This window comes from Schistocerca nitens, chromosome 6 (assembly GCF_023898315.1).
Source record: "Schistocerca nitens isolate TAMUIC-IGC-003100 chromosome 6, iqSchNite1.1, whole genome shotgun sequence".
Classification (NCBI taxonomy): Eukaryota; Metazoa; Arthropoda; class Insecta; order Orthoptera; family Acrididae; genus Schistocerca; species Schistocerca nitens.
Window position 1 is genome coordinate 575,457,190 of NC_064619.1, and position 144,179 is coordinate 575,601,368.

At 41.0% G+C, this 144,179-nt stretch overlaps 1 protein-coding gene across 2 annotated transcripts; it reads left to right on the forward strand.

Moving 5' to 3' along the window:
* The first annotated feature begins 2,957 nt into the window (after nucleotides 1–2,957).
* LOC126262653 (GPI ethanolamine phosphate transferase 2) lies at nucleotides 2,958–119,562 on the forward strand. Of its 2 annotated transcripts, XM_049959422.1 has the most exons (13): nucleotides 2,958–3,281; nucleotides 3,475–3,673; nucleotides 44,412–44,621; nucleotides 44,701–44,889; nucleotides 44,999–45,144; nucleotides 53,981–54,195; nucleotides 54,302–54,501; nucleotides 81,343–81,588; nucleotides 95,735–96,095; nucleotides 113,815–113,983; nucleotides 117,735–118,068; nucleotides 118,265–118,443; nucleotides 119,301–119,562. In XM_049959422.1, exons 1-13 carry the CDS (start codon nucleotides 3,109–3,111, stop codon nucleotides 119,539–119,541), a joined length of 2,862 nt encoding a protein of 953 aa, XP_049815379.1. In that variant the 5' UTR covers nucleotides 2,958–3,108; the 3' UTR covers nucleotides 119,542–119,562. The 2 variants fall into 2 exon arrangements, with proteins under 2 accessions (XP_049815379.1, XP_049815380.1); XM_049959423.1 differs by lacking the exon at nucleotides 81,343–81,588.
* The last annotated feature ends 24,617 nt before the right edge of the window (nucleotides 119,563–144,179 follow it).

Sequence of the window (144,179 nt, forward strand, 5' to 3'; positions counted from 1 at the left end):
ATCCTTGTTAGATAATGGTCGATCTCACTATTCAAAAGTGAAACTTGATGGTTTTTAATGACGCATATGCTTTCAAATATAAATATAGATGGTAAAGTCACGATTTTTAATTCCTTAAAGATACCTCTACATGGTGCACTGTAAGCAACATCACTTATTAATCTTAAAACTTTCTTTTGGAGCTTAAAAGACTGCTTTGCAAAAGCAGTATATCCTCAGATCACTATTCTATACTTTAGTAGACTATGCATTTAAGCGTAATAAGCACTTATTTGGTATTGCAGCAATCTTAATGCACTCTTAATATGTAACAGTACTTGCTTAATTTTTTGTTAAGCATTTCTACTTGTTTTTCCCATCTTAGATTCTCATCCACCCATAATCCTAAAAATTTTATGTGATTCTTTTTGCTGAATTTGGTTATTCGATAATGTGAATTTTACATTGGTCCTACTTTTGTTCCTTATATGGTTGAAGTTCATTCGTACAGTTTTCTTGTCATAGGCAAGTAGACAGCTATCTTCAAACCATTTTTCTGCCATTTCTGCTCTTTTGTCGATTTTTTGCTGCATATCATAATCATTCTTCTGTGTTATAATGAAGCTGGTATCAGCTGTTGAAAACTGATGAGGTAGGTCATTAATAAAAATCAAGAATAACAATGGTTCTAATACCGAGCCCTGGGGCACCACATAATGAACTTTTTTGTATTCAGAATGGTACACATTTCCATGCTGAATAATTTGTACTCTTTGTTTCCGTTCAGGAAATACCACAGACATCATACTTATACAGTTTTAACAGCAGTAGATTATGTTTTATAAGTTTGAATGCATTGGAAAGGTCCAGAAACAACCCACAGATCAGTTCCTTATCCACAATACCTTTCTAAACAATTATTTTCTAAAATACAGATAATAATGTTAGAGGTCTGAAATTTTTAATGTCAAACTTGTCACCACTTTTGTAAACTGGTATTACTGTTGACTGCATAAGTTTACTTGGAAACACACCAGCTTCAAAGGAGTCATTGATTATGTCAACAAGTTGAGAGACAACATTATTGGTACTATATTTAATAATTTTGTCAGGGATACCATCAAATCCACAGGTCATTTTATTCTTTAGTTTTCTGACAACCGATTGTACTTCTTTGGGTCTTACAGGATATAAATACATGGTCCTTTCATTTATTGGAGTTGTTACCTTTGTCTCTGGATTACATTTAGTGGTGATCAGGTTTTTGGGCTACATTAATATACTGATCATTAAATATATAGCTATTAGAAGTGGATCATCATCAATTTCATTTTTGTGTTTTATAGTGATTTTATTACTTGCACTTTCATGTTGGCTTGTATGATTATTAATAACTTTCAAGACAGATTTCATTTTGTTGTTACACTTTCTGATATATGAATCATTGTGCTTCCTTTTTGCAGCAATTATAGCTTCCCTGTGCTTTTTCCTATAACACTTGGCATATGGTTTCAAGATAGTATTTTGCTTTGCACACTTATATAGCATTCTAAGACTTTCTAATGACTCTTTGATTTCCATGAATTAGATTTTTTGTTTATCTTAATTCTCTTCAGAGGGAATGAAATATCATAGCAGTATTTATGATTTGACAAGGACTTGTTGAATTTTATATCTACAGAACATCCCAATTTACATTTTTTTAACATTAAAGACCCTAATGCTGTCATCATTAATTAATCTTCCCTCAATATATCCCCTGTTGTCACTTTTCTCATGAGATTTATCTTAGGTTACTTTCACTGCTTGATGATCAGCGAAACCTGTATGCAATACCTCACATTTAAAGCCACATTTTGATTTGTCAATGAATATTTGGTCTGTAGTGCTTTCATTTTTGCTGCTGTATCTGGTGGTATCTTCTACACACATGTCCATATTGTATGTTTTTAGTAGATTAACAGGTTTTTACCCTTTTTTACAGTTGTCCCTGAAATTTATATTGAAATCCCCAAGCACAATTATGTATTTTGACTGTCTGTTTAGATAGTTCAGAAGATTTTCCAAATTTTCAGAGAATAATTAAAAATTGCCAGATGGAGATTTATATATACGTGCAATTATAATTTTACTATCTGTTAGTTTACATAAACAGTATTCAAGATCTTTTTCATTACAGCAGACATTTTAAACCATAATTTCGTTTGATTTAATACTTTTTCTTACATATATACATGTTCCACCCCCTCTGTATGTTTCCCTACAAAAGCTGCTGATCAACTGGAAGTCTGAAATCCCAACTGCACATTTTTGTAGTTCTTGTAACCAGTGTTCAGTTATACACACGATAGAAATGTCCTTCCCTTAACGATTCAAAAGGAGCTCTAGCTCATATAGCTTATTAGTTAAGCCCTGTACATTATTATAAGGAGAGTTAAAGAATTATTCAGTTGTATGAGAGGTATGTTTCTTGTTTGGCTACTTCCTTGAAGAGTAGGCTTTAGTGTTTTTGGTTCTGACGTGATTTTCAGCTCCTGGGGGTCCTGGATTTCTTCTTGGTTGTTTTCTTCGGCACTGGGTTGGGCCATAAAAAATCGTTCGTATGTTGTTTGGATGCTAACTTCTGCCTGTTGCTTCGTCGTGATCTATTGTTTTTAACTGCCCACTCCGGTACGGCTTCCTCCTCAGTCTTTTTACATGGTGATATTGTGTTCTGTGCTAGTTCCCTGCCATTTGTTCGTTCCACGGGTGGCATATTTACTGTAATTTTTTTGGTTTCGTCTTCTGTTATTTTCTCATGTTGTAAGCATACAGTTCCGTTGAGTGACGGATCTGCCTGTTGCAAGCAGTTAACAGAGATCAGTGACGGTACAGTGGGTTGAATCATGGCTGAATAATGGTTGACTGTTGTGTCGTGTTGACAGAGCTGGTTGTTGCGCTGCGTTGGTAGTCGATAATTCACGTCAATCGATACCATCGTCTCAAACGACAAATTTTGTAATCTAATCAACACAACAGCGTGGTCGGCTTTGAAACATGTCACTGTCCCGCATTCCCCTGTGTAAGGAAAAGATAGTGTGTAGTGGTGGTTACGAATGCAGGGATTTCTTATGACCGTGTAGTGTACAAATGAGTTTTGTTGTTGGTAACGACGTTAGAAATAAGCAATGTGGTTCTCTCTGTTATCTTCTAATAGTGGTGTGTTTCATGGCATTGTTTATGTTTGGTTTCTTCCCGACATCATACTTGCAGTCCCGTAAGGCGACAAAAGATGATGTTCCTAATTTTGTCGGCAATACTAGGTGCGTAAATATAGAACAGCTTTAATGAATATTGTGTGATCGTTTGTGTCTTGAAATTCGAGGCAATAGATTCGTAAATAATATTAAAGGCATCGAAAAATTTCCTATCTCATAGATCTGAATGTTATTTGAATCTAATAACTATAGAACTAAAAATGTACCTTATTATTCAGAAACTGCGTTTGTGTTGTAGGGTGAATGCAAGTGCTTTGTACAAACCGCTTGTAAAGAAATTGATAATAATCATAATAGATGCCTTAAGAGTGGACTTTGTTGAAGGGGAAACTGGGCTGAGAAACATGCCCTACACTGCATCTTTGATTAAAGAAAGTGCGGCATGCCAGTACGTAGGAAGAGTTAGCCCACCCACAGTAACAATGCCAAGGATTAAGGTATGTTGATTGAAAGTAGAGGCACAAGTATTTGTGAATCTGTTGGCTTCCAAAAGTATTCCATCTATTTTACCATAATCAAACCAACATATACCAATGAACAGAGACTTTTAGAAATGGAATGAAGTCCGGACTAAAGGAAGTATATGTTTGTACATATTTTCATCTCTCTGTTCACTTTGAAAGGACATGACATGTTATGTATGATTACAATCCTAAATAAATAATTCATTTGTCCATAGATCATAAATAAATTATATATTAGTGTTATCAAGAAAGTAATTACCTACTTGACGTAAGGAGCCTAAAGATAAAGAGGAGGTTAAATATGTAGAGAGATGTTTATTGTATGGTCATTTATTTTCTACTCTATTACTTATTATTGGTGTATTGCAGTTGCATACTGCTGTTCTTTGATCAGTGACTTTTAGCCATTTGTGATAACCGGCTGACAGTCTGTCAGTCATGGACTAGGAGTCTTAACAACGACGGATACGAGGTACCAAGGGGAAAATGGGTGGCAATGAGGTCAGAGCTGTAGGGATGGTGTTACATATGTGATGTAGTTATAAAATGTAAGTGACTACTGTAATGACTCACAAGAACAGCCTTGGCAAATATATTATTTTCCACAGATTATGTCTCAATTTTGTCATGTTACAATTCAGTTCTTTTCACAATGACACTTAGCAGTATTAATATTGTTAGCATTGTGCACATAGACTTCTTTAGTACTGAGCTTCCTAAATTTCATGTTATTTTGGTCTCTACCCGATGACTGGCAGTTGGTTTAATGCGTTGAGTGCCACATTCATGGCTCATCTCCATTTTTGATACAACTAAAAAATTGCTAATACCTTCAACATTTTTTTTGTGCGTAAGCCAAATTTATCATCCCTCTGCCTTAATTTTCTTTTTTAATGTAACTAATATGTGTAGCCGACTAACATTTTGTGATACCTGAAACTGACAGCCTCAGTTTTGTCCGAAATTGTATAAAATTAAATGTCTTTATGACTATTGTAAGTGACACAGAATAACAATACAATACTCACTACAATGATCACAATTTCAGAATAGGTGAACAGTGGACTGTCTGTTCACTATTTCTCAAGAAGTTTCAAGTGTAATATGGAACATAAGAGGAGCTGAATATGAGTAAAAGTATTTCTTTATAATAGTATAACTGATGCCAAAGTAATGTCTACTGCTGGAATTTCCCCAGTGGTATCACAACAGAAAGTGACATTTGCATGTATTGATTCTGAAATGTCACCTACATGTATGTCACATGTCTAGACAGTTATCTGCTCTTGCACTGTTATTGCTCTTCTCAAGTTTCAAGACATTAGTCTGTGAGCCATAATCTTTTCATTAAGAGTCCTACCACACTGGGGTGCCACAGCAGGTCTGATGGCAGAGATGCCAGACTGAGTGCCATGGCGCCTGTCGCACCAGGTAGCTAACTGAGTGTGTCGTCTCTGCCAGCAAAACGGCAGCCACAAGGGTCTATTGGCAGCCCTGTTGGTACTGCCAGTTGAAGACGACATGGCTGCTCCCACACCAGTAGGTCAGCAGACCTGCCAAGCGCTACCTGCGACTTAGTTTTTTCCACCCATGTGAGCACTATGGATAGATTTGACACCAAGTATTTTATCTGCAAGATTCAGGTGGGATCAAAAATCTATCTCTGAGCCATTCAAACCACAACCTGGGGGGAAAGGTTTTGGGTAATTATAAGTGCAATGAATGAAGCCCAACTCAAAGAATAAGCCCCTCCACTTTACAATCTCATTGAAACTACTTAGAACAGTACACTTACTGGACTTGGATCTGTTGCAAATCATGGAAATTATCAATCCACAGTTTCCTCAGTCTTGCTACACTCCAATCACAAGAACTTTACATCACAGACAGCACATTTTACTATCCAGGATATGGGTTTTCCTCTAAACTTCTGGACTGAAACAGCACAACTGTGTGTCCTGCTGCATCAAGTGACTTTAATGGTCCGATACATCAGACATGGTAGAATTATTTTAAGATGTAAGAGCTATAAACAAAAGAGGCAGTTTTCCTACTTTTTGTGTAAAACATTTGTAAATCGAATTTCAATTTATAATAATACACTTTTCAAATAGAAACTAAAACATCACTCCTATGTGTACTATAAATTTACATCTAGAGCTGTAAACGTCACTGCAGTTTACAAATATTAGCTACGAAGGGACAGGTGGAAAATCTTTTTTCTGGCAAGTTTGCTTTCCTGAAAATTGTGTCCTTTTTTTGTCATTTCATCTCGGGAAACCCACCAACTTGAAATTCTCACAAAACTGATAAAATGTAGCTCTGTAATTTCTTAAGTCATTATACAGTGTGTGAAGTAACCCACTCATCATGGTCAGCAGTGAAGTGATGTACCTGGAACTCCTTCTTCTGCATTCTCTTTTTATTTTGAACTAGCACAGGTAATTACTACCTTTCTACAACAAAGGAGATCAATAGTGCATATTTCATCAATGCAATTCCTTGTGGCCCCTATACAGTCCACATTTGAACTTGTCCCTCTGAATAATGGCGGACATTTTCTTCATATCATATTCCTTAGTTTAGTGATGCACACTGTACCCACTGAACCAGGTGTTTCTACCAGATACATTTGCAACTCAGAAAACAAATCTACACCCGCATCTTTCAGTGATCGAAATGTGGACCCTAGTTGTTGTAATGCATCAAGTATAAAAGGCGTTCAAAAAGAAACGAGCCAGAGTCTGGAATGCGCAAACTAGTGACAGGAGGGTAATATCGTGGCGTGTGTAACGAGGTGTGGTTCCAACCAGAGTGTGGAAGTTCACAGCCCATTGATAGAGGGAATGCGTGCACGTCACGTGACTATACAGAGCTATGATATGGAGGTGTCAACAGAAGTGCAAAGAGGTGTTGTTCGTTCTCTGACAGCAGAAGGAGTAGGAGGAACGAACATTCATTGATGAATGTCACAAGTGTACAGCAAACACTGCATGTCCCTTGCAAGGGTCAATGCCTTGCACAAGTGCTTCACGGAAGCACAGGTGTCGTTAGCCAATGATGCACGGTCTGGAGCACCACGCTGAGTTACCGATGACATTGTCCAGCTGGTGGATGCTCTCTTTACGCAGGATCGCCGAGTGACAGTGAAAGCCATAGCTGCCGTGGTCGGATTGAGCATTGGAAGTGTTCACACCATCATGAAGGAACGACTATACATGCGCAAAGTGTGTGCCCAATGGGAGCCCCCACAGTCTTCAAACACACCAGAAAGCATGTTGAATGACCCACTGTCTTGCTCATCTGGAGCGCTATGATCGGGAAGGGAATGCGTTTCATGGTGTCATCACTTTCAACCAGTATCAAAATGACAAAGTCTTCAGTGGAAGCATCCAGGGTCACCACTAAAAAAAAAAAAAAAAAAACACCAAGGCCGCCCACATGAGCTCAGGAAAGGTTATGCTGATGTTTTTCTATGACCAAGATGAGCTTTGAGCAAGCAGTAAAGGAAACAAAAGAAAAATTCGGAGTAGGTATTAAAATTCATGGAGAAGAAGTAAAAACTTTGAGGTTCGCCGATGACATTGTAATTCTGTCAGAGACATCAAAGGACTTGGAAGAGCAGTTGAACGGAATGGACAGTGTCTTGAAAGGAGGATATAAGATGAACATCAACAAAAGCAAAGCGAGGGTAATGGAATGTAGTCAAATTAAATCGGGTGATGCTGAGGGAATTAGATTAGGAAATGAGACACTTAAAGTAGTAAAGGAGTTTTGCTATTTAGGGAGTAAAATAACCGATGATGGTCGAAGTAGAGAGGATATAAAATGTAGACTGGCAATGGCAAGGAAATCGTTTCTGAAGAAGAGAAATTTGTTAACATCGAGTATAGATTAAAGTGTCAGGAAGTCGTTTCTGAAAGTATTTGTATGGAGTGTAGCCATGTATGGAAGTGAAACATGGACAATAACTAGTTTTGGACAAGAAGAGAATAGAAGCTTTCGAAATGTAGTGCTACAGAAGAATGCTGAAGATAAGGTGGGTAGATCATGTAACTAATGAGGAGGTATTGAATAGGATTGGCGAGAAGAGAAGTTTGTGGCAAAACTGGACTAGAAGAAGGGATCGGTTGGTAGGACATGTTTTGAGGCATCAAGGGATCACAAATTTAGCATTGGAGGGCAGCGTGGAGGGTAAAAATCGTAGAGGGAGACCGAGAGATGAATACACTAAGCAGATTCAGAAGGATGTAGGTTGCAGTAGGTACTGGGAGATGAAGAAGCTTGCACAGGATAGAGTAGCATGGAGAGCTGCATCAAACCAGTCTCAGGACTGAAGACCACAACAACAACAACAACAACAACAAGATTACTCCCAGGCAATTTTACCCATGGGACCATTCTGCTCCATGAGAATGTGAAGCCTCATATGGCCAACAGTCATGGCACTCCTGCTGAAATTCAAATGGGAGGTTCTTGGCCACCCTCCATACAGTCCAGACCTCTCTCCCTGGGATTACGCCATTTTTGTTCCCTTTAAAAAGGCTCTGAGGGGCAAATGATTCACATCGGATGACGATGTCCAGCTGTACGTGTGGAACTGGTTAACATTGCGGCCCTGGGAATTTCCCACCACCTTGTGTCACAGTGGGACAAGTGTCTCAACAGTCAGGGTCAATACTTAAACATATAGGTGCTGGTTTCTGTAATTATGCTTCCGTCTTGTTTCTTTTTGAATGTCCAACACCCCTTGTATATGCTGGAAATGAGCTCTTAAAAACGCCAAGGATTCAATAATCTTGTTATTCTTAAGATTTGTCTTAGCTTTTTTGGTACAAGCTGATTCACTAGAGTTGAATGTGTATATTACCTCTGACTTTTTGGTAGTGTTCATTGTAATATAAAGCTGCCAGGAGTCGGGTGCACCAACATGTAAGTATGGGTTCAGGTGAGAAGAGAATGTTTGGAGCTATTTCCTCAAAGGACTGAATGCAGTTAGAAGTTTTGAGAAATACTTTAAGAGAGGAAATAATACCGTTAACCTCAGGACAATTACTTCTCACTTTCTTTGTGAGAAGATGTAGGATATTGGTAAGGCAGGTGCAATGGATCACACTGGGATACAATTCTTTCAGTGCTGCTCCAATTTTAATGTATAGGTAGCACAGTCTGTCACCAATAGCAAAAATTTCTCATCCCAATCTTCTCCAGGCCATAGAATGCATAGGGCATTCCTGATGGTGCGGGCTTTGTCTTTTCCAATTCTTAACACAGGAATCTGTGGGATTTTCCTGGTGTCATGGAATCTAATTTCCCTGCTGCAACATTAGCTATAAATCTGCCACAGCTGTAAGTGGCCTTGTTGACTGAATGCCAATTACGGTGCTCATCAATCTCTGTTTTAATATCAGCAATAGCCTTCTCATATACTTGTTGCAAATAATTTTTGTGCAGTGTCGATTCGTCTGGAATACTGCAGCCGCTGATACTCTACAGGAAGCCCTTAAATTTAGTTTTCTGTAGTGTATTTCAAGGCACATTAGCCAACACTAAATCATCAGACAAGTCTGGAGTAAAGCTGCCCACTGCACTACTTGTCATAGACGAAATTGATGATTGAATCTGTTGTTTGTTCTTCCTAGTGACACTTTTACTATGAGTTACAGAATCTTTGTGTTGAAGGAAAAGTGCCTTTTTATTGTGACTTACCTAAAATTAAAACAAACAAACAAAGACTAAGAAGATGGTAGTAACAAAAAAATAAGAATGTGATCATGTAAAATGTAAACTGTAATTGGATTGAATATTCATGTCGGTAAACTAATTTTAAATTCCAATTTGAAAATCCAAGGAAAGAAGGCAAGCAGGAAGATTAGCAGATGATGGAAATGGTATAAAAGAACTTCTGTTTACTTACTTTTTTACAGGCTTCGTAAAAAATGACGCTGCCATCAGTCATGAAATTGGAGTCTTCAGCAGTCCATAGCCAGAAAAGACCAGTTTTTCATGATTTCTGTCTAGGCATGACAGTTTCATTTAGAGCACACTACTCAATGCGAGTCAACCCACCACGCAACTTTACTGCATAACTACAAAAATAGATTGATTTAAGTGTCACTGATTTGTTCCTTTAGTACACCTCCGTATTGTTGGATGGTACTTAAGTAAGGGCTGGCTGGGTTTGTTCCAATGTGGTGGCATGTGGAAATGTCAAAATGAATGCACAGTGTTGGTTTCAATGCGACCTGTATTTCTTATACCTTCCAAACTACCAAAATAGTAGACTCGGGTGTCACTTATAGAGCAGCATGCTGACACATTATCATATTATAAAGATAAGTGACTGTGTGGTATACATATTCTTGATTTCAGTGCAGTGTGTAAATTTATTGTGTCTCTTCTTAAAGTGTGTGAGTCGACATTGTTGATTTTCCTTAGTATTAATTTTCTGTGACAGTGTTGTTTAGCCCTTTTAAGGCCTTTTTAGGTTCTATAAGTTTAAACCCTAAAAATCTGGGCACTGGGGATGAGCATCGATGAAAAGTGCATACCAAAATTAGCTCTTTATTGTACCACCTCAGGAAGGTGCACTATGGGATATTTTTTTTAAAAAAGTATTGAGATTATGTTTGTAGAACCTGTTACTGGTTGTTAATGACAGATTGTGTAAATACATCTTACACAATATGTCAATGATAGTATATTTAGGAATTTATGGCCCTTTTCAGGCTAATGAAATAATAATAATAATATGATGATGATGATTATAGCAGGTAAGTGTCCTGTAAACACAATAAAACTTGGCACTTTTCTGGGGGTGAAGGAATCTGTGAAAACTGGATGAGTTCAGGTTTCTGTGAATCCACCCGTGGCCATTTTTAGCTACTAAATAATACGATATGCTGTAACATTGTAGTAAGCACTGTGAAATGCAGTGTTGATTCCAGTGTGCTGCCTGCCACACAAGAAAGAGGTGAGGCTTGCTACCCCCTCACAGCAGCCAGTAGGCTAGGCACTGATAATGTGTTTATGCTTCCAGCATCCCCACAAAAGAGGCCAAATTCTATTGTGCATATAGAGTGTGTGTGTGTGTGTGTGTGTGTGTGTGTGTGTGTGTGTGTAATAAAGTCCCCAAATTAATTGTAATAATTTTAAATTACATGTACCAAAGGTTCTGCACTCACCTACCTAAAATTTGAGTCGTAGCACCCTCTTTACTAACTGTATGGAAATCCTGTTTTTTTAATTAATCCCATGGTTTCCTGGTAACGTAAAAGTTGAGTTGCCTTGTCCTATGTGGATTGCCAGTTGGTAAATGTTTATAATACAAAGTATGAATGTCCCAGAAAAACGCTTATTGTTAAACTAGAATAGGTCTGATGAGTGAACCTGTGAAGTGTAGAATAATTCAGGAGCTGCCCATTTTCAGACTCTCTTGTATCTGTCAATCCTAAGGGCCCGGGTTCGATTCCCGGCTGGCTCGGAAATTTTCTCCGCTCAGGGACTGGGTGTTGTGTTGTCCTAATCATCATCATTTCATCCTCATTGACGCGCAAGTCGCCGAAGTGGCGTCAAATCGAAAGACTTGCACCAGATGAGCGGTCTACCCGACGGGAGGCCCTTGTCACACGACATTTCATTTCATCTATCATAACTGCTATTGCATGGACGTGTCTACCAGTGCTAGTACTAGCATCTGTGCTATTACTAGCATTTGGAAATGCCTATATTTTAAGGTCTGCTTCAGACAAGAATGTGTTGTACAAAGGATGAACTGTCAGGGTAGATTTGTATTTACCATCTAACTACCCTTGCAAATGTTTGTCCCACTGTGCCTATACCATTTCACCTGAATTCAGAGCTATACTCAAAGTTAAAGTTCAAATGTGCCCTCTTTTGAACTGATGCTAAACTGTAATTGTCTAGTGCTATTAATAGTGTTCCATAGATTTCATGTTTGTTTTGAATACAGTCAGAGAGAGTCCCTTCAGTCAGCCATAGTGCCAGTAGTGTCAGTGTCGTCCTAACCGCCGTCTGCTTCACGTCTGCTGTGCAGCGAGCTACCTTAATTTAAGTATGAACTGTATTTTTCTTACTTGTCGCTTCTTCTTCCGTGTGTTTTTGGTTTTAGGAAGCTTTAATTGTCGAGTGCTATTAATAGTGTTCCATAGATTTCGTGTTTGTTTTGAATACAGTCAGAGAGAGTCCCTTTAGTCAACCATAGTGCCAGTAGTGCTAGTGTTTGTTTTCAATACAGTCCAAAGACAGGTAGTGCTATTTTCATTGTTTTCTACAAGAAGTGGCTAGCAATCACAGTTTAGTCAATAATCAGCCGCCTTTAGTGAATTAGCAGTCTAGTTAAAAGTTGATTAACTCTCTTCAGTAAATTGATTCCTTAGGATGGATAGGATGTATGACTGCTGCGTACGGATGCAGGAGGAGCTGGCCACTGTTCGCGAACAGCTGAACGTGCTGATGGCCGCGGTCAGCCGTCTTCAGGCTGCTGCCTCGGAGTGTGACGGCAGTGGGGAGTCTGGTGCGTTGCAAGGTACACCCCAGGTGTTACATGCTTCACCCACTGTCCCTGCTGTCGAGACATCTTCGCGGGTACCGGGTGCAGTTGGGCCACCCTCTCCCCAAGGGGAGTGGCGGGTTCAGCGGCATTCGCGGCGCACGAGGCGGAGGGTAAATGTGGAGGCTGGCCGTGTGGCATCGCCCGCTCTGCCTGTGAGTGGACATGTGGCTGCTCCTTCAGCAAGGTCCGAGCAGGCACACGGGGGGAGGGGTTTATTAGTTATTGGGAGCTCCAACGTTAGGCGGGCGATGGAGCCCCTTAGGGAAATAGCGGAAAGGTCGGGGAAGAAGGCCAGTGTTCACTCTGTCTGCTTGCCGGGGGGTCTCATCCGAGATGTGGAGGAGGCCCTACCGGCGGCGATAGAGAGCACTGGGTGCGCCCAACTGCAAATTGTTGCTCATGTCGGCACCAATGACTCCTGCCGTCTGGGTTCAGAGGTCATCCTCAGTTCGTACAGATGGTTGGCGGAATTGGTGAAGGTGGAAAGCCTCGCTCACGGGGTGTAATCAGAGCTAACTATTTGTAGTATCGTTCCCAGAACCGATCGTGGTCCTCTGGTTTGGAGCCGAGTGGAAGGCTTAAACCAGAGGCTCGGACGATTGCGCGGAGATCTGGGGTGCAAATTTCTCAACCTCTGCTATCGAGTGGAGAAATGTAGGGTCCCCCTGAATAGGTCAGGCGTGCACTACACGCCGGAAGCGGCTACAAGAGTAGCGGAGTACGTGTGGAGTGCACATGGGGGATTTTTAGGTTAGAGAATTCCTTCCCTAGGCCCGACAAGACGGCTCCTGAGACGTGGCAAGGTAGGAGTAGGCAAAATGCAACAGGGAATAACAATATTAGTGTGCTAATAGTAAACTGCAGGAGCGTCTATAGAAAGGTCCCAGAACTGCTCTCATTAATAAACGGTCACAACGCCCATATGGTACTAGGGACAGAAAGTTGGCTGAAACCAGACGTAAACAGTAATGAAATCCTAAACTCAGATTGGAATGTATACCGGAGAGACAGGCTAGGCAGTGAAGGGGGAGGCGTGTTTATAGCGATAAGAAGTGCAATAGTATCGAAGGAAATTGACGGAGATCCGAAATGTGAAATGATTTGGGTGAAGGTCACGGTTAAAGCAGGCTCAGACATGGTAATTGGATGTGTCTATAGGCCCCTGGGCTCAGCAGCTGTTGTGGCTGAGCACCTGAAGGATAATTTGGAAAATATTTAGAGTAGATTTCCCCACCATGTTGTAGTTCTGGGTGGAGATTTTAATTTGCCGGATATAGACTGGGAGACTCAAACGTTCAAAACGGGTGGCAGGGACAAAGGATCCAGTGAAATTTTTTTAAGTGCTTTATCTGAAAACTACCTTGAGCAGTTAAACAGAGAACCGACTCGTGACAATAACATATTAGACCTGATGACAAACAGACCCGAACTATTTGAAACAGTTAATGCAGAACAGGGAATCAGCAATCATAAAGCGGTTACGGCATCGATGATTTCAGCCGTAAATAGAAATATTAAAAAAGGTAGGAAGATTTTTCTGTTTAGCAAAAGTGACAAAAAGCAGATTACAGAGTACTTGACGGCTCAACACAAAAGTTTTGTCTCAAGTACAGATAGTGTCGAGGATCAGTGGACAAAGTTCAAAACCATCGTACAATATGCGTTAGATGAGTATGTGCCAAGCAAGATCGTAAGAGATGGAAAAGAGCCACCATGGTACAACAACTGAGTTAGAAAACTGCTGCGGAAGCAAAGGGAACTTCACAGCAAACATAAACATAGCCAAAGCCTTGCAGACAAACAAAAATTACGTGAAGCGAAGTGTAGTGTGAGGAGGGCTATACGAGAGGCGTTCAATGAATTCGAAAGTAAAGTTCTATGTACTGACTTGGCAGAAAATCCTAAGAAATTTTGGTCTTACGTTAAAGCGGTAGGTGGATCAAAACAAAATGTCCAGACACTCTGTGACCAAAATGGTACTGAAACAGAGGATGACAGACTAAAGGCCGAAATACTAAATGTCTTTTTCCAAAGCTGTTTCACAGAGGAAGACTGCACTGTAGTTCCTCCTCTAGATTGTCGCTCAGATGACAAAATGGTAGATATCGAAATAGACGACAGAGGGATAGAGAAACAATTAAAATCGCTCAAAAGAGGAAAGGCCGCTGGACGTGATGGGATACCAGTTCGATTTTACACAGTGTACGCGAAGGAACTTGGCCCCCTTCTTGCAGCGGTGTACCGTAGGTCTCTAGAAGAGCGTAGCGTTCCAAAGGATTGGAAAAGGGCACAGGTCATCCCCGTTTTCAGGAAGGGACGTCGAACAGATGTGCAGAACTATAGACCTATATCTCTAATGTCGATCAGTTGTAGAATTTTGGAACACGTATTATGTTCGAGTATAATGACTTTTCTGGAGACTAGAAATCTATTCTGTAGGAATCAGCATGGGTTTCGAAAAAGACGGTCATGTGAAACCCAGCTCGCGCTATTCGTACACGAGACTCAGAGGGCCATAGACACGGGTTCACAGGTAGATTCCGTGTTTCTTGACTTGTGCAAGGCGTTTGATACAGTTCACCACAGTCGTTTAATGAACAAAGTAAGAGCGTATGGACTATCAGACCAATTGTGTGATTGGATTGAGGAGTTCCTAGATAACAGAACGCAGCATGTCATTCTCAATGGAGAGAAGTCTTCCGAAGTAAGAGTGATTTCAGGTGTGCCGCAGGGGAGTGTCATAGGACCGTTGCTATTCACAATATACATAAATGACCTGGTTGATGACATCTGAAGTTCACTGAGGCTTTTTGCAGATGATGCTGTGGTGTATCGAGAGGTTGTAACAATGGAAAATTGTTCTGAAATGCAGGAGGATCTGCAGCGAATTGACGTATGGTGCAGGGAATGGCAATTGAATCTCAATGTAGACAAGTGTAATGTGCTGCGAATACATAGAAAGATAGATCCCTTATCATTTAGCTACAAAATAGCAGGTCAGCAACTGGAAGCAGTTAATTCCATAAATTATCTGGGAGTACGCATTAGGAGTGATTTAAAATGGAATGATCATATAAAGTTGATTGTCGGTAAAGCAGATGCCAGACTGAGATTCATTGGAAGAATCCTAAGGAAATGCAATCTGAAAACAAAGGAAGTAGGTTACAGTACGCTTGTTCGCCCACTGCTTGAATACTGCTCACGGGTGTGGGATTCGTACCCGATAGGATTGATAGAAGATCCAAAGAAGAGCAGCGCGCTTCGTTACAGGATCATTTAGTAATCGCGAAAGCGTTACAGAGATGCTAGATAAACTCCAGTGGAAGACTCTGCAGGAGAGACGCTCAGTAGCTTGGTACGGGCTTTTGTTAAAGTTTCGAGAACATACCTTCACCGAAGAGTCAAGCAGTATATTGCTCCCTCCTACGTATATCTTGTGAAGAGACCATGAGGATAAAATCAAAGAGATTAGAGCCCACACAGAAGCATACCGACAATCCTTCTTTCCACGAACAATACGAGACTGGAATAGGAGGGAGGTACTCAGGGTACCCTCCGCCACACACCGTCAGGTGGCTTGAGGAGTATGAATGTAGATGTAACCAAAGAGAAAAGCAAAATATGTAAATAAGTATTGCATTGCAACTCACCGATTAAAAGGGTTGCTGTCTCCGATTTTATGATTAGTGATCATTTTTTATTTGCGTATTATATTTCATCATGGCTTTTCCATAATGCAAGAGAAATGTGTAAGAATGTCGACATTGCTAGCTTGCTGTTTAAATGGAGAAGAGCAGGCCAAGATAGAAAATTGTGTTTAGTGTTATGAATAATAGTTCACCTCCACAGCTGAGTGGTCAGCATATCTGACTACCACGCCCAGAACCCATGTGCAATTCCTGGCATCACTAGGGATTATTTCTGGGTGTGAGTACTGGAATAGTGTCCTTTCAACGTCATGGTGTCAATTGAGGAGCTACTTGAATGATAAGTTGTGGCTCCAAAGTCTGGAAAGCCATCAGTGGCTTGGAGAGCTGTGTGATATTACGCCGTAATGTATTCAAATGAGGTCTTTGTTGAAACATCACAGATATGTTAATTGTTGCATTCGCAGAGCATGCTGTAAAGAATAATAATTCCACTTTCTGCCAGCAGGCAAAAATATTGTGCTATAAGCAGTTGTAATGTGAAATTTTTCCCGTTTTGATGTCAGTATACTGTTTGTTGCTTGGTGACGTGTTTTGATTTCTTTTGTGAAGTGACTGTTGGTGCAAAGGGCTAAGAATGTTGAAGTTTTCCATAGGAAACACAATGTCTTTCTTCTCAATAAGAAGAAAGACTGTGCACTGGCGGTAATGTTGCTTTATCAGGTTGGCAGCAGTAGCAGTGCTGTATTGCAGGAACGTCACCAACAGGCACAGCTATGAAGACCCCCATGTCAATAAATGGGCTAAAGAATATGACCTATAAATGTGGAAAAACAGGTGAATTAGGTGGTGGGGCACAGAGAGGGCCAGCTTCATTCCCTTGGCAGATGTGGATGAAGTTGCTGTAACTATAGCTGACCATGCAGCACACACCTGAAATTCTGCAACCAGTGCTCGAGCTGTGTCATGGGAATTCTCTTCACCATGCTCAGGAGTTCAAGAGATTTTGCAGTGCATTTTACACTGGTATCTCTATAAGATTCAGAATGTGCACCAAATGAAACTCCAAGATAGGCTGCAGTGCCATGACTTTACCCTTTGCTCTTTTTTACGCATGGAAATGAATGGCACATTTTACTCTGCACGGTGCTGTGAATGCGCAGGACTGTCACGTATTGGGTTTTGCTCTGCCATATGCTGTGCAGCAACATCCATTGCACTCAGTTAACATGATTGTGTGGTGTGGTTTCATAAGCTCCTTCATTCGCAATCAGTTTTTCTTCGAGGAGATGACACCTCACTGGCCTGTTATGTGTACAGTGACATCTCACATTATAAGGCCCTTTTTGTGGAACATGTGATTCCAGCTTTGTGAGAATGCAAGTGTGTCCACATGACTATTGTCATGCAAGATTGGGTGGTAACATGTCACTTGCCATGTGAAAGATTTGCTTCAAGAAACCTTTGCTACCAACCACATCATTTCTAGGCAGTTTCAAGATGTGTGGTCTTCAAGATACTCTGACTTCAATCCTTGGGACTTATCGTTAAGGCTGTACCTGAAAGATCATGTCACTCATGGATGTATCTGGACTCTTCCTAATCTGAAGGATAATATATGATGACATATCACTCTGATTACAGCAGGTATGCAGCGAGCAACTGTCTACCATACTATGTTATCGATGCAGCATAACCTAATAAAAATGCTAGAACCAGTGTTGTTATGGGTTTGATTGTTCCTTTCCTTTTTGTGTAGCCGCACCACATTCTTACTGCTTATTGCGTCATTTTTTCATCTAGTGGCAGATAGTGGAATTATTACTATTTTTTTCCCCAGCATACGCTGCGAGTACACTATGATGTTTCAGCATCCTGTGTTAACCTGACACAGTATTGAATAAAACAAGAAAAAATAACAATGTATATTAATTGTGCTCTATCTTGAAAAACATTCAGAATAGGAAACAAGTCCATACAAAGGCTTTTTATTCATTTATTTATTTATTTATTTATTTATTTTCAACTGATCATTCCTGTCATATCCCTGAATATTGACCATTCCTCTGTATGTACATATGAGGGAAAAAATGTTTTTTTATGAGTAATAATTAAGTTTGCATTAGTATTAGAGGAGAAAACTTGTAAGAGCAGACAAAACTGGAGAAATCTGAAAGAAAAGAATGCTATGCAGAGATGTAGAGAATAATACATGGTAGGAATTAATGTATGATGTCATTACCAGTCATAAGACAGGTGTCAGTAAAAAAATGCTGCAACAAAACAGGAATGTAACCGGTACAAATACAATTATTATTGATATGCAAAAAGTAAAATTATTGGCATTTAGTTGAGCAGTTTACTTTTGTAATATTCTTTGAGAACTGTAATTGTTTTTCTATAGCTCCAAATTGTGCTGCGTAATTTTATCAATTTGCTCATGTAGAATGCACTAATATGGAACGTCTGGCATTACTTCACAAAGACTGGATTCTGAACCTAAAAACCAGTTGTCTGTTACAACTAGAAATGCCGAAGATGCAGCACAAAGCAAAGAATGCAGACTTACTAAAATACAGAAAGTAACTATCAATCACAAAGTGGTTGAAGTCAGTTTCACATCTGTAGCCATTGAAATATAACTGTTTAACTGTTTCTCTGGAATATATTAGTCTGGTCTGTATATAAAGCAACAGTATGGGTCCAGCTCAGGAGGGTAAAACTCTATTTTTATCCCCAACTATCCACCTACAAACAAACCTGTAGTACAGAAGTGGGCACCTGCATGGCACCATCCAATGCAAACCTATTCTTGGGCCAACTAGAGGAATTATTGCTAACCACCCAGAATCTCAAACTCCTCACCTGGTTCAGATTCATTGACAACATCGTCCAAAATCTCTATCTTCTACCCCATTCACTTCTCTTGGTCCTCTACCTGTAGCCATCACGTCTGTAGTGGTAAACAACCCCTCTACATATGTGCCAAGGAACAGATTTCTCACGTGTTGTATCTCCAGTCTCTTAACACACCTGGCTACAAAAGAACTTGTGACTCCGTGCCAGCTGGGACTGGAGCAACTGCATAACATTCTCTGCCAGGGTTTTGACTGTATCTCATTGTATCCTAAAATGAGGAATATCCTCCCCACTATCCTTCCCACATCTTCCACTGGGGTATTCCATCACCCATCAAACTTTGCAATATCCTTGTCCATTCTTATTCCACCACTGCTCCCAACCTCTTGTTTCATGGTTCATATCGTTGCAATAGAACTAGATGCAAGACCTGGTCCATACATTATCTGATCACCAGCTACTCCAGTCCGGTTACAGGCATTCCTATCCCATCAAAGGCAGGTAGTCATGCAATCTACAAACTAAGCTGCAACCATTGTGCTGCTTTTTATGTGGTAATGACAATCAACGAGCTGCCTATCCTCATAAATGGCCATTGGCAAACTGTGGCCAAGAAACAGGTGGACCACCCAGTTGCTGAACATGCTGCCCAATACAATGTTCTTCACTTCAATGGCTGGTCCACAGCCTGTGCCATCTGGAGCCTTCCTACCAACACCAACTTTTCTGTGTTATGTGGGTGGGAACTACCCCTGCAATATATCTATGTTCCCAGTAACCCCTGACAAACCTCGCTAGTCCACGTCCTTCACCTACCTATCCCTTCCGTGCTCTCACTCCAGCACTAAACAGCCTTCTATTCCACCAACATACCCATTATTCTTTTTTCTCTCCTGACTCCCACTAGCAGCACTACACCTTCCTCCATCCCGAACCTGCCATCCCTCCTCCTCCTCCTCCTCCTCCTCCTCACCCACCCTCCTTATCTCCACCACCCATGCCAGATTGTTTCTCTGTTGATAAGCTGTTGCAGTTCACAGTCCTTACTCAGTGACCAGAGACAGTGGCCATGTGCATGTGTAAATGAGTGCCTGTGCTTTCTTCTTTAGGAGGAGGTCTTTTGTCCGAAAGCTCATATGTATAGCAGTCTTTTGCCTGTCTGTGACTCAGCGTCTCCTCTGTATGACGAGTAAGAATGTATCCTTTTCATAATATTGTCTGCCTTATAGATTTGATACAAGTGAACTCACAGCCATTACATTCATTAACCTAGGAGCAAGTTATGGAACAATCACAAGACATTATTCAAGAACCTATATACTTTCCCAGGAGATTGCTGATGTATTGCCATCACATAATGTTCATTGGAAAGTGTCACTTTGAACAGCAATAGTTGCTGATGGAAGCACCAAAAAGGCCTAATAATAATAGGCCTCTCTTAGGATTATGTGCGGGCTCTGCAGTTGCTTAATATTGTTAAGTGAATGATGAATATTATGAGAAGGAAAGTTGCTACTCATCATATAGCAGAGATGCTGAGTCACAGATATACACAACAAAATGATTTTCACACTTGTAGCTTGCGGCCAATGGTCTTTGTCAACAATAGACACACATACGCGCACACACACAAACGCAACTCACAGACACGACTGCAGTCTCAGGTAACTGGTTTTGTTTCAGTTGCCTGAGACTGCAGTTTTGTGTGTGTGTGTGTGTGTGTGTGTGTGTGTGTATTGTTAACAAAGGCTATTGGCCAATATTGGCCAAAAGCTTTAAGTGTGAAAATCTTTTTGTTGTGCCTATCTGTGATTCAGCATCTCCACTATATGGTGAGTAGAACTTTCGTTCTCATAATATTGTTACATTCCAACCTGGATTTTCCATAAGTGAACGATCAGTCAGACACGAGATGAGATTTTTAATAGGTGACACAATAATTGTTGCCCAACGTCAAACAAGTGAGGAGATCAGAATTGAATTAAAAATCTCGCAAATTATTATGATATGAACACTTGGCACTAGACAAATCTGTGCTTACCACCAGAGAAACAAATAGAAAAGTAAATGTGAAACATGGAGGAGAGCTGCTGTCCCACTGTGACATCCCCAAATATCTGTTGACAGAGCCCAGTCATCTTCAAAGCTCACTGTAAGGTTTAAGTGTTAATTGCCTTGGAGTAATATCACCTGCAAACTGTTTAGGAGCATTTATGGTATGCAGCTTATGGTCTAGCAGCATTTCCTTTATGCTTCTCTGAATTATAGTATAGGAACACTGCTGATTCAGTAATCATTTGATACTGCTCTGAAAGAAATGGTGTATTGTGACAGTATGCTTGTGACCAACATCATTCGTCATGAAATAACACTTTGTGGGTGTAGCAACCTCAAAAAATTGTTAAATTCCTTAGAGCTATTTTAAAATATTGCATGACAGTAACTGAGCAATAATAGCAGCAGTTGTTGTAACAATAGTAGTGGGACAGCCTAATAAATAAATTTCAAATTGTGAACAATGGGTGGGGAACAGGGAAAGTGGGTCTGTAATATTTTGCGAGGGACCAGTGTGGAATTCCTGTAGAAAATTTTATAAAGCCATAGATAGATGGCCATTCAACAGTCCTGAAAGTCTTAAAGTATCTTAACTTTATTTTAATAACAATCACTGTTCAAAGGAGGCACCGCGGACTTGTCAAAAATTGTGACGTTTACGTATTGCACAAGTGTACTGATAACTACCTCAAATGTATCTGCACCAGCCATAGCTCCAAGAATAATGGAATTGGCATGCAAATTATTCAAATCAAAAAGCTGAATCCTTCATTTAAAAAAAGACCCTCATATTATACAATTACAAAGAAATATAATGACATAGTTGGCAGAAGTAGAGATCAGTCAACTCCCAATGGCCGAGACTCCATGTGTGAAATTTCTGGGCATCCAAAATGTTTACATGCAGTCATATTACTTTCACTCAGTACTCTCATATTGCATAATTTATTGGTGAGTGCGATACAGCTAAGGTCAAAAAAGTATATATTCTACAGATGGGCATAGGAAGAATATCAGGTAAAGTTGATTACCAAATATTTTACAGATGATTCTTAAACTTTCATTGTCACAGTACTAGAAGTAAACCTAATTTCCCTGCCTAGGATTCAGAATGGCGTTTTATATTTTGGTCAGTTAGTTTATAACAGGATGCTAATAGGCATCATAAGGAAATGGAATCCCAGAAATTGAAAGACAAAGTAAAAGATTAGCTATTAACTTCTTCTGTACAGACAGCTGATAATGTTCTGTGTAAAGTTACATAAGTGCTTTTTTTCGAAGCGTTACACATTTACACTTCTTTTAGTGCCAGTGCCAGTGCTGGGTTGTTATAATTAAACTGACATTGTTCTGAGTGCTGCAATGTCACCTGTACACGTCACAGGTTGCTGAAACATTTTTGGTATGTTCATTAACCAGTGCGCTCATGGAGTGTGTTGAAGAAAATAATAGTTCCACATTCTGCCACCAGGTGAAAATATGGTGCTGGAAGCAATCAGACTGGTGTGGCACAAGAAAAGAGGAGGAACAATCAAACTCATGGTAATGGTGCTTGTGGCTTGTTTATTAGGATGTGGTAACAATTTCCATCATGTGTTCAGTATGGGCTACTGACTCATCAACATGCTACATCCAAACACTGCATGGTTGACAAGTGCTCGCTACATATCCTGTGCAATCAGAGTGACATGTCTTCATATGCTATCCTTCAGATTAGGAATAGTCCAGATACATCCCTGTTAGACATGATCGTTTAGATACCCCTCAACCACAATTCCCATGGATTTTGGTCAGGGAATCTGGAAAGCAACACTTGTTGAAATTGCCTTGAAAGCAACGCTTGTTGAAATTGCCTTGAGGTGACGTGGTTGTTGTGGAAGGTTTCTTGAAGCAAATCTTTTATGTAGCGAGTGACATGTAGTGTTAGCCCATCTTGCAGGAAAATAGTGGTGTGGACACAGTTGCATTTTTGCAAAGCTGGAATCACATGTGCAAGGAGTTCCTGATAATGTGCAGAAATCACTGTACACCTAACAGGACCGTGAGGTGTCATCTCGTTGAAGAAAAATGGACCAAGAATGAAGGAGCTTGTGAAATCACACCACAGAGTCACATAAGCTGAATGCAGAGTACATTCCAGTGCAACATGTGACAAAATTGAATCCAATATGTGACAGTTCTGTGCATTTAAGGCACCGTGCAGAGCAAAATGCGCTTTGCCCATCCAAAGAATATCCCTTGGCCACATGTCATCCATTTCCAGGCGTGACAAAAAAAAAAAAAAAAAATAAATAAATAAATAAAAAAAAAATAAAAAAAAATGGACATTGTAGCCTACATTGGGGCTTCATTTGGTGCATTCTGAATCTTGTAGGGATACCAACGTACAGAGCACCACGGAATCTTTTGAACTGCTCACCAGGGGGAAGAGAATTCCCATGACACAGCTCGAGCACTGGTTGCAGAATTTGAGGCATGTGATGCATGGTCGGTTGTAGCTACATGAACTTCATCAACAACTGCTGTGGGAATGAGCCTGGTCATCTCTCTGCTGCACCACCTAATTCACCTGTTTCTTCGATTTTCTAGATCATATTCTTTAGCCCATTTTTTGACATGGGGGCTCTTCGCAGCTGCCTCTGTTGATGATATTTCTGTAACGCAGCAGTGCTGTTGCAGGCATTCTGATGAAGCAACTTTACCACCGGTGTACCATCTTTCTTCCCAATAGCCATTAAATTTCATATGGGAAACTTCAACGTTGTTATCCCTTTACACCACCAGTCGCTTTACAAAACAAATCAGCACGAATCGCCAAATGACAAACAGCATACTGACATCAAAGAAGGAAAAATTTCACATTCTGACTGCTTACAGCACCATACTTTCACCTGGTGGCAGAAAGTGGAACTCTTTTATTTCTTCAGCATACCGGACGAGCTTACTGATTAATGAACGAACCTATGACGTTTCACCATCTTGCAATGTATGCAGCCTGCACTGCACTTAGAACACTGTCAGTTTGATTATGATCACACTGTATATTAGTGTTTGTCATAATTTGTTACGGATCAGAGATTGGTACAGAAGATCTTGCTAATGCTCATGACTTTAGCCTTGTTTTTGTATTGAATACAATGAACAGATTGAGATCTGTATTGCCAGGCCACAAGGAGAATCAAAACTAGATGGTGGTTCAACAATGTCAGTTTCATTCTTCCCACTATCACTGGCTATAGTACTCATCATGGGAAGAATACATCACCACACCCTCAGCCATACAAACATCTGAAGATGCGCAGAGGCTTAAATTATCTCCTCTGCAACAGGAAGAGGTCATCTAGGTGTCCTCGAATTTTGGATATTTCAGCGCAAGTCAACTAATGCTTTACAGCAGATAGACTTGAACATGATCAGTCCCATTCAGTCAGACATATTCACACCCACCTTGGAAGATATACTGTGGATGTGTGGTAAGTGGCTCCACTCAGTGCATCCCACTCTACAAGTCCCAGCACTTCCTGAATAGAAGAGATTTATGCAGTGTGCCAGTAACATAACTGATTGTGAGAGGAGTGCTGTAACCTTCTGGCCATTCATTACATAGCTTTACAATATAGTGTCCACAATAGATAGAAGTGAGGTTCCCCATTTAACAGTCCAATTCTTTTTCCACCGACACTAAAAAGGTCACTGACAACATCATACTTAAAAATTATACCCTTTTCAGAATTGCTTATGTATTCTACGTGAAAGCACACTTAACAACAGGAAATAAGTACTAATTTACGAGGTGTATAACTTTGCTTCCGCCATGTTTTTCCCAACATTTGAGGCTTTAATGAAACGAATTGGTTACACATGTATCATTCAAAGTATTTTCCATCGCTGGCCACTACGTTCTCCCATCTTTCAGTAGTGTTCAAACCCCGCGTCAAAAAAATTGTTCACCTTTTGAAGCGATCCATGAATCGATCCAATTTGTGATTTCTTCATGAGATCGGAAGTGTTGGTCAGCCAGGCCGTGTGCCATTGATCTAAACAGGTGATAGTCAGAGGGAGCAATGTCTGGAGAATATGGCGGATAGGGTAGGACTTCCCATTTTAACATTTTCAAGTACTTTTTGACCTCTTTTTGCAATGTGGGGTCGAGCATTGTCATGCTGCAAAATCACTTTATCGTGCCTCTCACTGTATTGCGGCCGTTTGTCTTTTAATGCTCTGCTAAAACACATTAATTGCATTTGATAATGAGCACCTGTGATTGTTTCACTTGGTTTTAACACCTCATAGTATGTGATGCTGAGCTCGTCCCACCAAATGCAGAGCATGAACTTGGAGCCGTGAATATTCAGTTTGGCCATCAACGTGGTACCATGGCTGGGATATCCCCATGATTTTTTGCATTTAGGGTTATTGTAATGAACCCATTTTTTGTCCCTGGTCACAATGTGATGCAGAAATTGCTTCCGTTTTTGCCTCTGTATCAACTGTTCACAAACACACAAATGCCGTTCAGCATTTCTTGGTTTCAGCTCACATGGAACCCAAGTCCTTCTTTCTTAATCATGCCCATAGCCTCGAGACATTTTGAAATGGCTTGCTGTGTCACTCCCACTAATTGTGCCAGTTCTTCTTGAGTTTGACGTGAGTCTTCACTCAGCAATGTTTCCAATTTTGCATCTTCGAAAACATTCTCTCTTCCACCACTGTGCCGGTCTATGACATTAAAATCACCATTCTTGAAGCGTTGAAACCACTCACGACATTATCTTTCACTAATAGCGTCCTTACCATACATACTTGAGAGCATTCAATGAGACTCAGCCGCTGTGTTCTTCATATTGAAACAAAACATTAACACCTGCCGCAAATGACGAGAATTAGGCTTGTAAGCTAACATTTTCAATCAAGAACAACTTTATGATGCAGACACAAATCGACTAATGTTTGAATGAGGTTATGTTGACCGAGGTTCAAGCTGATTGCCTGACGTCTGCAATCTGTTTCTTTCGATCGCTACTTACTGTTGTCGCCACCTATCGGCAAACGGCAGAAGCAAAGTTCTACACTGTAATAAACCCGCAAAATGAAAAGCGACCAGCACTTGTGATTGGAGAAGTTGCCTTTCCCAGATGAACACTACAGTTGCTGTAAAGGATGACTAAGATGTTCCCCTGTAGATCAGGGTGCAGAGATTTACATAGATCCTGTGTGTGTGTGTGTGTGTGTGTGTGTGTGTGTGTGTTTCTTGTGTTAATATTATTAGTAACTCATGCCTGTATTCCATGTAGTGTTAGTGCACTTGTGGAGAAACACTCCCCAGGCATGTCGGTGCACTGCATCACCAATGATTCATAAGGCGTGCTGCAGAGGGAGTCAGTATAACTTTGTGAAACACTCTGTAGTTGTTTCTTGTGACGTAGTGGGATGGATAGAGTGGAGAATCACTTGCTTGCTCGATATTCACTTTACAGACCTAGGAAAAAAGGAAGTGTCTGACCACAAACCAATGACCTACCTTCCATCACAGTTTTACTCTCCACCCTTCCCCCACCCCCCCTCCCCCTCCACCTTGGTACACCCCCAAACCCAGCTCTCCCCCCAGGGGGTCCACAACTCTTTTGTGGATACGTGTGTAGCGAGCACGGGACCCCGAGCTAATGTGGCCGGCCTTCCTTCCTTTCCGGGCTGCATACCTTCCCTTTCCGCATCCTTCCCCATCCCCCATCTTCACCCCCCCCCCCTCACCTCTGGCTCTTTCCTTCCCTTTCTCCCCCTCTGGGAGTATGGTTTGTGCCTACGTCCGGAGACGGACGCTCGTGAATGTACCGCATTCTTCGCCTTCCTTGCTTGTATGTCTTCATCCTTCCTTTGTCCTTCTCTTTTCCCTACCTCTTCTCTTTACCCTTTTCTCCGCTGTGGCGTTTGAGACCTCTCTTCTTTCCTTTCCCTTTCTCTCTCTTCCTCCTTGTGCGTGTCTGAAGGCTGACCCACGCATTTTTGTGCGTAGCCGGTGACGAGGTAACGCGTAATTCCCCACCCTGGGTAGACAGGTAGGACACGTACGTACCCCCTGGTAACGGCCAGGCCCAGGGAGGGGTGATTACCCGAGCTGATACCTTCCGAAAGTGCCGATTGGTCCCTCCGTCCGTTTGTCAGGAGGTGTGACCTGAGGTGTGAACAATCACCTAAGGCAGGAGTGCCCTCAGAGAGGGCCCCCACAAGGGAGGAGCGCGCCATCGGAGACGCTGGTAATCATGGGGGATTCTTCCGCAATGGTTTCCTCACCTTCCACTATGTCTGCTCACAAGCATAAGTTCACTGAGTCTCAGCCACAGTCAGTTCTTCCATCGTTGCCAGAGTTCCTTGTTGTTTCTCGGTCTGACGAAGGTCACGACTTCTCCACAGTCAACCCTTTCATTATTCAGAAAGGTGTCGACGCAATTGCAGGTCCTGTAAAGTCTTGTTCCAGATTACGGAATGGAACCTTGTTGTTAGAAACAGTCAGTGCCCTCCAGGCACAAAAATTGCTGCGTACTTCACTGCTCCACACCTTCCCTGTCCGGGTTGAAGCGCACCGCACTTTAAATTCCTCGCGTGGAGTCGTTTATACACGCTCCCTCGATGGATTGTCTGACGAAGAAATTCAGCACTACCTGTCTGACCAGGGCGTAACGGCTGTTCATAGAGTTATGAAAAGGGTTGACACGAACCTCATTCCAACCCGCACTGTCTTCTTGACATTTGACAAAGTTTAACTCCCATCGAAAATGAAAGCAGGCTATGAGATAATTACCGTTCGCCCTTACGTCCCAAACCCTACGCGTTGCTATCGGTGTCAGCGGTTCGATCACACCAGCCAGTCCTGTTCCAATCCGGCCAAATGTGTTACGTGTGGCAAGGATGCCCATGAGGGTGCTTGTCCACCTCCATCCCCTCGCTGCATCAACTGTATGGGTGACCACGCTGCTTCCTCTCGCGATTGCCCCGTTTTTAAGGACGAAAAGCTCATCCAGGAAATCGGAGTGAAGGAAAAGGTGTTGACCTTTGCTGCTCGAAAATTATTCGCCAGTAGACAGCCCACTGTGCCTCAGACAGGAAAATACAGCACTGTCCTTGCTTCTCCTCGGCCAACAAAGGAGGCGGCCACGCAGACTTGCGACCTCACCTTTAGTACCACGGTCGTCAGATCGGTCAGTGCCAAGATCGCCCGTTCAGCCTCACCACTTTCGCCTGCCCACTCTATGGCTCACCCTTCATCGGGTTCTGCTAAATCTCGAGCCCAAAAGTCAGACACCAAGACTTCGAAAAAAGAGCATACTCGTGAAGATTTTTTACATACCCCAACTTCACAACCATCGGTTCCTCCTTCTTCTAAACATCATAATTCCAAGAAGGCTACAAAGAAACCCAGTTCATCTCCTTCTCTGCCAAGGCATGTCCCATCTACAGCACCACCTGGCGGAAATCGCCCTCGGCCGTCTTCTGTGTCGCCGAGGCGCACTGCTGGCGGCCGATCAACCGGCCGATCGCTGGTGGCAGGAGCTGCTCCTGAACAACCTATGGATCAGGATCTTCTGCCTTCAGCTGAATGCCATTCCATGCCGTCGGTCGCAAGCTCTGAGCAGTCGTTGAGTTGACAGCAACTTTGGTCACATTCCTCCATTTTCTGTTCACCCTATGTCCATTATCCACTGGAATCTCCACGGCATTCGAGCCAATCGGGATGAATTGTCGATCCTCTTACGATCCTACTCGCCGGTCATCTTCTGTCTTCAGGAAACAAAGCTGCGTCCTCATGACCGCTTTGTTCTCCCTCATTTTCAGTCCGTCCGATATGATCTCCCCTCTGTTGAAGGCACTCCAGCCCATGGAGGACTCATGATTCTTCTCCATGATACTCTCCATTATCACCCAATCCACTTAAACACTTCCTTCCAAGCTGTCGCCGTCCGTCTTTCCCTTTCTGGATACACGTTCTCTCTTTGTACTGTATACATTCCATCGTCCACACCAATGGCACGAGCTGATCTCCTTCATCTTCTTGGTCAGCTTCCACCCCCCTATTTGCTGGTTGGGGACTTCAATGCCCACCACCCGCTTTGGGGATCTCCACATCCTTGTCCACATGGCTCACTGTTGCTAGACGTCTTCCACCAAGCGGATCTAGTTTGCCTCAACACTGGGGTCCCCACATTTTTGTCTGCCTCCACGACAAATTTATCTCATTTGGACCTTGCGGTCGGTACTGTTCCGCTAGCTCGGCGCTTCGAATGGTTCGCCCTTGATGAAACACACTCGAGTGACCACTTTCCATGTGTCCTTAGACTGCAGCCTCAACTGCCATATATGCGCCCGCGACGCTGGAAGTTTACCCAAGCCGATTGGACACTTTTTTCGTCTCTAGCGACATTCGATGGCCGTCGCTTTCCCAGCGTCGACGATGAGGTCACCCATATTACCGACGTTATTCTTACAGCTGCGGAACGTTCAATATCACGCACCTACGAATTGCCCCGGCGCCCCCCAGTTCCTTGGTGGAACCAGGCATGCCGTGACGCAATACGTGAGCGGCGACGTGCTCTTCGCATTTTCCGCCACCATCCTACTTTGGCCAACTGTATCCGCTATAAGCAGTTCCGTGCGCGATGCCGTTGCGTCATCCACGATAGCAAGAAGGCAAGCTGGAAATTCTTTATTAGCTCATTTAACACCTTCACTCCCTCCTCGGAAGTTTGGAGTCGGCTTCGACGGTTCTCAGGCGCGCCTAGTTTCTCCCCGGTCTCTGGGCTCACTGTCGCTCATGATACATTAGTGGACCCCGTCGCAATTTCTAACTCACTGGGTCAGCACTTTGCTGAGATTTCGAGCTCTTCAAATTACCCGCCACCGTTTCTCCCGAAGAAACGTGCAGTGGAAGTGCGACATCTTGCTTTCTCCTCTCAAAATCGCGAAAGCTACAATACTGTTTTCTCCATGCGGGAACTCCAACATGCACTCTCTTCTTCTCGCTCCTCCGTCCCAGGACCGGATGGTATCCACGTCCAAATGTTGCTGCATTTATCAACCCATAGTCTGTGTTACCTCCTTCGCCTTTATAATCGAATTTGGACCGACAGTACTTTTCCCAGACGATGGCGGGAAGCTATCGTCGTTCCCGTTCCGAAACCTGGAAAGGACAAACATCTCCCCTCTAGCTATTGCCCCATTTCTCTCACGAGTAGTGTCTGTAAGGTTTTGGAGCGTATGGTGAATTACCGTTTAGCGTGGTGGCTGGAATCCCGCAGTTTTTAACACCTGCCCAATGCGGATTCCGAAAGCATCGTTCTGCAGTTGACCATCTTGTTGCCCTCTCCACTTATATCATGAACAATTTTCTCCGGAAACGCCAAACGGTAGCAAAATTTTTTTGATCTGGAGAGAGCATACGATACCTGTTGGAGGACAGGCATCCTCCGCACACTGTTCTCTTGGGGCTTTCGAGGCCGGCTGCCCCTTTTTCTTCACGAATTTATGGCAGAGCGCACATTTAGGGTGCGGGTGAACACTACTCTCTCCCGTACTTTCTCCCAAGAAAATGGGGTACCCCAGGGCTCCGTGCTGAGTGTTGTACTGTTTGCCATTTCCATCAATCCAATTATGGCTTGTCTCCTTCCTGATGCCTCGGGCTCCCTCTTTGTGGACGATTTTGTGATCTACTACAGCTCTCAACGGACCAGCCTTCTTGAATGACGTCTTCAAGGATGTCTTGATCGCCTCCACTCTTGGAGCATCGAAACCGGCTTCCGTTTTTCTCCCAGTAAGACCGTTTGTGTTAAGTTTTGGCGACGTAAGGAGTTTCTTCCGCCCTCCTTACATCTAGGTCCTGTCAACCTTCCATTTTCAGACGTCGCTAAATTCTTGGGTCTTATGTTTGACAGAAAACTGTGCTGGTCCTCCCATGTTTCCTATCTTTCGGCTCGCTGTCTGCGATCCCTCAACACCCTTCGTGTCCTGAATGGTACCTCCTGGGGAGCGGACTGAGTGGTCCTTCTCCACCTCTATCGCGCCTTAGTGCGCTCGAAATTGAACTATGGAAGCATAGTCTACTCCTCTGCTCGGCCGTCTATTCTTCGGCGTCTCGACTCTATCCACCACCGTGGATTACGTTTAGTGTCTGGAGGTTTTTACACCAGCCCTGTGGAAAGCCTTTATGCTGAGACTGCTGAACCTCCGCTGTCCAATCGGCGAGCAGTCCTTCTGAGTCGTTATGCTAGCCATCTGTCTTCCATGCCTGCTAATCCAGCCCATGACATTTTTTTCGACGCCTCCTTTGATGTAGGGTATGCAGGCCGCACCTCCTCCCTACTACCACCGGGAGTCCGCTTCCGTAAACTGCTCCATTTTCTTTCCTTCCGCTTTCCTAAAACCTTCTTGACAACTTGGGGTACAGCACCGCCTTGGCTCCGTCCCTGGATCTGCCTGCTCCGTGACCTTTGTCGATTTCCCAAGGATGGCACCCCTTCACTTGTTTATCATCGGGCATTTGCTGCTCTATGTGCACAAATGACGGACGCCACATTTATTTACACCGATGGCTCGAAAACATCATTAGGTGTACGGAGTGCCTATATCGTTGGCGACACCCCAAATCACTTTCGGCTTCCCGACCAGTGTTCGGTTTATACTGCGGAGCTTTACGCTGTTCTCCAGGCTGTCCACTACATCCGCCGCCATCAGCGGATACAGTACGTAATCTGCTCAGATTCTCTCAGCTCTCTCCTCAGTCTCCAAGCTCTTTACCCTGTGCACCCTCTGGTCCACCGGATTCAGGACTGTCTGCGCTTGCTCCACCTGGGGGGCGTTTCGGTGGCGTTCCTCTGGCTCCCGGGACACGTTGGTATCTGTGGAAATGAGGCGGCCGATATTGCAGCCAAGGCTGCAGTCTCTCTTCTTCGGCCAGCTATTCAATCGATTCCCTTTGCCGATCTACGGAACGTTTTATGTTGTCGTGTTGTTCATTTATGGCACGCGCATTGGTCGACACTTCCCCATAATAAATTGTGGGACGTGAAAGCTCTTCCTTGTGCTTGGACCTCTTCCTCCCGAACGCGTCGTCGGGAGGAGGTAATTTTAACTAGACTCCGGATAGGGCACTGTCTTTTTAGCCATCGACATCTTTTAAGCAGTGATCCTCCCCCACTCTGTCCCCACTGCTCTCAGCTGTGGACGGTAAGACACCTTTTAATTGAGTGCCCCTATTTTAACCCGTTACGCTCCCGTCTACAGCTATCGCCTGATATATTGTCGATTTTAGCAGATGACACGCGCTCAGCCGATCGCGTTCTCGAGTTTATTAGTGCCAGTGAAATGACGTCAGTCATTTGAAGCTTTTTTTGGGGACAACCAACCCCTTTCTGTAGTGGATTTTTAAGCCTTCCTTCTGCTTTTAGTTTCTCCAATTTTATGACTTTCGTTCCCATTGCTGCTGGTTTCCATTTTCGGTTTTTTACTGTTTCCTAAGTCACGGACCGGGCGCTAATGACCATAGCAGTTTTGCGCAAAAAAAAAAAAACAAAAAAAAAAAAAAAACTGCTCTAGTGCACTTGGACATGGTACACATCTTTAATATTTGCTCTTAACCCACTTCACTTAACACTGAAAGTTAATTTTGTACCATTGAAACACAAGTTTTAATAATCTGCAGTTTTTCTATCTTCTATTACTGTAGTGTACCACGTAGATTACACATCTAAGATCTAGGTGTGCAATTATAAGGCACACCAGAGAAGTTGGCAGATGCTAGAACCGTCAGGGGCCGCCACTCATGGATGCGCATGCACTTTACTTTCCAGCTGACAGGCTCATTGTGTTCTGACCACAAGAACAAACAGTCAGTGATGGACACAACACTTTATTACATCTACCAATAACTTGTACAGGAAGTCATTTGTCATGGAGTGGCTACACTACTAGTATGACAATCATAGTCAGAATGTCAACATGTAACTGGGGCAATGCTGGCTGGGCCCAACTCTCTAAGCTGTTGGCCAACCAATGCATTGCACAGAGGAGAGACTGTGCACATATCCATGAATAGTGGACCCTGACAGTTCTAGTGTCTTCCGACTTCTATGGTATGCCTTACCATTGCACGCCTGGATCTCAGGTGTGGAATCTTAGCGGGTCACTACAATTCGTCATAGGGGAAAAAAAAATTGAATAAATATAAAATGAATAGGATCTTTTCCATAGGAAATTTAACATAGTTTAATTTTGTACAGGGAACATTTTTGCTAGAAGTTACAGTTTTTGAGTTATTTAAGAAAAATATATTAAAAGAGGCCTTGAAATCCCCCACCCCTACACTCACACCCCATCAATGGGGATTTTTATTATGCTGTTCATGACACTCCCTTCTACCACTGAAAAAAAATTTGCAACTGCATGATTTTTCCCCCCTAATCTTACTTTGTTGAGTGGGCTAAGAGTGCATTGAGGGAAGTTAGTTTTGAGGAGAATATCCAGCATCTTGTGAACTGTCCTTATTTTCCTTATATACTCACCATCCACCTTCCTGAGAGGAACTCCTGGATTGGTTGAATTTTATAAAGTCTGGTGCTGGTAGCTGACCTTCCACCTCCTCCCAGAATACCTTCCATGATGATATTTCACTTGCTTAGTTGAAAGGATAATGGAATGTAGTCGAATTAAGTCGGTGATGCTGAGGGAATTAAATTAGGAAATGAGACACTTAAAGTAGTAAAGGAGTTTTGCTATTTGGGAAGCAAAATAACTGATGATGGTCGAAGTAGAGAGGATATAAAATGTAGACTGGCAATGGCAAGGAAAGTGTTTCTGAAGAAGGGAAATTTGTTAACATCGAGTATAGATTTAAGTGTCAGGAAGTCGTTTCTGAAAGTATTTGTATGGAGTGTAGCCATGTATGGAAGTGAGCATGGACGATAAATAGTTTAGACAAGAAGAGAATAGAAGCTTTCGAAATGTGGTGCTACAGAAGAATGCTGAAGATTAGATGGGTAGATCACATAACCAATGAGGAGGTATTGAACAGAATTGGGGAGACGAGGAGTTTGTGGCAAAACTTGACTAGAAGAAGGGATCAGTTGGTAGGACATATTCTGAGGCATCAAGGGATCACCAATTTGGTACTGGAGGGCAGCGTGGAGGGTAAAAATCGTAGAGGGAGACTAAGAGATGAGTACACTAAGCAGATTCAGAAGGATGTAGGCTGCAGTAGGTACTGGGAGATGAAGAAACTTGCACAGGATAGAGTAGCATGGAGAGCTGCATCAAACCAGTCTCAGGACTGAAGACCACAACAACAACAACAACATAGTTGAAAGATTGTATTTGACAAGTGTTAAAGTGTTAAAAAGTCTTCTTATCTGCTTCCTCGCAATTCCAGTTTATCATTCCACCAAGGCACATTGGTGTTTGTGCACATCTTGGTGATAGGTAAGTTTTCTATGAGGTCGTAATGACAGACATCACTTCATCTGCAGTTTTCTCGAGATCTACTGGTATCGTTACTGAACTTAAGATTTCAGATAGGTGTGAGTTTAGGTCTTTCCTGCGAGTCCATCTATTTTCCCTTGTTTCTTATAGGTGATGGTCTATTTAGCACCCAATTCAACCTCAAACTTGACATACATGTGGTCAGTTAAGGATGGCTCCAATGCCAAATGCCTTTATTCCACGTAACTACCCATTAGATGGACACTTAAGTTGTGTCAGTTACTTCTTCCCTTCTTATGTTGTCGAAGGTAGGTACCCTGTTCCTATTCCAAATGTGTAAGTTACTCGAGTATATATTCGAGGAAGTACTCACATCTGCCGTTGTTGTCACTGCTTCTCCAGACGAGGTTGTAGGAATTGGCTTCACAATCATTCAGCAGTTATTCCTTCAGCTATGAACAGCTGTCTGCCACTCTCCTCCCTTTCTGGGAAGGAGGAGCACTGCCCTCATAAGAAAGATTAACTGAGGTCAGTACAATTTCTCTCATGCTACCTTCTTATTGGGTCCTCTTGATAGTCTGTGGAACAAAAGTTCGCCATCAGCAGGAATGAAAGTTCATTCTTGATATAAATGTATGTTCTGGGATAATTGGATTTCTAGCATAAGTCAACTTAACCTCCAGTTACTATGAGGCCTTTGAAATGCATCCTTTATATAAACAGGGTGTCCGGATCAGGGCCATGTGCACCACCTGTCTTCCCAAAAGATGACTCAGTATTGTTGCAGGTTTATCTGCAACACTTGAGTGGCTAGCTTGCCATCATGGTCGCTTCCAATGTCTTTGAACATCGTGATGGTTACCTGCTAGAATACTGTCATTTTTGGGCCCTATTGTCATGTTGTTCTGAGAGATTCTTCACTGGCTTGCACCATAAGGGTTTGGTCCTCCAATACAACCTTTCAGCTGATTATCCTTCAGTCCTCTGTTGAGACTTTCTGGTTCTGTGCCCGTACTCCCTGGAAAAGTCTTTGCAGGAATATCCTTAAGAAGTTTCAATACCAAAATTATGATGTCTTTGTGGTCTTGCAGAGCTCAGCTGCTGTCTTGACCAGCAGCTTGGCCTCCTCCCAAGGAGATATATTGGATCCCATCTCCTTAAACCAGTCCACTGTTCCCAGCCCCTCACGAAGTTTAGAGTGTCTTTGCCCAGATGAACCCTTCTGAATTTTGGACCTGGACTTGCCTCCCCACGGTTTCATCAAAGAGAACCATCTGAACAAGTTTCACCTGTGGATATCCCTCTTGGATAATGACCATCCTGAAAACTGAGACTGCAAATTATTGATCTGTTTTCTTATCCTCCCCAATTTTGTCAAAGAGAGCCATCTAAACCAGTTTCACCTGTGATATCCCCCCTAGATAACCACCATACTGAAAACTGAGACTGCAATACTAGTGATCTGTTTCCTTATTTCTTCCCTTGGCTTTTTCTGGATCCAATTATCTTGAGAAGTGGAAGTATTAGAAACCTCCCTTGTTGTCTTACTCCCTGTCTTGGAGGCAGAAGTGGTCTGTTTACCCCTTTCACTCTGAGGCAGTCTTTTTTTTAGAGGTCTTAGGTTTGAGACATTTTAATTGCCACCATTTATGTTTAGGAAGTAATTCTTTGCATATCTTTTCTTTTTGTTCATTAAGAGATTTTCTCCTCTGGGCCTCAGATAAAGATTTGATCTTGACCCAGTCCAACTTCTCAGTGATGTTTTCTACTTCTTGGACTGCTCTGTTGCCCAGTCCAATAGTGGATGCAGCTTACATCAGTTCCAACCCTGATGCTTGTACTCACTTGCCATTTCTGTTACCTGTAATGATGTTTGTTCCTAACACAAAATGAGTTTGTGATAGGTGAATTATAATTTACAAGGTCTCTTGAAAAAAATTCCAGAACATTCATAATTTTGTGCTATTGGTGTGCTGGAGTGAAATGCAGTTGGCATTCCTGCACTGCCTGTATTTAATGTGTAACTGGCAGAAGTTTCATTGTTGTATGTTATTTTTCAGTGCTGTATTGAGTAGAATGTTGTCACACAGTTTGCAAATTTTGAGGTGGCAGAGTTAGAGGAGCAACACTTGTGCATTAAATTTTACGTGAAATTAAAGAAAACCTATACATACACACACCAAGTGATGCAGGAAGCCTATGGAGATAAATGCTTAAGCCATACTCAGTACTGGTTCACATGTTTTAAAAATGGCTGGATGGAAGTTAAAGATGACCCTTGTTCAGGATTCTCTTCGACGTCTACCAGTGACATTCAGGTCAAGAACGTCAATAACATTGTGCATGACAATCGAAGACTGACTGACAGGTTGCAGAAGAATGTAACATTTCAGTTGGATCATGTCATGAAATTCTGACACAACATCTTGGAATGCCTCTTGTTGCCACAAAGTTTGTCCCGTGGCTCATGAGTCAAGACCAGAAAGACCTTTGCCTCACAATCTGTGAAGACCTTTTGGATCGTGAAAATGAGAACAAGATGTTCCTTAAGAGAATCATAAGCAGCGATGAGACGAGATATGGGTCTCAAGGACCAAGGGTCAATCTTCACAATGGGTTGGGAAAGGTTCTCCAAGACCAAAGAAATCTCGTCAGGTCAGGTCAAAGCCATGCTGATAGTTTCTTTTGATTTTGAAGGATTAGATCATGATGAATTCATCTGACAGCGACAAACTGTTAATTGGTGGTACTATTGGAACGTATTCTGATGGCTGCGAGAAAATGTGAGACTGAAATGGCTTGAAATATAGTGAAACAATTCATGGCTCTTTCATCACAATAATGCACCCACAAATTCATTACTGTTAGTGTATGACTATTGCACAAAAAACGAAATCATTGTGCTGCTTCTTCCTCTGTATTTTCTAGAACTGGAACCGGTGTTGGGAGACGTGTATAAATTATGGAGGAGAATATTTTGAAGGAGACAATGCACAGTAAGTAAAAGGTAGGCATAGAAAAAATTTGTGGACAAAGTTCCAGAATTTTTTTTAACAGACCTTGCGTATAACCACAATAAAAGGCAGAAAAAAACTTCTGTGTAGGCTTGCCTACTTGTTGAGAGTATAGACTGGAGTTCTGTAGTCTGGTGTGAAAGTCTTCAGGAACCTACCACCTAGAAACAATAAACTGAGAATCCTTATCACTTCATAAGAAAGTTTAAAACACGCTTTGTTAACCACTCCAGATTATTTGATTGTCTAGACTTGTGAATAAAGGATTCGTCATAAAATGCAGTCTTTCACAGCTGGTATTTACATCCTGGACGATTTTTGTTTTATATGCTTTAGGCCATGGTGCAGAGCATATTTCTCTGCCTAAATATTTTGTATTCCAATGCTGGAAACATCATCAGAGGCTATAAAACTAAGAGAGCACTTTCAAATGTAAAGAATCTTATTGAGCCCATCTGTTTTTATAGATTAAAGCTGTTCAAAATATTGGATGATCGGGCTAAAAGAATTTATGAACTACAGTACTTGGAGGATGAGCTCAATCATTTAAGAACCAGTTCCAGGAGAAACAGTGACTGAGAAATAAATAAATAGTGCACTACCCCCTAAAAGGTCATGAACTTCTAGTGCAAAAGAATGGACTAAATATAGAGTTTTCCTCTTTCATAAAAACAGTCACAGATTGCATCAGTAGAATACCAAGTAGATGCAGTGTTGACACAGTGTGTACACGCACAAGAAATGTATGCAAATCTTTGAACGCTGCAGAGGACCTACAAAGCTGCTTGCAACAGCAATTGTCATCAGGGGAAGTCTGATAAACTGATTGTAGTAGCTCAGCCCTGGGACCAGGAAGCCACCAAATTTGTGTCTTCGATACTATGATTTTATCAATATCCAATTGTTACTATGCTAGAATCTAAAGAGAGACCATAGAAATTCAAAAGCACAAAAAACTTCAACAGAAGAGGAGGAGGATTGAAGTTAGATAAGCAGTGAGCCCCAAGTGCCAAAGGAAGCGAACATGCTTTCTTCTGTGGCAGGCCAGTATAGAAGTGTGTGCAGAAACAGCTAAGTGAAAAAATCAATGCGATATGCATGTTTTGTGTATATGTAAAAGCTGACTTTGGAATTTTCCTTTGTGTGTATTTGTATTTGAAGTTCTATGTTTTGCATCTTTTACTGTTTACATTGCTTCTGCATACTCTTTTGTTGATTGTATCAATATTGTCTATATTGTGAAATTTGAACATTCGTGAGTGTTGTGATGAACTTTTACTGTTATCATCAATTTTAGGCCTAAGTTTAATCGTGCTCTTTTAAAATTTTGGATAACAATAGGTCTGTCATTCTTCAAAACAATTTTTCTCTAATTTCATTCTATAAGTAAGTGAGAAGTAGGTTATTTTTGAGAATTTTCGGACGGTTACAAAACAGACTGTTAAGTGTTTTGGATACGTAACCTAACTCATAGCAAATTTGTGATTCACAGTTGCTGCCAAAGAGTATATCACTCCTGAATTACTTTGTATATCAATCGAAATAAATGTGCATTTTTGAGAATTTCCAAAGCCGCTATTGTCCTTTGCATAATCTAAAAGTAATTTGTAGTAGATTGGCGTTCATGATTTAATTACTGTAGCAGATATTCTAAATAATATATTGTGTTACATCACGTTTTCCCTTAAAGAGGAGTAGCCCTACATTTTATTTACGTTCATTGTAAATTAACTCTATTTTCGAGTTTGCTAGCAACTACAATAAATCCCAAAATGTTTTAGGAAACAAGTAATTTTTACCATAGGTTTTTGTGTTTCCTGAATAGAAATCTCGTTTTGTGTATTTGTTTCAATTCTTATAGCAAATTAGCACTTTTTAGCTCAACAGATTAAAAGATAATCGGTGGGCTTGATTTAAAGTTATTTATTCACTGCCCAGTAATACACTGCAGTAGCTATAATGCAGCCCCACTCTGAATGCTGTTCTCAAATGTGGGACGAGTTGTTTCATAAGCAGCTGGAAATCACCTTGACTACAGTCAAATGATTGGCAGCTGCTGCAAACCGGTGTGTTGTAAGAGCTTCCGAGAGTCGCGTACCAGTGATACCGGTACAGATACCTCAAGAACTATCCTTTCCTGTGTATCCCATCTCCTCTGCAGAAAGTGCAGGATCTGTCATTACTTGTCCACTGGGGGTAGCGTCTCAATGGTAGATCCAGGTGTCTGGTAAAGGATGGATGGGGACCAGGGACGACTTAGGGTGTTGTATTGATCCCCGTAGCCAACAAATTTGAATTACTGTCTTTTGCTGTAACTGAGCCACCGGGACTCATGTCACGTGCGGAAACCTGTTCTCTCCATTGTCAAGAGGAGCCAAACACAAATGGGTAGGGGTCTATTTATTATCGGCATTTGAAACGTATTGTGAATGATGGTACCCCTTAGGGTAATGGCAGCAAGGGACAGGAAAGGACACCAGGTGCACAATGTGTGTATACCTGGAGGGCTCATTTAACATGAGTGAAGAGGCTATTCCAGCAGCCATTGGGGTGAGGCAACAGGGTGCAACCAACTGCAGATTGTGGTGCACACTGGAACAAATGAAGCCTGTCATCTGGGCTCCAAGAACACACTTGGGTCATTCCAATGACTGGCACAGAAGGTTGAAAAAACAAACCTTGTGCATGGAGTTTCAACTAAGCTCACAATGTTTATCAGTGTCCTCAGAACTGATTGTGGTCCTTTGGTTTCGAGTAGAGTGGAAGGACTGAACCAGATACTTCAAAGGTTCTGTGACGGGCTAGCCTGAGACTTCCTGGACTTATGCCATAGGCTGGAGAACTGCAGGGTCTCCCTAATTGGGTCAGGTGTATACTACTTATCAGAGGCTGTTACTCAGGTAGCTGACTCTGTGCGGTATGCACACAAGAGTTTTTTTTTAGATTAGATGACTCCGCATCCACCCAGATAACGATACTTGTAAGAAACCCAGAAGTATCAGTGCAAGATCAAAAGAAATACTTGCCATTGGTGAGAGTATTAAATTCGTAATAGTTAACTGCTGAAGCATTTCCAACAAAGTGCCAAGAGTTTGAAGTGCTCCTGAAAAACAGTGAAGCTCACATAAATTTAGGTACAGAAAGGTGGTTGAAATCTGAGATTGATGGCAGTGGGATTTTTGTAGAAAATTGGAGTGTATATCAAAAGCATAGGCCATTAGGAAATTGAAGTGATTTATTTGTCGCAGTAACCAAGAAACTCAAATCCACAGAGATGAAAATTGAAGTTGCGTGTGAGATTGTTTGGGGAAGACTCAGTATCGGGGGTGGGCATAAAATGAGGACTGGATCCTTGTATCGCCCATCACACTCTTCTGTTAATGTACCGATATCTTTAGAGAAAACCTCAGTTCACTTGTGCAAATTCTGCAGTCATAGTGTAATCATCGTTGGAGACTTTAATCATCCAACAGTCAATTGGAAAAATTACAGTTTTGTTAATGGTGGGCTTGATAAGAAATCCTGTGAAATGTTACTAAATGCCTTTGCTGAGAACTACCTAGAATAGATAGTTATGAAGCCCACTCATGATGAAAATATATTGGATCTATTGGCAATAAATAAACTTGACCTCTTTGAGGATGTCCACATCAAGACTGATATCAGTGACCATGACACAGTTGTGGCAACAATGATTACCAAAGTAGAAAGGACAACGAAAACAACCAGAAAGATATATATGTTCTGTAAACTAGATAAAATATCAGTAGTGTCATACAAAGGAAAACCCAGGAGAATTGCCCCATTTTAATCGTTGTACCATTGAAAGTATGGTTGAAATAAGTGTTACTGACCTTGGTGTTGAGAAACAGCAGAAATTATTAAAATTGAACAAAGCTCCAGGGCCCAATGGAATCCCTATCAATACCACACCTACACTTATTGACAAAAGTAAAATCTTGTGAGGTACCGAGTCATCGTCAGATATAGAAGAAACTTGTGGTGTGCTCCAGGAAAGTGTGTTGGGACCCTTGCTGTTCATACTGTATATTATCAGTGACTTTGCAGACAATACTAATAGTAGCCTCAGACATTTTGTAGACGATGCAGTTGTGTATGATGCACTGTCTGAAAGAAGGTGCATAAATATTCAGTCATATCTTGATAAGATTTCGATGTGGTGTAGAAGATCGGCAACTTGCTTTAAATAGTCAGAAATATAAAATTGTGTACTTCATGAAATGAAAGACATAGTATCGTATGGCTATAATATCAGTGAGTCGCTGTTGGAATTAGCCAACTCGTACAAATACCTGGGTGTAACACTTCGTAGGGATATGAAATGGCATGATCACATAGTTGCAGTTGTGGATGAAGCAGGTGGTTGACTTCCATTTACTGGTAGAATATTGAGGAAGTGCGATCATTCTACAAAGGAGATTGCTTACAAGTCCTCCTGTGACCGGTTCTTCAATATTGCTCAAGTTTGTGGTACTCATACCAGATAGTACAAACAGGGGATATTGAACATATACAGAGAAGGGCAGCATGAATGATCATAGGTTTGTTTGATCCATGTGAGAGTGTCACAGAAATACTGAAGGAACTAAACTGTAAGACTCTTGAAGATAGACATAAACTAGCCCAAGAAAGTCTAATAACAAAGTTTCAAGAACTGGTTTTAAATAATGAGTCTATGAATATGCCATAACCCTACGTATCACTCACATAGGGATCATGAGGATAATATTAGAATAATTCCTACACACACAGAGGCTTGCAAACAGTAATTCATCCCACGTTCCATATGTAAATGGAACGGGGAGAAACCGTAGTAACTGATACAATGGGATGTGTCCTCTGCCATGCACCTCATAGTGCTTTTCAGAGTATAGATGCCAATGTAGATTACACAATCTCAGTATGACTGTGATCTTAGGTATTGCCCTGATGAATGTCACAAACTGATCGTTGCATGGAAATGTGTAGACGATTCGGCTCACTTAGCATGTTTTGCTTTGATAGTGCTATCTGAATCTTGATTGCCTCTGATGACATCTTCAGCATTGGAAGATGAAACATTAGGCGTAGAAATATGCTGTATCTCCAGCATGCTGGAGTTAGTGATGAGCTCATGTGGAGCCACATTGTTTACTCTCAAACTTGTTGATTTGTGGCGTTTTCCACTTGGGTGGTTGGTGTATGGGACCTCATCAGCATCATCAGTCCAGAACTGGTCATCAATAAATGTTCATCCTGTGCAACTTAAGATGTTTTCATAACGGTTATTGTAAAAGAAATATGTCCTGGACCACTGCCTAAGGCTAATAAAGAAAAAAATCACCAAGGATGTAAAAGATTTCTCTTACCAGCATAACTGGTGACTATGCTGACCTTTAACATATCTCTGTTCTTATGGTGTTGCTGTGGTCTTTAGTCCGAAGACTAGTTTGATGCAGCTCTTCACACTACTCTATCCTGTGCAGGCCTATTCATCTCTGGGTAACTATTGCGAAGTACATCCTTATGAATCGGCTTACTGTATTCAGATCTTGGTCTCCCCCTAAGATTTTTACCCCCAATGCTTCCCTCCAGTACTAAATTGTTGATCCCTTGATTTCTCAGAATGTGTCCTACTACCTAATCTGGTTGTGCCACAAATTTTTCTCTTCAGTTCTGTTCAGTACCTCCTCATTAGTTACGTGATCAGCCCATCCAATCTTTAGCATTCTTCTGTAACACCACATTTCAAAATCTTCTAATCTCTTGCTGTCTTATCTGTTTCTCATCCATGTTTCACTTCAGTAGGTGGCTACACTCCGTACAAATACTTTCGGAAGACTCTTAAGTCCATACTTAATGTTAACACATTTCTCTTCTTCAGGAACACTTTTCTTGCCATTGCCAGTCTACATTTTACATCCTGTCTACTTTGACCATCATCAGTTATTTTGCTGCTCAAATAGCAGAACTCATCTACTACCTTAAGTGCCTGATTTCCTAATCTAATGTCCTCAACATCACCTGATTTAATTCAACTAAAGTCCATTATGGTACACACCTAATTATGGCCCTATGATAAATGTCAATATGGCTATATGGATTTTAAGCTAGCAATATGAAATTAAAAACCTGGAGTGAGTGCAAATAGTTTATAAAATTTATAAATTAAACATCCCCCAGGCTGTGGCTAAGCCATGTCTCCGCAGTATCCTTTCTTTCAGAAGTGCTAGTTTTGCAAGGTTCGCAGGAGAGCTTCTGTAAAGTTTGGAAGGTAGGAGACGAGATACTGGCAGAAGTAAAGCTGTGAGGACCGGGCGTGAGTCATGCTTCGGTAGCTCAGGTGGTAGAGCACTTGCCCGCGAAAGGCAAAGGTCCCGAGTTCGAGTCTCGGTCGGGCACACAGTTTTAATCTGCCAGGAAGTTTTATAATTTATAGTTCATAAAATTATGTGAGAGAAATTGTGGTCTGGAATTATTTTCAGGGGGTGAAATATCAGTACTGCTGATAGGCACGTATAAAAATATTTGATACTACTCTAGCTTTAAAATTAGTATTTGCTTCTTCGAGGAGGAGAGAAAGAATAGGTTGGGGAATGTTCAAAATTAAGGGCACATCACTCAGCTTATCGGGCGTACTGATATTCTGCCTAATGAAGGTAAGTACTAACCATCAATTATGTCTCATAATTTTATACTTTTTTCAAGTGGATTTTCCTTTTGATGCAAATAGTTCATGGTAGTTTAATGACAGATAATTATTATTGCAGTTGCAAACAGCTCCTTCTTTTGCTAATATGTACTTTGACTTGTTCCACATTCATGAAAATTCTCTTTCACGTTGTGAGTTACAGGAAACAGTGAATGAATGGAAATAGATAATAATAATAATAATAATAATAATAATAATAATAATAATAATAATAATAATAATAATGTAATACTCAGTATACTTTTGGAAGGCAGCCCAAAAGACACTGAGAAGGCATTTATGTAGAGCCCATGAAAGTTTTCTGCAAAGAATCAACAGTCATTGTATGTATGACTCTGTGAATGTTGATGTCCGCCACATATGAATGAAAGTTTGTTTGATATTGCAGGCTCTTACAACAGGTTCAGTGCCCAACTTCATTGATGTTATCCTCAATTTTGGTAGTAGTGCTGTTACTGATGATAACCTGTTACATCAGGCAGTCAGCAATGGACTGAAGATTGTCTTCTATGGTGATGACACTTGGCTGAAACTTTACCCAGACAAATTTGTAAGAAGTGAGGGAACTTCATCATTTTTTGTATCAGACTTCTGGGAGGTAAGAGGTTTCTGCAAATGTGTGTGTAGCATGTATTTAAATAGTGTGCAGTCAGTAATTTAATGATCTATTCTTGAAGGTTGATAGCAATGTTACACGTAACTTACCATCTGAACTGAATTCCGATGACTGGAGTATAATGGTACTCCATTATTTGGGCTTAGATCACATTGGACATGTTGAGGGACCAGAAAGCCATCATATAAGAACAAAACTTAATGAAATGGATAGTGTTGTACAAAAAATACATGAACAGTTTGTTGTCAAGGTATGAACAGTAATATTTTTTTAACTTCTGTTCTCCAGTTCATGGAGGAAATGTGTACTATACAACCTGAAATTGCTCCATTTGTCTGGAATTTGCAGTTGTGTTTTAGAATACCAATGGAGGAAAACCATCTCTCATGGTCATCTGTGGAGATCATGGAATGAAAGATTCTGGTGGTCATGGTGGTGCATCACTACCTGAAATAACAGTACCAATTATTGCTGTGGGGCAGAGCTGTGTACAGAGATATTCCAGGTATAGCAATCATTATATGCATCTTTTTAATTTCCTTATCTTCGTAAATACTAAACTAGATGATTTTCTATATGTTTATTAAAGGGAAAAACTAGTGCATACTCAGAACCTTGTGATATCCATATTACATACACTGAGAGGCAAAAAAAAAAAAATCGCAACACCAAGGAGGAGTTGTACGACATAAATGGAAGTTGGTAGGCCTGTTTCCAGATCTGTAAGATGATGTCTATTCAAATTTCCCACCAATCGCGTAAGAGTGGCACTAGGAGCACCGCTATGAGAATGCAAAAGAGGTCTGCTTTAAATGCATACCATTGTGGGTGTGAACATTAATTACCTTTGAGATTGGACGTGGTGAGTTGATGTTAGTCAAGAATGTTTTTAAGCCGACAAAGGTGCCATTATCAGCACCTTACTGAGTTTGAACAAGGTTGTGTAATAGGGCTATGAGAAGCTGAATGTTCCTTCTACGACATTGCAGGAATGTGACCACTGTACATGATAGCTCACAGCAGTGGTCATGAGAATTTACGTTCACAAGAAGCCCGGGCTCTGGACAGCCATGTGCCACAACTGAGATGGAAGACAATTGTGTGTTCGCCATATAGTTTTGTTGCATGGTATTGCATCTGCAGCAGCTACCAGAGCAGAATTTGCCACCACATAATGAACTACTAAAAATCAGTTACTTCAAGGATAGCTCCGAGCCAGATGCCATGTAGCGTGCATGCTGTTGACCAGAAACCACCACCATTTGCAACTTTAGTGATGTCAAGCAAGAGCTCATTGGAGGGCAGAGTGGAGTTCTGGTTCTGCCTTGGTACCAGTGATGCCTGTGTGTTGGTTAGAAAGAGGCCAGTTGACGGCCTGCAGCCAACCTGCCAGTGTGCTGGACATAGTGGACCTACACCTGGAGTTATGGTCTGAGTTGCAATTTTGTATGACATCAGGAGCACTCTCTTAGTTATCCCATGCACCTGACTGCAAATTTGTATGTAAATCTGGTGATTCGACCTGTTGTGCCACCATTTGTGAACAGCATTCTAGTGGGTGTTTACCAACGGAATAACACTCAGCCACATACTGCTGTTGTAACCTAATATGCTCTACAGTGTGTCAACATGTTGCCTTGGCCTACTCAATCACCAGATCTATCTCCAATCGAGCACATACGGGATGTTGGTAGTCAACGAATCCAGCGTCATCCATGAACAGTGTTAACCGCCCCTGTACTGACTGACCATGTGCAACAGGCATGGAACTCCATCGCACAAACTGACATCCAGCACCTGAACAACACAATGCATACATGTTTGCATGCTTGCATTGAACATTCTGGCAGTTACACCAGTCAATAATGTACTGGCATTTCACATTTGCAATAGCTTATCTCGAGCTTACGTTAACCTGTGACCTTGCAACATTTGTAACTTAAATATGTTATCGAGACCAATGTATTCCTGAAATTTCATTACTATACATTAATTATTTTTTGGTGTTGAAATTTTTTCTTGTTAGTGAATTTTAAAATCTGTTCTGAACATGATAATAAATTCATTTTCAAAATAATCACATTGTCTGTCCTGAGAGCACCTTGTCATTGCAGTTGCATATATGCCTTGATGGTAGGTAGAGATGAGGTACGACAAATTATACAGCTGTTAAAATATTTTAATTGAATAAAAGTGCCTCTGTGCATTTTGTTTGCACACTGCCACAAGAGACGTCTAAATTTTAGCCCTCTCTGAAGCTCTCACCATTTGGGAATGACCGACTATGTATGTTATACTATTATTTAGTTGTTCAGTATGTAACATGCAGATTGCTTCCAGTTATAAATTCATCACAGTGTCATCCACTTCTATACAGCAGATTTTTCATATATATTGGTGCCATGGAATCTTGGATATTCCTACTCTCTGTGCACTCTTGGATTATCTGGAAAACAAATGTTTGATATTTCTACTTCTTCAGGATTATGGAGTTTGTTTTTTCATATCCCTTCATTTCAGTGGACTGTATTGGTATGTTGTTTCTGTAATCTTCTTTGTACTTCATAAGTTAAATAAATTATTTTGGTTGCTGTGACTAAATTACAAGGGTGGTTTGAAAAGTTTTCGGAATGGAATAGAAAAAAAAGCACTTACATCACTGAAACTTTTTTTATTGTTCATTGTAGTCTCCTTTTGATTAATGCACTTGGTCCAACGATGTTCCAGTGCCTTGATCACATCTTCAAAATCAGTTTCCTCCAGGCCTGCAAAATAGTTGTCTACTCCGGCTGTCAATTCTTTGTTTGAAGTGAATCTTCGTCCACCAAGAAAAATATTCAGTTTTGGGAAGAGATGGAATAAGGTGGGTGTGGCAACAATTCATACCTTCGTTTGTGTAATTTTGCCATGGCGACGGCACATGCGTGCGGGCGCGCATTGTCTTGATGGAAGCTGACTTTCTTCCTTGGTAAACGTGGCCTTTTCTCGTGTATCAATTCGTCCAGGAGGTTAGCATAGTATTCTCCAGTAATTGTTTGCCCAGTGGGGAGAAAATCTACAAATAGAATCCCCTTCGCACCCCAGAACACCGATGCCATGACTTTTCCCACTGAAGGAATTGCCTTTGCTTTCTTTTGTGGCAGAGAATCAGCAAATTTCCACTACTTCGACTTGTTTTGTCTCTGGGGTATAGTAGTGCACCCAAGTTTCATCTGTGGTCACAAACCGATGCAAAAAATCTTGTTCGTTTCTCCTAAAACAGGCCAAACATTGTTCCAATATGTCCATTCTTATGTGTTTTTGATCCAGCGTCAAGAGTTACGGCATCCATCTTGCAGATAATTTTTTCATTTCTAATTCTTCAGTTAAAATGTAATATACCCTTTCAGATGACATGTGGCAAGCGTGAGCAATTTCACACACTTTCAGTAGGCAGTCCTCCATGACCATTTTGTGCACTTTTGCAATGATTTCTGGAGTAGTGACACATCTTGGCCGAACACTGCACGGATCATCATCTAAGCTTTCCTGACCAAATTTAATTAATTTGTCCACTTGGCAACAGTTGAATATGAAGGAGCCGAGTCTCCCAGTGTATTCTGGGAATCGGCATGAAAGTCCTTTGCTTTCATACCTTTCTTTATGAAGTACTTAATCACTGCTTGAATCTTTTTTTTTTCTCCATCTTCGCAAATCACTATGTGGCGGTACAGCCTGCTTTATTTATCTCTTTGTTTGATGCCCTCAGTGTTGACGTACTGTGTTGCTACACTGGCTGAAAAATAGATTTTGGATTCCGACACTGACTACTGTAAATAATGTAACCGACAGGTGCACTGTTGCATTTCACAGTACTTTACTTTCACTGTTCACAACCCCCTAATAATACACAGTTATTTGGCCAGTGCACTATTGTTTCACTTTCAGTCAGTCTCATTAATAGTTTTCAGGTGAACATCCACATACTGCTACAATATTTTAGTGTTGGACATCTACGAGCAGTAAAAGCCTAACCACAAAGTTCACAGTTCTTGAAGAGTAGAAAGGTATGTATGGAGCAGGCACTGTCAGCGTTTTTACACACAGCCTAATTGTTTAGCACTTATTCCACAGTTAAGTTGAAGCATTATTGTTATTCTAACCAACACAGGTTTCTCGTCTAAAACTCGACCGTGAACTGACTGTCTCAGGACCAAAAATTGGCCCCTTATATATCATCTCAATAATAAGTACTGAAACTACACATTGTTTAAAGTTAAATTTACAGACATTACAATTAAAACTTAACTCATTAAATTAACCGAACACATCGAAAAATTCTGTCTTTTTAACAGTTTTTTCTTCTGCAAGGATTAGAGCCAAATTATTTGTTTAAATGATGAAATTAACCCATATCATTATGTAAACAATACTTTGACAAAACTGTTAATTACTTTTGAATTAATGAAGGACTGGTTTTGCTAACATGTTTTCAAATAGAGCCAAATAGACACTTTTAATATTACTAGTATTTTGTCTTCCAAATGTTTGTAATTAGTACAGAATTTAGATTTGTTTACATGTAAACAATAGAATTTAAGTTGCGAAACAATTACTGATTTCACCCTATAACAAAAGGTACTACCTAGGAATAGTCAAAATAAATTAGAAAATCAATTACATACCTAAAACCAAGCACAAATATTAGATCTGGTGTTAAATTCTTTAAAACCGAGGGTCAACTTTTCTCTTATATGAAAAAGCACATTATATTCATGTATGTTAATGCTAATTAATTGAAAAATGAAATTTAAGGAGGCAGATGGCAAAACAAGAGGGGAAGTAAAAATATCTTAGCTCACTTCGTCACAACTACGCAGGAACAACAAGAGGGCCGCGTCACCTCCACAGCTCTCTTCAAAGAGCACTAATGTGGCACGTGTTTACAGGCAACAGTCCATTGAATATCACGTGAACAACTTGTTGCCCTTGCGCTGATCTATCATGGTGATTCCGAGAACTTTTCAAACCACCCTCGTAAGTGTAACACTTTGAGGAAAGGGTCTATACTAAAACTTGATGATGAAATGCAAGATTCCCTGTGACTTGGCATTTGCTTAAAATTTTGGTGACTGTTCCAAAATTATTCCACGTGGCTGTACCAAGAAAGCCATGTACAACTTGAACATCAATTTTTGTCAAAACTGAAATAGTGCAGAGGTTTCCATAAAATTAGGTTTAGGTGGAATCTGATCTCGTCCTGCAAGAAGTGGGTCAGAGGACAATAAAAGAATTCTCTTGAAGCTCATTCATAAATTCTGATGTTTATGTTCTTAGTTTGATTATTGACTGAATTCTTTTTGAGTAATATTTTGAGTGTGCTACAGATTTCTCCCTTTTCCAAGTATACATCTGTTGTAAATTTATTGATTGCAGTAGCCTGAAATTTTTGTAAATGTTTGTATGGAGGATAATTTAAAAAAAAAAAAAAAAAATTATAGGTTTACAGGGTGAAATGAGTGTAAGTGCTGAAAATTCTATAGATGGCTGAGGATGGTGTATTGAACAAAATTACATCAGTATTTAAGTCATTTGCAGACTAATAATTGTAGCTATTACAAGTCACATGTTTTCAGATTGGATAGCAAAAGCAAGCCATGTCTATTTTCCCCAGGGCAGCAGATCAAATATTAAAGTGTGGATTTATGGACGCAAAACAGATAATCTGTACTGACAGGTGTCATCCATATCGCAGTGCATGTATGCCCATGCAGAAAACATCAGATTGTAAAGTTTGTGACATACTTGTGGGAAGACTGATGAGAAAAAAGCAACCACAACACTGATGTATGTACATATTAAGGTACCATGTATAAAAATATCTGCACTTATTCCCATTACACCTGGATATCTGTGTAAGGAGAAACCTAAAATGTGTCTAACCTCAAACATAATGACTTTGCTGGAGTCAGTGAGTGAGTGGGCGGGCGGAGGGGGGGGGGGGATATAGTTAGATTGGCGGAATCCTGGGAAAGTATTGCACATTGCACATCTACATATGAGAACACATCTAACTTTTGTGTTACCTACTTTTGAGTGGAAGCCAATACATGCTGAAACAGGTTAGTTCATCCGACAACAAACCTAACCTAACATTTGCCAGTTGATTTTTATAAGGGCTATCAAACAGGCTGTTTTTAAACTTCCTGCGGATGTTCGTGAGGAGATTAGGAAGGACAAGAGCATGTTCGCCCAAGTGTAGTATTGGGTGCGGTAACATTTATAGTAGGATATTAAAACCACACCATCAGGTAGTAACTGTAATTTATTAATTACCTCTTATGTCAATTAATATTAAAGGTATGCCATTTATTAATGTGTAAGTCATTGTCCATTGCATGAATTACTTTTTGAATATGACTCCTATCAAATGATGCTCCCTCTGCACAACACATTCATCTAGGTGGCGTTGGAAGCTTTCCATAACTCGTCGTAAAGTATTCCCTGGGACATTGCTGACGGCAGTTCTGATGCGATCCTTCAACTCAGGAATGGTGGCACAACTGGCACAACTTGTTCGGAATACTATGTGCTTCAGGTAGCTCCAAAGGAAAAAGTCTCCACATGAAAGGTCAGATGAGCGAGGCGGCCAGGAAATATCACCAAAACGGGAAATTACTCTACTGGGAAATCTCTGTCGCAAGAAATCCATGCAAATTCTGGCTGTATGCGAGGTCGCTCCATCTTGTTGAAACCATAATTGTTCTACATCCACATCGACCATACCTAATTGGGGAAGAATGAAGTCTTGCTTCATCTTTAGGTAGCGTTCACTGGTGACAGCTACAGCCGTACTGCTGTCATCCTCAAAGACGTAAGGGCCAATAATCCTAAAGGAAGCAACTCCACACCACACTGTGACACGAGAACTGTGCAAGGGCTTGAGGTGCAGTTCATGCGGGTTTATATCACTCAAATAATGCATATTCTGTTTATTCACTGAACCACGTAATTCGAAATGAGCTTCATCTGACATCAGGATGGTGTGCAACATTTGTGGATTTTGGCAAACAGAATGTTTCGTGTGAAACCCAATTGCGAGGCCTAATTTCCTGAACGATCTGCAGCTTATATGGGTGAAAATGGAGATCTTTGTGCAATATTCTCCTGAATGAGCAGTCAGACATATTCACAGTTTGCGCATGACTACGAGCAGATCTTTTTGGGCTACACAATATAGCAGCATGAACATTTTGCATGGCTTCTGGTGTCCGCACAGTTCTTTCACTGCTTCCCGGTTTGCCATTGCAAACAGAAACTGTTGTTTGAAATGCATGTACCCACCTCACAATGGTCCGTCCATCTGGAACTTTCCCATGACGTCCCAAGTTGAAATGTTGCTGAAATAGACATTGGGTAGCAGTAACAGTCGTTATTCTTGAAATAACTTTCAACAACAAAGGCACGATGCTGTGCACTCCACCGCTCCATATCACTGTCACACTTGAAATAGCAGCTCATTAGTACATGAATGCAGCACGAGCTGGCGCGCATTCCTGCAGTACGTCATTGTACTACGCAAGTCAAATTGTGCTATGAATGCTGCCGCACCCTGTATTACAACAGCAGAGAGATTTGCTTTGTGTTTTCTTTAAGTGGATCCTGATATTGTTATCTTATCTGCGGGCAAGGCCAATACTATAATTGTGTTAGAGAAGCCACATTATTTTCATAAGATGCAGTGTTTACTGTACCTGAGACTCAGTGCCGGCCTGACAAATAGTTGTAATAAGAAGATCTTGGAGAAAAATTATTTGTCACAAGATATTATTAAGAGTCTTAAATCATACTGTTCTGTACCTCCTAGAGTGTATTGCATTTTGAAGATCCATAAGGAAGTAATTCCTCTGAGGCTTATTGTCAGTAATATAGGTGTTGTTGTGGAATACAATATACCCAAAACAAACTCTTCTCTGTTGAACCCAGTAATAGGTCAGTGTGTACATCACAATAGGAATTTGGTATATTTCATATGGCAATTAAAGGGATTGTGTTTGACTGACTGGTTTTTTGGTAGGGTTTGATGTGGTCTCTCTACACACATGTGCCTCTGTCAGATTTATTACAGTTAGTTGAGGTTAGGTTTGGTATTGTGTTAACTAGCCTGTTTTGACTTGTGTTGACTTCCACTTACTTTTTAATCAATGACCAGTTCTATGAACAGAGATGGAGTTGCAGTGGGGTGTCCTTTGTCAACTATTGTTGCCATTATTTTTATGAAAAGGTGTGATAAATTTGCTGTAGAGTCAGTGGCATTGAAACCTGCATGCTTTTTTTAGATACGTAGACAATAATTTTATTATTGAGTCTTATGCGAGTGGGAGTGGGAGTTTGCAGAACTTTTCAGAACATATTAATTACATCCACCAAAATATTTGCTTGGCTGTGGAGCTGGAAAAGGGTAGTTCACCTTCCTTCCTTGATGTGTTAGTCAAGTCAACTCACACTTATTTCAATCTTCAGGCTGATCCTTGTAGCCATCCAGCTTGGCTTGAAGAGGTACTTTGTACTTTTCTTCGTAGGGTCCTTGTCATCTCCGATCCTGGAAGTTTATCAGTTTGAAGTTACCTTTCACTGAAATGGGTATAATGAGAACAAATCACACATACATTGAATAATGAGAATAATAATGTGATTCCCAAGTCTACAGCTTGCTTCCCTTAGTTGTATTCTGAGGGAACGTGATACGGATTGTGTTTCAAACACTACCTAAGTTTTGGGTCATTTTAGGGACTGTTAAGGATGATCTTGGTTTGTAGAAGGCTTGTGTCTACCGTACCCCTTGCACTAGTGGCTTGCCATATGTAGGGCACCTATCAGAACTGTGGAAGACAGGACACAGAACATGAGTGTTACGTATCCTTACGATAGCCAAGGAGATCTGCAATATTGCCTTGGTTCTGGTCATCTTATGGAATATAACTACAAAGAGATTTTGGTGTGCTCATTCAATTACTGGGATAATGTTACTGAGGAAGTTGTTGACATTAAATTAGCAAGCAGTCTTATGGAGACAGAAGTTTTTATTTAAGATCTGCCTGGTATCCTGCTATCTCTCTCTCCCAGTCAAACAACAGAGAGATGAACTGAGTTGATTCCATTCTTGTTTCTTGCTCTTAATTCTTCAGCTGTTAATTAGGTGTTCTGTTAAATGTGATGGCTACTTCCACTGACTCAAGAGAAAAAATTGTATTTTTAGCCCAGTTTTGCTTTGTTTGTATTGGGTGGGTGAGGAAAACACATTTCTGTTTTTATAGCATAATTCACTTTATAATACAGCAGAGAAATATTTGTATTTTCAGCTCTGTGTTTGATAATGAAAGAATTATTTCACAAATTGATTTAGTTCCTACATTGTCTGCTCTTCTGGGTGTTCCTATACCATCTGGTAATCTGGGGAAGACCATATATGGACTGTTGCATCACCTACCAACAAACAAACAGTTGTATTTCTTATATTATAATGCTCAACAAATAGCTGAGTTATTTGGAAAAACCTTTGAGATAACAGAATCAGGTACGTCAACAAATATTTTGACAATGTACTGTGCATTACAAAAGTGTAAACAACTAGATAAGGAAATGTGTATAAAACTAATGGTATGATTTTTCTATAATGCAAGATTGTCATTCAGAATATCAAAAAGCTATTCAGCTTCATGAGAAATGGTTAATTTATGAAGAAGAAGAAAAGAACACAGCCATTGAAACAACCATTGCAGCGTATTACTCTGCACTGTCATGCATGGGTTTCAAACTTACGGAGTCACTGATAAAGTATGACATCCACACAATCTGTGTTGCCATTGGGGTGTTGTTGCAGGTAAGACCTCTGTATCTTATGTTTTTAAAAATAATTACAACAGTCACAGGACAGAAATTACCACTCAATCTATTTAAGAGCAATGTTGTGTTGAAAGTCTTTTGTGTATGGAATGTGTCTAACAAAATGTTCACATCCATCAGCTATGCTCAGTGTCCTTCATGCAGCAGTCATTTTCCTTCTGCACTCCATTTTTATTGCTTCTGCATATTTAAAAAAAGTGTTCTCTTTGTCATTTGGTTTCCGGGTAACATTTTTTTGCTTCTGTGCAAAATTTTATTGTTAATGTTCTCTTTACTGTGTCTTTTGCTTAGATTTTTAAAACCTTTTTTCTCTGGCTGTCTTTTGAAGTATGTGCTCCACTACTTTTAACAACTTTAGGTTTAAGATTGTGGAAATACCACAAGCAGCTATATGGCAAAGTATCTATCTCATGCCTAATGTCATTTCTAACTGTACATCATGTGGTTAACATTCTGAGTCTCAGTACAAGTACAATGCATATTTCTTAGAGTATCAGAGATGAATTAAAATTGATTTCCGCTGTTCCAGACGAACATCTGTTGCCACAAGAATAGTCATCACATGTTACTTCGGTAATTTGTTCTGAGACATGTTTATGTCACTATCCCATTAACTCTGGTGTATTAGTAACATTACAAACAAGAATAGAAGGATATAATGCAACAGGAATTGATAATTTACTTTTACATCCAACTATCTTGCATGAAATATGAGGTTCATTCAAATGAAACCTGGTCAGTGCGTCTACCTTTGCCTTACACATAAGATGGTACCATGTAACTGCGGGTATGGTGTCGCCATTGATTAGTAAAGAGACTGACACGTGTGCACCGTTTGATGTTTCATAGCACCAGTGTTGTTTCACGATGAAGAGAAGGTGGTCACACAATTTATCGTTCACTTCTGAATGTGCAGGTCAGTGAGCAGGAACAACGAGGAGTGAATCGATTTTTGGTGGTGGAGGGAGTTGGAGGCCATGAAATGTATCGACGGATGAAGGCTTTGTATGGTGAGTGCAGTCTGAGTCATTCAGGTGTTGTGGAATGGTGCAAACGATTCCTTGAGGGGCGTGAGTCACTAGAAGATGATGCTCGTCCTGGACAGGCTCATGTCATCACACCGGAAATGGTTGCAGAAGTGAATGCTTTATTCTTGGGCAACTGCAAAATCACCGGGGACGAGATCCATCGGTTACTGGTTTTAGCGTGGGCACCACCCATGACAAAGTGTGTGACTGGATCTAGGTCTGGATCTGACAGCAGCCTACTAGCTTCTTCAAGGATGGAATCGACCGGCTAGTGTTGCAATGGGATAAATGTGCCAACAGTTTTGGCAACTATTTTTGAGTATATGTACTGTTTATAACTATATTTTTGAGTTAATTAAATCGTTACCGTTACTTTACACTAGCGACCATGTTTCATTTGAATGCCCCTTATATGAGCCCCATAATACACTCCTGGAAATGGAAAAAAGAACACATTGACACCGGTGTGTCAGACCCACCATACTTGCTCTGGACACTGCGAGAGGGCTGTACAAGCAATGATCACACGCACGGCACAGCGGACACACCAGGAACCGCGGTGTTGGCCATCGAATGGCGCTAGCTGCGCAGCATTTGTGCACCGCCGCCGTCAGTGTCAGCCAGTTTGCTGTGGCATATGGAGCTCCATCGCAGTCTTTAACACTGGTAGCATGCCGCGACAGCGTGGACGTGAACCGTATGTGCAGTTGACGGACTTTGAGCGAGGGCGTATAGTGGGAATGCGGGAGGCCGGGTGGACGTACCGCCGAATTGCTCAACACGTGGGGCGTGAGGTCTCCACAGTACATCGATGTTGTCGCCAGTGGTCGGCGGAAGGTGCACGTGCCCGTCGACCTGGGACCGGACCGCAGCGACGCACGGATGCACGCCAAGACCGTAGGATCCTACGCAGTGCCGTAGGGGACTGCACCGCCACTTCCCAGCAAATTAGGGACACTGTTGCTCCTGGGGTATCGGCGAGGACCATTCGCAACCGTCTCCATGAAGCTGGGCTACGGTCCCACACACCGTTAGGCCGTCTTCCGCTCACGCCCCAACATCGTGCAGCCCGCCTCCAGTGGTGTCGCGACAGGCGTGAATGGAGGGACGAATGGAGACATGTCGTCTTCAGTGATGAGAGTCGCTTCTGCCTTGGTGCCAATGATGGTCGTATGCGTGTTTGGCGCCGTGCAGGTGAGCGCCACAATCAGGACTGCATACGACCGAGGCACACAGGGCCAACACCCGGCATCATGGTGTGGGGAGCGATCTCCTACACTGGCCGTACACCACTGGTGATCGTCGAGGGGACACTGAATAGTGCACGGTACATCCAAACCGTCATCGAACCCATCGTTCTACCATTCGTAGACCGGCAAGGGAACTTGCTGTTCCAACAGGACAATGCACGTCCGCATGTATCCCGTGCCACCCAACGTGCTCTAGAAGGTGTAAGTCAACTACCCTGGCCAGCAAGATCTCCGGATCTGTCCCCCATTGAGCATGTTTGGGACTGGATGAAGCGTCGTCTCACGCGGTCTGCACGTCCAGCACGAACGCTGGTCCAACTGAGGCGCCAGGTGGAAATGGCATGGCAAGCCGTTCCACAGGACTACATCCAGCATCTCTACGATCGTCTCCATGGGAGAATAGCAGCCTGCATTGCTGCGAAAGGTGGATATACACTGTACTAGTGCCGACATTGTGCATGCTCTGTTGCCTGTGTCTATGTGCCTGTGGTTCTGTCAGTGTGATCATGTGATGTATCTGACCCCAGGAATGTGTCAATAAAGTTTCCCCTTCCTGGGACAATGAATTCACGGTGTTCTTATTTCAATTTCCAGGAGTGTAGATGGTTTGGATACACTGGCCAACACTGAAAATGTTTCAGGCTCAAAAATAGTTAATTCTCATGTGTTTCCATTTGCTGGATTAAAAAATTACCATAAAAATGACAGACTAGCTTTTGCTTTGGAGATAAAGTGATGTTTCATTTTTAGAGCCAACATTTTCAATTTGGGGTAAATTTTGTTTTTGTAGTTGGAACACATTTCCAATAATGAACCACTAATGCTCTTAAGCTGTTTGTAAGTCTTAAACAAAGTTACTGTTGCTGTGACTGAGAGTTTCATAAAGTTTCTACTGTAATTGAAGCAGAATTTCTGGTTTGAAAGTGCTTTTGTGGTGTAAAATTCGTAAAAATACCACGAAAATGTGTAAATAAGGTGAATAATTTTTGTTACATTTGTGGTGAAGTAACATTTTCTCCACAGAAATGCAGTCTGATGCCTCTTGTGAAGACTGCCTATTAGGATTATTTTGGCCTGAAAGTAGGGGACCAGGATAAGTCATGGGCTCCACATACATGTTGCAACACATGTTCAGTTACACTGCAAGAATGGCTGAAAAGTGAGAAACGATCTATTGCTTTCACTGTGCCTGTGGTTTGGTGGGAGCCTACAGACCACACAGATGACTGCTATTTCTGCTTGATTCCACCTATAAAGGCAGGACTGTGTATGAAGAAAAGTTCAGTCCCAATTCTTCGAACTGCTAATTGACTCATTCGGCATTCAGATAGTTTACTAGTTCCTCCTCCACCGGAAAATTGTGTGTTTAAAGGAGAAAATGAAGACAGTGTGGAAGAAGAAGAAGAAGCCTTCCACATCCTGTGACCCTGATTTTTGAGGAAAACATGATAAACCACACAGACTGAGTCAAGCGGAATTGAGTGATTGCGTTAGAGACCTTGACCTGTCAAAGGAGAAGGCAGAAATTCTTGTGTCTTGACTACAGCAATGGAATCTTCTCGAAAGTGATGTCACAACCTCACAGTACAGAAAACATCATATTGAACTGCTTCCCTTTTTGGAGGAGAAAACAGTCTTGTTGTTTGCTGCGACATTAATGGCTTGATGAAATCTTTGAATTTGAACCACGATCCAACTGAATAGAGGCTGTTCATAGACTTCTCCAAGCTTAGTTTGAAAGCTGTGCTACTTCACAATGGCAACCATCTTCCTTCTATTCCTGTTGGTCATGCAGTGCACCTGGAGGAGACATAAGCGAATATGACAACCCTCTTGGACTCGATGAGATATCAAGAACACAAATGGAAACTCTGTGGTGATCTAAAAGTCATTGCAATACTCTTAGGAATGCAGCTGGGGTAGACAAAACATTGCTGCTTTTTACATATGTGGGACAGTTGGGATAGGAAATCACATTATATTAAAGTAAACTGGCCTGCGAGAAGTTTTAACCCCAGCGTGAAAAATGTCATTGCCGAGCCTGTCCTGTACCCAAAAGATGTTCTTCTTCCACCCTTGCATGTCAAGCTGGGTTTTATGAAAAATTTTGTCCAAGGTATGAACCAAGAAGGATGGACCTTTAAGTACGTAGGAGAGAACTTTCCAAAATTAAGTGATGCAAAAGTAAAGGAAGGTATTTTTATTGGGTCACAAATTTGAGAACTTGTAAAGGATCCTGCATTTGACCAAGTTTTGGAGGGGAAAGAAAAGGAAGCTTGGGAAGCCTTCAAGCAGATGTTCGTGGATTTCTTTAGGCAACAAAAGAGATGATAACTACACTCAGTTGGTGACAGTGCTCCTGCAAAAATACCATAACCTTGGATGCACCATGTCCCTTAAAATTCATTTCCTCCACTCCCACCTAGACTTTTTCCCTCGTAGTTGTGGAGCTGTTAGTGATGAACATGGAGGAAGTTTCCATTAAGACATTCCTGGTATGCAACAAAGACATCAGGGCCATTGGAATGAAGTGGTGCTTGCGGATTACTGTTGTTCTCAGTATAGGGATGCTCTGGAACTCCATAACAAGAGGCAAGCTAAAAGTCAGTGATCTCATGCAGCCACCACATCATTCTCTTCAGACCCAACCATCTGTGAGGTATTCTTTCAGCAATTTAAAATTCTTAAAATGTAGCAGTCATTTTAAAAAATTCCAATACACTTTCAATATTATTAGCATATATAATTACAATGTATCCTTTTCTCTTAATCCGTTAATATGAAATACTTACTCTTAGTGCGTGTCACAGAAACTAGAGCTAAGGAAAATTTTTCATTGTTATATTTATTTTTCTTGACCCATAATTAGTAAGAATTGGCTCATGAAGTGCAGAAACATTCAAATTTTTTTTTTTTTTTTTGGCCAGGGACATCAGTGTTCTTCCACATTATTTAAGAAAGGAAAAGTACTGTCTCGCGGAGCCATAACTACTGATGTGATCACACTCTTATGAGAGAATTTACTGGATGATCAATGGGAACAAATTTACCAAGGGCACACAATTGATGGAAAATTTAAGTTTTCCTAAAAATTTGTTGTAATACTTTCTCTCAAATTTTCCTTTACAACAGGTCAATGGCAATTACAGTCTAAGCTGAGGAAAAGGGTTGTAAGCATCGGGAACCAAAGTATATTGTGACAGGAGGAGAGAGCTTTATTTAATGCAGAAGGCTGAACTTAATCAAAACTTGAAAATGTACTACAAGCAATACTGTGGTAGTTCTTCATTGTCTCTTTGAAAAAGCAAAAACCCTACCCCAGGGAAAAAAATACAAAATTCCAAAGTCAAAATAAAGACAGTTTTCAGCTTCATGAGACTTGAAATGAAGCAGCTCATAAAGGCAAGTGATCTTCAGCTGTCAGATGACAGTAGCTGTGAGACAGATGACATTAGATTCAGATGGCCAGTAGATTCAGTGATTTTCGTTTTTAACAGCAGCAGAAATCAAAGGGACCACCGAAACCAGATTCATTGGATTTATTTAGACAGGAATTGCTTACCCCATTAGCAGACATACTTTTTACTTTCACAGTTGTTAAAAGCTTCACCAGAATCTTCTCCTCATGATGGTATTTCAACAAAGCACTGAGATCTTGTGCTGAATTGATAGTACCACACTTGAGTCATAGTCAGTCAGTCATGATGTACGAATGGGTGCATTAGCGACCTTCATTTGTAAAAGTGAAGGTAAGCAAGTGACCTAGCATAACTGGAGGCACATTTCCCTCCTTCATGAGTTCTCAAACATTTTTGGGTGGGAAGCTTATAACATTTTTAGACCACTATTTTGACTATAGCTTTTACACAACTGATTAAATTGGCTTCTCTAAAGGACTCTCTTCAGAGCGATATGTCACAAGCAGAGTTCCGGTTTAACTAGACAAAAGAAGTTACCCCTTTAGCATTTTTTGTGATCTTCCAAGGCCTTTGATTGTATATATCATAAAACTTTACAAGGGAAACTAAACTGTTATCTTGCTAAAGACCTACCTTTCATGAGTGGAGTCATAGGACAACAATAGAAAACAGTGGACCACATTGAGAATTGATACCACAGGAATAATTACCGTAGACATTGAACAACTGTAAGTCCAGGTTGGAGTGTCAACAACTATGAAAAGGATAGATCACTACTCACCATAAAGATGACAAATTGAGTTGCAGACAGGTGCAATGAATAGGCTGTTAGGCACTAAGCTTTGAGCCAAAGCTTTCTTCAGAAAAGGAAAAAAAAAAAAAAAAACATACACACATTCACACAAGCACATCTCTCTCTCTCTCTCTCTCTCTCTCTCTCTCTCTCACACACACACACACACACACACACACACACACACACACACACACACACACACACACATATATATATTCCTTGTGTGTGAGGTATGCTTCCTTGTGTGAATGTGTTTATGTTGTTTCCTTTTTCCGAAAAAGGCTTTGGTTGAAAGCTTAGTGTGTAACGCTTTTTTGATGTTCCTGTCTGCAACGTGGTGCACCATTTTTCCGGTGAGTAGCTATCTATCCTTTTCATATTTGTTAACTTACCAAAGGCATAGGATGACTTTAAAAATGTTTGTTGTTTGATGATGATATAAGTATACTGATGAAGAGTCTCAACACTTACATACTAGACACAGACTGGAACAGGCTCACAACTAGTTAATAGCAAACAGCTTAACTCTTTAATCTTACAAAAACTTATATTATGCAATTCTAGACAAATGAAAAATGACTTAACAGGCACCATGAGTGTGGATCAATGGGCGCACACGAATGAAACTTCAGTTGTGAAACTTGTTGGCATCCTGGTGAATAAAAAACTGAGATGTTACCATTGTGTGGATGAATGACCCAAAATCAGTTGTCCCTGCTTGATACTTTGAAATCCCTTTTACTGGGTTCACCTGCAGGTGCCATTGCTAATGTACTTTTTGTAATTTCGTCAGATACTATCCTGTGGTACAGTCTAGCAAAATAATGCAGCAGGTGAAAAGAGTATTCATTCTGCGGAAGTTTTCAACAAGAATATTTGTAAAGTCAGTAACCAAACATTTTGTAGAAGCCTCTACAGGGAACCTGTGACATGTAGATCAACATGCCAACACATTTACTACATTATGGTAATTATAGTTAATAATAAGTGGGTGTTTAGGGTGAACTGTGAAATTCACAACCACAATACTAAAAGTAAAAATAACTTATTTGTGGAGTTTGCATCCCACAAAATAATTCATAATGGAGTTGTATCTTGTGATGCAAAAGTCTCTAAGAATTTGCTAGTGGCCATCTGACAAGAGATATAAATTCTCAGATTTAAAAAAATAAAGTAAGAGGCTAATATATGTGCTGCTCTTTTTGTAATATATCTATTATTGGGCCTTGGGGATGAAAATTCCTGCTGACAATCATGTTCATATGAAACTATTTACTTTCATATCTGATAGCATTATCTGAAACAGTTAATTTATATAAATGCTTAATGTGAAATAGTAGATAAAATAGCAGTTGAATAATGTAAGAGGAAGATCAGTGGAATTTTCCACCCACAATACGCACTTTTTTGTAATATTAAATCAAACAATGGAAAATCCAGGATGGAATGTAACAATAAGAAAGAAGGGAAGTTGCTACTTACCATATAATGGAGATGCTGAGCCGCGATAGGCACAATAAAAAGATTCACACAATCATAGCTTTCAGCCATTAAGGCCTTTGTCAGCAGTAGACACACACACACACACACACACACACACACACACACACACGCAAGCGCAACTTGGACACACATCTGCAGTCTCAGAGAGCTGCAACTACACTGCGATATTTGTAATATTAAGAAGAAAGAGTGCTTTTGTAGCAATTCCTGTAGTTATAAATGTGAGTAAATTAGCACTACTTGTAATTTATTATTAATATAGTTTACAGAAACAGGTTTTAGTGGCTGCATCTGTCTGTTGGCGAATGACTTGATTCATTTCATGTGTGGTAAAGCTCTCCTTCATGATGGAATTTACGAAACACAGTGAGTGAGTGAGTGAATGAATGACTTCCTTTGTAGATACCTGTTGTAGGGACATCCGTTTGATTGCTGTGGCAAGTTAACTTCATATGAGACAAACGAGCAAAGGGTAATGGTTGGCGAGAAAATATGTTTTCCAGATGATGATCAATAAGAATTAAAACAATTATCAAAAAAATATTTTGTCACAATTAGATTTGGATTTTTTTTTTATATCATTACTCAGATGTTTTTTCCCATTTGTTAAGTTTGGTCACCCTCCACTCCTATAAACCCAGTTCCGTTCCCTCTCCCCAGTTCCCTCCCTCTCATTCTACATCTATATCCATACTCCACAAATCACCATGAGTTGCATGGCAGAGGGTACATCCCATTGTACCAGTTATTAGGATTTCTTCTTGTTCCATTCACTTACGGATTGCAGGAAGAGTGATTGTTTGAATGCCTCTGTGTGTGTGTGCGCGCAGTAATTATTCTAATCTTATCCTCACAATCCCTATGTGAGCAATATGTAGAGGGTTGCAGTATATTCATAGAGTAATCATTTAAAGCCAGTTCATGAAACTTTGTTAATAGACTTTCTCAGGATAGTTTACGTCTATCTTCAAGAGTCCTCCGGTTCAGTTCGTTCAGTACTTCTGTGACATTATCCCATGGATTAAACAAACCTGTGACCATTCATGCTGCCCTTCTCTGTATACGTTCGATATCCCCTGTTAGTCCTATGTGGTGTGGGTCCCACAAACTTGAGCAATATTCAAGAACGGGTCGCAGGAGGACTTGTAAGCAATCTCCTTTGTAGACTGATTGCACTTCCTCAATATTCTACCAATAAACGGAAGTCTACCACCTGCTTTACCCACAACTGAAACTATGTGATCATGCCATTTCATATACCTATGAAGTGTGACACCCAGGTATTTGTACGAGTTGGCTGATTCCAACAGTGCCTCACTGATATTATAACCATATGATACAATGTCTTTCATTTTGTGAAGTGCACAGTTTTATATTTATGACTATATAAAGCGAGTTGCCAATCTTTTGTACCACATTGAAATCTTATCAAGACATGACTGAATATTTATACACCTTCTTTCAGACAGTACTTCATCATAGATAACTGCATCACCTGCAAAAAGCCTAAGGCCTGTATTAATATTGTCTGCAAGGTCACTGATATACAATATGAACAGGAAGGGGGTCCCAACACACTTTCCGGGGGGCACACACCAAGTTACTTCTATATCTGAAGATGATTCTCCATCCAAGATATGATGTTGTGTCCTCCCTACCAAAAAGTCCTCAATCCAGTCACAAATTTAATTTGATACCTCATATGGTAGTACTTTTGTCAATAAGTGTAGAAATAGAGAAATGCACTGCCGTGATCCAAAGCTTTCAGTATGTCATTAGAAAAGTGCGAGATAGGTTTCACAAGATTGATGTTTTCAAAATCCGTGCAGATTGACATTGAGGAGCTCATTCTGTTGAAGATACTTCATTGTATTTGAGCTCAGAATATGTTCTAAGGTTCCACAACAAATCGGTGTCAAGGATATTGGATGGTAGTTTTTTGGATCACTTCTACTGCCCTTCTTGTAGACGGGTGTGACATGTGCCTTTTTGCCAGAACTTGCCATGGTTTTTTGTTAAAGGGATGTACAGTAGATGACGGTTACAAGAGGGGCCAGGTCAGTTGCAAATTCACTGTGGAATCTGACAGGGATTTTATCGGCCCTGGAGCTTTGTTAACTTTTGATGATATCAGCTGTTTCTCAACACCACAGACACTAATACTTATTTCATCCATCTTTTCAGTGGTATAAAGATTAAATTGGGCAGTTATCCTGGACTTTCCTTTGTAAAGAAATATTTGAAGGAGTTAAGCATTTCAACTTTTGCTTTGCTACCCTCAATTTCAGTTCCCGTCGCATTTATTAGGGGCTGGACACTAACTTTGGTGCCACTAACAGCTGTTACATATGACCAGAATTTCTTTGGGTTCTGTGAAAGATCACTTGACAGTATTCTGCTAGGGTAGTCATTGAAGGCCTCAGGCATTGCTCTCTTGACAACCAAATGTATTTCATTCAGCATCTCAATATCTATAGCCCTACACTTTGCTTTATACCTATTATGCAGTAATCTGTGTTTCTCTAGAAGTTTCTTTACAGTGATTGTTTTCTATGGAGGTTCCCTCCCGTTATGAACTGTTCTACTGGGTACATATCTATCCAGTGCAAGGTGAGTGAGAGCTATATGTCTGAAGGTGGGATACCTCTTAGCCATTATCGTACGCTGGAAGCTTGTTGAATAACTCACACATTAGCACGGGAAAACCTGTTTGTAGGTTTCATTGGGAAGCATTAGAAAATGAACCATGTTCCCAGTGCACCCATATGCCACAGATTCTTTCACTGAAAACGCAACTGTTGGTTGAACAATAAGTGAAGAGATTACTGCATTAAACAGACAGACAAGTTCATGTGCTAGCCAAATGTTAATGGTTGGTAACAACAAAGTCCAGATCACAGTCTGGAGAAAACCACATAACTTCATTGTCAACATGTTCATTGGAGAACTTGCTGTAAACATTGGCTGTTTGCAACAAGTGAGGCCCTGTTGATTTGTGGCATCCCTTAAATCTGTCATGGGCGTTTTGCCATGCAACCTGGCACCAATGGATGTATCCTTCCAAGTCACACTGAGAGACCTTGTTGGACTGTGTAATTGTATGAATTGCCCCATAAATCTGTCTGGTGTGTTTACGGGACTGTATATACTAATTTTCTCTTAACCGTAAGCACTCATCTGGCACTCTTTCCAGATGACACTGCAGTTCATGCTAATGGTTCTAACCTCTGTTAGGTATACAGGAATAGTTTTTTAGATATTTGACAAATTGTACAAGCTTTGGAAAAAAAAGCTGCATGGAATATTTTTGCTGAATTATATGTTTTAAAAGTTACAGATCCTAAAAATGACTTCCATAACATCCCATCATGTGTAGGTGTTTTGCTGTATGACAACAAATTTTTGATAAAAAGATGTAGTTATTACTTCAAGCTAAACATATTGTATTTCCTCACAATGAATTTAAAAAAAATTTTTCTGATTTATACACAGTTTTAGGTCTGTTCTTTTTACTTGTGAAAATTTTTTTTCTTCTCTTTAATGCTTCTCAAAATATGTTTCAAACTCCTTCTCTGGTTTCTCGATAGAGCATCAGCAGTAGTTAGCTAACACATTAATGTCCCATCTCCCTTCGTAACGTCACTCAGTATTACAGACATCCTGGTGAAATCTTTCACCCTGTTCTTCACTGTAGGCTCGCAAGTTTTCTGGAAAATAGTCAGTATGGGAGTGTAAGAAATGAACTTCTAAACTCATATTGCATCTTTGAGCTTCATATGCTGACAGTGTATGTTGTGCAATGGTTCTGTGGGCACAATCCTTAGTATTCCCCAAAAACTTGTGCGCTACATTCTTGGAAGACCCCTACACTTATTTTTCCTGTTGTTCCATAGTTTCCCAAAAGAGGGGATCAGGTAAAAAGATTTTCGTATGGTGGGGCCAGTGTAAACTCCCTGTTTTAACCTGGCTTCAGACAGTTTTGGGGCTTAGAATACAGATATCTAAAACAATTCCCATCTGTTTGAAATTATTTGACAAACTCCATTATAAGCCCTTATTCAATTTGAATAAGTGGTAATAAATTATTTTCTTCAAGGGGTGTAACTGTCTTGTTGTGGCCAGTCAGTTTTTGTCCAGTGCAGCTATCTGGCTCTATTGTCCCATAAACAAAGAAAGTGAAGATCTTTCATATAACCTCACTACTGACCCAACAACATGGTTAATATTTTGAAATCCCCACAAATGATCCATTGATGCTCTTGATATTTGATTTTATCAAGAATCATAGCCAAATCATAATTAATAGTCTTCTTGCATATGAAGTGAGCACCCCATAGGAACAGATTCAAATTCATTTCCATTTTGCAACAAGACTGCTTTGAGACTACCTTTCAAAGAATCAGTGAATATGGACCATTGTGGTGCATCATATTCTATTTCAAACCACTTAATGAGCACATGAACATCATTACAATAAGTCAGAGTTCCGTCTTTGGGGAAAAAATGATAAAATTTTCTGTCCCGATGCCTGTACCAAGAACGTGAGGTCCCAGATGACAGGAGGTTTTTGTTTTTTAGTCTTTGTCCCAGCAATTCTGGTACATCTTTCGAAAGACCTAAGTCTCCTACTAGGTCGTTGAGCTCACCCTGAGAAAAAAGTTGAGGACCCTCGTCAACAGGGAAATCCAAGCTAGATTCATCCTGGGAAGCTAATGTGTATGAGTCTGCTGACTCACACAGGATGTCATCTAAATTAGAAGGTGGCTGTGGGACTAGTATTTCAGAGCCATGTGACACATGATGAATAGCTGAGTCAAGGTGAGTGTAAGATATTTATTTTAATTTTTTCTATTAAATTATTTCAAATCTACCAAACAGAAGTAGCAGTCACTTGTGTGATTTTTGTGTTCATGCCATGTCATAGGAATGCCAAAAATCAATGAGTTTTTATTACCCATAAACTACAAATGAAGATCATCCTTGCATCTTTTGCACAGTCTTATGCCGAGCCAATGCTTTGTCTTGAGCTCCAAGTTTCAATTTGAAATAAGTGAAGTATACTTTCTTCACAACTCACTTACATTTCTTTGTTCGACTTTTCACTACGTATTCATCACAAACTTAAGAGAAGCAGCCAGGAGAAATTAAAAAGCCACTGCGAGCCATATTCCAGAACTAAAAACACGAGCACATCAGCATTTGATTGCTGGATATAAACTAAGTGTCATTTTAGATGGTCAGCAAGATACTGAACTTATTTAGCTTATTGAAACATGATCTAATCGAACAGCAGGTTGTTCATATTCATTCCTAGCCCACAGATAACACATCAAAACATGCTCAGCCTCACCAATAATATTACCCACTATAATAAAATTTAGCCAACAGCCTTGCTACAGTGGTAGCACCAGTTTCCGTCAGATCATCAAAGTTAAGTGCTGTCAGGCTGGGCTAGGACTTTGATGCGTGACCATCTGGTCTGCTGGGTGCTGTTGGCAAGCAGGGTGCACTCAGTCCTTGTGAGGCAAACTGAGGAGCTACTTGATTGAGAAGTAGCAGCCCCGATCTCATAAACTGACATACAGCCGGGAGAGCGGTGTGCTGACCACATGCCCTCCATATCTGCATCCAGTGATGCCTGTGGGCTGAGGATGACATGGTGACCGGTCAGTGCCTTTGGGCCTTCATGATTTGTTCGGGCAGAGTGTAGTTTTTCATAAACTAATTTAACCAGTTTTGGCATGATCGTGCGACCTTTCTCCTAACGCCTCTCTCTTCAGCCATCAATTTCTTTCATTTACTGCTAAATTCATCTTTAATTGATAGAATTAATGTGAGAAATCTTAGTTTTAAGGCCATTTTAAATAAAAAAGAAACCTAAATTTTAAGTTAATTAGGGATTTTATGCTAAATAGAAATGAAAACTTGAGTGTAACAAAGAAAGACATGATGGAATGCTTTTTTTAAAATTTTCACCAAGTTAAAATCTATAAAAAATTATAGTCCTCTGCAGCTTACACACACACACACACACACACACACACACACACAAAACCTGTGCCCCTACATGGCGCTTGCCAAATGCACAATGCCAGTGCTGCATTGTTCAGCAGGTGGACTATGTTGGGATGGGGGTTGTGTCATGTGGCATGAGTAAGAGGGAGAGAGAGGTGCAAGGCAGGAAGAGGGTGGGTAACTAGTGGTTCAGAGAGTGGCAGTTTATTTGCAAGCTAGGAATGCGGTAGGGAGAGGTGGCAGGTGCATGTGTGAAGCATGTGATGTACAGGAGTGTCTCTCTCATTCCTAGTGGACAAACCGGCTACCTTCCTCCGAACCACCAGCCATCACCCCCAACCCCTCTTCCTCCCTCCCTCTCTCTCTCTCTCTCTCTCTCTCTCTCTCTCTCTCTCTCTCTCCCTCCTCCCCCCTCTTTCCCTTTCCCTCCCTCCCTCCCTCCACCCAAAGCTAGTCTACCTGCCGAACTGAGTACTGGCATTATGCGTCCAGCTGGCACCATATAGGGACAAAGGCGTGTGTGTCTTTTCTGCTTTTTGTTGTGATTTATGGTAGTATGATTGTGAGATTTAGTACAATTTCTTGACATCAAAACTGATTGTAAACTTTGCTGTAATTGCAATGTAATTGATACTCCATACTATGTCAGTTGTTCCCGTTACTTGTGCCTCATTCAGTATGTGCCAGATTATGAATTCAAAGGTCTGGTGTTAAATCCCCACTCAGTCCTAAGATTTTTCTGCCATTTATCTCTCCTTTCACCTCTGGCAATGATACATCAATGGGAGAGGTACCTAGCTGCACCATGGTTTTGGACTGCATTACACTGTAGGTCCCATACAACTGACTAGGTGAGTCAGTTCAAAGGCTGGAGAAAAGCAAAGGCCTACCACATTCAGTAGGGCCATTCCTAACAAATGTTTGTGATGTTTGTTTGACCTTCCATAAATTCTCTGTGGTTATGAGATTGAAATAGTTAAATAAACAAAGAAATAACTGGTTCCTTTTAACAACTGTTTAGCTCAGATGACATAGATTCTGAGACATTCAAGGCAAATCTGAATTTCGTTTCAAATAGGTACTCTACTCATACAGTTGTTGATGGGTTCTGACTTATATTCACCCTCAATATGTTGACTAAAATACATTTTTAAAATTGGTGGTAGGCGTATGTAACATCTGATATTGTGCTAAATGCTTTCACTGAAAATTATTTTAAGCGATAACTGCAAGAGTTCATATGAAGTGTAAATGGCTGCAATAACGTACTAAACCTTTTACTGACAAATAATCCTGTGATAATAAGAGTGTGTCATGACAGATACAGGACGTAGTGACTATAAGGTTGTTGTAGCAAGATTGAATAGCATAACATTCATATCCTCCAAAAATAAAGTGCAAAAGATATGTATTTAAAAAAGCACATAAGAATCCGTTTGATGTCTTCCTAAGAGGCAGTCTTCATTTATTCCTTTCTAACCATGTATCAACCAATCATGGCTTAAGTTCAAATAAATAGTATTGATGGCATTTGAGAGGCTTAACACAACATGGAACAATCCCCCATGATAACAAAACACGTCAGGACGCTGTTGCACAAGCAGTGAAAAAAGCATGCCAAGTTTAAAAGAATATTATGAGAAGGAAAGTTGCTACTGAGCATATAATGGAGATGCTGAGTCGCAGATAGGCACAGCAAAAAGATTTTCATACTTGAAAGCTTTCGGCCAATGGCCTTTGTCGACAATAGACATACATATGCGCGCACACACACTCACGCAAATGCAACTCACACACACATCTGCAGTCTCTGGCAACTGAAACCACACTGTCCGCCATCCCCACCATACGATCCCTCCCCCTCCCTGCCCCATCCTCCTCCTTTCCCCAACCCAGTCACCACTTCCATCATGCACTGGCACTGCTGCTCACAGTGTGGTTTCAGTTACCATGTGTGTGAGTTGCATTTGTGTGTGTGTGTGTGTGTGTGTGTGTGTGTGTGTGTGTGTGTGTGTGTGTGTGTTGTTTATAAAGGGCATAGGCCGAAAGCTTTAAGTGTGAAAAACTTTGTTGTGCCTATCTGTGACAGCATCTCGACTATATGTTGAGTAGCAAGTCTCCTTCTCATAATGTTGTTACATTCCATCCTGGATTTTCCATTGTGTGAAATTTAAAAGAATGCCAGAGCTCAAAGACTGGCAATGGCTTTCAGGTGTTTGAAACATAGTATAGACTTCAATACAAGACAGTTTTAGTAGTTTCTGCAACAATGTCTCGATATCTGACAAAAAATCCAAAGAGGTAGTGGCTTAATGTAAAGTATACCAGTGGCAAGACACAATACTTTCACTGCATGGCAGTAGTGGTAATGTTAACAATGATTGCGTATCTAAAGGGAAGTCACTAAATGTAGTTTTCTGAAATTCCTTCACCAGAGAAGATGCAGTGAGTATTTGAGAACTGAAATCAAGAACAGTTGCCATGCTGAGTAATTGGGAAGTAGAGACCCTTGGTGTACCAAAGCAGTGTATATATAGAAGCAATTTAAGTCCCTTAAAGGCAGGTCACCTGGTCCAAATTATATACCAGTTAGGTTCTAGCGTGTAATGAGTGCCATCAACCAGAGATGTCAAGTTGATTTTATGTTTTTAGATTTCCAGAAGGCTTTTGAAAATGTTCCTCACAAGCAACTTTTAATTAAATTGTATGCCTATGCATTATCATCTTAGTTGTATGACCTGATTCATGATTTCTTGTCGGGGATGTCACTTGTTTGTAGTGATCGACGGGAAATCAAGTGAAACTGAAATGATGTCTGGGTTCACCAAGGAGGTGTTACAGACCTTTTGCTGTTCTTAATCTGCGTAACGATAAATAATTTGAGTAGCCATCTTAGACTGCTTATAGATGATGCTGTGGTTTACCATTTAGTGAGTCATCAGAAGATGAAAATGGAGTGAACAATGATTTAGACAAGGTTTCAGCATGGTGGGAAAAGTGGCAATTGACCATGAACAATAAAAAGTGTGAGGTCCTCCACATGAGTACTAAAAAAAATCCATTACATTTTGGCAACATGATAAATAATACAGATTATATATTCATCTAACTGGCTTGGATTCTATCCTCTGCCATTCTCTCAAAGTGTCCTAGCCATTGTATTCGCTGTGATTTCACAAATTTTAGTATGTCCCTGCCTTGTATTAACTCTTGTAATTTGGCATTGTAGTGTATTCTTCAGCCTTCTTCCTCCCTTATTGGTCCATAGATTGTGCATAGTATTTTCTGCTCAAGGTTCTTAGTGCATTTTTATTGTGTTCTGTCAACGTCCATACCTCTGACCCGTATAGGGTCAGAGGTATGGACATTGACAGAATAGGGAATTATATATTAGCAGTTTAGTTTTTCTTGTAACAAGGCTATTTTTGAAAAGTTTCATATTTGCAAAGTAAGCTCTGTTTCCTGCTTGTATTCTTTCCCTTATAGCCTTTCCAATACTATTATCAAACCAGCAGTATTATATTCAGCATACATGAGAAAATACAAATAGAAAAAACCAAATAAAAAACTTGTTAATATTGTCTATAATGGAATAAAATTATACAGTAGACTTCAAAAACAAAATTGGATCTCCTGTCTTCAGGGAAGCCACAAAAACCTATTAACCCTCAAGTGGTTGTGTCTATGTATAAAGTGCGCTAACCGCAAATAATATTGTCCTGTACTGTTCCATTGTTGCATTACAGTTGAAAGCCCATACTATACTTTCATTATTGCTTCAGCTAACACAGTGGCAGGTTGTGCTGTCACACAGCCAAGGGAGCAGCAGTAATATACGAAAGTTGGAACTTTCATAGTGGCAACTACTCATTTACAGCTCATACAAAATAGATATGTGTTTCAAAGTTTTACAGACCTTCAAAGTAGTCACCAGCATTGTGTATAGCCTGTTGCCAGCAGTGTGGAAGTTGTAGGATACATTTTGAGCAGCGTGGTCTATTGCCTGACGAATTTGTAGCAGTACTGAAGTGAATGCCGTGAAGTGTTTCCTTCAGTTTAGAAATTGAGTTGAACTCAAGAGATTTTAAGTTAGGCGAGTGCAGTAGGTGGTATAGCGCTTAGCAGCTCCATCAGTCAAACAAATCAGTATCAGCTTGCACAGTACGTGCTTGAACGTTGTCCTGCAAAATGATGGTCAGGTCCTGCAGAAAGTGTCATCACTTCTGTCTCTATGCTGTTCATTTTTGGAACACAACCTACGGCCAGCTTAGAGACAGAAATGATGACACTTTCTGCAGGACCTGACCATCATTTTGCAAGACAATGCTCAAGCATGTTGAGTGCAAGCTGTTACTGATTTGTTTGAATGATGGAGCTCCTAGGTGCTGTACCGCCTGCTGCACTCCCCTGACTTAAGCCCTTGTGAGTTCAACTCGATTTAGAAAGTGAAGGAAACACTTCATGGCATTTGCTTCAGAACTGCTACAAATTCATCAGTCAGTAGACCACATCGCTCGAACTGTCAACACAACTGGCACTGCTAATAGTATCCTATGACTTCCACATCACTGGCAATGGGTTATACTCAATGCTGGTGACTACTTTGAATGTCAGTACAACTTTGAAACACATATTTATTTAGTATGAGCTGTAAATAAATAGTTGCCACTATTAAAGTTCCAATCCCTGTAAAATAAACAAAAAGCTAGGTGCTGAAAAATATACAATCTGTACAAGAAAATAATCCAGATTGCAAGCTAGCGGCACAATCACTTAATGAGGCAGTTGTATACAACATAAAAAGTTGGCTGCAATCTGATGCAGCTTAGCTGTTTAATCTTAAAGTATGTCGTTTCTGCGGGGTAACACTTGTATGTGGTTTACTTTATTATTGTCCAAGTAAACAATGATTCAGCTCACATAATGTAAGTTTATTTTACCATTCATTAATTAAACTATGATTTTGCTCATTAATGTTGGTAACACAAAGATAGCTATTCTTTTCATGTGTGCGAAGTGCACCGCATGCCTGCTTGTGTTACAAAAAATGGCACACCTGCTCTATGTTTGATTGAGAATTATACAGTGTATCGAAGAAAAAAGTGGCCCCACATCAATAATACACGCATCCAATCATATAAATGGACCATTTTATTTAAAATCAGAAAAGATAAAAAATTGCACCAATTACAGATCATGACATAGGTCGAAAATGGTCATTCTGTTCCTCTAGACATTTTTTGTGCTTGTGAAATCACATTTAAACTCATTCAGTTGTCCCAGTAGTCTGGTGTATGTTTTTCTACAGTCAGTCTACTGTTTTAGTGTTGTTATCATATGCAGTAGAGTCCCGTTAATCCGAACTAATTGGGATCGGACCTTGGTCAGATTACCGATTTGTTTGGATTAGCCGGAATTATGGTGACAAGTTTCTAGAATGAGATATACCAAGCAGATACGTAGGTACACCATGGTAAGAAATGGGAACAAGTGTGGGAACAATGGCTCACTCTCACTCCTTGCCCTTGTTGTTGTGCATTGTTGTGACCTTTGTAGTGTCTGAGGTCAGTGCACTGCCAGTTGACTCCCAAAGCGCTTGGTTATGTTAGTTATCGATCGCTGGCACGTGTATCAGTTTTATTCTGTTCAGATGTAGTGGTGTACGTATTTTCATCATGAGTAAACCGAAACATACAATGTTAACTCCCAAAGAAAAACTGAATTCTTTGAAGCAGATAGACAATGGTGAGAATGTATTTAAACTGGCAACAGAACTGGATGTTGGTAAAGAAACTTTTTGTGATTGGAAGAAGAACCGTGTGAAGCTTGAACAGTCCTGTGCAACGTCTTCGGGAAAAACACTCAAAATTCAACAAACTTTGAAACAGTCCCAGTATACTAAAGTGGATGAAGCTCTTTTTCTTTGGTTTACACAGGAAAGAGAAAGGCGAACTCCTTTGAGTGGAGCACTGGTTCAGGAGAATACTATTTACCTGAACAAGTTAATGAATGGTGATGAGTCTTCTAGTTCAAGTACGGGTTGGTTGGACAGATTCAAAATCCCTCATGTAATCCATCGGCTAACAGTTGTTGGAGGGAAGCTTTCTTCTGACTGTGATGCAGCGAAGGAATACTTGGGTGAGTTTGAAAAAATGATAAGAGAGGGAAAGTACTCTCCCCAACAAATTTGTAATGATGATGAGGCTGGCTTTAATTTTAGAGCATTGCCAACAAAAAACCTGGCATGAAAAGCAGATGACCATGCTCCTGGTTTTAAAATGTGCAAAGGTCGTGTGACTTTATTAGCGTGCAGCAATGCTGCTGGCACTCAGAAGCTGCCTTTAATGCTGATTGGCAAATCTACTAGGCCCAGAGCTTTTAAAAACTGCAACATGAAGTCTCTGCCCATGTGTTATCGCAACCAGAAAGAAGCATGGACGGATGGTAAGCTGTTCAAAGAATGCTTTCATGGCCAATTTGTTCCCACTGTTAGACGGTTTTCTAAGGAAAATCATTTGTCTACCCATGCAATCTTTTTGATTGATAATGCGCCATATCACCCCAGCACTGAGGAATTATGTGATGGAGAAATTGTGTCGAAGTTTTTGCCTCTGAATGTTACACCACTTCTACAGCTGATGGACCAGGGCATACTGCAAACATTAAAACTGTTTTACACAAAACAATTTTTAAGAATGCTGATCTAAGATGATAGCATTCCTTTAGCGGACAAAATAAAAAAGACCAATTGAAGGATGTTGTTTATTGGGCCACTGAGGCATGGTAGAATATTTCAGAAAATACTCTGAGAAAACCATGGAGAAAATTGTGGACATCTCTTGAATTTCAGGACAACCTAGTTGAAAATGAAGAGGAAAATCTACTACAAATGATACAGACAATTCCTGGATGTGAAGAAGCTAGTGAAGGAGACGTAGATGAGTGGATGGGACATCTATGGAGAACCTACTGACACTGATGTAGTTGCTGCTGTGACTCAAGACCAGGAAGAAGTGGACTGCTGTGACGGAAGTGACAATGAGCCTGAAAGCAACAAAGGAGAGCTGGTGCTACACAGTAACACAGCAGAAGCCCCTGACCTCGCACTACATTATTTGGAGCAACAGCCAATTACTACACCTGCTGATTTCATGTTTATGAGACAATGGTGCAACTATGCATCATATAACAGACTGTCTTCTTTCACCAAAAAACAATGAGTTTTTGTCATATAAAAAGTAGGGATGAAATGTCTGCTGTATTTTAGTAAGTTTGACAGCTTTTTAAAATTGTTATAATTGTTTAAACCTAATGTTTTCTTACCAAATTTTCTAATATGTGTTTACTGTATTGTGTAAATTAAAATAGTGTGTATGTACGGCAATTTACTGCACAGTGTTCATGAATATCGGACAACTTAGAAGAGGCATGTTGTATGTAACTTCATATAGCTTGAGGAAACAGTATTTAATTTCATTTTCCTTCAACTGAGAGTAGAAGTTCTAAAAAATTGGGTGGTAAACATCTGTTTTGGTTGCACTTCCAAAGAACCTCAATATGATAATTCGATTACCAGAAACCATGTGCCAGATTCCAATCTTTTAATCTTGAATAGGAATTTTTGACCACAATGAGAATGTTTTTGGTGGACAAATAGCAATTAGTCTAGCTATTCAGATGATTAGAAAGGTGAAACCAAACTTTGTCAATCATAAAATAAAGTGACAGTTCAAGTTTGTCACTCACAAGCCTTTTAAGCAATCTCTCACAATACACAATCCTCTTTTCTTTATCTGGTATAAGCAATTTCTAAACACAGGGAACACAAACATTACAGGTGTAAGGACTGAAGTACATAATTGCAAGATGTATGTTTGACATTGGTCTGTTGCAAAATACCCCTCACAGGCCTTTTCTTCAGGCTAGCAGTAATTTTATGCAAAGGGTTTGCAACTGGTTCTAGATTTTGAACTGAAAACATTTGACTATGCTTAGAATTAGAGACATCCTCACTGGAATGCCGTTTTGTTATCAACATATGAACATTAGTTTTTGCAGGAATACTGGAGTTTGAAATGGGAAGTAGGCAAAATTGCATGTTATTTTATCTTGGACATATTGTATCACTGAGGATTAATTCAAATGACAAGCTGTTTTTAGACAAATGTTCAGAGACAATTAACTATTGTGATCCTGAACTACTGTACAATAGATTAGTGGCATAAACTATACAAAAAGGTTAAAATTATTTTTATGTATTTTTGTGGTCAAGTTGAAACAAGGCCCCAGGAGTAGACAACATTCCATTAGAACTACTGATAGCCTTGGGAGAGCCAGCCCAGACAAAACTCTACCATCTGGTGAGCAAGATGTATGAGACAGGCGAAATACCCTCAGACTTAAAGAAGAATATAATAATTCCAATCCCAAAGAAAGCAGGTGTTGACAGAAGTGAAAATTGCTGAACTATCAGTTTAATAAGTCACGGCTACAAAATACTAACACAAATTCTTTACAGATGAATGGAAAAACTGGTAGAAACCAACCTCGAGGAAGATCAGTTTGGATTCCGTAGAAATGTTGGAACACGTGAGGCAATACTGACCCCACGGCTTATCTTAGAAAATAGATTAAGGAAAGGCAAATCTTCGTTTATAGCATTTGTAGACTTAGGAAAAACTCATGACAATGTTGACTGGAATACTCTCTTTCAAATTCTGAAGGTGGCAGGGGTAAAATACAGGGAGCGAAAGTCTCTTTACAATTTGTACAGAAACCAGATGGCAGTTATAAGAGTCGAGGGGTATGAAAGGGAAGCAGTGGTTGGGAAGGGAGTGAGACAGGGTTGTAGTCCCTCCCCGATGTTACTCAATCTGTATATTGAGCTAGCAGTAAAGGATACAATCCATAGAGCAGAAATAAAAACCTTGAGGTTTGCTGATGACATTGTAATTCTGTCAGAGACGGCAAAGAACCTGGAAGAGCAGCTGAGCGGAGTGGACAGTGTCTTGAAAGGAGGATATAAGATGAACATCAACAAAAGCAAAATGAGGATAATGGAATGTAGTCGAATTAAGTCGGGTGATGCTGAGGGAATTAGATTAGGAAATGAGACACTTAAAGTAGTAAATGAGTTTTGCTATTTGGGGAGCAAAATAACTCATAATGGTCGAAATAGAGAGGATATAAAATGTAGACTGGCAATGGCAAGGAAAGCGTTTCTGAAGAAGAGAAATTTGTTAACATCAAGTATAGATTTAAGTGTCAGGAAGTCGTTTCTGAAAGTATTTGTATGGAGTGTAACCATGTATGGAAGTGAAATGTGGACGATAAATAGTTTAGACAAGAAGAGAATAGAAGCTTTCAAAATGTGGTGCTACAGAAGAATGCTGAAGATTAGATGGGCAGATCACATAACTAATGAGGAGTTATTGAATAAAATTGGGGAGAAGAGAAATTTGTGGCACAACTTCACAAGAAGAAGAGATCGGTTGGTAGGACATATTCTGAGGCATCAAGGGATCACCAGTTTAGTATTGGAGGGCTGCGTGGAGGGTAAAAATCGTAGAGGGAGACCAGAGATGAATACACTAAACAGATTCAGAAGGATGTAGGTTGCAGTAGGTACTGGGAGATGAAGAAGCTTGCACAGGATAGAGTAGCTTGGAGAGCTGCATCAAACCAATCTTTGGACTGAAGACCACAACAACATTTTTGTGGTTTTAAGCTATTTGCAGATTTTATATGTATGTATGTCTTTGTAAGTGATGGACGCATTTGATGCTGCCCATACAAGCCAATTGTCCACAGATAAATATATAAGTAAAAAATAAACTTAATGAAGGCATGGGTAGTGGATAGGCTCGCAAACAAAGAGTTTAACATTTATCTTGCAAAAAGTACTTGCAATCTTATATTTGTGTTTCTAGCGAATGTCATTCTGTTTATTTCAACTTTCTATTAATCCAGGAGTGTCTTATTATTTCTTTATTGTTGTTCTCTCATTGGACTTAATTGTTTGCTGTAAGAACCCCATATGATGCCCCACGAATAAATAATTGCCTTTATCTCTACAATTTGATAAGATTTTTTGTTTTCTTGATGTATTCAGTCATGGGCTAAACTTAATACTACCTTTGCCCATTTGTTTGGCCTTACACATAAACATATTTATTTTATAGAATAAGATGTCAGTTAGTTTTATAATATCTTACAGATGTCGTTTGTGTACAAGCTAGAAGCTAATCTAAGGGTTCAGCAAAATGGCCTCCCTAATTTACCAGGTGTAGCAGTATGAAACTCGAGTTTCCCTATAGATAGTGCTAGCCGTCAGTGTAGGGTCTGTGAGACCTCGTCTACAGCACCATCTGCCTCCTGTAATGATTGATGATGAATGTCAACAAACAGTAACCCAAGTTTCATACATGGGTATCTGTTTCAGACCCATAAACATGTCGAGTTTTGCGCCTATGAACTACTATCTGCAGACAGCATTGGTTTTCTGTTATCATTTGAAGAAAACTGCTGCAGAATTGCATCGAACGCTTATAGAAGCTTTCGGCAAACATACTCTTGGGAAAACACAGTGTTTTGAGTGGTTCAAAAAATTCAAAAGTGGTGATTTTGGCGTGAGAAACAACGAGCACGGGAAACCACCAAGAAAGTTCGAAGACAATGAATTGCAGGCCTTATTGGATGAAGATGATACTCAGACTCAACAGAAACTCGCAGGACAATTGACTGTGATGCAAAAAGTTGTTTCTCTTTGGTTGAAAGCTAAGGGAAAGGTGCAGAAAGTGGGAAAATGGGTTTCACATGAACTGAATAAAAGACAGCAAGCAAATTGAAAGACCACTTGTGGAAAGCTCCTTGCCAGATACAAAAGAAAGTTGTTTCTCCTTCGAATAGTGACAGGTGATGAAAAATGGTTATATTTTAAGAATACTAAGTGTCGTAAATTATGAGTGAATCCAGGCAAACCATTACCATCTACTGCAAGACCAAATCCCATTTGGAAAGAAGACAATGTTCTGTGTTTGTTGGGATCAGAAGGGTGTCATCTAATATGAGCTGGTGAAACCATTAACACTGATTGCTACCAACAGCAAATGATCCATTTAAATCTAGCATTATGTGAAAAACGACTGGAATATGGAAAAAGGCAGCACAAAGTCATATTGGTCCATGATAACGCCCCATCATGCACAGCAAAACGGGTCAGGGAACCGATCAAGGTATTCAGTTGTAAAACACTAGGGCATGCGGCTTATTCTGGAGACTTGGCTTGGTCCAACTATCATCTATTTGCATCACTGGGACACGCTCTCATTGAAACACACTTCATTTCATATGAAAATGTACGAAAGTGGCTCGAAGACTGGTTCGCTTTGAAAGAACAGTTTCAAACAGCAGACATGTAATTATTGCAACCAAATTCCGGTTTCATATTTCTACACCTGGCGGTGAATTTCAAATAAAATAACAGATGGATCAAAATGAAGAAACGGTGTTAGCGTGAATGATATCTGTGCAATGGGAAGTTTTGCCATAGTGATAGGTTGCAAAAATGATATCGAAACAACAACAACAACAACAACAACAACAAGGATTGAATTGGACTTTGAGTACATGGAATTGACATTCAGTTTGTGCAAACAGTAATCTATAATTAATTCTAACCAAGCCGTGGATGGGTGAAGAATGTGCTTACGTTGTGGAAACATGTCTGGTAAATGGTTATTCCATTGTTGCTGGCAAGTTTGCTTCTGGAAATGCTTCCAGATTGCCTCTTGTGGGGCAGTTCCAGAACAGAAAATCATTTGCTTGTCAATATCAAACTTTAAAGCAAGTGCAGACATGGTTTGCAACAGGATTTCGTGCATACAAAATGGTCATTCTTTTACAATTATTTGTATGTGATTGTGGCAGTCGTGTGTTGTCATTTTAAAACATCTTTCAAACTGTGCCTTGCCTGAAGATGCTGTGGTCCTTTGCAGTGATGAAGCCCATTTTTACTTATTGGCATGCGTTAATCATCAAAATTTCCTGTTTTGGAGTGGACAGAACCTTGTGAACTTTATGGAAAGCCACTACATAATGATTGTATTACTGTATGGTCCCCAATAAGAAGATTCAGGTTAATTGTTTCTTACTTTTTGAAGAGGGTGGTGTTACTGGACAGTAAACTCTCACCAATACAGTCTCATGATAAACACTTGTTTTGCACTGAGATTAAATGCAATGCAGATTGAGCAAGTATGGTTCCAGGAGGATGGAACCACTGTTCACAAACCTCAGATTTCTCTCAACTTCTGGGACGAATGTTTCCCAGCTGCTTGATTTCTTCATGTGGCAGCAGTCCCAGGTCAGCACGATCGCAAGAACTTACACTCTGAGATTTTTTTCTGTGGGGGCATCTTAATACTGAGGTTTTCAGATATTGGCTGTGGACTTTGCTAGCCCTAAGAAGTGCAATACAAGAAGAAGAAATTACTCTTATTCCTCAAGAAATGCTAATTAGAATACTGCAGAAATTTTGAAATCACATTCAACAATGCATTTATAGTGGAGGATATCACTTGAGTGACACATTGTTTAAAAAATGAAATTCCCACTGTGTAGATATAATTCATGTTAAAACAGATTCTTTACTTTGGTTCCTCTGTTTTTATTTGAGTTTTAAATTAGGCAGAATGTTTTTGCCGCTACCTGTACATTCATGTTTGTTTTCACTAAAGTTAATGAGAACATAAATCACTGAACATTTAACTTATTTTTAATTCAGTTTTTTCCGTACTTTTGTTGCAGAGCACAATCGTACTATTTATTTTTCCATGTTCGAGACTGGTGAGCTTTAAAGTTGTGCCCACAAGAATATTGGTTTTAAGTGTCTTGGTCGTTGTGCTTAATTCTGCGTGCTGCATCCACAGCCCTGACAGTTTTCTCTGCACACCAAGCACCAAATCATATTTTGTGCGACTTTTTGCTGCGTTATTGACATCATTCAATATAGTCATGATAAGAGAGTGTCTCCAGCATAGATCTAAGTTGATGGTGAGTACATGTACTTGCTAGAATGGATGCCTAAACTGTCTTTTAATTTCGAGGAATCTTTACTGTCTGTGTTACTTTAATGAGGAATTCCACGTACAAATGCATATTATAGCTATCAGCTAGCACATATTCCATTTTATTAAAAGACTTCCAAAATTCCATTTCACTTTTGGTGACCACTGCAATGTCATTAGCAAACCATATCACGCTGATTTTCCGTGTATGACAAAAACCTGTTGTAATTAGGTGTAAGAACAGCACGATCAGTAGACTGAAGACAATTTCATTCCACAGAAGCAGTAACAACTTGAACACAGTAATAAAGTAACATTCAGCAGCAACCAATCATGCAATCATGTAGACAAGAGATGTGGCAATACACATAGACCCCCCAGGGGGTCCACAACTCTTTTGTGGATACGTGCGTGGCGAGCACGGGGCCCCGAGCCATTGCAGCCTTCTTTCTCTCCCGGGCTGCATTTCCTTTCCCTTCCCCTCCTTTCCCCTCCATGCTCCTTTCCCCTCGCCCCCTCCTCTCCCTCTATTGGTGTCCTTGGTTATGTTGGCCCCGCTATCCTCCTGGTTCTGTTGGTTTACACTCCGGCTTTGTTGCGTAATCATCTCCTCCTTTTGGCATTCCTTGGTCCCCCTCTGGGGTTTGACCTCCATTCCAAAATTTCTCTTCCGTAGTGTGAGCTATTTGGGGAAGAGCACCTTACCTAGTGTCTCCGACGTGCCCCCTCCTCGTACATTCCACCTTTTCTTTCACGTCGTTGTCTGATGCTAGGGTGCATAGCCAGCACGGTAGCCAGCCCGTGTGGTGGGGTCGCTATGTACCCTTTTGGTTGAGCCCCCTGAACACACAGGGATCACACTTCTGATACCTGAGCTGTGACCACCTCATGCATGCCTTGGAGTGGTTGCTCGTCATCCTGGAGCATCGGAACTCCCGGCAATGGCCGCCGTGCCAGACGGCCCTTGCTGTGGCTGGGTGGCGCCCGTGAGGAGAGCCCCTGATCGGAGTGGGTGGTATCAGGGCGGATGCTATGCAGATGAAACGCATACGGGTCCAAAACTCTGGCCGTTCTTCTGCGGCCGTCTCTCTGCGTGGTACTGATTCCTCAAGTGCTGCTTCTCTTGCCCCTTCGGCCTTCCCTTCCATGGCTACCCCCTGGGAAGAGGGTCAGGCCCGTCGTCTAGGGGCAAAACCTTTCCCCCGTTATCTAGTTTGCACCAGGACTGATGGAGATACTTTCACCAGTGTCAAACCTTTATTCTTTGTGGAACACATTGAAGACAAGTTCGGCGAAGTGGACTCCCTGAGCAAGATGCGGTCGGGTTCGTTGCTGATAAAAACTGCTTCAGCTGCCCAATCTGCGGCCCTTCGTGCCTGTACCCATCTTGGCACAATTCCTGTGTCCATTACCCCTCACCAGTCTCTAAATATGGTACAAGATGTGATTTTTCACAGGGCCCTCATCCTTCAAACTGATGAGGAACTTCGGGACAATCTCGGACGGCGGGGTGTTCACTTTGTTCGGCGTGTTCAGAAGGGTCCTAAAGATAATCGTATTGATACTGGTGCCTTTATCCTGGCCTTTGAAGGGGATACCCTTCCTGAGAAAGTTAAGATTATGGTCTATCGCTGTGATGTGAAGCCGTACATCCCACCTCCTATGCGGTGTTTTAAGTGCTTGCGTTTTGGCCACATGTCTTCTCGCTGTTCCCGGGACCGTCTCTGTGGTGACTGTGGACGTCCACTCCATGAGGGGAGTCCCTGTGTTCCCCCTCCTGTATGTGTAAATTGTCATGGTAGTCATTCTCCACGTTCACCAGATTGCCCAGTATATAAGAAAGAAAAAAAGATACAGGAGTATAAGTCCCTTGATCGTTTAAGCTACACAGAGGCCCGTAAGAAATACGCATGACTGCACCCTGTGTCCATGACATCTAGTTATGCCTTGGTTACATCTTCACCCCTTCCTCCCCCTTCCTTACCCCCATCCCGGACCCCTCTCCTCCTCCCCTCCCCTGCGGCTCCCACACCTTCTCCTCTGGGCACTGCTCCCCCTCCCCAGCCGGAGAAGTGTACCACTCCTTCGGCGTCTGCCGGTCAAGGGCGCCTCTCCCGGGATGCCCCTTCCCGGCACCTTCCAGGTCAAAGGTCTGCTGCCGCGCGGCGACCGCGAGAGCCGCGGTCTGTCGGCCCCCAGGTCGCCCGGTCTCTTTCTGTTCCTGATCTTGCTGCAGCTGGCTCCTTTATGCCACACAGCCCTCCTCGATCTCAGCCTGAAAATAAGAAGAAACATAAGTCCCGGGACAAAGAGCCTCTGGTGTCACCGGAGGTCCCTTCCCCGACTTCACAACCGGATTCTGACCTGTCGTTCATGGATGTCGCCCCCTCCTTGTCGGTGACGGGTGGGGACCCGGCGGTATGACTGGATTTAGCGTGTTCAGCCCTCATTTAAACCATCGTTCAGTGGTTCTCCAATGGAATTGTAATGGCTACTATCGTCACCTTCCGGAATTGAAATCCCTTCTTTCGTCCTACTCTGCAGCTTGTGTGGTTCTCCAGGAATCTCATTTTACTGATGCTCACTCACCGGCCCTCCGTGGGTTCCGTGTTTTCTGTCGAAATCGGGTCGGACCCTTGCGGGCTTCTGGTGGCGTTTGTACGTTGGTCCGTACAGACATTGCTAGCACGTGGATTCCTCTCCAAACTACATTGGAAGCGGTTGCTGTTAGGGTCCACTTAGACTTTGCAGTCACAGTTTGCAATCTTTATCTCCCTCCTGACAGGACTCTTACACCCGCTGCCTTAACCACCCTTCTTCAGCAGCTTCCTCCTCCCTTCCTCCTCCTTGGGGATTTTAATGCTCATCATCCTTTGTGGGGCAGTGCCTTTCCCTCTAGACGAGGTCTTGTTATAGACCAATTTATTGCAGACCACGACCTGTGCCTTCTTAATGATGGCTCCCCTACTCATTTCAGTGCCGGTCATGGTACCTTTTCTGCCATTGATCTTTCTCTTTCTTCTCCCTCTCTCCTCCCTTCATTACACTGGTCACCACATGGCGACCTTTACCGAGCGAGGTGGCGTAGTGGTTAGACACTGGACTCGCATTCGGGAGGACGACGGTTCAATCCCGCGTCCGGCCATCCTGATTTAGGTTTTCCGTGATTTCCCTAAATCGCTCCAGGCAAATGCCGGGATGGTTCCTTTCAAAGGGCACGGCCGACTTCCTTCCCCATCCTTCCCTAATCCGATGAGACCGATGACCTCGCTGTCTGGTCTCCTTCCCCAAACCAACCAACCAACCATGGTGACCTTTGTGATAGTGACCATTTCCCGTTGATTATCACGCTCCCTTCCTGCTCCCCGATGGACAGGTTACCTCGTTGGTCTTTCCACCGCGCCGATTGGCCTCTATACACTGCATAGGTTGAGTTTTCTCCCTCTTTGTCGGGTTGTATTGATGACGTCCTCCGTGACGTGTCTGACGCGATTGTTCGCGCTGCTAACCTTGCTGTCCCGCGCTCCTCTGGACCACTTCGTCGCCGGCAAGTCCCGTGGTGGAGTACGGCCATTGCCATTGCCATTGCCATCCGTGATCGCCGTCGAGCTTTGCAACACTTTAAGAGGCACCCATCCGTCGCCAGCCTTACTACCTTTAAACGCCTTCGCGCTAAAGCCCGTTATTTAATCAAACAGAGCAAGCGGATATGTTGGGAACGATTCGTTTCTTCCCTTGGTTCCACTGTCCCTCTGTCACGGGTATGGGCTACACTTCGCTCTCTCCAAGGTTGCCATCGGCAGTCCACCCTCCCAGGCCTTCACCTCCCAGATGGCATTTGTACGGACCCATTAGTTCTCGCAGACCATCTTGCGACCCATTTTGCAGTGGCATCAGCGTCAGCCTCCTATCCAGCTGCTTTCCTTCATCAAAAACAGCAGGCTGAAGCTCTCACCTTATTGTTCACCACTTGTGAGTCAGAATCTTACAACGAACCTTTTACTGAATGGGAATTTCTTTCTGCTCTATCTTCTTCTCATGATACGGCCCCTGGCCCAGATTCCATTCATAACCAACTGCTTCAACATCTCAGTGCTCCACAACGGCAACATCTTCTTCGGGTGTTTAACCGTATCTGGCTCCAGAGTGACTTCCCTTCTCAGTGGAGGGATAGCATTGTGGTTCCTGTCCTTAAGCCTGGTAAGAACCCCCTATCTGTTGACAGCTATCGGCCAATTAGTTTGACCAATGTTGTTTGTAAGTTAACGGATGGTAGCCCGTCGGCTCAATTGGGTCCTCGAATCTCGGGATCTATTGTCCCCTTACCAGTGTGGCTTTCGAGAGGGACGATCTCCAATCGATCATTTACTTCGCTTGGAATCCGCAGTTCGGCAGGCTTTTTCCCAGCGCCACCATTTGGTTGCAGTGTTTTTTGACCTTCGCAAGGCCTATGACACGGCCTGGCGCCATCACATCTTACTAACCCTTCATCAGTGGGGTCTTCGGGGCCCACTCCCGATTTTTATCCGCCAGTTCCTGATCCATCGGTCATTCAGAGTTCGAGTTGGTACTGCTTTTAGTTCTCCACGGACCCAGGAGACGGGCATCCCACAGGGTTCTGTCTTGAGTGTCCTTCTTTTCCTCATTGCTATCGATGGACTTGTGGCCTCTGTCGGTCCCTTGGTCGCCCCTGCCCTGTATGTGGATGATTTCTGCATTTGGGTTAGTTCCTCCTCGATGGCATCTGCAGAACTGCAGCTCCAGGTGGCTATACGGCGTGCCTCTGCATGGACCCTCTCACACGGGTTTCAATTCTCTCCTTTAAAATCGCGGGTGGTCCACTTCTGTCGCCGTACTACGGTCCACCCTGATCCAGAGCTCTATCTCGCTGCGCAACGATTGCCTGTGGTTCCACGGTTTCGTTTCCTGGGTCTTCTTTTCGACAACAAGCTCACTTGGCTGCCCCATATCAGACTCCTGAAGGTAGGATGTTTCCGTAAACTCAATGTCCTTCGCTTCCTTGCCCACTCCTCTTGGGGTGCGGACCGTTCCCTCCTCCTCCGTCTTTATCGTGCTCTAGTTCTGTCTCGTTTGGACTATGGTTGTCAAGTTTATGGTTCAGCTGCTCCTTCCACACTGCACGTGCTGGATCCAGTCCACCATCGTGGTATCCGTATGGCCACCGGTGCCTTCCCTACTAGCCCTGTTGATAGTCTCCTGGTTGAAGCTGGGATCCCCCCCCCCCCCCTTTCTGTTCGGCGGTCCCAGCTTCTGGTGTCTTATGCCCTCACTATCCGTTCTTCTCCCACTCATCCTTCCTATTCTATCCTGTTCCCAGACCATGGACGTCGCCCACCCGACTCCCGCCCTCGGGCGGGTTTACCGGTTGGGCTGCGCCTTGCGTCTCTTTACCGTGATTTTCAGCTTCCTTCTTTGTCCTGTCTTCCTCACTCCCTCCCCTCCACCCCTCCTTGGTTAGTTCCTCGGCCTCGAATTCGGATAGATCTCTGCCGCGGTCCGAAACATTCCATGCCCCCGGTGATGTTCCGTTCCTTTTTCCGCCAAATGTTATGGGAGTTTCGGGATGCTGTTGTTTTTTACACTGATGGCTCTAAATCTGCTGATCATGTTGGGTATGCCTTCACGTCCTCTGTTGAACGGAAAATCATCTGCTGCCACCTACATGTGGGGTGTTTACTGCGGAATTGATGGCAATTTCCCGGGCCCTTACCTTTATTAAACAATCCCAACACAACCGCGTTTTGTTATGTACGGACTCGATGAGTGGCCTTCTTGCTATTGACCGGTGTTTTTCGCGCCATCCCTTGGTCTCTGCCATCCATGACCATCTCGCTGATATTCACCGTGCTGCTTGTTCCATTGACTTCCTATGGGTCCCTGGCCATGTGGGTATCCCGGGAAATGAGCTCGCTGATCGTTTGGCTGGGGGAGCAGTTACTTACCCCCCATTTTCTGTAACCCCTCCTGCAGCGGATTTACGGCTTCACATCAAATCCCACTTCGCACAGTCATGGGCCAATTCTTGGGAGGCTACTCCACTGTCTAATAAACTTCGTGCAATTAAGGTGACACCAGGCCCATGGTGTTCTTCCTTTCGCCTCTCCTGAAAGGAATCAACCACACTGTGTCGTCTCCGCATTGGCCATACCAGGCTGACCCATGGTTTTCTTTTGCGTGATGAGCCACCCCCGCTATGTGGTTGTGGAGCCCTCCAGTCAGTGGCCCACATTTTGGTTGAATGCCCCCTTCTTTTGGCTCTGTGTGCTAAGTACAGACTCCCTCACACTTTACCTTTGATGTTGGCTGACGATTCCTGGATGGTCTCTCTGGTTCTCGGTTTCCTCTGGGAGAGTGGTTTTTATTCTCAGTTTTAAGGTTTGTAATCTCTCTCTGGTGTTGGGGCAGGGCGGTGAGTTTTGGGTGTCTCCCACTGTAGGTAGTGTTCAGAGATTCCCGATTCACCTCCCTGACCGGAATCCTCTTTTCTTCCCCTTTTAATCTTTTTAACCCTTTTTTTAAGGCTTGGTTAGTCTTTCTATTCCCATACGTACTTTCTGCATTATAGCAGTTGTACCTTTTAAGTCACAGGTGGTCTTGCCTATGCTGCTTCAGCATAGTGTTGGGTTCGTTCTCTTGCCGACTTCCCTCATTTGTTTTTTACCAATGACAACGTGACTGCCCTTTTACGTTTTTCCCTTTTTCCGTTTTATTGTTCTGACTTTTCTGAGATGTCCCGTTAGCAGAATGGAGTATATTTGAAACAAGGGACTGATGACCTTGCTGTTTGGTCCCTTAAACCTCAAACAACCAACCAACCAACCAATACACATAGAGAACTGAGGCCGAGCATAGCTCAGCTAGCCTTAAATGAACTGGGGCCCGTGGTGGGCTCTGACAGTGATCTCTCTCTCTCTCTCTCTCTCTCTCTCTCTCTCTCTCTCTCTCTCTCTCTCCTGCACCCACCTTCCCGTGTCAAACCATATGGCAACACTGGTGACATCGGGACTGTTTCCATGTTTACTTCAGGCATGGGCATTGGTGATGGTGTTTGCAGTGCTGATGATATGGGTATCAGCAGTTGCTCAGAAATGGGTGATAGTCATTGACAATAGTGTTGGAAGCAGTTGAGGAATTGCTGGTTGGCTACTGAGGTCAGATACCCTTGCCCACACAGCAGTGGAGAATCGGCATGGCACCCAATGTGGATGGGCTCGGAGGTAATGGTGTGACATCGGGGGGACACCTGGCCATCAACATGAAGGTGAAGGGCTGATCATGGTGCCTTGAGCTTCTGTACAGATGTCGCAGATGCTGTCCCCAGCACCTGGACTCCATTTAGGGCTACATCCAAAATGGTGCACCTAGACATCCACACCCTGCTGGTAGAGGCATGGCGGCTGCACAGGTTGATATCCAGATGGAGGACACAGTAGGTGTGGCAGTGTCTGCAGCTAGTGACCATGGAGTAGTGCCACTGGACTCTTCTTGCTGAACAGTGTGAAACGGTGCAAGGAGAGAAACCAACTTAAGGCAGTGTTCTATAAAGAACTGGCAACATACAGGCTGTGACAGTGGCAGTTGTGGATGTGGAAAAACAACAAATGACATATGAAAAATGAGAATATTTGTCAGAGACCAACAGCCAGTAAGTGTAGAGAAAGGGGCCAGTGGAATCCACATATATACTGTCCCATGTATGCAATGGCGTGGGCTAAGGAGACAACCACCCCAGGGAACTGCTTGGTGCATAGCACACTGTGAACAGGAGGCAACCAGACAGGTAATGCCACCTCCAAGCCGGACCAAAATGTGTTGACGGGCCAACGCTTTTGTGCACGATACACCCCAATGATCCGCATGTAATAAATGGAGGACCTCCGAGCAGTGCACTGAGGGGATCACTACCTGAGGGACCATTTGATCTGCATATAAAGCAAAACACCATCCACAACCGAGAATCGATGTTGAAAGATGTAGTAATTACAGAGGGGGTAGGATGCACGAGAAGGTGGCAAATCTGGCCAACCATCTTATACAAATGTTATAACCTTCTGAAAAACGGGATCCAAAGCTACAGCCTTTGTTATCCATATTCTAGTGACAACCGTCTGCTATGCAGCGACATCAATGTGGAAATAAAGCAATTCGCCCCGATCAGCTCTCGAGTCCGGACCGGCCGGCAAGTGGGTCAAAGCATCGGCATTTGCATGTTGATTCGTTGGGCAGAAATGAATCTCGTAGTTGTGACGCAAAACAAAAAGAGCCCAACGTGGAATGTGATGTGCCACTTTATCTGGTAATGACCTAGATGCACTGGATAAGTAAAACAATGGTTTGCGATCAGTGACCGGGTGAAATTTGATACCGTAGAGAAAAACATGGAATTTCTTCACAACATATACAATAGCCAAAGCTTCCTTTTCTATCTGAGAGTACCTAGTTTGAGGAGGAGTCAGTAATTTTTGAGGCATAAGCAGTTGGCCACCTGGAGCCATTGGGGTATCTATGAGCCAGCGCTGCCCCCAACCTGTACTGTGAAGAGTCCATTGCAAGGACCAAGTGGAGGCCTAGTTAGTACGTCACTAAGCAGTGCACAAACTGCAGCGTGGTCGTGAGGGTGGAACTGAGTCTCTCTGCGCAGCAACGTGTGCAACGGCTGCACATTATTGCTGCCCCGACAAAAATTTATGGTAATATGCGACTTTGTCTAGAAAAACTTGAAGTTTTTTGATTGACATAGGGGGTGGAAGTGATGCAATAGCAGAAACACAGCAGTATAGGGGTTTGAGACCCTCCCAACAAACTTCAAATCCACGATAAATAATAGGAGATTGAAAAAATTGACATTTTTCTAAATTGCACTTAAACCTAACTACTTGGAGGGAGGTTTTGCAAATTTTCCTCAGTGGAGCCACCAGAATCTAGAATATCGTACAGATAATTTGCACAACCCATCACAGATGCTGTAAGTTGTTCCAGAATGCATTGACAAATAGTGGGAATGCTGGGGACTCCAAAAGGCAACTGCAAATATTGGTACAGTCCAAAAGGGGTATTGACAACTAACATATGTTGTGACTCTGTATCTAAAGGGAGTAATACATAGGCATCGAACAGGTCAATTTTTGAAAAATATTGACATGTGATAACTTCACAAATAGTTTACCCAGGTGCGTTATTGGTTATGTATCCACTGTAGATTGTGCCTTCACTGAAACTTTAAAATCACTGCAGAAGTACTATAAATAAGGGGATAGACCTTTCACTTGACACAATAGGCCGAATAACACCGGATTCCTTGAAGTGATCTAAATCATCTTTGACTTGTTCCACAAGTGCCACTGGAGGCAGATGGGCCCAGAAGAAATGAGGCCGAGCAAAAGGTTTTATAGTAATGTGCACCTCAAAATTGTTGGCACTCCCAAATCAATGAGAGAACAATGGAAAAAACTTGGACTGTAATGCATCTAACTGTGTTTATGGCACTTGTTCAGACACTAAATCACTTCATCTGAAATGGTAAAACCAAACAACTTAAAAGCGTTTAATTCAAAAAGATTCTCCATATGTGTGTTATCTACAACAAAAAATGTAAGTGACCGGTCTACTGACTTGTAGGTCACTGGAGCACAGAATTGGCTGAGAATAGGAATACTCTGTTCATTGTAATTTACTAACTTCCGTGACACAGGAAGAAGCAGAGGGTAGCCCAAGTCCGTATGAGTTTAACAAGGTTACTGCAGATCCTGTATCCACTTGCATGTGCAGAACTTTGTGAAAAACCATAACATCAATGAAAAGCTTGTTTGGCACAATGGAAATAGAAATACAATGTTTACATCATATCTGCATCTGGATTGCTGTGCTGAAGTTTTGCATTACAAACAGAAACAATGTGACATTTTTTGTTGCAATTATGACAGGTAAACCAGTATTTTGGGCAGGACAGAAGCATGGAACTTGTACGTTGCTGTTTACTGGCCTGTTTACTGTGTTGGTGCAGCTGCTGGGAGTGAGGCCGGCCACCTTGACACTGTGATCATATGTGGACTGCTGCAACCACGTCTTCCCCTTGCGAACTATCTGAAGCTTGGTGTGAAAGAGAGTGTTGGATTTCTGATACCTCACACCAATACTCAGTTTGGTTACCTGCAGCTTGCAACATCTTGAACAACTGTGCAGTAGCTAAAACCTTGGAGAATGGATTTACACACTGGAGGGCATGCTCTTGTGCCTCATGATCTGGAGCTAACTGAATGATATCATCTTTCACCATCTGATCAGCATACGGCTTTTTGTGCACATCGGACACAAAATAATGGCAACAACTTAATCCACGGAGCTCAGCAACCCATGCTCAGTAGGATTGATGTGGTTCCTTTCTACAGTGGTAAAACTCAAGTCAGGATGCAATAACATGGGTATGCTTACAGTAGTATTTTGAAAGTAGTTCACACAGACATAGGACTTAATACATTCTTGTTGATATCCATGAAAGGAACAAGGCACAACATAAAATAGCTCCAGTAATCCCAAAAGCTTGACAGTGTTCTTGCAGACGTTTCTCTTATGTGTACCATTCATCAATGGACTCATCGTACATAGAAAAGGGAGGCAGATAAACAATGGGGGCCATGGAGGGCAAAACAGCAGATGACACAGACTGAGGAGCATACTGACTAGACAAAACAGAAGCTGCTGACTAGACAAAACAGTAGGCAATGATTGAATTACATGAGTTTGATTGTACCGTGCTTGTGATTGGTGGTGCAATGCTGTAGCGAATGATTCTTCCTGTTTGACCAACTAACATAAAATGTCCTCCGTAACACCATTAGTCATCATGAGAAAAAATGGAGAACCAACTAGAGTAGAAATCTGCGTGGAGAGCAGGACCACACTCATCGCCAGTTGTGATGTAATTATCGCACGCGCGCCCACACAGTCTGAGACATCCTCTGCGGAAGAAATAATACTGCTGCATGTGCGGCCTTTTGAAAGTACCGTCACTGCAATAACTCCTACATCAAGATAGTCCTTTACTTTCCTGACCTATTTGCCTCTTCTATCTAAAAATTGAATTACGGTGGTCACAGTGAGCAACTCTACTGAACAACTGTCTTGATTCTGATATCTTGTATCTATTTGTAAATGGTGACCACTTAAGTCTGATTTTTATAAAGAGAATGGTTTACTCTTCTGTCCCTGTAGTAGATGCCCAATATCCAAGAACTAAAATAATTTTATTCCATTTCTCTTTATCAAAAGCCTTCTCCAATTCTATGAATTCCATTTATGTGCCCTTGTTTTTCTCAAATATGCCCTCTATCACTACCCTCAGTACTAAAAGAGCTTCCTGGATGCCATTGCTGCTTGTAATACCAAACTGATCCTATCCTTACTTTCATTTTTACCATCCGTCCTCCACTGAAGTACTCTTGAGAGTATTTTTGTTACATGTGACACTGCACACATCTATATGCTTTTACTTCCCTTTATTCATTACAAAATCTCTTGGGATTTTTCCAGTTCCATAAATTTTATTCACAGGCTTGTATAGTTGCTGTTCTGCCCCGTGGCCTGAAGTCCACAGGAATTTTGTTAGCATTTCATCAGTCTGTGGGCATTTATTTCTTCTGAGTTCATGCAAATTATTTTGAAATTCAGAAATTTGCTGTCACATCTCCCTCTTTCATCTTCTTGCATCCTGTCCTTATTTTCACTTGGCCTAATTTCTCCTGGCAACTATATAGATTCTCCTAGTTTTCTTCCCATCTTATGACCTTATTTTCTGTTTCCATTACTGAAATACTATTTTCATTTCAAATCATTTTATTACTTATTCTGTCATCTCTAAAGTGACTGGTTATTAGTCTGTGTGCAGCATGTTTTGTATCTATCTCATGACATTCTTCCTCCATCCATTCTTATAGAACTTTTCTACATTTCTGGATAACTTCATGTCCAAGTGCCCTATGTTTTAGCTGTTGACAGTCAACAATTGACATTTTCATTGTTCCTTTAGAGTTCTAGTTCCAGATCAGTTTATCAATGGCTGCCTCTTTTCTGCTATTTTCAGTCCCAGTACTTTTTCAGCAATGTAGGAAAAGATAGATTGCTGCTTATTGTAAAAAAGACATGTTACTTATTGCAAAAAAAAGACATGTTAAGTTGCAGACAGGCACAGTTAAAGGACACTTTCATAAAGCTTTCAGCCACAGCTGTCATCAGCAAAAGAGAAACACATGCCATTCATACTCACAAGCAAGCACACCTTGTACATATATGACCACCAGCTCAGGCAGTGCAGGCTGGAATGCCTTTTTTCACTTTTCACTTGCATTTACATATCTTTTAAGACCATTCCATTGGCTCTCCACACCAAACTCTGTGAAAAGTCATTATTTATTTTGTCTCACATTCTTTCATAGTAACCTAAATTTGTAAGGAAAAGGAAGATTGCTGCTTACTATAAAGATGACATGTTAAGTTGCAGACAGGCACAACTAAAATACAATGTGTAAGTACCTTTAGTTGTGCTTTTCTGCAACTTAACAAGTTATTTTTAAGGTAAGTAGCAAAGTATCTTTTCCTTACGTTGTTGTTATTCCGTACTGGGGTTAACATCGTTTAACCTGTGTTTGTGGTTCTTTCTTAACTATTTGAATGTCAACTGGTACTTCCTTCTTAATTGGTTATGGTTGCTACCAGTTGTCAATACTTGGATAACTTTTAAAGTCCTTAACATTATGCTTGAATCTTTTTTTCCCAAGAATAGTCAATTTGTTACCTTCTTTGACTCTCTGACATCTTCCATGTATATTTCTTGCTCAGGAGGTTCTCAAAATGTGCATGTGCAATGACCGAGTCATGTCCAGCATAGAATTAAATTAACCCTTCTTGCTGATGCCAAGCTCATCTGTTATTTTTGATCTTTAGCTTAACTTTTCTGTGGCTCAGGGGTTAAACATGAGACTGCTGATTGAAATGTTTGGAATTTGATATCTGGTCAGTACTAGAATTTTCATGTGTTATTTATCAATTCTTTGACCTCTGGCAACGTTTGTTAATATGAAAACTACCAAATTGCACCAAAGTCTGGAGTCCACATTAAACTGTAGGTCCCTCAATAACTGGCTGGGCAAGACAGTTAAAAAGTGGGAAAAAGTCAGTAGTATACCACCTCCAATAGGACCATGCAGAGTGAAGGACTGTGGTGTTTAAAACAGTGTCCGTGTTAATGTCTGTAATACCTTACCTTCACCTGTGATTGTATTCCAGATTCCAATTGTGATTTACATTCAACATCAATGTTCTTTCTATTTGCTGCATATAACGTTTTACCTTGTTGTCAGTTTCCCTCTTCATTATTTTCCCTACTCTGCTCATCATTCTGACCCATTATGAATAATACTACGATACTAACTCCAAAATGCCGCCTCTTTTGGCCGCCACATCTCACTGATTTCTAGAATATCTACTTGCATCCTTACCATTTCTATATGTTCTGTGGTCACAGTTTGTGTTGAAGTACCTGCTCATCATTGCCCTACTCTCCTCTATCCATTGTTTCACATACACATACTTTTGCTGCAGCAGGATCTTCCAAAATGTCAAACCCATTTCCTTGAGACCAATCATCATGTTCCAGCAGAAGTCATACCTTTGCTGTTCTCCTGCACTCTGATGTTGATGAGACATATTTGGACCTATTTTCACTTTTGCACTGCATTGGACAGCTCTTCACTTGCTGATGTCTCTTATTACAGAACTTTCTGGTTACACAAGAGGTGTTGCTGGACCTACATTAAGACAATCTCTATTCCATTTTAATCACTTGCTGCTGGTACACTTTTCAATAAATTGTCCAAGTTTGTATACACCTTTCTTTCTAAATTTTTACAGATGCTGGTATATTTCATATGTTTATTGGTGTTGCATTGTGTTAACATTAAATCAGAACTGTGTGCAAGTATAATTTTCAATGAAAGCTATTGTTCGCGGTATTTGAAAATTAAAATGTCAGACATAAACACTTAACTGTTACTCATTATCATAATGATTACTGGTTACAAGTTGAAAATATTTATTTACTTTCATACTGTTTGCAGGTAAAATGTGAAAATCAAATTTTATTGATAGGTGTAGTCTTACATATTGTTAGCCTGGGATCCAGCAGCTTCATTGAAGAAGAGCACCAAATATGGTACTTTTTGTGGAGCACTTTGGCACTTGCAAAATTGTATGAGTGTATTGTATCCTACACTTCAAAAATGGGAAGCTGTTCATGTGAGAATGTAACAAAACAGAAAATGAAACAATTAGTCTGCAGATGGTTATTAGCAGTCACATTCCATTGCATACTCAGAAAATTAAATCAAACTGGTGACAAATGGGCGCATTTGCCAGATATTGGAGACTGGCTGACACTTGATGAAAATAAGACATTCTTATCTGGTGTACTTTTACTTGGTAAGTAAATTATTTTTTTTTTTTTCACTTTCTTGAGTATCAGAATGACTCTCACAATAACTGCAATAGTGCAGTCTATTTTGACACTGAATTGTCCCTTTCTATGGCCTCTCAGTTTGACTGCATTCTTCAGTTTTTTATAGTTTTCGTTATCCTCTATTATTCTGTAAATGCTGAAATTCTATAGCACAAATTGACATCGGATAACCAACAAGAGAAAAATGTCCTTTTGTCCCGTCTGTGACAGTGTCAGGCTATTTGACAGTGTTCATCATCCGGCTTTGAAGGTAAACTACAATGTTTTGTTATTGATTGTACCTGGCTTGTATGTTCGAAGTCATGGTAGCTAGAATACGTGGTAAGAATTATAGGGTGTGTGGAAGCTGTAATGCTGATGACAGCTAATCCAGCCAAGGGTCAGAAGCCACCAATGCCATAATGTATTGTGCCGTCATTTCATATTTCAGCGAATACAAGGCTGTCTACATGAATGTGAATTCTGATGATTAAGTGCAAAGTTACAATACAGTGATCAGTATGTTGAGCGGTTCTGGGAGTATGTTTTCAATTGTTTACAGTAAACAATCATTTTGATGCTTGGTATTATGGAAAGGATTTGAAAAACTAAATTTGTTGAATTTTCCTCCAAAACACAAGTTGAAGTCTTTCCAGCTCTGTATCATCCATCCCACTGAATTGATGTAGGTGGCGATAATGAGCCTAATAATGAGAGAAAAAATTGGACACGAGAAGAATTTACCGCAATGAAATAGAAGAGATTTTAAAGGTAGATACATTAGCTGCTAATGAAGAAACTACTAGGAGAGAAAGCATTAAATGTGAAAGCAAATAAAGCTGTAAATGTAATGTTGCACATTTCTACCAATAGTTAGAAATCATAGAGAAGGAAATGAAAGAATTTCAGCAAAAGAATACAGCTTCATAGAATTATGTTTCTCACTGTAATGTTAAGTAATTTACAATAAAAAAATTTCAGATAGTGATTGAGATTTCTTTCTCTGACTGTCCAAAAGGTATCAATTGTGAGAGCTAAAAATTGTATGTCATATGTCTTACAAAATTTTATGTTTTTAAGTAAAGGAAAATTTATTTGTTTAACTGATAAATAAGTTTTTAATAATAATAATTTTTGTAAACCCTTGTCACCAGTTTTGTACAGGCCTCGTCGCTACTGCTCTGGAGGCCGAGTTTGTGAGTTCGTGAAATATCTTCTGGTGCAGTACACCACTAAGACAGTTTCTCCCTGCCACTATTTTACAGCTGTGCCCCAGGGTCAGGTAACAGGATAGAAGAACAAAGGTTCTAAACACTCCAACAGATTAGTAACAAAGTCACACAAATGAGTTAAAAAGGTTTACTTATCTTTGTGAATCGTTGAATAATGAAGTCTGCAACACTGCTTGTAATATAACACAAAAAAGGCCCTCAGTGGCTAAGTGCAAATAATCATAGGTAAACTTCACAGTACAGCAAATGCAATTTACAACTGCTGTCTGTTCACTTCTAAGAGTTCACTAAATAATGTACCCTGTCTAAGTCAGCCCTGAATGATGATCTATAACCGAGTGCATGAGAGCTGCTCTTCTGTCTTCTGAGCATTGGCGGATTGTACTCAGCCGGTAATTGGCCAAGGCGAAGTCGATATCTTTATCCTCAGCGCCGCCCGTGGAGCTGATGGGACTCACGCAAGTGGCAAGTATCTATGGCACTGGCACCAGCTCACATCTTTGTGCCTGTGGTGCTTTTGCACTGGCTATCTTGGTCAGACAATGCAGCAATGATGATGATGATGATGATGAAGATAATCTGTGACATGAAAACTCCTGATAGTATTCACAATTCTGTGGGAGTTAAATTTGGATCCTAAGGTATGGTTAAATGGAAAATGTGTAAGGTTAGGTTATGACCTTCAATACCCTTAAATTCTGAACTTATATCTCTTGAATTGCCATTCTGCCAAAATGTGTACTTCTGATGGATGACTTCTCTTCTGCAGTTGTATCTCTGCTGAAAACTTGAAAGTGTCTTGAACTTTCTACCAGTTAATGGAAAACATTTCTTCTCATATAAGATTATATCGATACATAGAGTACTGAAACACCTCATACGTTGAATACAATATGAGTTATTACTTGCCCTCAGTACAAGCTGACTGACAATTCTTTCTAGAATGACTGCTCAGCTTTATCTCTTGCTCCCATGACATAATATTGATTGTCATGGTAGCTCTATGGTGCATAGTGCAGTGCTGAGGCAGGACGAGGCTGTGTGGAATAAACTGTCAAGGTAGCAGCAGGTACCACAAAGTGTGATTAAGCATCTATCGTTGTCCCGTCTTGCATCAGCACCAGGTTACAGGCATAAACAAGATGAAACTTCCAAGCAATACACACATCTAAACTCACTATTCAAGCTAAAAAATACTGTCAAGGTGGCAATTATCTTTCATCAGTACTGTAGACATTGTGCGATAAATCACTTTACCAAAGTGATGTTACACCACAATGCACTGTGAGCCTTTTTTCTACTTAGCACAGTGCGGTGTGTGGTCAGCAGTGGTTTCACCACTCACAACACATCTGCTGGTGATACCTGTCATTTATTTTGGTATATGTGATATGGAGTCTTAATTGCCCCCCATGAACCATGGACCTTGCCGTTGGGGAGGCTTGCGTGCCTCAGCGATACAGATGGCCGTACCGTAGGTGCAACCACAACGGAGGGGTATCTGTTGAGAGGCCAGACAAACATGTGGTTCCTGAAGAGGGGCAGCAGCCTTTTCAGTAGTTGCAGGGGCAACAGTCTGGATGATTGACTGATCTGGCCTTGTAACATTAACCAAAACGGCCTTGCTGTGCTGGTACTGCGAACGGCTGAAAGCAAGGGGAAACTACAGCCGTAATTTTTCCCGAGGACATGCAGCTCTACTGTATGATTAAATGATGATGGCGTCCTCTTGGGTAAAATATTCCGGAGGTAAAATAGTCCCCCATTCGGATCTCCGGGCGGGGACTACTCAAGAGGACATCGTTATCAGGAGAAAGAAAACTGGCGTTCTACGGATCGGAGCGTGGAATGTCAGATCACTTAATCGGGCAGGTAGGTTAGAAAATTTAAAAAGGGAAATGGATAGGTTAAAGTTAGATATAGTGGGAATTAGTGAAGTTCGGTGGCAGGAGGAACAAGACTTTTGGTCAGGTGATTACAGGGTTATAAATACAAAATCAAATAGGGGTAATGCAGGAGTAGGTTTAATAATGAATAAAAAAATAGGAGTGCGGGTAAGCTACTACAAACAGCATAGTGAACGCATTATTGTGGCCAAGATAGACACAAAGCCCATGCCTACTACAGTAGTACAAGTTTATATGCCAACTAGCTCTGCAGATGATGAAGAAATAGATGAAATGTATGACGAGATAAAAGAAATTATTCAGGTAGTGAAGGGAGACGAAAATTTAATAGTCATGGGTGACTGGAATTCGTCAGTAGGAAAAGGGAGAGAAGGAAACATAGTAGGTGAATATGGATTGGGGGGAAGGAATGAAAGAGGAAGCCGCCTTGTAGAATTTTGCACAGAGCATAACTTAATCATAGCTAACACTTGGTTCAAGAATCATGAAAGGAGGCTGTATACATGGAAGAAGCCAGGAGATACTGACAGGTTTCAGATAGATTATATAGTGGTAAGACAGAGATTTAGGAACCAGGTTTTAAATTGTAAGACATTTCCAGGGGCAGATGTGGATTCTGACCATAATCTATTGGTTATGAACTGCAGATTGAAACTGAAGAAACTGCAAAAAGGTGGGAATTTAAGGAGATGGGACCTGGATAAACTGAAAGAACCAGAGGTTGTAGAGAGTTTCAGGGAGAGCATAAGGGAACAATTGACAGGAATGGGGGAAAGAAATACAGTAGAAGGAGAATGGGTAGCTCTGAGGGATGAAGTGGTGAAGGCAGCAGAGGATCAAGTAGGTAAAAAGACGAGGGCTAATAGAAATCCTTGGGTAACAGAAGAAATATTGAATTTAATTGATGAAAGGAGAAAATATAAAAATGCAGTAAATGAAGCAGGCAAAAAGGAATACAAACGTCTCAAAAATGAGATCGACAGGAAGTGCAAAATGGCTAAGCAGGGATGGCTAGAGGACAAATGTAAGGATGTAGAGGCTTGTCTCACTAGGGGTAAGATAGATACTGCCTACAGGAAAATTAAAGAGACCTTTGGAGAGAAGAGAACCACTTGTATGAATACCAAGAGCTCAGATGGAAACCCAGTTCTAAGCAAAGAAGGGAAGGTAGAAAGGTGGAAGGAGTATATAGAGGGTTTATACAAGGGAGATGTACTTGAGGACAATATTATGGAAATGGAAGAGGATGTAGATGAAGACGAAATGGGAGATAAGATACTGCGTGAAGAGTTTGACAGAGCACTGAAAGACCTGAGTCGAAACAAGGCCCCGGGAGTAGACAACATTCCACTAGAACTACTGATGGCCTCGGGAGAGCCAGTCATGACAAAACTCTACCATCTGGTGAGCACGATGTATGAGACAGGCGAAATACCCTCAGACTTCAAGAAGAATATAATAATTCCAATCCCAAAGAAAGCAGGTGTTGACAGATGTGAAAATTACCGAACTATCAGTTTAATAAGTCACAGCTGCAAAATACTAACGCGAATTCTTTAGAGACGAATGGAAAAACTGGTAGAAGCGGACCTCGGGGAAGATCAGTTTGGATTCCGTAGAAATGGAACACGTGAGGCAATACTAACCTTACGACTTATCTTGGAAGAAAGATTAAGAAAAGGCAAACCTACGTTTCTAGCATTTGTAGACTTAGAGAAAGCTTTTGACAATGTTGACTGGAATACTCTCTTTCAAATTCTGAAGGTGGCAGGGGTAAAATACAGGGAGCGAAAGGCTATTTACAATTTGTACAGAAACCAGATGGCAGTTATAAGAGTCGAGGGGCATGAAAGGGAAGCAGTGGTTGGGAAAGGAGTGAGACAGGGTTGTAGCCTCTCCCCGATGTTATTCAATCTGTATATTGAGCAAGCAGTAAAGGAAACAAAAGAAAAATTCGGAGTAGGTATTAAAATTCATGGAGAAGAAGTAAAAACTTTGAGGTTCGCCGATGACATTGTAATTCTGTCAGAGACAGCAAAGGACTTGGAAGAGCAGTTGAACGGAATGGACAGTGTCTTGAAAGGAGGATATAAGATGAACATCAACAAAAGCAAAACGAGGATAATGGAATGTAGTCAAATTAAGTCGGGTGATGCTGAGGGAATTAGATTAGGAAATGAGACACTTAAAGTAGTAAAGGAGTTTTGCTATTTAGGGAGTAAAATAACCGATGATGGTCGAAGTAGAGAGGATATAAAATGTAGACTGGCAATGGCAAGGAAAGCGTTTCTCAAGAAGAGAAATTTGTTAACATCGAGTATAGATTTAGGTGTCAGGAAGTCGTTTCTGAAAGTATTTGTATGGAGTGTAGCCATGTATGGAAGTGAGACATGGACGATAACTAGTTTGGACAAGAAGAGAATAGAAGCTTTCGAAATGTGGTGCTACAGAAGAATGCTGAAGATAAGGTGGGTAGATCACGTAACTAATGAGGAGGTATTGAATAGGATTGGAGAGAAGAGAAGTTTGTGGCACAACTTGACTAGAAGAAGGGATCGGTTGGTAGGACATGTTTTGAGGCATCAAGGGATCACAAATTTAGCATTGGAGGGCAGCGTGGAGGGTAAAAATCGTAGAGGGAGACCAAGAGATCGATACACTAAGCAGATTCAGAAGGATGTAGGTTGCAGTAGGTACTGGGAGATGAAGAAGCTTGCACAGGATAGAGTAGCATGGAGAGCTGCATCAAACCAGTCTCAGGACTGAAGACCACAACAACAACAACAGTACTGTAGACATTGTGCGATAAATCACTTTACCAAAGTGATGTTACACCACAATGCACTGTGAGCCTTTTTTCTACTTAGCACAGTGCGGTGTGTGGTCAGCAGTGGTTTCACCACTCACAACACATCTGCTGGTGATACCTGTCATTTATTTTGGTATATGTGATATGGAGTCTTAATTACATAACATGCAGTCAGATCAAACTTGGAACAGGGTATATCAAGCATGGTATCTTCCAGTGTTTAGTAGTTGCACTGCTCCTGTTGTGGGCTTACATAAATGATTTGACTGGGTCATTTATACAACAATTAAAAATTTTGTATGATGTACAAACAGGTTGATTATGCCTGGTTTAGGCATTTGTATTGCCTTCTGCCCACTTCATGTACTGCATTTTTATATTTTATCTTTTCATCAGTTAAGTTTAATATTTCAGTGTTTGCCCAAGGATTTCTGCAGGATCTGTCCTTGTGCCTAGATTTCCTCTCTGCTTTCATTATTTCATCTTTTAAAGCTACCCATTCTATTTGTATTGGATTTTCTTTCATTTCAGTTAGTTGTTGCCAACAATCTGATTATTTCAATGGTCCCATTTCCTTAATTTTCTTTTTTCTCAATTTCTGTAGCTTTAGTCTGCATTTCACAAGAAATAAATTATTGTCAGACTCCACATCTACTATTGGAAATATTTTGCAGTTTAAAACTTGTGCCACATATCAACCTGTGGCGTTAATTAACACCTATAATAGAATTAAGTGTTTGTTGATTTGCGAAAAGCTTGATGACATAACGTGTGATCACCATGAATAACTGTCTCACTGATGGTCAAGCAGCAGCTATATACTGCTAAAATACTGCCTGAAATTGTTTATCTGCAGCTGCCTAAGTCGTAATGTACAGTTATAGAAATATAGGATCGTGGCTGAACTGACATTAAGTTGCACAAGCAAAATCATGTTTCAGTATGAAACAAACCTGTAATCTGTGGTTAAGACATTTCTTTGCAATATCCCTTCTTCCAGGAGTGGTCAACTTGAAAGGCATACAGTTGAACTACTTTGAAGTTTGGAAGGCAGGACAACAAAGGTGCTTATTGATGCAAAGCTGTGAGGACAGGTCGTGAGTCATCCTTGGACAACTGTCAGCAGAGCAATTGCACACAAAATTAAAATGTCCCAGATTTGAGTTGCTAGTCCAGCACACTCTTTTAGCCTGCTAGAATTTTCAAATAATGTTTAGTACGACTGTTTATTCAGCTCCTCACAACAAAACCTTGAACTGGTACTGATGACTGCTTAATTGTGCACACAGTATTGAACAGTTATGAGTTATTTGATGCTGTAGGAGCACATCAGCTGTGTTCCCGAATTTGGCATAATAGTTCATTAGTTCTTAGTCACTCTTCAACCTGATCAAATTTTCAATAAGTCTGTGCTAGTAATGTTACAAATGAACCACTGAAATACTTTTGAATTCAAAGCACTTCATATGATCCAAATCTTAAGTTCAAAACACTACAGAACAATGTTAAAAGTCTGAGAGTGAGTATCTCAAAATACTTTAAAATCCATAATCAATTGGCGGCACTAATGAAAACTCGTGTCAACTTCTGTCATTCCAGAGCTGTCATTTGGAAAATTTCATAAGTATTGTTGTCACACTTAGTGACAGTGTCTAAGTCCTTAGAGTTTACAACCAGGATTCATTTCAAGTTCAGCTAACACTTGTGGCTTTATCACCATTCAGAGTGACAAGTCTGCTTCCTAGCTTCCACACAACTCATATCCACTACCCTCAGTAATAATACCGTCTCTCAGATTACACCAGTAAGCAATTTGTTTTACAACATTTAAACTAAACTGTACAAGCTACATTAAAACTAAACATTTATATTTTTTACATAGCGCAATGACTGATCTGTTAAATTTCGAGTGTGCAACCGCATAAACCCCTATTTCTGCTCCTAATATTTCAGCTGTAAACCTTCTGGACATTTTCAGAGTGAGCCAACACTCAAGCTACAGCATTCACTCCATCATGTTAAAACTGTTGACTAGGCCACTGTGGATGTGGCTGCAGGCACAAGCACAAGAGACAGTGATCAATGGCAAAGCAGTATGTATTAATTGTATCTGTGGCTATGTTGTTGAAGCATTCTGGGCTATTGCCATATCATTTGGAACTGCACTGTGGTGATGTCTTTGCAAGTTTATTAAAGAAAGTGTCGGATTCCATGATTTGTCCAAGTTGAAACTGCTATCTCTATTGATTAAATTCTTTGCCAAACAAATTTCACCTGCTTCTTTCACCACCGAGTCTATTGTCTGTGATTTTTCTGTTGTCTGCGAAAACCGACTGCAAGGAAGAAAACAAAATTACACATTGTTGTGTATACAATTTTTTTAATGATATATATAATAAGAAAGAATGTATAGAGTGGAAACAATTTGTCTGATTGAGAGAAAGAAAACAAACCGCAAATTTTCATAACAGAGTGCAGCACAGGGTTTTCTTTCTCAGAATCTGTTTTAACAGAATACTTGTACATTGTTGTTTAAAATTATGTAGCTCATGTCTGTCCAAATGTCTAATAGGGTATCATGCAAAAGTTTTAGGTAATTTGGTCAGTAACGTTTTGAGAATTTTGGTGACAGCGTACCTCCTTTATCTTATATATTAAAAAATTTGTAGCCTATATCAGTCTGAAGGTTTATTAGATTATTGTGTAAAAATTAGAAGTAAATTGGTCAAGAACTTACCAAGATTTTTGCTAAAAACCTCTCCCCTTTGTAAGTGTGTGTGTGTGTGTGTGTGTGTGTGTGTGTGTGTGTGTTAAAAAAATCCTGCCATATGAATGCATGAACATGTATTAAGAGTATCATGGAGAAATGTTAAGTCAAGAACTTTACAAGATTTTTGGTAACAACATTGATCTACGACTTGTCTTTGTATAGTAGCATAGATCACTACTCTTCTTATTGGCTCGATATGACCTGCCACGAGTTCCTCTGGTAACAACCTCTTCGTGTCAGAGTGGCACTTGCACCCTACATTCTCAGTGATTCAGTTACTTGTTGGATGCATTCTGGCCCCTATCTTCACCTTGAGTTTTTATCCTCTACAGCACCCTCTAATACCACAGAAGTTATTCCCTGATATTTTAACCCATATCCTATCACCCTGTCCCTTCTCTGTGTCAGTGTTTTCTATATTTTTTTTGTTCACAGATTCTGCAGAGAGCCTCTTCATTCCTTATCGTATCAGTGCAAATAAATTTCAACTTCGTTCTATAGTACCATATCTCAAATGCCTAAGTTCTCTTCTTTTCTAGTTTTCCACAGTCCATAATTCAATTTCATACAATAATGTGCTCCAAACGTACAGTCTGAGAAATTTTTTTCTGAGATTAAGGCTGATATTTGATACTAGCAGATGTCTCTTGGGCAGGAATGCCCTCTTTGCTTTAACACTTTGGCAACCAAGCCTGAGTGTAGTTTGGGCCATGGCACTGAGTTCAATGTACCACGTCTGAGTGTAGCTCGGGCCGCAATGTTTCATGTAGTGTGCAAGCCTCCTGTCGCTCAAAAACGACTCGTTTCGTGTGAGAACATTGTATAGGCGTCTGGCTGGCTCTCCCATGACAGGTGATGCCCTCTGTTGTCAGGTTCTAGAATTACTTGGAAATAAGCAGTAGCAAACCTGCTGTCACGCCAGACTGAGCCTTTGTGTGCTTGTGTGCGGTTTCATTCAGTTTTATCGCTGTCTGTGATCCTGCTACAAACATGTCAAGTTTATTGAGTGATCAAGAAATTTTAGTGGCACTGGAAGAAGAATTGATTGATTCTGGATCGGTGGGAGAAATATCTGAGTGGGAACAGTCTGAAGGAGATTTAAATTCAGGTATGTTACAGACTGATATAACTTGTCATCTCTAGTACTGTTGCTTCAGTTTCTGGCACTGCAATTACGAATAAGTTACGTTTTATTTGTCTTCATCTCATGTTTTTTTAGTTGAATCTGATAATGAATAAGCTGCTGTTCAAACAACTTCCAAGAGACAATGTTCCTCTGCTGTAACACAGTCCTCTGCACCAACACAGAAGAGGCAGCGGTCTTTGCAAACAAAATCAACAGATACTGATTTAGGTTGGAGGTTTGAGGACAAACAGCCTCCTTTGCCCATACTTATTCCATGAATTTTTTGCTCCCAAATTTTGATGATCTCATCAAGTACTTTGTTCAGCAGAAGTAGGGGTAGTCCATCACCTTATCTTACATTATGATAGTGAGTATAAATTTTTGGTTGCCCGATATTAATTGTCTAGTAAATTAGTTAGTTATCAGGGCTGCCCAGAAAGTAATTCCCATTTTCATGTAGCATGGGAAGTAGCTGGGGTGTAGTGGTGGTGGTGGTGGTGGTGGTGGTGGTGGTGGGGAATGGAACAGTTGCTACTCTTTAGCTTAGTGTGTGTAGAGTAGTTTTTCTGGCCTTTCTAATTTGTTATGATGCTGAAGAAGGGAATGTCTACTGAACAGAATCATGACCAATGGTGTAACAAGCATTTCCCCATGATAACTCTTAAACAAAGCCATAGGTAGTGGTGTGGTATCATCCTGGATAAAAAATAAAAGAAAACAAAGGGGCATGCTAAACTCGCTCTGTTAGAATGCTTATGTCTACCATTTTCTGAGATGTTAAAAGAATCTTGTTTGTGGATTTTAGGGAATGTGGAAGGACAGTCAGTTCTGTGCCATTAAGAAATCTGAGAAGAGCCATTACAAAACTAGTAGTGCAAGCTGTTGACTACCAATGTGTTTCTACATGCCACTGCTTAGCCACAATCTGTCTGGCAAACCAAGAACTTTTGAGTCTTCAAATGAGATGTTTTCGAACATCTACACTGTGACTCCAGGCTTTACTCAAAGTAATTTTAACCTCTTCTTAAACATGAAAATAAGCCTAGGCTCCCAACACTTGACTTAAGAAAACAAGAAGCTGTCAGAGGCTGTTATTATCTCAAGTAGCAGAATTTTATATAGAAGGCATTTATCAATTCAGTAAGTGATGTGATTGATATTTAAATTGTGACTGATGTTTAAATCTGAATTGTGATAAGTAGACAAGTAAGCTAAAGTGTAATTTCAAGATTTATCTAATAAATTTTCTTTGGCTATTACAGTATTATAGCCTAACAGAGAGTACTTTCTGGATAACACTTGTATTTATTTTAAAACTGTAACAACTCCAGAAATTTTCATCTGATCATTTAGCTCTGTAAACCAGATTTTTTTTCTCAGTTGTGTATCTGGTTTTATTGAGGTTCATATGATTCTGATAGTGATTACCAATATGAATTCTGTAGACTGCCAGTTTTCTGCTGTTCTTAGTATTAAACTATTTTTTTAATTAATGAATAGCATCCTATAATGAATGACATTACACATAGACATGTAAAGGCAGCTTTTAAAGCTCACTATTATGAGTTACAAAATTTTGAAGCTCACCATTAATAAAATTCCGAGTACACTTGTTCATTAGACTTTGACTAAAATATCCTGAAACTTGAGGTACTTATTTAGTTTCTGTGTCATTATGAAGTCTAACCATGTATTTCACAATAGTTTCCTGTGAACGTATATCTTGAAGGAGCTGGCTGGAGCACAGTGGATATATTTATCTTGTACCAGTTGCAAGCACTTGTCACTCAGCTGATGAACAGTCATCACTTTGTGTCTCTAATGGAGTAACATCACATTCTTCTTCACATTTTAAGTCTCTAAATTCAATGCCAAACTCTGGATCACCTTAGCCATACTTTTTGAAAGCATTGTCTGAATAATACAAGAGAGATGCCGAAAGAGTGCATTTTGATAACGAGAGTATCTAAAGCTGCACACATAATGACAGCTAGTGGCAACCATCTAAAGCAAGACATGACAGCTAAGCTACAAATGTAGGACCATATGCTCTCTATTGGCTGAACATGTAACTATCAGTGGTGAAATGGATGTAAGCGGGCTCGTATTTTTTTGAAGGTCAGTTCTTAAGTTGCCTGAGTATACTCAGGGTTTTAAGTATCTGCCAGAATAATAAAAATGAGATAATTTGGGGTTTTATGTTAAGGGGTTAATGTTGTCATAGCTATTGCTGGACTTGAAAACTCCCTTGCTTAACCAAGTAGCCACCTCTTTACCTGTATAGACAGATCCCTCTTTTGTATTTGTCATACTGACTGACTGAGATGCACACAACACTGATGATGGCCAGTTTACTACTGTATATTCCCACTCTGGTTGCGCCATTTGGCATGTCACTATATAATGTATCCGAAACATTCTGGTGTTTTCACTCCTCTTCCATGTACACAACTTTCTTTCATAACCAAGAGTTTGCAGTAATTAAACAGTTCTCTGTGCATGTTCCTCTTCCATTTTTCCTTCAGTATGTGTTGTTGTACTATTTTCCCATACCTTCCTTTTCTCATTATCGAATTCCAGTTCTCCATCTCAATTAAATTTTCAGCTCCCTAAAAGTACTGAAATTTTTTATCTCATCATATTTTTGCAATCTCTTCACAGTCTATGGAGCTAGTAGGGATGTAATGTGTCCACAAAAATTGACAATTTCACTGGTGCAACCAGAATTGGAGAAAATTGGTACTAGTTGAAAGAGATTCACGTGTGTTTGAATGCTGCCAATGTTATCTACACACTACTGATGTTTCCATGCCCATTACTGTCATTACTCACAGCACTTTGCCAAATTCTGTGAAAGTTCGAGTGTTGTGTGCATCTGCAGTGAAGGCATGTCTGAAAGAAGAAACACCACATATATAATTAATGTGAAGCTTGCCATTGATTCTTTCAGTGTAGGTGAACACCACACTCAAACTCTTACAGGAATCGGCGGATCATTGCGGGCAGTGAGGATAATGGGCAGGGGCACAATGTCAGTAGTATGTGGATGAGTTGAGAATTTGGGTCCGACAGTGGGTGTGCTACGGTGGTCCACGCAGTTGCGATGACCATTGTGTACGGATGGCTTAGTGGTCAGAGCATCTGCCTAGTGAGCAGGAGAACCGGGTTGTAATCCCAGTCTGGCACAAATTTTCAAAATTCCCCATTGATGTAAATCAATGCCCATTAGCAGCTAAATGTCATTAATTCCTTTGTGCCACAATTCATAGTGACTAGGACATCACATATATTACAGAATTGAATCACATTTACAAAGAACTTGGCATATGAGCCAACTTATCGGTATGACACTGCACCCTCTCTGGCCTGAATGTATGCACTGATTTGGTTGGGAAGGGTATCATAAAGTCATTGTACCCTCTCCTGAGACAAGCTGGCCCATATTGGTTGTAGTTTGTCCTTTATAACCCGGATACTGTCACTGGGGCGGAATTATTGCCTGAGCTGGTCCTACACATGTTCTTTCAAGGACAGATCTAGTAATGTTGCTGACCACAGGAGGACCTCAGCATCACCCAGACAATTCATAGAGGCATGTGCAGTGTGTGGATGAACATTGTCCTTTTGAAAAATGGCACCACATTACTGTCATTTCTCTCACTCACTACCAGCCTTGACCTGAAGTCACACACAGTGGCTTCCCCCACTGTGTGACCCCCTCCCCTCCCCCCAACCCACCCTCCCCACCCACCCCAAAACATTGGAAGAATGGGACCTCTCCTCAGGTCACCACCTCCTTACAGGGGTAGAACACAATCACAGTTTGTCACTTAACACCATGTGATGCCATTAGTCAGCAATCCATGTTTGCCAGTCATGACACTACTCCAAATGCAGCGGTTTACATTGTGGTGTAAACAGCAGATTACGCATAGTGTGGTAATTTCCTTTTCTGGCAGCTGCTAGTCTTCAACCAATGGTGTGGGATGACACAGAATTAGTGCTAGGAGTCCATTACTGTTTTTCACATTGCAGGCACATATGTAAAAGGATTACAATGTGCTTGATGCGCAATACGGTAATCCCTCTTGCTTTGATCAGACGCGGTCGGTCAGAACTTGTATGGGGAATATGGCTGCCCTCATATTCCCTTGCAGGCCAACACTGGGCCACTGTCACATCTGAATTCCAGATGTTGCCCTGTTCGACAGTTGGCCAAGTGGAGGCCCACAGTGAGACCCCTGTCAAACACTGTTGGGTACTGATAACACTATCTGACATGAGCACACAGCATCTCCCTGTTGTTCACATTGATCACTCATTGTTTGCCCTGTTGAGAAGTGGGTGGGGTGTGGGTGTGTTCCTATACACCTATTTTTCTTCCCATGCATGACATTTTAGCCCTAGAATGTTGCTTGATTTAATCCAAAAAGGAGTATGGAATTTCTCTGTCAGTTGCAATGTGTCACTGTCATTACTGTCCTGTACTACTTCATTTGCTTCTCTGCATAATAGATTTTGGTGTATGTGGTGTGCTCCTTCCCATTAATTATTTTAGTTTTTGCTGACTGCAATTCCACTGTATTCTTCTGTTCTCTGCAGCTTTCTTGACTTCTGATATTGGGTATAGCTTCTTGCAGTAAGGTTGGTGCAGTTTTATTTCTGTTTTATATGGGAGTGCTTTTCTACCACCTGGCTTCCCGGAAAAGTAGGGTGGCCAATTTATTCATTCTATTATACATAATTATTATTTCTGTAATTTTCTGGATAGTTTCCTCTTCTTTAATTTTGTGTTTTTCTAGATGCTGTCTCAAGCAACTGTGTTGTGCATAATCTATTTTTTCCCATTTTCCATTGTCTTCCTCTGTCATAGCACAGTATATCCTTGTAAATGTCACAGTATCCTGTATAATCTCCATAAATGCAGCCCTTTGCTCTCTTTGACCCTTCTGAATCTTTGCATCATTTTTCCCAAAATTAACCTCCACTTGACATTCCGGCATCTAGTCTGCTTCTAATATACGATCCACACACAAACGTGGTAGTACCAAATATGGTACCGTGCCGCGGAATTTGAATCCACGCCAGACGTCGTGGACTTCGAAGACCCATAGAGGTCTCTGCACCATTGTGCCATAAGCTGTGGCAGCACGCTCCTCCTGGCCCACTTTTAGTGTGAGGGCGCCACAGTGGAACACGTGGTTCCAGTGGCCAATAGCGGCGCCCCTGATAGTGTACTTAAGCGCCTGCCTCTTTCAGCCAGCCAGTCTAATCTCGCGTACGTCGGTTGACATCGCCTCGCGCTAGACAGCTTACTTCCTTGTTCTGTGTATCAGTGGATGTGTTTGTTTCCTTCTGACTCTGTTGTTCGATCTTGTTGTATCGTTCTGTCCTTCGTTGGTCGTGTCCGTCCTCTCCTGTTGTGTTGTTGTTCGCGGGCCTCTCCTCAGGTCCCGCCGTGCTTTCTGTCTGCACCTACAGTTTTGTATCCATATACGAAAAAATATGCTACCTTGCTTTCGTTTCTCAATAGCTTTTCATTAGATTTTCAGAACTTGAAGAAACATCATTTGCTGAACCTATAAAGGGCTGCACTTCTAAATCCTTGTTTTTTTCATATCTATTGTTGGTGACTTGTTCTTTTTGCAGCACCTTGTTCTGACATCAGTTCCTGTAATTCTTCTTTGAGCTTGTCAACAAGTGTCACCAGTATTTGTGCTGCCCCTGCATTTCCATTTCCTGATCGGGTCTCTTCTAGGTCATGCAGTCCGTCACACTTTTTGCTTGTTTCCATTACAGTATCCTCGATCCTGGTCATATTACTATACAGTGTACACAGATCGCTTTCCACTCCTGTTCTTTCTTAGATGATTCTGTATTTGCTGTGATCTTCAGTTTGGAAATTATTTTGTCATTGTTAGTTCCTAACTCCTCGCATTCAGCTATTCACCATTTCATTAATTCTTTAAGTTCTTCTACATCCTCTGCCTTTTGTGCTTCCCTCTTCTTTTTTATTTATGAAATCCATGAATGTACTGAGTTAACTTTGTATTCCAAATTCACTGAGATTTGTCTTTTCTCTTTGTTGACCTTCACATGTCCCTGAGAAAGGTATGCTGCTTTATATAATACTATCTTCCATTTTAATTTCACTGCATTTGTTTCAACTGCATTAATAGTTTGTGATAGTATTAGGTGAACAGTCGTCCATTTGCTGGAATAAGCAGGAAAAATATGATAGTTCCAAGCAATTAGATTATTTGCATTAGTGGCCAAACCACTGCTTCCTTCTGCCATTCAGTCATGTGAACACATTCCATTTATCCGTTCATGAAGGAAAAAAGTCTTTGCTCTGTCCAAGTAGTTTGCTACATTGCACCTCCTTGCCACTTTGGGTATCATCCCACCTATTCTCTGCACATGTCACCAGTTCTTTTCACAATCACTTTTTAAATTTTAATATCATTCTCTTAGTTTATTCTCCCCTGCATACTTCTTCATGAAAGATTTTCCACTCACTCATCATCATGTGTTAGGTAATAGTGAAAGGGGGCATAATTACTGAGCATTCAATTATCAAGTCGCTCACTGTTTTGGTCGTTCAGAGAAAATAATCCTTCACTCACCACATTTAGCACAGAAACTATTTATTGTACCGAAACTTGTTTTTTACCACAAGAGAATATACCTACATATTCTTTCTTCGACTAGCTCACAGGTTTTTGTCTACTACCAGTGGTCTCAACAACAACTCGAACACCTGCCCCAACTCAACTACCACACAAACCAAAGACCCGTGTAAAACAAAGGTACTTAACAACAGAACAGAATAGTGTGAAGATCTGCATCAAACTACTACAACCCTGCAATTACGTAACCAGAAATCCTGTTCTTTCTGTCACCACACTTCACTAATTCCCATTATATCTAACTGCAATCTACCAATTTCTCTTTCAAGTTCTCTAACCTACCAGCACAACCTGTAGAGTGCCAGATCTTTTTTCCCCTGATGACATCCTCTTGAGTAGGTTCTGCCTGTAGATTTGAATAATTTAGCCAAGAGGATATGCCATCATTAATAAACTGTGTGACAGGGTTGCATGGGCTTGGGAAATATACAAGCTATAGAGTTCTGTTGCTTTCAGCCCTGCCATTGTACCAACAAAGCAAGGTCAATTGGCTAATGTTACAAAGCTTATTCATTCAAATATCCAGACTGATGCCTCCTGTAACTACAAAAAAGGCAACTTGCCCCCCCTCTCCAGGAATCATATATTAGGGGTTTGCAGCAGATATCTTTCTGCTGCAGTTTCAACTACTATTCGACTGTCTGTGTCATTCAGGCATTCAAACGTCCCTGCCACCAGACAGTCCGCAGTTCATAGGAGATGCTGTCAACAGTCTTAAGTTTCCTCAATAAACTAAAGAACTTTAATGCCACATTGCTCCATACTATGTATGTTATCGTCATCATAATAGAGTGAAAGCAGGCAAAAGGAACCAAATTTAAGAATATGTTCACACATGACTTTAGCTGAAGCAGACTGTGGCAGCTTTTGTTTGTTACTGCATTTTATTTTATTTTCCATGATGTTAATGTGTTAATATCAATGTTTAGTTAACAGCACATACTATTTGTTTTATCAGGGTATTACTATGGTGTTCACTGTCAGAGCCACCTGTAGTAGTAGTAGTGGTAGTATGCGGCATTCATATGTTTCATTTTGGCAGCTGAAAACATAGAAACAAATCGGTAATTGTTTGTTTGGATGCAGTTACATGCTATATTCTGTCATTGTGTTACATTCATAGTCTTAGACTAAAACAATATTTTAACTAGGTTTTACAATTTCTTGCAGGTTTATTTGCTTTGATTCTGTGTTGCTTCAATATCAGCAGCACTCCTTACAAATCTCGAAGCAATTCACTGATTGATCTCAGCTTGTATACAGCAGCAGCTGTGTGTATTTACCTATATAGAGCAGCCATTGGAAGTGTTCTACTTCCTTTTGATTATCCACAATCAAGGTAAGCATTTTTATACCACCACTTGACTTCCAATTTTCATATTACATCCATTTTGAATTGAAAAATAACAACTTGTGAGCCTGCAATATAGGCAATAGGGAAGTTATTTTGCAGTGCTCTTAGTCTTTGTATAGTATTGTCTGACAATTTAGTTGCAATTCCGTCAGTCTATACTCTGGCTAAAATTGTTGTTGCACACAAGACTGGGGAAAATGATGATATACTCTGTAAATTATTATAAAATATTGAAGTGACAGCTTGTAATTGCGCAGAGCTTCTAGTTCAGTTTCTTAGGAAATCTATGGACTTCTGAAAACAATGTGTCATTTGTAGAAATGTAACACAGGATGCCTGAAAGAGTACGAGAGCATGTGACACAGTAATAATGTGTTATTGTGCATAAGTAATAGATTTATTGCATAAGTAAATGATTTATTTTTACAAACATTGGCAGGGCATATGAAAGTGTGAGTGATTTTGCTTGTCAAGTTTGGTGTGGGAATCAAGAGTGTGAATGGTGTTCCACAGCGTACATGAATGACATCTAATTTCCAGAGAAGCACTTTTCAGCTGCATTTAAACAATTGTATTATCCATTTGGTGTCCAGGGAGTTTGAAGAGAATAAGAATACAGAGCTACAGTTGTCAGTTATAAAAACTTCGCCAACAACATTAATCTAAAACATTTTAAAAACAGTCATAGGAAAAATTGATGATGGACTTGTAAAATATCTCATTTGCATTCAGTTTTGATTATTTGATTACACTGCCTTGGTTGGTCACGAAGAGACTGAAATTATTACAAAATACGATGTACACTTGAAGATTCCATAAAATTTCAGGAGACCCACTGAATGTCTGCAACTTTGTGCCACTATATTTTGGCTCAATGCCTTCTGGCCATCTTCATGTGAATACTCAGGTGATGATGGAGGGAAGATTCTGCACCGAAATATCGTGGTGGGAAGTTGCAGGCATCTATCAGTTTTTGCAAAATTTTATGGGACAGTTTGTACACCAGGAAAGTTTTAAACTTTACACTTACATTTTTTGCAATATAAGTTACAATACAGTTTGAAAAACCACATTTTAGTGTGGACTGAGAATCAGAATGAGATGTTTGTCTTATAACGTAAAGGTTAAATCAGTGATTTATTGTACAGCTTCCTCATCAACACTGTACAATGCTAAATTATAGTTTTAGGTATTTTGGTGTCCAGTCTAACTATAATATATCATTCAGTTCCACACAGTACATTCGTAGTTTTACATTTTTCAGTTCATTTTGCTGTATCATGCTCAGATAAAAATATCATTCACCAACTCCTTTGCTGAGTAATGGCAATTTTGAGCTAACATACGATTTTCACTTCAGCTAACTACTCTAGATCTTGGTTGTATTTATGCTCTTTAATTCATTACAAATCTTCATTGCCATGTGCTGTGGAGTTGGGCTAAGAACTGTTGGCAGAAGCATAAATTTCTCTTTATTCATATAACTGTAAATATGCTGTAAATTATTTACTAAAAGTAAGCAAGGATTGTTGTGTGTAAAAAGCACTAGTACATGTACAAAACACTTAACATATTCAGATCACTTAACAGGGCTGTCTCTGGACAAACTTTTGAGAGAGCCACCAAGTCTTGTTAACCAGTAGGGGTTAATTATCACAAATATTGATTCATCAGCACATTGTTTTAGCGTGAGCAGTAAACAAGTTACTTGAAAAGAAAATTAGAGTTTGTGGAACGATACAGCAAAATAGAGGATTTCCGGAAAAATTAAAGTGCGCAAAAGTCAATGTGTTTGAAGCTTGTCATCTACGGAAAGATGAAGTACTCGCATACGTATGGAGAACTTCGAAAACTAAAATAATATGAATGATCTCTACAACACATAATGCCACTTTGACTGACACTCAAAGAAAATGTAGAAAAACCAATTACACAATAAAAAAACCTGAAAGTGTATTAGACTACAACAAATACATGAAAGGAGTGGATCGGGCAGACCAATATTTGAGTTATTACCCAATATAAAGAAAAACTATAAAATGGTCAAAAAAGGTTTGCATGTAGCTCTTCAATTACGCATTGTTTAATGCATTCCGTACATGTCAATATTTCAATACAGAATTCATGATTTTTTTATTTAAAGTGTCTGATTCGTGGATAAAAGACCATGTACCTGCTTCTGAGCAAAACTTGGAGGTTGCCACTACATTGCATACGTCTCATCATGATTTGGTTGACAGACTTTCCGGTCACATAAAGTAACACCAACTAATACTTATTTCCGAAACGGAAAAATCAAAACAAAGAAACTGCCATGTATGTTCCAAAAACAAAAAAAAAAAGAACAATAAACAACTTAATGTGCAAGTCTTGTAGAGTTGCATTATCATGGAGTCTGTTTTGCTGCATATCATATGAAAGAGAAATACTAAGTATCAAAGACAATGCAAATATATGAAACAAACAAATTTTGTATTTATTTGTGTATTTATATCTCCAAAGTTTCATGAAAGTAGGGGAACAGGGTTGAGAACTTATGAGAACTAACAGCGAGATTAGTAAAACAATTTATAATCTCCCAATATGGTCAAGAATGGCCGGCAACAACCCAAGTAATCCGAATAAGTGCTGCCGGCGCCAAGCGAATACATTTGTGCAAGACTAGTGGATGCCAAAGTGTTACATGCCTTTGCTACCTGTGACTCATCATGTATAACCCTTTCATTCAGTCCAATAGTGATGTCTTTTTCTATGGCTGGTTGTCCTGTCTCTCATTTCACTGCATTCCATATAGCCTTAAGTCTGTTGTCGGAAGTACTGATTTACGACATTATATGCATGTTCCTTGATTTTTTAATAACCTTTCTTAGTAATTTTGAGTATTTTTTGTAGTGTGCAACTACTGCCCGATCCCTACTTGTTACTACCAAAAGCTAAATTTTCCCGTTTTCTTTCACAAGACACTTTAATCGCTCTTGTGAGCCATGGTTGTTTACATGGCTTTTAGTGTTCTTTCTGTTAGCTTAGCCGGCCGCGGTGGTCTAGCGGTTCTGGCGCTGCAGTCCGGAACCGCGGGACTGCTACGGTCGCAGGTTCGAATCCTGCCTCGGGCATGGGTGTGTGTGGTGTCCTTAGGTTAGTTAGGTTTAAGTAGTTCTAAGTTCTAGGGGACTTATGACCTAAGATGTTGAGTCCCATAGTGCTCAGAGCCATTCTGTTAGCTTATGCGAAAAGCTATTTTCAGATAATTATATGAGTTTTTGATGTAGTAGATTAAATTTTATGTTTGGTTCATTATAAATTACATCCCAGGTCACCTCCTGTAAACTATTCTTAAAAACATTTGCCTTGGAGTCACTAATTACTCTAACTGATTTCCATGGAAGAGTAATCATACTGTAAGCCACTACATTATTTATCCTTAGTAACTATGCATCGTGATTGGAGAGAGCATTTGTTACTGATTAAATAGTTATTTTCTTGCTTTGAGCTTCATTAAAGAAAACATTATCAATTAGGGTCCTACTGTCTTCATCCACTTAGACATTGCTCATAGTCATTTGAGGTATGGAATATTGGCTATATTTATGCCTGTGTGCATATTTGCATCTGCGTAGTGATCAAGCTGTGTGTCGTGTTCATAATTGGATGAAAATGACTTGCTTTTCACATTGTGTCATGACATTACGTCCTATTTTTATGAAATGCTAACTATACTGTCTGAACTTTTTTCCAGGGGTCTGTACGAGTCATTCATAACGTGGTGTATTTTAGGAGTAATAATGATTAAATCGGTGTTGGAAGTTTTATTCACATCACACCACCAGAGCTATTATGCCAGAAGATGGACAGTCTGTGCAAACATACTACAGAAAACATTTTCTGTAATTACTGTTTGTTGGATGATACTGTGTGCCTTGATCTACAGACCATATAATGTGCTGCTGCTTGGTTGTAATGTGTGTATAAGTCAACTGATATATGATACTGCTGTTACATATGGCACGACCAGTTGTATTTCACTACCAGTTATGCACTACTGGCTTGGAATGGTCTTCTATTTCTATCAGGTAGATAATCTTCATTTATAAAGCATCTGACTTTTGCTGTATCATTGTCTGTACCTTGATTTTTCAAATGCACCATTCAGATATTGATAAATTACTTTACTTGAACCATGTAAGACTTGTTGTTAACTTCATGTTTATATTTGAGTGTGTGCTGTTTTTTGTTGTTCTGAGTGATTGAAATTTGGCCTTTTCATAGGGCAATTCAAACAGCTTGGCAAGTATTGATGTGGCTGCAGGATACATAGGACAAGAAGAATACAACATTGCTTCAGTTGGGGCACTCCTTATTGCACATACATATTGTGCTCCCATTCTTTCTTATTTACTTTTAATAAGAAATATTTGCAAGCATTCAGTTCAACATGATAAAGAATGGTAAGCTTATATCAAATTTTAAGAAGCCCTGACATTTACCATTGCAAGCAATTTATTTTGATTTTGTATTAAACATTTGTTACTAACCAGTTAACCAGTTACATTTATGAAAGAAGAATATATTGGCCCCATTGTTTGACTTCTTAATAATGACAAGCAAAAATGAAGAAAGATAACCATTTGCCTGCAGCACAAACAGAGAAAATTTCTGTAGCTTTTGAGGAAGCTTTTTAGTAGGAGGAATGAACTCTTCAAGTGGATGAATGACTGGGTCTGGATTGATTTTAAGGTCATGAGTGTTTGTTTGTTTCATAGCTGCGAGGCTGAATTCAGTGGGAAGGGGTTTTATGAGGGAAGATGGATAACGTCATGTTATGAAGCTACCCATCTGAAAATTTTACTCTTATTTTACAAAATAGCATTTTGCCACCAACTCAATGTACACAGCACACCTGTGCACCCCTGTATCAGTTTTGTTTGCTATTTGGCACTTCAGTCAGAGGTATCTTCTGTCCACAAATGAAGGCAGTTACTGTCAGTGGTGTGTGTGTGTGTGTGTGTGTGTGTGTGTGTGTGTGAATACAGGGACATGACATTTGTGTTAGTTTTAGTGTGTGTCTTGCATAACTGATCACATAGTGATTTCTGTAAGACAGAAAAAGCTGAAAGGAAAGCAATAGCTTAAATTCCGATATTAACTTACCTATTCAACACAGAAATGTGTTAATTAAAATAATTTAGAAAAAATTCTGTGTGTTCAAAATCTTCTTTATTATTTTGTACTGTGTTCTTTTTTTGTTAAAATATTATATACTGCAAAATATTGTAAAAAAAGTTATATTTCTTATCTCTTTTAGGCTTGATGACCAGCTGCACAGATTGTTTTGGTTTGTGGCTTCACATCGATCACTGCTTCTTACAGTATATTCTATACTTCTTACATTCCAAAGGCATCATTTATTTGTGTGGACAGTTTTTGCACCTAAACTGCTTTATGAAGCTATGTTTACAACTTGCACTCTTGTCAAGCTGCTTTTTACCTTTTTCATTGTTCAGTCAGTAATGTATAAAGAACAAAAATGTAAACAATGGAAGTAGTGTAATAAAATTTTCATTAATGATCTGCATTATCATTCATGTGTTTACCGTAGAACATTTGACGGATATTGTGGGCTTTTTCAAGTCCTGTAAGAGTTGTGGAGTGCACTTGTTGAGCACACATTAGACAACTGTTTGGATCACCTGCAGATAATGACTAAATCAGATGTCAAAATATTGTATGCAAAGTGGAATTAGCAAATTGGCCAGAAACCTGAAAAGATGCCACAAACCATCACTCTGAGAACACCTCAGAAGCAATATAGTCACCATACACTGATTTCCAGTTTAGTGAATACAGAGGGAAATAATTCATTTTCCATCTCCATTATTTATAATTGTTCTCCTATTACAGATAATACCTGGTATACAATTTTTGTTTTGGATATTGTAGAGAAAAATTTAGTTACAAATGATTGTTCATTCATTTATCTGTGGAGTCTATCTGGAAGGAGAACCTTTGTTCTTATGGAATGAATCAATCTATATATGAACAAAAGAGAAGCAACTCTTAAAAACTTAACCTGTGTATGGTATTAGTGATAAGCTGTCACTACAGAATGTGATATCTGCAAAATGTGACCTAAGAAATTAGAAGGAAAGTTACTGCTTCGGAAAAAAAGCTACTATTTCCCTATTTATATTAGCTAGCTACTTTTTAATCATGCTGGTAGCTTGTATTTATATGTATATTTTTGTATTTTTAAGAGAAGATAGTTACGTACATTTGTAGCAACAATGAGCAATTTATAAGACACTACCAGTGTCTTGCACCTTTAGAACATTGCTACTTTCCATGCAGGTAACGGGAATTTTCAATATTAATAACAATGTAATTTGTTGGTGTAGTGGGGTAATAAGGTGTGCTTTTACTTTTCTTCTAAATTGATTGTTGCATAATTTGAGATGGAAGCTAACTTTACACTGAAGTGTGTAACTCCAAGAAAATTTTGAAGAAAAGTGTGTTGGTTTGTTACAAAATAAAAACCCAGATCCTATTGATCCCATATCAAAGATGAATATTAAAAGTTTTTCATTATTTATCTAACTACGCCCACTTCGCCACTGGCATTTGGTGACGTGTTTTGCTTATTTCACCAAGTACATTGCTCATCATAAAAAAGAGCTGCACCAAAAAGGACAAAGCAGATTGCTCTCATAATTGAGAGCCATGTAGTTGGTACAACACATATGAAATGAATACACTTTCAACTTTAAAGGACCAAAATTTACTGCAGTACATGGCCACAAAACATATGTACTAGTATGACATCGGGTCTGCAAGGTTGTGAGCACAAGCACCTAGATTCAGAGTATAGATTTGTAAAGGTCTTGGATGTAGTCCTGTGATACTCCATTCCTTTCCGCTTGCACCTGAGTGCAAATGATTTATGGCTGGAGGCGGAGTCTCGATGACACATTCTGTGACACCCCACATATTCTTGACAGGGGAGGGATCTGCTGGCCATGGTGGAGTATCCATAGCTGCAAGGCATGCTTGCGAGATGGCAGTGTCATGAGGATGAGTATTGTCCTATTGAAATAGGGCATGGGTGTGAATGCTTACAAATGTTAGAGCCACCGGTTGCCAGACCTCCTCCGTGTACCTTGTGGCTGTCACATAGCTCATTAGGAACACTAACAATGAGGGGAACCCATATGATATCGCTCTGCACATGATTGTACCAAGCTGGTGGGATGTGTGATGGGAGACCACAAACCGTTCTTCATAGTGCTCTCCACTGCGCCTCCAGACACAAACGTGGTGGGTATTGCCTCCGAGGCAGAGGTGGAACTCATCACTGATGGTCTGTGGGGTCCCGTGTCTATTGTTGCCAACACCAAGTGTGTTGAGCATGTGTGTGGATGTGAGTGGTAATGGTTTACATGCTTAGAGTCCTGCAGCATGCAACTGCTTGCCAATGTTACTAGCACTTATGGGATGTCGGATGGAGAGCAAGACATCCATCTGAATGGCCCCAATCATTGTCACTGGAGCTGTTTGCATGTGGTGGACAATCTGTCAGTCCTCTTTTCTCGTAGTGCATGTCAGAAGTCGTGTTTGCGTATGTTTCTGTATCCATTACTACTTACAATGGGTGATGGTGGTGTCTGTACGAACAGTGTGGTTTTTATAACAACTAGTGCCGGCCGCGGTGGTCTAGCGGTTCTAGGCGCTCAGTCCGGAACTGCGCGACTGCTACGGTTGCAGGTTCGAATCCTGCCTCGGGCATGGATGTGTGTGATGTCCTTAGGTTAGTTAGGTTTAAGTAGTTCTAAGTTCTAGGGGACTGATGGCCACAGATGTTACGTCCCATAGTGCTCAGAGCCATTTGAACCATTTTATAACAACTAGTGTAAATCACTTGCTGAGCTAATTTTCATGAAAATATAAAAAAAATTTTAATGTGTTGATTAAGCTGCTGCATAGAATACATATTGAAATGTGGCCCAGTATAGGACTAGTACTTCCTAGGATTTTTATTTATTTATAAATTCTTCATAATTACAGCCCATTATCTAAAAAGCTAAAATATGCCCTACAAATCACATTACCTTGGATAACTATAAGTCATGTCTTAATTATTTATTTCTGATGCTTGATTTTTTTTAAAAAAAAAGAGAGATTAAAAAAGAAAAAAGCCTACAACCACTTCTACTATTACAAAACTACATTAAAACCCTTATCCAATCACACAGCTACTATCTTCTACAAACATTAGAATTTATCTGTTTCTTCATTTATTGTTTCTGCTACTGGATCTGCTCTCATGGTACTCAGGTCAACATCCATAGTCTGCTGAATTCCTTGGGTGTTGGGCCACACGTCAGCAGCGTTTCCACTGTAGCAAGTAATTCCATCCATCACTGTTACTTTTTAAAGTCCACACTTCCATGATTACTTGCACCAACACAATATAGATTCTTGCGGCAGTGTTTTACTTGGTGGTCACCAACCTCATCATTTTCTCTCAATCTGCAGATTATGTTGTCTACACTGGACAGAAGCATGTGACTTATGATTGAACGCCTCCTGAAGCCTGCTTTGGCCTTCCTGGATACTGCGGCTGCAGTATCGTCCAAGATGCACCAGATCAAATCGCTCCTCAGTGCTGCTTTGGATCCAACATTCTTAATACCTGATGTCCATTACCTGATGCATCTTCATAGAGCGCGCAGTCCCTCAATGTGTGTTCTGGTGCACACACACCACTGCAGGTGCAGCTATCATTCATCTGTCTTCTGCTTTTGTATAGATACATGGCATAACGGCCATGGCCAGACAGGTAATGTATCAGTCCACTCAGTGGGTTAAGAAATCTCATTTTTGATCTCTTCCTGGTGTTAGGAAGAAAATCATATGTTGTCCTGTCAGTGTCTGAAGTTGTAATATGTGTTCCTTTATTGCCTTTTTCAAACTGACTTCAGTTCCAAGCACCCTTCATACTTCCATTTGATTGCCTTTCTTTAACCAGTAAAAGACTCCCTTTTCCTAATTTCCAAGTCCAGTGGGCATACTCCTAAAATTACTAACAAAGCATCATTCGTGGTAGTGCCTTAGGGAAGCCAAAATTGCCTATCTGCAATGGTTATAATTTGATTCATTACGTTTGTACCTTTCCTGCCTGCTTCCTCTACATTATTGGCAAAGTTACGAAGTTCATCCAGAAATACCTTAGACATCTTGTTACTACACTACTTCTAATTGTTAAATCATTTAATTTTATTTTAGGGTTTCTTATTAGGTTCCCTTTCAGCAGGAGGTACGTTGTTTTGTGAGGGGCTAGTGACAATTTAACACTTAGACACCAGCACTCAAGTTCGTGGAGGGTTGCATTACATTTGTCTTCTATAATTCTTGTGGAGTCGCTACTTGCAATGAACGGCACACAAATGCAACCAGACCACTTATGTTACTACTGTCATGTCATTTCCTAGGATTATCTGATAAGTGCCACTGTTTATCTGGTCTACACTTTCACTTGACTTGTCACCCATCCAACATTGTGGTAGACTTGAGTGTATGACCCACCTTCCAAATCTCGTACTTGTGTTCTGCTTTCATGTGAAATGCTTTACAGATCTGTTGCTTAGTATAGAGATATGTTCAAGCCTACTGCATTCCCCCTGCCGCCCCCTCTCTTGCCTCTCCTCCCTTCCTTCGAGTCCTTTTTTCTCAAGGAATCTCAACTGATCTTCCGCCCTTCTTTGAAGACTACAGCTTTTTTGCCTTTTTCAAAGAAAACTTGTTTCTCCACAAGGCCAGTGTGTGTCATATAGCTTGCAGAAGTTTATAATGCAACGGGATCGGTTGTGGATCAGTGACAGTGCTGTATTATTCCTCGTCACCCCCAAATATCCCATCATATGCTTTATTTTTCTGGTTATTTTTAAGAAGTGGATTATGACAGTTTCAAATGATAAGTTACCAGTGAATAACAGATTATGTGATTTAATACTGAAGTCATTACTTATTACAAACCACTTTAATTATACACAGTTTAGCAACGTCTTGTGCCCCACAATACAACATTAATTGCTTCACACTTAATCTCTAGGACCATAGAAACATGACAAGAATAGACTGAATCCATTAGTTATGAACATCCTTGCCTCATACGAGTGCGGCTGACCAACAACAATAACAGATTTACACACACTATTGCCACTGTAACTTTGCTACTCCAAATGCGCACGTAATATGACAACAATAACTATTCATTGTCTATTCGTTGTCAGCAGGCAAAGATTCCTTTGTGCAGGACATGACCAAACCAGTGGCAGCTGCATCAATATAACACATACTCTGCTAGAAAGCTAAGCAAAAAGCTTATGTAACATGCAAAAAAAAAAAAAAATAAATAAATAAATAAATAAATAAATAAATAAAAAATAAAATAAATAAAAAAGAGAGAAATTCAAATGTGACTGGATATAGGATCCTCATGAGTTCATAGTACAAACTCCCCTCACGGTTCCAAACCTTCATACAAGTTTCTCTGTTCTACCGTGATTCCCTGAGAAGTATGAGGGTGGTTTGAAAAGTTCTCAGAATCACCACAAGAGGTCAGCGCTAGCACAACCAGTCATTCAGGTGATATTTTTTGGGCTGTTACTTGTAAACACTTCCATGTCAGTGCTCTTGGAAATAGAGCTGTGGCAGTAAGGTGGCTCTGTTGCTGTTTCCGCGAGCAGTGATTAAGTACTCCATAAAGAAAAGTATGAATGCAAAGGACATTCATGCCAATTTCCATAATACTCTGGGGGACTCTGCTCCTAAATATTCAACTGCTGCCAAGTGGACAAATGAATTTAAATTTGGTCAGGAGAAGTTAGATGATGACCCACGCAGTGGTCGGCCGAGATGTGTCACTACTACAGAAATCCTTGCAAAAGTGCACACAATGCTCATGGAGGATCACCAATTGAAGGTGCGTAAAATTGCTCATGCTTGCCAGATGTCATCTGAAATGGTATGCCACATTTTAACTGAAGAATTAGAAATGAAATAATTATCTGCAGGATGGGTGCTGTGACTCTTGATGCATGCCCGCACACACGTGCCATCGAAATGGCAAAATTACATGAACTAAGGTATGTATTGTTGCCACACCCACCTTATTCACCCGATATGGCTCTGTCAGACTTCCATCTCTTCCTAAAACTGAAAATTTTCGTTGGTGGATGAAGATTCACTTCAAAGCAGTTGACAACTATTTTGCAGTCCTGGAGGAAACTCATTTTCGAGATGGGATCAAGGCACTGGAACATCGTTGGACCAAGTGCATTAATCTACATGGAGAATAAATTGAAAAATAAAGAAAGTTTCAGTAATGTAAGTAGTTTTTTTCTATTGTTCCAAGAACTTTTCAAACCACCCTCATACTAGAACACAAGTGGTTCCCCTACGCATGTACTGCTGAGTAAGGTCTGTTCTCAAGGCCCGCATTCCTTTCCCCACTCTTTCGATTCGTCACAATGGCATATGATCTGGTCACAACTTCTGCATCCATGGGAATCAGCTTGCTACTTGCTGCTGTTTCATTCTTCAGCACTGCTTAATGCATCAAACTGAGTTTGGATTTTGCCAAGTTCCAATAAACATAAAATTTGGAAAAATGTGTACCCTTCAAAATGGGGACACTTCAAAAAACACAAATGCACATCAGTATACTTACTCCACAAACCAGAATACAGTACGTGCCAAAGGGTACTGCATATCACCATTAGTCATGCCCTTTCGTGTTTCTCTCGCAAACTGAGTGAGGGAGAAATGTCTGTCCGTATGCTTCCACATCTGTTCTGATAGAATATGTGTAGGATGAGGCTGGACAGAAAGTTACAACAACTGTGGACAAGCTTGCCTCAGGAGAAAATGAAAATGGCTTTATGACACCCTTCTCAACTGAATCATTGCCTGAACGTCATACTGATAAGTGGGCTCTTACTGCGAAGTCACTGTGTTAGCCAGTATACTTGTATATGGTACACAGCAGTACATACAGAGGATGCCATGTGGCAAGGCCAGTCTCCATTGTCGTGTCACAAAGGGTCAGTCACCGTAGTGATCACTCACAATTCAGATTATGTTATGCTTTCCCCATACAGGCTTCAGATAGTACTATCCAGCCACCATAGTTATCATCTGGTGCCACAGGTGATGCTCAAAAGAGGGACTACAGCCTGCTGACGCCAGACAAATAGTTCACAAACAAACCTTGATCCGCCAATTGTGGATAAAACTGCACACTTGGCTTTATTCAGCCAGAGCTATCATAGTTGTGAATCTATCAGCAGACAATACCTGGGCTATATACTGTCACCACCAGCAGACCCAGACTGGACATACTACTTGTTTAGTCAGTCATCATCTACTGGATTCAGGAACAGACTGGTGTTCATAGTTAGTGAACTTTGACAAACTTGCCATCCTTCATCATCATGCTAAAGTTAAGTATGTGGCAAGTGCTTTTATTAAATTATGATTGTCATTTACCAGTACTGTAAACATTATTTTTGTTGTAGTCCCATTTTGCTCTGTGACAAGTCAGTTGCTGCATGCACAGCAAGCCACCTCAATACAGCAACTACTTCCTGTAGCTTTTATGTTGAATGACAAGTTTATTTGGTGAACACAACACAAATTCTTTGTAAACTGGACTCAGTTTTGTAATCATAGAAATAAAATCACATACCCTCTAAACTCGTGGAATTTCATTTCATTTTCTCCTCATCCGTGTACTTAACTTTGTTTTGTGATGCAATGTATTTCTACAACACTTTGAGTCTTGTTTTACTCCTTAAAAAAAAAGATGAAATTGAACATAAATGAAGGCAAGGAATGGGTAAGTCCTGCGACTGAAGTACGAGTGTGGTTTCATAAGTCTGGTAAATTTCCATGGAAGCATGGAACATTTTTGTTGTGGCTTTGTGGTTGGTAAGCTTGATTATTTCAAGGATTGTATAAAGAATTTAAACAATGTACAGCATACAGTGTTATTGTTGATAGCTGTATGAATTGGCCAGTGTGTCGATTGCGATTGAAAATTGAGAAAACAATGTTTCATGCTGTTACTATACATTTTCATTTGAAGCTTTGGACTGCTGCAAAAATCAAAACAGAATTGGATGAAGCTCATGTGGACTCTGCACCATCACTGGAGATCATTTAATTTTGGATTAATGAATTGAAATATGGTTGAACAAGCACTGAAGATCAGGTGCACTCGAGCTGTCCAATTCATGTCATCAAAAAGAAACCATCGACAAACTCCATGACATGATAATGCAAGACTGATCAATAAAAATTCCTGAGATTGCTGAGACTTTAGGCATCTCAACTGACTGAGTGCATAATACCTTGCACGGAGAATTGGCTATGAAGAAGCGATGTGAGGGATGGGTGCCCTCATTGATCACCGTTGACCAAAAGCACATCTGGCAGAATTTTTCAACAGTGCACTGTCAGTGAATGGTTTGAAGGTGTTTAACTCTGCATAATAAACACTTCATTTACTAAAAACGAGAAAAGGTCCATGTTTTCTTCTTGGTTTGGATCTGACAACTTTGTTTCTTGTGAAAAGTGGCATGGTCAATCACATATTGCATTTTATGCATCAATAACTGAGCAATGATTTTGACCTACACTATGTGATCAAACGTATCCAGACACCTGGCTGAAAATGACTGGCAAGTCATCATTCCAAAACATCCAAAAAGTGTTCAGTAGGACTCAGGTCAGGACTCTGTGCAGGGCAGTCCATTACAGGGATGTTATTGTCGTGTAACCACTCCACCACAGGCCGTGCATTATAAACAGGTGCTCTAACGTGTTGAAAGATGCAATTGCGGTCCCTGAATTGCTCTTCAACAGTGGGAAGCAAGAAGGTGCTTAAAACATCAATGTAGGCCTGTGCTGCGATAGTGCCAAGCAAAACAACAAGGTGTGCAAGCCCGATCCATGAAATACACAACCACACCATAACACCACCACCTCCAAATTTTACTACTGGCACTAAAAACACTGGCAAATGACGTTCACTGGGTATTTGCCAAAACCACATTGTACACCGTGATTCGTCACTCCACACAATATTTTTCCATTGTTCAATTGTCCAATGCATATTCTCTTTACACCAAGTGAGGTGTTGTTTGGCATTTACCCACGTGATGTGTGGCTTATGAGCAGCCACTTGACCACGAAAACCAAGTTTTCACACCTTCCACCTAACTGTCATAGTACTTGCAGCGGATCCTGATGCAGTTTGGAGTTCCTGTGTGATGGGCTGGATAGATGTCTGCCTATTACACATTACGACCCTCTTCAACTGTCGGCAGTCTCTGTCAGTCAACAGATGTGGTCAGCCTGTACACTTTTGTGCTGTACGTGTCCCTTCACGATTCCATTTCACTATCACATCGGAAACAATGGACCTAGGGGTATTTAAGAGGATGGAAATCTCGCACACAGACGTATGACACAAGTGGCACCCAATCACCTGAGAACGTTTGAAGTCTGTGAGTTCTGCGGAGCGCCCCGTTCTGCTCTCTCGCGATGTCTAATGACTACTGAGATCACTGATATGGGGTACCTGGCAGTAGGTGGCAGCGCATTGCACCTAATATGAAAAACATATGTTTTTGTGGGTGTCCGGAGACTTTTAATCACATAGTGAATGTTGGAACCCAGGCCTCATGCCTATTGTGTAGCTGCAGGGAGACAAAATTCAGCCGCCAGATTTTAGCATCTGTAGGACAAGGAACGAGAATGTTGTTTGGGTATACAATTTTGTGTGGAATAAGTAATAAACTCTCCAGTTGTTCTGTCTTATGATATTAGCGAGTGTGGCCAGTCCTGTGTCGCACAAACGGAAACTACGATTCAGCTGAGCATGCTAATGAAAATGGCCACCAGATCAAATTTGATGAAACTTCTGTCGTAGTTTGCACTTGCGGTTTCTGGGACAGTGTGATTAAAGAAGCCATTGAAATAAAAATCGCCGACCACACCCTTAATAGAGACAGTGGCCTATAGCCCACCATGCCCTGCGATCCATCTGTCGTGAGATTGAAGCGGGCGCATCAAACGCGGAGTCAAATGCTTGTCGTATATGGCGATACTACAGGCGCCAGTGACGTTACAGCCAGAAGCTATAGCAAATAAAAACATACCAGCAACCGGTCAACAGTCATTCCACTTGGCAATGGCAAAAGGTACTTGGTCAGATGCTCGTGGTATTTTAACATCTTGACGCGTGTGTTTACCCGAGAATGCTTTATTCACTGTTACCACCACAAGACACTTTCAGTCTTACGTGCTAGAGTTATGGAATGGGAAAAAGCTAATGTATTAAGGCAATTCCTACTCGCTCCACATGCGGTTGATTTCACAATTAGCCACTTTTTGTGTTTTTGTTTCTGCTCGTCTTCCATCTCTGGCGGTAATTATCTGGGTCTGACGTTTTATAGAAGAAGTACTTTCAGAAATGAAATAGTATTCGTTCATTTGAGTAATGTTATCTTAACAGTACACTGTCGACTCTTTAAAAAATCGAACTCCCATGTTTATAAATGTCTGATTACTTTGAAAATGAATTATTGTGTGGAATATTTGACTTCAAGTGTGTAAGCGGGAAAAGTTTAGGAAAGGTTTGAAATCACGCTTGAAGTTTTTTTCAGAAGTCGTTAAATGCTCTCTCTGTGAAACACTGGATAAGTATAGTCGGACTAGTATGCGCACCATTTTAACTGAAAGTTATTTTCAACACATCTCGATGTTTATGGTGTCATATCTCCTGAACTACGTATCGTATAGTGATACAATTTTGGAGTATGTTCAATATTGTATGTACATACTGTCTACAAAGTGTTTTGCGAATAGAGGTAGTGAAGAAGTTGTGGCGTCGATAGGTCACATCGACCACGTAAAGCATTATCTTTGAACTCTAACTGCTCTGACGAGCCGCCATGTTAATTTTCCAGTCAGCCTTTGTACTTTGTAGTTTGTACCTTGTTCAGTGTACATGTGTATCTTTCTTTGTGCTGAAATATATGTATGTATAGACATTTATGGAAACAGTTTGTTGCGCATACAGTTATCCGTATTCCCGTTTCCCCTAAAGTAATACATGGAAACGTCACGCCTGATGTTGAAGTTCTACTGTGCATCATTTTAAGCGGGACTACTTTCTCACGTATTTAAAAAAGTTTATGACGTCATATCTCGTGAACTATGTGTCGTGCAATGACATAATTTTGCAGGTGCATTCAGTGAGCGGGTAGTAAAGAAGTAATAAATTAAAACGTCATGCCTGATTCTAAAGTTTGGCTGCATGAACAGCGAAAATATAAACTTTTTAGTTTTCTTCATTTTGTGCTGGAGTACTAGCGAGAAAAAAATGTTTGAAATTATTTGTTGGAAGTCATTAAAGCGTCACATTCGCAAATGAATAAAGTCTGGGCGTTTGCGGGCCGTCAGCCATGCTTCTCAAGACAGACAGTTTCTACCAGTAATACTTGTCCTGCTGTGTTAAGCCTTTAAAATAAGATTACACCTTATAAAGAGGAGATTGTGACAGCATTTTAAAGTTTTAAAATCTGTCAATTACCCCTAGAAGCCCTTACATATGCAACCAGCAACTGGATTAGTTCCAGAATATTGGTTTAGTAACATAAAAGATGTGATAAAAAAGTAATGCAGTTGTGTTTGTATAACAAAATTTATTGATCCAAATTGTACAATCTATTAAAACTTTTCAAAGTAGTTGCTTTGAGCAGCGATGCACTTCTTCCAGCGATTCCCCCATGCCTTTAGAGTATATGACACCCCCTTTTGGATGTCCGCAATGGTATAAAACCGGCGCCCCTTCATCTTGGTTTTGATGTGCGGGAACAGGAAGAAGTCTGACGGTGCCATGTCGGGAACGTACGATGGCTGCAGCAGCGTTGCCAAGTTGCGCTTCGTTAGGAACTCCCGATTCAGCAGAGTGGTGTGGCATGGTGCGTTGTCCTGATGTAGCGTCCGCATTAAAGTGGGCATGTGCATTGTGCGGGTGACGCAACCTGCTAGTCTTTTTACACAGTCGTTCCATGAGGGATGAACTTCGAATGGAATGACTTCTGCATCGAAGAAGGTGATGAGCATGGTGTTCATTTTCTATTTGTTCACTTCTTTCTTTCATGCGCTTGGGAGACATGGGAGTGTGCCACTCTGAGATTTGGGGCTGGTGGCGACGTTGACTAAAAAATTTTGGTCTCTTTCCAGTCGTTCCACAAGTCCTATTGTGAACTCCAAACGGTTGCACTTCTGCTTGTCACTCAACAGTTTTAGAACCAATTTGGCACAAACTTTACACATGTTCAAATCATTGGAAATGATGTTAAACACAGCCCCTTATGACACGTTTAGCACATCCGTTATCCTATAAACACTCATACATCTGTCGGATTCATCAACACAACTATACTGGGCACTGAACTTGGTAATGGCTGTCCAGGAGTGTTTCATCATTAAACTTTTCCCGGCCCTCGTTTATTCTAGCCACCTGGAAACTTGCGCGTAAGACATAGAAGATTCTCTGTAGGCCTCTTAAATCATTTTGCAAGTTTCAGCCACAGTTTTTTTTAAAATTCTGAACAAAACTTGATTGAATAGCGTTGCTCCAAAGTTGACTGCATCTTGCAGATGACAGAAGCACTGAACAAGAGTTAATGCAAACAATAATGCTGACACTTCCACAGCTCGGAGCGAACTGCGGAAGGCAGCATTGGAAAACTGGTACGCCCCTCCACGATTCCCCAGCGTCAGGGTAACTCTTGGGCCATTAGGAGCATCTGGGAACAACCAGTTGCATGACTTTCTGATCACACCTTGTAGCTACGTGTGCCGTTTCGAATTAGTTGTGAAAGCTCCAACGTATAATATCCTTGCTTCTTATCAGCAATATTCATTTTCCTCTTAAATGTTGAAACAAATATACAAATGTGAAACATCCTTAGGGAAGAAGGATGATTAAAGTTTATAATGTTCCGTCGGTAACGGAGTGGTTGGCAACAGAGAACTAGCTCGAATGGACAAGACTGGAAATGGGCTGTGGTACTGTTGTTTGGATTTTATTACTAGAATCTTAGGTGTGTTACATCCAAAGCAATTACGTTTGTGTTGTGTACATAGTTCTGCGTAGTCAGTGTGTACACAACTTTCCCACCAGAGCGCGCCCCGCTAAGCACAACAGCGCAGGCGCAGCGCTCATCCATCTCCGCACTACGAGATGGCACTATCTTAGAGACGGACCAAATCCTACTTCCGCCGATCTGCATAGTAATATGTCTCGCAGCCACTGAGATTGTTGCTAACGTAGAACCTTTTCTCCTCGTGGATCACACTTGCGCAGTGATACCTGAACACTCAAGGTATTATAACGAGTGTACAGACCTCCGATTAGTCAGTCTGCATTAGTCTGCACCAGTCTATAGTCAAGTTTCAGTCTGCGCCTAGTAAGATTATCATATTCCTGTTCATAGCCATGAAGAGAAATGTATAGACACTTTGTCAAGTATCAGAGATATGTGAGAATAAGATTAACGTACCAAGACCAAAGGAACTTCAGATTGTCAATTGTAAATAGCATCCAGAATCAAGTTAAGTAAGATTTATGATTATTATTATTTTAATAAATGTGTGTGAAAATTAATCAAGTTCTGTTTAAAGTTGGTCACCGTCAATCTGCTACTCTAAGTGTGCAAGTGGCATTTCTATCGTCTGACCTAACGGCAAAAGATAAACACGCCACAATAAGACCACGAGACATATTGCTGACACTCTCCTACTTCGTTAGAGCGACAAGTCAAATAATCTGATGGTGTGTGTACCGAAGGTCTTACAGTACGCACACCACAGTTGGTAACTAGTAATACACTATAATAAAAAATTACTCTGTCCAACAACTTAACCTCTATGTCATCAGAGGAAATGCTCTTCTTTATTCGTGTCAGAAGTACCTAAAAACAGATGGTGAATATAAAGAATATAAAACAAACTTGGACAAATTAGTCAATTGACAATTTATAAATAAAGAAGTTAAAACAGAAGGATATAGAGTGCACAGAACACAAATTGGTATCATCAGATACTGCATTTATAATATATATACAATATTACACAAGTTGTGACCAGTGTTTGGCTCCATTGATAGCAAGCAGCAAAACATCACTTACATCAGATAGACATATAAAAGCGCCCTGCACAAAAAAAGCAAGTTGTGTTTCTGGAAACGTGATCTCTTGGAGAGATCCAGCCAATTACGCTGCAAGTTTTCATTGTTTTGGATAATACCTAACGAGCAGGTCTGCGATTGGATTATAAATTTTTGAACGGGCAGGGTGGAAAAAAACAGCTTCCAGTCGTTTCGGAATGGGCAAATACAGGTCCTGCATGGTTTCCAAGGGAATTTTATACCATTCTTCCTCCAAAATAGGGGCGTGTTCAGGCAACGATGATGAAGGTGGAGAGCTATCACGCAGCCTTCTGTCCAAAGTAGACCACAGAGAGTCTCAATAACATTGACTTCTGGTGACTGTGGTGGGTAGGGAAGATGCGACAATTCATCCTCACGCTCGCAAAACCAGTCCTGGACGATGCGAGCGAGCTGTGAGAACAGGGACTCTGTCGTCTCACAACACAGTATTACCATTGGGGAACAAACATTGTACCACGGGACGGACCTCATCAGTCAAAATGCTCACATAATCGTTGGCAGTAATGCGAACTTGCAGAGTAACGGTGGAGTCCATGGGTTAACGCGGTATGGCTGCCCAAATAGTCGCCGAACCCGCGTCATATTTCAGTCTCGAGACGTAAGTTTGGCTAGAAGCTGGAGACAGCGTGAAACAAGACTCATCCGACCAAATGACTTTCTGCCACCCAACGGTGTGTGGCGGAGGGCACTTTACGTGCGACTGTCGTTACCTCCCTTTCCTGTTCCAGTCGCGTATGGTTCGCGGGAAGAAGGACTGCCGAAAAGCCTCCATGCGCGCTCGAATCTCTCTAATTTTACATTCGCGATCTTCTCGGGAGGTATAAGTAGGGGGAAGCAATATATTTGATACCTCATCCAGAAACGCACCCTCTCGAAACCTGGCGAGCAAGCTACACCGCGATGCAGAGCGCCTCTCTTGCAGAGTCTGCCACTAGAGTTTGCTAAACATCTCCGTAACGCTATCACGCTTACCAAATAACCCTGTGACGAAACGCGCCGTTCTTCTTTGGAAAAGCCATGCGGCTTTTCGCGGATGATGCTGTAGTATACAGAGAAGCTGCAGCATTAGAAAATTGTAGCGAAATGCAGGAAGATCTGCAGCGGATAGGCACTTGGTGCAGGGAGTGGCAATTGACCATTAACATAGACAAATGTAATGTATTGCGAATATATAGAAAGAAGGATCCATTATTGTATGATTATATGATAGCGGAACAAACACTGGTAGCAGTTACTTGGAATGATCATATAAAATTAATTGTTGGTAAGGCGGGTACCAGGTTGAGATTCATTGGGAGAGTCCATAGAAAATGTAGTCCATCAACATAGGAGGTGGCTTACAGAACACTCGTTCGACCTATATTTGAGTATTGCTCATCAGTGTGGGATCCGTAGCAGATCGGGTTGACGGAGGAGATAGAGAAGATCCAAAAAAGAGCGGCACGTTTCGTCACAGGGTTATTTGGTAACCGTGATAGCGTTACGGAGATGTTTAGGAAACTGAAGAGGCAGACTCTGCAAGAGAGGCGCTCTGCATCGCGGTGTAGCTTGCTCGCCAGGTTTCGAGAGGGTGCGTTTCTGGATGAGGTATCGAATATATTGCTTCCCCCTACTTATACCTCCCGAGGAGATCACGAATGTAAAATTAGAGAGATTCGAGCGCGCACGGAGGCTTTCAGACAGTCGTTCTTCCCGCGAACCATACGCGACTGGAACAGAAAAGGGAGGTAATGACAGTGGCACGTAAAGTGCCCTCCGCCACACACTGTTGGGTGGCTTGCGGAGTATAAATGTAGATGTAGATCTTCTCTATCTCCTCTGTCAACCCGACCTGGTACGGATCCCACACTGATGAGCAATACTCAAGTATAGGTCGAACGAGTGTTTTGTAAGCCACCTCCTTTGTTGATGGACTACATTTTCTTAGGACTCTCCCAATGAATCTCAATCTGGCACCCGCCCTACCAACAATTAATTTTATATGATCATTCCACTTCAAATCGTCCTGTACGCGTACTCCCAGATATTTTACAGAAGTAACTGCTACCAGTGTTTGTTCCGCTATCATATAATCTTACAATAAAGAATCCTTCTTTCTATGTATTTGCAATTCATTACATTTGTCTATGTTAATGGTCAGTTGCCACTCCCTGTACCAAGTGCCTATCTGCTGCAGATCTTCCTGCATTTCGCAGCAATTTTCTAATGCGGCAACTTCTCTGTATACTACAGCATCATCCGCGAAAAGCCGCATGGAACTTCCGACACTATCTACTAGATCATTTATATATATACTGTGAAAAACAATGGTCTTATAACACTCCCCTGTGGTTACTTTAACGTCTGTAGACGTCTCTCCATTGAGAACAACATGCTGTGTTCTTTTCGCTAAAAACTCTTCAATCCAGCCACACAGCTGGTCGGATATTCTGTAGGCTCTTACTTTGTTTATGAGGCGACAGTGCGGAACTGTATCGAACGCCTTCCGGAAGTGAAGGAAAATGGCATCTACCTGGGAACCTGTATCTAATATTTTCTGGATCTCATGAACAAATAAAGCGAGTTGGGTCTCACACGATCGCTGTTTCCTGAATCCATGTTGATTCCTACAGAGTAGATTCTGGGTTTCCAGAAATGACATGATACGCGAGCAAAAAACATGTTCTAAAATTCTACAACAGATCGATGTCAGAGACATAGGTCTATAGTTTTGCGCATCTGCTCGACGACCCTTCTTGAAGACTGGGACTACCTGTGCTCTTATCCAATCATTTGGAACCCTCCGTTCCTCTAGAGACTTGCGGTACACGGCTGTTAGAAGGGGGGCAAGTTCTTTCGCGTACTCTGTGTAGAATGGAATTGGTATCCCGTCAGGTCCAGTGGGCTTTCCCCTGTTGAGTGATTTCAGATGCTTTTCTATTCCTTGGACACTTATTTCGATGTCAGCCATTTTTTCGTTCGTGCGAGGATTTAGTGAAGGAACTGTAGTGCTGTCTTCCTCTGTGAAACAGCTTTGGAAAAAGGTGTTTTGTATTTCAGCTTTACGCGTATCATCCTTTGTTTCAACGCCATTATCTTCCATTGCTACACATACTAGGTTTTATGGCTTCGGCACTACGTTCTCCTATTACGGGCATTTGCAGCACTGACAAGTGGTCTTGGAATTCCAGCTCACCCCACAATTCTCTGTTCGTGGAGCTCCCTTCATATGGTTTTGGTGCTGACAGGGTTTGTGAATGCGACATTCAGTTCTGCAGTGACTTTTACAGTTGACGCCCTCTTAGTTTTCTACATCTACATCTATATCAATACTCCGCAAGCCACCTGACGGTGCGTGGCGGAGGGTACCTTGAGTACCTCTATCGGTTCTCCCTTCTATTCCAGTCTCGTATTGTTCGTGGAAAGAAGGATTGTGGGTATGCTTGTGTGTGGGCTCTAATCTCTCTGATTTTATCCTCATGGTCTCTTCGCAAGATACACGTAGGAGGGAGCAATATACTGCTTGACTCTTCGGTGAAGGTATGTTATTGAAACTTCAACAAATGCCCGTACCGAGCTACTGAGCGTCTCTCTTGCAGAGTCTTCCACTGGAGTTTATCTATTATCTCAGTAACGCTTTCGCGATTACTAAATGGTCCTGTAACGAATCGCGCTGCTCTCCGTTGGATCTTCTCTATCTCTTCTATCAACCCTATCTGGTATGGATCCCACAGTAGTGAGCAGTATTCAAGCAGTGGGCGAACAAGCGCACTGTAACCTACTTCCTTTGTTTTCGGATTGCATTTCCTTAGGATTCTTCCAATGAATCTCAGTCTGGCATCTGCTTTACCGACGATCAACTTTATATGATCATTCCATTTTAAATCACTCCTAATGCGTACTCCCAGATAATTTATGGAATTATCTGTTCCCAGTTGCTGACCTGCTATATTGTAGCTAAATGATAAGGGATCTATCTTTCTATGTATTCGCAGGACATTACACTTGTCTACATTGAGATTCAATTGCCATTCCCTGCACCACGCGTCAATTCGCTGCAGATCCTCCTGCATTTCAGTACAATTTTCCAATGTTACAACCTCTCGATGTACCGCAGCATCATCCGCAAAAAGTCTCAGTGAACTTCCGATGTCATCCACAAGGTCATTTATGTATATTGTGAATAGCAACGGTCCTACGACACTCCCCTGCGGCACACCTGAAATCACTCTTAATTCGGAAGACTTCTTTCCACTGAGAATGACATGCTGTGTTCTGTTATCTAGGAACTCTTCAATCCAATCACACAATTGGTCTGATAGTCCATATGCTCTTACTTTGTTCATTAAACGACTGTAGGGAACTGTATCGAACGCCTTGAGAAAGTCAAGAAACAAGGCATCCACCTGGGAACCCGTGTCTATGGCCCTCTTGAGTCTCGTGGACGAATAGCGCGAGCTGGGTTTCACACGACCGCCTTTTTCGAAACCCATGCTGATTCCTACAGAGTAGATTTCTAGTCTCCAGAAAAGTCATTATACTCGAACATAATACGTGTTCCGAAATTCTACAACTGATCGACGTTAGAGATATAGGTCTATAGTTCTGCACATCTGTTCGACGTCCCTTCTTGAAAACGGGGATGACCTGTGCCCTTTTCCAATCCTTTGGATCGCTACGCTCTTCTAGAGACCTACGGTACTCCGCTCCAATAAGGGGGGCAAATTCCTTCGCGTACTCTGTGTAAAATCGAACTGGTATCCCATCAGGTCCAGCGACCTTTCCTCTTTTGAGCGATTTTAATTGTTTCTCTATCCCTCTGTCGTCTATTTCGATATCTACCATTTTGTCATCTGTGCGACAATCTAAAGAAGGAACTACAGTGCAGTCTTCCTCTGTGAAGGCTGCACTGTAGTTCCTTCTCTAGGTTGTAACACAGATGACAAAATGATAGATATCGAAATAGACGACAGAGGGTGTGAAGACTGCACTGTAGTTCCTTCTCTAGATTGTCGCACAGATGACAAAATGGTAGATATCGAAATAGACGACAGAGGGATAGAGAAACAATTAATATCGCTCAAAAGAGAAAAGGCCGCTGGACCTGATGGGATACCAGTTCGATTTTACACAGAGTTTTTTCGTTACAATCCTTTTCACTGACCGTCTGTCGCAATCACTTAATACAGTCTTTCGTCCGCGTTGTGACTTAGCGGATGATGTTTTTCCGTTTTCCTTATGCGCATTGTAAATCTCCGATGCGATGCCTCTTGAAACACCAAAACTTCGGGTAGCGCCCGCCGTACGAGCACCAACAATTTGCCGAATTTCTGCACAGTCTCCGTATTTTTTCCAGCCCTTCTACATGGGAGTAACGGAATGTTTAGCTGTTATCAGAGATCATTAGAGCGCACCGAGCGACGTGAAGCAGTGGTAAGACGCTGACTGGACTAATATTCTGGAGAGTGGTGGTTCAAATTCACCATCCGACCGTCCACCATTAGTTTTTCCGTGCTTCCCCTAAATCACTTAAGGCAATTGCTTGGACGGTTCCTCTGAAAGTGACACGGGCGATTTCCTTCCTCTCCACCCCCAGTCAGAGCACCAGTTCCACGCCAGTGGCGTTAAACCTCAGTATTCCTTCATCTTCTAGAAGTTGTAGGGACCTTTCTTAATATCGAACAAAAAGGACTTATAACTGGAGTGGACTTAAGGTTGCAGTGAACCTATAAGCGTTATTCGTTGCCCAGCGAAGAAGGTCTCCGTCGAAGCTAAGCACATGCACGACTGTTGATAGAGTGTGGATTAGATTAATTTTACAAAAATAGAGAGAACGCCGACCTCAACATCTGCATCGCATCGATGTAAGCATTTTTAATACTGTTTTCAGAGGACCGTGGTAACGTGTACGAAAGGACAGGTCAATTTTCATTATGATTCAGATGTTATTTTATGTTGATGCTGATGTACAGTGCATTAAAATGAAGGTGCGCGTTGGTCTACAACGTATTAAATGTGATGCTGGCTGCAGGAGTTCAGCTCAAATGCCAAATAAAAAATAATAAAAAGGACATTTAAATACCATTAAATTCAATCCAGGATCGAGCGATATTGTAGACATTAAGCACCCAAAAAGCAGCATAGAAACCCACTGGAAGAGCAGCACAGAAATTAAAACGAAAGAGGCATCTTACGAGAAAATGAGAAATTTCTGCAGCAATATGGAAAAATATTTGAAGAAGAGTCTAATAAAATCTTCCAGGCGGAGTGTCCTCCTTTGTTGTGGTGAAACGTGGACAATGAGGAAGAAAGACAGAGCTAGGTTGGAGGTTTTTGAGGGGTGAACATGGCGGAGGGTGTAAAAAATAAGTTTGATGAATAGAGAGAAATATGGGGAGGCAAGAGAAGAGTGGAAGAGCAAATACTAATAAAGGCTATAATGAATAGAAGGGAAAGAAACTGGATTAGCCATGCATTGAGAAAAAGAGGAGGAGTCTTAGAGGAGTAGGTGGAAGGGAATTTAAGAGTCTTAGCCATGTTTAACTCTGCCAGGGCTGTTACACGTAATGAGATTATTTTTATGACGTATTGCATCTGTGTAGTCTGTTTAAATTGTTCCGTGTGTTACTGGAAAGCCACATAATATCATGTCTTCAGAGTGATTAAGTGCTAGCTGTATTATCTTTTTATTATTTTGATCATTTCAGGCATATGAATATGAATGTAATATTTCTTTGCTGATACGTACCAAGGAGTCAGTGTGTTTCTTTTCCATTCAATGCTTTCAAAGCGATTTCTTAACTGTGCTGTGATCCGGATTTGCTTTGATTCATTGTAGTCTACACTGAGTATGGTGATTACCATTTGGTTCTGTTGTATTTCATGTTCTGCTATACTGCTTCTGAAATACCAGTGTGACTTTTCGAAGGGAACTATTTCATGTCTGACAGTATTGAACTACATATTGTCCTAGACAGCTTCTTAGCTACTCTCGTTACAGACAGATGGACGATATTTCATTGGGGGGCTCTTTAAAAGGGAAACTCCTAATCGCACCCTCCTTAGTGGTAAGGGGTCTTAGTGGATTGCCCGCCAAAAGCTGAACACAGATGAAGCATGAAAACAGGAAGAAGGTGTACTGAACTGTAAAAAAAGAAGCAAAGTAGAAACAGTGCACGATCCAAGCTGAAGAAGTACAACTCGAACAATTGTGAAGAACTTCAAGTGGTCATGGTGTTGGACTTCAAAGCTCCCTCACTTTAATTTCTTTTTTTTTTTTTTTCACAAAATAATGAACTCTCCGTCCGGTCACTGACGTGTTTGTTTGCTGTATTCAAATTTATGTCTATGTCGTGGTGTAACTTCCGTTTGCAACAGCGAGGTGTAACGAAGGGACCTGTAATGAAAGTTTGATTTTGCACAGTTACTCTATTAGCAGTCGACTTGTTGATTTGATGGTTGGGACCAAACAGCGAGGTCATCAGTCCCATCGGATTAGGGAAGGATGGGGAAGTTAGGCGGCTGCGACCTTTCAAAGGAACAATTGCGGCATTTGTCTGAAGCGATTTAGGGAAATCACAGAAAACCTGAATCAGGATAGCCGGACACGGGTTTGAACCGTCGTCCTCCTTCCGAATGGGAGTCCATTGTGCTAATCACTGCGTCACCTCGCTGGGTCTTAGCAGGTTAAAGGAAGTGGTTTTCGAGTGCGAACCGCAAGCGTTTTATGACAAGGCGACAAGTCAACCGAATCCTCCACCGGAAAACACGTCTGATCTGTCACAGACGGCATTAGAGACAGGAATCTTTTTAACAACGCACCTAACTTGTACGCGTGGAGAGTGAGTATGATATGCCTCCTTACCTAATTTAGGTATTCGTATGAATATGAATGTGATCACTCCCGAAGAAATGAGATAACGTAATAGTTTGTCACATAAGCTGCAACAAATGAACGCAACAGTTTCACGATCGCACAGTTTCCCCTGTGCTATTATCAAAACTTATGTTTTTAACGTTTGTGAAGTTGCGCTCCATTTTGGAAGTTTTTACTCTTGTATTCCTTTGTCGTAACGTAGTTCACATCCGTTTATTTGTTGTTTTCATTTCTGTGAGACGTCTGTGTTGTATCTCGCCTGTTCTCACTATTCGTCACATTAACTTGCGACAGTAATGTATTCTTACCACACGATTCACATTCTATAATCAATGTGTATAGAATAACAAATGTTAAGACTACAAAAAGAGAACAAACATTTCAATGAGCAAACGGACAGTTCATGATTTTGTGGAAAAAAAAAAAAAGAAATTGGCACAAGGAATTTTGAACACGGCTTGCTCGGTTTGCAGTCCAACACCCTGCCCACTTACCGACGACGCCGTGGATTTTCCTCTTCGCTCAGCGTTGCGCTTCTTAAGCCTGGACCGTTCAATGTTTCTATTTTGCTTTTTTTTCGCAGTTTAATACTCCTCCTGTTTTCACGCTTGATCCGTGTTCAGTTTTAGAAGAGCTGTCCGCTGGGCCATCTTACCACTAAATCTGAAGGGCGTGAGATGGGGAGCGTCCCTTTTTAGTGTTGCATTTAACGTGAGACTGTTTCCGCACCGCACTAATTTTTATGCTACGTACATTAGCAACGAAGTGGCTCGTTCTAAGTTGTTGATACTACGCGTAAGAAGTAAAATTACTCCGCGATATCAGTGTCAGGCCCAGTAAAGCACGCGTATTTCGTATTAAACTTACAAGTGCCGTCCCGTTACATTTCTACAAAGTAGGCGTTAGCAGAACGCAGAAGACAGCAGGAGTAAACCGTAGAGGAAGTGAACCTGTTAGCTGATAAGACATTTTACTTTGTCGTGAGTACGAACATGTTGCAAGTCGTCGAGTTCATTGTCGACCCCAAAGAGTGTCATCAGAGAGATGCCGGCCGGAGTGGCCAAGCGGTTCTAGGAGCTTTAGTCTAAAAGCACGCGACCGCTACGGTCGCAGGTTCGAATCCTGCCTCGGGCATGGATGTGTGTGATGACCTTAGGTTAGCTAGGTTTAAGTAGTTCTAAGTTCTAGGGGACTGATGACCTCAGATATTAAGTCCCATAGTGCTCAGAGCCATTTGAACCATTTGAATCAGAGAGAATCACATTCGAGTGATGACGCAGTCTGATGAATCTACATTTACCTCTACACGTAAATCGATACTTCACAAGTCACCGTATGGCGCATGTCATAGGGTACCTTGTACCACTACTAGTCATATCCTTTCCTCTTCCACTCGCAAATGGGCAGAGGGAAAAACGACTGTCTACACGCGTCCGTACGAGCCCTAATTTATCTCATCTTCGTGGTACTGAGGCGAAATTTACGTCGGCGGCAGTAGAATCGTTCTGCAGTCAGCCCCCAATGCCGGTTCTCTAAATTTTCTCAATACTGCCACGAGCAAAGAACATCGTCTTCCCTCTGGGATTGCCATTTACGTACACGAAGCATTTCTGTAATACTTGCATGCTGATTGAACCTATCGGTAGCGGATCTAGCACCACGCCACTGAACTGCTTCGGTGTCTTCCTTTAATCCGACCTGATGGGGATCCCACACATATTCAAGAATGTGTCACTACTGCTCTATACATATTCTTCTTTATACATGAATCAATGTTCCTCAAATGCTTCCACTTAACCGAAATTGACCATTTCCCATCCCTGCTACCGTCCTTGGGTGCTCGTTTAATTTCATATCGCTTTGCAACATTACGCATAGATAATTAATCGACGTTACTGTTTCAACTAGCACGCTACTAGTGCAGTATTCTAACGTTACACGATTGCTTTTCCTACTCATCATCATTAACTTAAGATTTTTCTACGATGTGACCATGCTGCCATTCGTCTCACCAACTAGAAAATCTGTCGAAGTCAGCTTGTATCAGCCGGCTGCGGTGGCCGAGCTGTCCTAGGCGCTTCAGTCCGGAACCGCGCAGGTACGAATCCTGTCTCGGGCATGGATGTGTGTGATGTACTTAGGTTAGTTAGGTTTAAGTAGTTCTAAGTTTAGGGGTCTGATGACCTCAGCTGTTAAGTCCCATAGTGCTTAGAGCCATTTGAACCAATCAGCTAGGCGCTTCAGTCTGGAACCGCGTGACTGCTACGGTCGCAGGTTCGAATCCTGCCTCGGACACGGATGTGTGTGCTGTCCTTAGGTTAGTTAGGTTTAAGTTTAGGGGACTGATGACCACAGATGTTAAGTCCCATAGTGCTCAGAGCCATTTGAACCATATTTGAACCAATTAGCTTGTATCTTCCTGCAGTCACTTAACGACGACACCAGTCCCTTACATGACAGCATCATCAGCAAACAGCCGCTCACTGCTGCTGACTGCTGCTCACCGTGTCCGTTACTTCATTTAAGAGCAGTCTTATGACATTTCCCTGGGGTAACTAAAAAAAAGAAAGAAAGAAAAAGAGAGAGAGAATGCAAATGGCTCTGAGCACTATGGGACTTAACTTCTGAGGTCATCAGTCCCCTAGAACTTAGAACTACTTAAACCTAACTAACCTAAGGACATCACACACATCCATGCCCGAGGCAGGATTCGAACCTGCGACCGTAGCGGTCGCGCGGTTCCAGACTGTAGTGCCTAGAACTGCTTGGCCACCCCGGCCGGCCCCTGGGGTAATCTTCGCGTTATCTTGCTTCTCATGAACATTCGCTGTCGAGGACGTTGTAGTTGGTTCTATTACTCAAGAAGTCTTCGACCCACTCACGTATCTGGGAACCTAATCCGCATGCTACACCTTCGCTAACAGTGTTCAGTGGGGCACCGTGTCAAACGCTATAAACTAGGAATATGGAATCTGCTTGTTGTCCTTCATCAACGTTTCGCACGACGTACAAGCAAGATTGATGGT

What these genes read in the sequence shown, in the direction of transcription:
- LOC126262653 (XM_049959422.1), top strand. Translation starts at nt 3,109, where the DNA reads ATGAGTTTTGTTGTTGGTAACGACGTTAGAAATAAGCAATGTGGTTCT. An exon ending in TAACAATGCCAAGGATTAAG is followed by an intron (nt 3,674 to 44,411) that starts GTATGTTGATTG and finishes TTGATATTGCAG; the next exon opens with GCTCTTACAACAGGTTCAGT. An exon ending in CTTTGAGATAACAGAATCAG is followed by an intron (nt 54,196 to 54,301) that starts GTACGTCAACAA and finishes CTATAATGCAAG; the next exon opens with ATTGTCATTCAGAATATCAA.